We start from the raw sequence: 138,931 nt of genomic DNA on the forward strand, positions 1-138,931 counted from the left end.
CTATTGACGAGGTTCGAACCCACTTCGTCGTGCAAGAGCTTAACACATTTTCGATATTGTGGTAAAGGACCACTTGCCATGAGACAACTGTTAAAATATAGTCCGTATTGTGCAAACAAAAAAAATCGTTTGACATGCACGTGAGCGTAAGTCGAGAGGCTAACTAGATATTTGCATTTTCTAGTGCAATTTCCAAGAAGCAAGAACCATAGCATCTTTTTCAACAAATAAGTTTCCTTTGTAGTTTCTTTGCTGAATAAAAAATGATTATGTTGGATTCATTCCCACATTTTTAATCGATGGAAATGACCGATAATTCCCCCAAACTTCATATCCTTTAAATTTCAAATGTATATAATATGATAATTGTTACCTTGGTGAATTATTATTTTTCTGGTTAAAAAAGCAAATATTTGATTCTGAAATGTACAAATGATGGGAAGGAAGTTTAATAAATAAGAATAGACACCTATACATTTTAGGACCTCAATTTGTGAAAAATTCTTCTTTTATCCCACTTGTTTCTCGTGTTAAAGAGCAAGTTAATCTTTTCGAAGATTTATAAAAAGTAGATTTGATTGCACATGCTACTTTTAATTTATACGCTATTAGATTGAATAAATTTAAAAAAAAAATAATATAAAAAAATATGTATTTATTATTTTATCAATAAAATAAATCAAGAAAATTTATTTATTTTTCTAATTGTTTATCGTACCACGTGACATAATTAAACAAAATCAAAAAAAAAAAAACAAAAAAACTTGAACGACATCTCACGTCTTCCAAAACTTTTCTACAGTTTTAGCAATTGCATTATATGACCTTATTAACTTGCATGTCGTTCTTAATTATCCAGAGTCGAGGTAATTTTTAAAGCTCTTTGTGTGCATTTTTGCTCACCACTCTCAAATTGTGGTAATACTAATTATCTTATTTATCATCGTTTAATGAATTTAAATTTTAAAATTTGTATGCATGCACTATATAAATATCGAAATTTTAGATCATCTCCTAATAATGAATAATCTAATGAATCATTTGGTGAGTAAAAATATTTTCGAGCCCTTTGGTAGTAGTTCCTTTGCTCTGTAAATTTTTTTAAGGAAAAAAAAAATTTAAAAAAAAAAAAAAAAAAAAAGTGAAAAACACACGATTTTATGATTTTTTTTTTTTTTAACGTCGCTATCAGAGTTCTCTGTCTTCTAGGGTTCGAATATTAGATTCGATCGTGTCGCAACCCCTTTCTCGATTTTCTCACCCAATTTTTTAAATTTCCATCTTAATTATTTCCGCTAGGGTTTCCATTCCCCCAATTTAATTTCACTTGCCTTTTTCATCGATTTCTCGAGATGGAGGGCGTTTCGGTGTTGTAATTGGTAGGTTTTCTCTTTTCTGCCCCCAATTTCCACGTGTTTAGGGCGGTTCATTTTAGCTTCCGGAAGTAAAATCTCCATTAAATTATTAATTTTTTGTTGGGTTTCTCTGGGATTGTGTTGAATCAGCTCAAATTTTGTTTCTTTTGGTTTTATTTTGGGATTTTTACCGTAATTTGGTTGAATTTTTGTTTTTGCGGTAAATAAAGGGAGCGGAGGGTTGAAATTTGTGTAAATTTGGGGGCAAATGTTTGCTACCAACATGGATTCGGCGCGGGATGTTGGTGGAGCTCCGAGCACGGTGTTGATCCCAATGCGTTTTGTGTGGCCTTATGGGGGCAGAAGTGTGTTTCTCAGTGGTTCATTTGCCCGGTGAGACTCTGAGTTTTCGGTCTCGAATTTTGTTTATATATAAATGGAATTTAATTCCATCTGAGTTTTAGGCTGCTTTGTTTGATTAAATTGAGTAATTTAGTTGTGTGTTTCTAAAATGGTATGTTCTTTCTGCAGCAGATGGTCTGAACTTATTCCTATGACGCCAGTTGAGGGTTGCCCCACCGTGTTTCAAGCTATTTACAGCGTAACCCCTGGATACCACCAAGTAAGTTTTTTGTGTTGGAATTAAAGCATTTGAATGGTTGTTGTTGCATAAATTCATGTGCCTTCACCTTTGAGTGGGAATATGAGCAGTAGCAGTCATGCACCATTGATTCGGTGATCATAGATGATGGATTCATTGAGAAAGCTTGTAATGAATCATATCAATCTTGACATTTAAAGGAGCAAAGTTGAGAAATTTGAATGCAGGCCGTGGAAAAAGGTGTAATGTAGTTGAGTTTTGTTAATAATTGATTGTAATGTAGGTGAATTTAATTAGTAGAATCAAGTCATAGTCTTCATGCACTCAAACTTGGTATTGATGAGAAGAAATATGAAGGGTTAATATCAGGTATTACCATTATGAAATTTCGTTTGAATTATACTATATTAATGCAGTACTGTAAGGTTAAAGAAGATTATTTTAGTTTGAATATCCTTTTGTAAGTGGAATATTTTTGTGGCCCACCGTAGTTGAATTAAAGCACTCAGTGATTATAGTCCTAGGATGATGAACTAAGTATATGGTATTATAAGAACTAAGAGTTTGGTGACCTGTTCACTTTATGAAAATGAGAACTTATGGAAAACAAAATGGTTGTAAATGAGCCTTGGTGCAAGATGCGTTGGATGGGTGGGGTGAGACTGTGTGGGTAGACACCCAAGGTTCAAATCTCCATGTGAAAAAGCTGAGTTGTTTGAGGCAGTGAAGTCAGTATTGTCTTGTTTAGCATCTTTCTTGACGTGTTCCTCATGGGATTTCTGTCTATGAATATATTTAAATTTTCCATATGGCAATAGTATGTGAACTTATAGTGCGGAAATCCATAGTGGATGCTTGATTAAGCTGAATTAGTAGTAATATATCAAGTAATAGAGTCAGTTCTGAGAAATTTGAGTGTAGGAGGTGATGTGGTGCTTGATATGAATTCTGGATCATTGGCTTGGCTCACTGATGTATAGAGGAATATTAATAATAATCTATGGATATCACATACTAACTATATTTTTTTTCCTTTTGAAAATGACATGTTCACCTCAATTGGATCACCAGTTTGGAACTTTATTTGTTGAAGTGATCGAATGTTTGTATTTTTATCAAGCCTGCATGCAGTTTGATTTTAGAATGCTAGTACTGGGGTATTCTGTGTTCACATTGATAGGACAGGGTGTTCAGTGTTCACATTGATAGGACTTTAAACACTATCTTCAAAGTCTTACTTGCATGTGTTTCTCATACTACAGTACAAGTTTTTTGTTGATGGCGAATGGCGACATGATGAGCACCAACCTTTCGTGAGTGGTGAATATGGGTTAGTGAACACCATTCTCTTGGCTACAGATCCTAATCTCTTTCATCCGAATGTAACCCCAGAGATAACTTCTGGACCTAATTATATGGAAGAGGATAATGAGGCCTTTAGGCGTTTGGTAAGAGTCATTCATTCCTTATCATTTAAGATTCTGTAGTTTTTTTTCCCTGGGGCGGCATTTAAGATCATGATTGCTACCTCGAAATTTAATGCTCTTTCTATTAACCTTTCCAATATGATTTTACTGAAATTAGGGGTGCTTCAACATTATCCCATCCATGTGATTTGTTTGTATTTGAGTAACTAGGTTGCTCATGGAATTTATGCCTGCTGAACTTTGCACATTTTGAACCTTGCAGGGTCCAATGGGCTACGCATGGTCTGAGCCACCTTTTTTTCCCAAAAAATATTCTTTCTTGCATTTTAATACTCATTTAATGCTCCTATAAGCTGTATTTTCTGTCAATTATTTTTTCTCCAATGAGTTATTAGTAAGAGTGGATTGTGATCTGTTTTGTAACACAGGTCCGGATTACAGATGGTACTTTAACCGATGTAGTACCGAGGATATCAGAGGTTGATTTGCAGAGCTCTCGTCATCGTATTTCTATCTTCCTGTCTACACACACCACATATGAACTACTCCCCGAGTCAGGCAAGGTTTGGATGCTTTGTCATTGGCCTTCCTTTATGCATTCCACATTTGAGCGTCTATATGAATTTGATGTACTATGCATTAGGCCCATTTTTCCCCTTTTTTAATCACATCAAGTTTACAGGTTGTTGCCTTGGATGTTGATTTACCTGTAAAGAAAGCGTTTCATATATTGCATGAGCAGGTATGTACAAAGAAAAAGACGTCGTTGTCGGTTGAATCATGCTTTGCGTATTTGATTTTTGGAAGAGGAAATAAATACATTCTAGCTTGGTGGCTTTATTATCATTTTTAATGGGGCATTGTGGAAGTTCTAAAGTAACTCATATTAAGTTCCATGTCATAACCGGAGGATCCCCCTAGATATCTTTATGGGTCCCTTTATTCACATGATTACACCCTTTATGTAATTGTTTCAATTGACATTTTCACATTATTTTTATAAATTCAATTCAACTAAGGAATTTATCTAAGCTTTGCTAGTTGTCAAAATTTGCACGGTAACTTGCTTTTATTTTTTTTGTTTGGCATGCTTGCTTGATGCTGATAATGAGCCAGCATGTGCACCTTTCTGAGCCATTTTTTATTCTTCCAGGGAATCCCTTTGGCGCCTCTTTGGGACTTCAGCAGTGGACGTTTTGTTGGAGTTATTAGTGCATTGGATTTTATTTTAATATTGAGAGAGGTATGTTTGAATCTGAAATGATTTTTTTCCCTCTGGTGAGTTCTTTAAGGTGCAGTTATCTCTTTGTTATTTTGAATTCTTGGATAGTAATTTGATGCCAAAAGCTCAAATATATTAGTTTGAGATTTCCAATCTCCTGTTTGTTTTTACTTTGTTCTTCAATAATGTATACATTCTTAGGAAATTGTGAATCAGACATTTGTTAAAGTTTTATCAGCTTATTTTATTGACCAAGTACTTGTTATGTAGAATTTTGCTATTAGTTTTGTGCAATGCACGTACCCGCATTTGATTATTTGAGTGATGTATGTTAACTTCTTAAAGTAGCTAACTTACCGTTTATCTTTTAGCTTGGAAACAATGGATCTAATTTGACAGAGGAAGAGCTTGAAACACATACTATAGCTGCATGGAAAGAGGGAAAAGCATATCTAAATGGACAGGTTGATGGACATGGGAGAGCAGTGCCCAGACAGTTAGTCCATGTGAGTGCTTTGTGTCACTCTTTGAATTTCTGTCTTGTAAATGCAGTATGGACCATTGATCAGGTGGATTTTAACTTCAATGTGTTGCTAGATTCAAAATTTGACAACATAACATGGCAGGTATCTGGCAAAAGAACATAACCTGTTATACAAAAATATATGCATCTTGCATATTATATTCATTATGTTTTATCGTAGGGATTCATGCAATAAGGTTTTTTTGTGCGCGTGTTTTGGAATTATTTTGAAATATTTTTTAAAAGACACAAGAAGGAACTTATGATTTCATGCCTTGGAGAATTGCTTCTTGAGTACGCAAGCACACAGAAGCAGCCCTCCTTGTGAAGCTGTTGCAGACTCTTCTGTTGCATACAATTCGAACTCATTGATGATCATTAGAAAGCATTCAAAGGATTGTCACTATTCAAATCAGTAATAGTTTGTCTCCAAAGTTCCAAACAAGTAAAACAAATATCAAAGTTGAAACTTGAATGCTGTGGTAGTATGACAGGAATAAATGGGCTGTCACACGAGCAACCACTGTCAGTCCTCGTTAGCATAAATGCGAATGTTCATATGGAGATATAATCTGTCTTGCATGACTATATGATAGTTTTTGTATCATGATCAGGTTAATAATTTTGCTTAGACTGGTTCATTATTGATTTTTCAGGCTGGACCATATGATAATATGAAAGATGTTGTTTTGAAAATTTTGCAAAATGGTTTTGCTACGGTTCCAATTATCCATTCATCTTCAGAAGATGGCTCATTTCCACAGCTATTACATCTTGCTTCACTGTCTGGTATTTTAAAATGTAAGCTCTTTGGAAACTTCTTGTATAATACTGTAGGTTCAGTTCGTAGTTGGCACTACTACTGATAAATGTATTTGCAGGTGTTTGCAGGTACTTTAGGCATTCATCTAGCTCATTACCCATACTTCGAGCACCAATATGTGCACTTAATGTGGGTACTTGGGTTCCAGAAATTGGAGAGTCGAATCATCGGCCATTAGCAATGTTGAGACCAAGTGCTTCGCTTAGTGCAGCACTTAACTTGCTAGTTCAAGGTTAGCCTTGTGGTTTGAACTATAGTGGGATGCCATGTCCATTAGATGGTACACGCATCCATGCATTGCATTGGCATCTGGCAAGCCTGCTATTTTAGGAAGTGGAGTCAAGTTATCTGAACTAATCTTGTGTTTAAGGATTTGTTACGATTAATTTTTGGGTTATGCATCAATGCACAGGATGGATGACTTTATATTATAACACCAAAATTTTGGAGTGTGCAAATATTTTAGACGTATATCCCATCATGCTAACTCAAATGCATTTTTGTGTTTGCTTTGCAGCTCAAGTAAGTTCAATACCTATAGTTGATGATAATAACTCTTTACTGGAAATATATTGTCGAAGGTAGTTGTAATTCTATTTTTGTATAACTACTGCTGTTGTCATCATTGATTGAAATAAATGATCAGTTGTTTTTTATTTTAACGAACCATTACTAATATTTTTCCATTCACATTTTCTATACAGTGACATAACAGCTTTGGCTAAAGATAGAGCATATGCTGGTATTAATCTCAATGAAATGAGTATTCAACAGGTAAATGATGTAATCCCTGAACATAGTTGTTTTTCGGTTTCCATACAGATATGCTTGTACTTTCTTTTGTGCATCTTAAATGTCTTATGGAATCACGGTTTTTCAGATGCACTAGAGACAGAATTCCAATCATTTATTTTGTGGATTGGCAGATTTAGGGGCCTTATGGTTTTGAGAATTATAAGTTGTGGTTTAGTTAGGTGGCTCTTCTGTCAGTTTTGAGGAATTTTTTTTTTCTTTGGACAGTCCGGGGTGTTTTTGTCTTTTGGAGAATCTTTGTTTTTGTAGGCATTGCAGTTCTTATCTTTGTTTTTGTAGGCATTGCAGTTGGGGCAAGACTCATTCTCTCTCTATGAACCAAGAGGTCAAAGATGTCAGATGTGTTTGCGCAGTGATTCTCTGCATAAAGTGATGGAGCGATTGGCCAATCCAGGTATATTTGCTTTATTCACTTTCTTATAAAGAAGCATTACGGACTTAATGTTAAGCTGCTGTTGGGTAAAGTTGCAGAGCTATGATCGTATGGAGAAACGATATGTCCAGCTAATCTTCCCACTTAACTTCCCTCAAATCTTGGATTTCAGGTGTTAGACGACTTGTGATTGTAGAAGCTGGCAGTAAGCGGGTTGAAGGCATTGTTTCACTAAGTGACGTTTTCAAGTTCTTGATCGGTTAGCTCCTGAAGGCAATGGATGAAAAAGTTAGAAGGGGTTTGGCTCTGTGGTCCTCGACTCCAAGCATGTGTTGAGGGGCAACATCTCCTCCAACCCCAACTGCTCATTAGAGAGAATCCAGTACCTTACACGGTGACTTGATCTCGTATCATTCAATATACAATTGGATTGGCGTCTTTGCTTTGCCTGGTTTTTTTTTTAGGATTTTAGGCTGAAGAAAGAGGCCTGTAAATACGAATTCATTTCCTCAGAAATTTGTCTGTCTTCCCCCTCCCTTATTATTTATACATTGTGATGCTGATGTAGATGCGATGTTACTGAATAGCGGGGTTCGTTTTAGTTTTATTTTATGTCGAAATTAGGGGGACTAAAGAGGGAACAAAATGATGGGGGGTGGAGGAATACTGAACAATTGACGTTATCGGGTGCTATGCTTACTTGTAGTAGTTGACAACTTGACATGTAATTGGCTTTTTTTCGGCCTCGTTCGTATCTTCATCGTGCAGTTTGATCCTTAAACGTATTGTAAGTAGCAGGCAAATGGAGAACTCAATGAAGACAACCATGTTATGCTGTGTATTTGTTACAACTTAATCTTCTGTAAAATTAAATTTGGATTCTCTAAATTCACCCAAAGTTTGGTGGAATTTGAATCATTTGATGCCAACTTTCTTTTAGGATCGTTGTGGGTTAAACCTCACAATTGGTTAGTAATAATGTGGTTCAAATTTGTTTTTGACGAAAATCAAACCTAAGACCTCTCATTTACAAGTGAAGAGGAATACCATTAGACTGTGATACTAAGTGGTAAAGTGTGACGAAATTTGAATTTCAGGAATGATTGAGGCTAAATTGTGAGGTCCATGGGGCCAAATGAATCAAGCTTACCCATTTCCAAATATAGTCTAGGGTTTACATGTTCTTTTGGAGGGTTCGACTTTTGGGGCACAATGAAAAAGGAAAAGTCAGGTTTCTAGGAAATCTAAATTGTTTTTAATTTAGATTAAGATTTTGCTCAAATCAGACTGAAGAAAAGAAAAGAAGAATTGAAAGTAAGCGACATTTTTGTGTTAATAATTTGGACCACGTGCAAAAGATGATTTTCGTAACCAAACTGAAAAATCTACCCAATCTAAGTTTAAATATAAATACTAAGCGTTTATTGACATTTTAAAAATATCACAATTCTTTACAAACAATACGAGAGAATTTGTCTGTAAGACTGTGACAGAAATTACCACTTCAATTTAAAGAAAACTAATAAAAAGAGCTTGAAAACTTTGAGTTTTAACAAAAATGACAAAAAGATGTAAATGTATAGTACCAGAATTGACTTTTTAGAAGGAAAATGTAGTTTTTCGTTAAAGTGAACAATACCGAGAGCTTTTCGTTAAAATTCCCTTCAATTTACCCTACAGGGAGAGAGGAGTTTGGACCGGAGATGCAGCGGAAAGGAAATACCCTATGATTTAGTTAACTTTGCCTTTCGTTTTACAATGCCAAAAGCTAAATAAAATGCAGAGATTTTGTTCAACATTTATATCATTATATACATACAAAAATGCTCCAAGATACACCTCTACGCACATTTGATTCTGGCGATGGTTGAGAGGGGGATATATAGAAGGGCCAAAAAAGATCCACAAAATATGCAGAGCACGTACGTTTAGGGTGTGAAGGGGAACTATGTAGGCACTAACGCCAGTATCTGGTTCCTAATAATGCCCATGCACTTCTGTATTTCTCCGTAAACCGAAAGGTTCTGCGGACAAAGTGGCTGCAAACTAGTCACGGCTTCGTCTAATACCTGGGCGACTTCGGACGGTGGAAACTGTCGCGCTGTACATGTCTGCATTTCATGTGGCAAAAACCAAAAGCAAAGGTCATAAACAGATAAATCCCACATTGTATAATGTAATTTGTTACTTGGCCCTTTAGAATTTTAGTTTCTTATGTTAGTTATATCCACAAACAATTCGATTGCTTAAAGCAAATGGGAAATTTTAGATACTCGAGAGAAGCGGATCAAGAAAAATTAGCAGCAACAGAAAACCTATGCAATGTATACTCAATTACCTGAATCATCAAAAACGCTGCAACACAATTTATAATAAGGTCTGTAAGGGCTTTTTCTTCATTTCGCTTCGATACGCTATTTAACTTGGGATCAGCTGAACAACTCGTTTCCATTGGTTTTGATGTACAGGCAGTTGGCTGATCCTCAGAAACCCGAACTGGATCTGCAGGGGTAGTAGAAGGTCCCAGCATGCCAGCGTCATCAGAGAGCCGATTACTAACAAAGTCTATAATCTCCTCCATCCTATCAAGGTTATCTTCCTTCCTCAATGATGAAATTGCCTGAAATAGTAATTAAGATGAAATTGTTGCCAGAGTGCCAACGGATATTTACTCGCTGCAATTTAACTTCTGGTTGAATAACAGCAGCTCATTGAGAGCACCAGGACAAAGAATCAAAGAGCACCATCCATACCTGCATAGCTGCATCAACCATTTTGCGGGCTTTTGCTCTTGAACTTTCAACAATATCAAACACATGACCTGCCGATTCTTGGGCATGACAAGAATACCCAGAAGGGCTTGGATGGCCACCAGGGTCGCTTAAATTTGCCATGGGCTTCACCAAGCTAACTGCGGGACTCCCTCTATATGTGTTGCGTTGTCTTAAGCAAAAAAGAGCAGAAGAAACCTGCGCATGAAAGGCTATCAGCTTGCTTCATAGTTGCATTGTTGCAATCAAATACCAACATGATAAATGGAAAGGAATGAAGCTACAAATGGGACGATTGGATACTGATACCTGATCATTGACTTGACTCAACTGTAAGAGCACCGCAGCATATTCCTTTTTAAAAGGCTCAGAATCCCTGATAAAGTTGTCTCCATCTCTTTGGTTTTCCAACACCTCATCATTCATGTGCCTCAACTCAGATACCACAGCATCCTACAAGTTCCAAAATTATCATCTCAATACTAAAATACCCAACATTGACAGCAGTTGAACACGTAAAGTCACTTTTCTCCAAATATAACACATTTTTTCCAACGGTTAACACCTAAGATGGATATAAGATATTAAGCACCACACCTTTTTGTCAAGTGCACGAGTCAACTCAAATATAGCTCGTATATCAGCCTCTTTTGCTTGGATCTGCACAGGAAGTGAAATCTGAGAATTTGCTACTTGTGCAGCAGCAGTTTCATGGGGCCCACCTTTAGCTTGTACAAAATTCGATGATTTCCCCTAGCCACAATTTCAACTTTAGATAATAGCATATAATTATTTTGCACTATAAAGTTTTCTACACATAAAGATACAGCCTTAATATAAGCTCCTTGGTTTAAGCAGTCAACATACACAAATGACCAACGGTAACAATGTCCTAAAAACATGAAAAAGTGAAAAGCATGCTCTGTGTATACCAATACAACTCCAACAGGACAATAATACACGGCACTGCATACAGTAATAGGATTCCAAGTAACATGAGCCGCAGACCGGTAACAATAATGGCAGATATTCTGTTTCAGCCTCAATGAAATCTAAAAGATTAGCAGTGTTAGTGGAGAAAAAAGGAGTGCACTCATTGTTGTGTCATTAAGACAATGACAGGCTTAGACGAATGCTCATCTTATAAAAGGGGCAATTTCAAGGCCCTGAATATATCAGATACTCCAAGATCCTTAAATATTTAATAACAAATAAGGGACGCAGACAAAATACAAAAATAAGATGTACAAGCCAGAATGCAAAAATAAAGACCACATGTTTTGGCAGCTGCAACTCACAACTAACCTCTGTCTGCTTTGATGATTTGTTGATCTGATGAGGCGATGGCTGCATATAACAGGGAACAGTGCTCTCCATATGGTCACTAGAGGCAACCTTATACCCTTCAGTCTTTCCTTCTTTAAGGCGTTCATTACCCTTGAGCTCCTTTAGGTTCTCAATATATTTGTTGACATTGACATTGACATTGTGCTTTGTGAAAGAAGCAGGTAAATTCTCCACTGGATTTAAAGGCATGCAATCAATATCCTGTCATGAAATATGTTACAACATACCATTAAAAAGGAACGGGAACTGAAAAGGTGTAAGTTATCATACACATCACATTCAAGACATCACTCAATCATATAAATATGTACGGGAGTGTTAGCAGCCTTCTCACTTCTACACATGCTACATGTATTCCACTAGCACACAAAACTAATATTTAATTATTTTTTGGTTGACAAACTAAAAGTTTAATTATACTAACAAAGGAATAAAAGTAGTGGGATTTTAATATAATTAAAATTTTTGTTTTAAGTGATAGTGGAGTATACATGGCATGAGGAGAAGTGAAAAGATTGAAATGAGAAGGTAAGTGAGAAGGTTGCTAACATTTCTAAAATATGTAATATTTCCAAAAATTATGTGAGGGGAACTAATTACCATAATATGTTCAACCCCTAGTTCAGGCTGATCAAACTGAACACGACATCTACTATGGTCGACGGTTAGTACAATTCCATTGAGAATCTCTCTAGTCCTGGGATGAAAAGCAATGACATGCTGTCCTACTGATAAAGGCCGAGCTAAGTCAGTTGGAAGCCCTTCCCTTGTTCCAGCATTAAGTTCGGCATAATGTGTTCTAACAGATTCTCGGTACTGATTAAGCTTCTCCTTTTCTTCCTTCAGAAACTGCTCAGAAAATCTCCTCGGTCTGCCAAGGGAACTGCATGAACAAGCGAAAGCAAAAATTTAGCACAACTTTATAAAAATTTCTCCAAAAGATAGTATTACTTTCCAGTCAAAAGTTGCCCCTTAAAAAGAAAAGTTCCAATCAAAGAGGAAGATCAGGGACATTTACCTCCGTATTACACCCCATTCAACACGAGTTAATCTTGGAACATGACCTAATCCAACATGATTCAAGTACTCCACAAACTCCCTTTTAGCAAACCATGGGTAATCAATTGCACTATAAAACCACTCAAAAGCACACCATCTTCGCACTTGATACCGAGACAAGCAATTAGAAAGTCTTTCCTGAAAATGTAAACGTACACCAATAAATGAAACAAAATACAATATAAAAAAAAAAACCAAAGGTGGCGATATAAATGATACCACATTTTTACCTTAATATTTATTTCGCTGTTACGAAATGAAGGAACCAGTTTATCAGGCTGTTCATCTAAAATACCCTCAGTAGACTTTCTATCCTTCTCTATTGATGGTTTGTGCCTGTCCAGCTTCAATTTAATACCATCTCTTGCAGGTAAGTTGGCCTGGTTTGCAGATGGTACTCCTAAAGCTGATAATCCAGAATTATTCTCCTCCCTTTCATGATCAGTAGAAGAAGATGCATTCCGTAGAGGATTCATTGATTTCCCTTGCTTTGGGTGTGTAATATAATGAGAAGACCGTTTACCTTTATTCATAGACTTATTCACCTCAACTGTAGCCTGAAATCAAGGATAAATACCAAAGTTAGTAGAAATTATAGGCACATGAAAGTTAAGAAAAATTAACTCACATTGTAACTACCATAAGAAAGGACATGACAATATGGAAATTATATTTTTGATCTTAAAGTGTTACTAAACTTCCAAAATAGCAATATAAGAAGAAAAAAAGGAGAGGAAGGGGGGGGGGGGGGGGGGGGGGGGCGGTGGGTGTGGGGTGTGGGGTGTGGAGGGAGAGTGAGAGGGAGAGAAAGGAAGTGCACACCTCAATCTTTTGATTGTCACTCCAACGACAGTCTGTTTGAATTGCGTCATTGTATACCTGCAATTAATGTCACAAATGTTCATCAATTTATGCTCTAACCAGATGGACCATATTAAGCATCCCGAGTAAAGAAAAACTGAGCGAATTTGTAGGGGAAGAGATGCTTGTCCTTACTTTAAATGGCAACAATTGCTTTCTTTTTTGCAGTCCGGTGTTAGACTGGTGACCTCCCTCTTTCAGTTTGCCCGGTTTAGATGTTTTCAAAGCACTGTGTTCAACCCCAGGAATTGAGTGAATCCCTTTTGTTTTAGACTTGTTAGCAACATAACTATCCTCTTCCCTGACATGTGCAGAAGACTCTAAAGACAGAACCAACAAAAAATAAATGTCGAGTCAAATACAATCGGTTAACCGTTTAAGAGGATCTATAAAGTAACTGCAACAATTTTAAAATCAGCCTGTTTAACTGATTTTGTAACCCTTGAGACATCTGAAAGCATATTTAAGAACAAACTGTCACAAAAGATCCCTCAAACTATTGATAATGAGTACAGATAAAACAAAGACAAACAGAATGTTAACTTTATTCAAGCATGCAAAGTCTAATTCTAATTAAGATCTACATGAACTACAAAGAAACACTTTTTATTTTATTTTCATAAAAGAGATAAGAAGAAAGATTTATGGTAAGTTAACAATTCAAAAACATTGTATTTGATCAAACCCCTTGATAAGGTACCAGGTAAGCTAATAAGAAGTTTTAAATTCTGAAATTGAATGCTAGCATTAGGAGAAAATGAATAACACAAACTGCACATTTATAAATTAAATACATACACCTCTTGAAAGAAGGAAATGATAAGAGATAAAACCCAATGTTCCTAGCAGAAGAGGGAAAAAGTTACTTTTCAAAACACAAATGTGTGACCTGTATCAGCAGTTTCGGGCATCATCAAGGATAGATCTGCCAGAGTTTGTAGTGCATCAAAGGGAGTGTTTTCATCTGCATGGAGAAAAGAGTTGGAATGAATATTATCTAGAAATGCTTCAACTGTTTGGAAGACAGAGCAATCAAATCGAAAGGTGATATCGAAAACCACACACAAAAACAAAAGCCAAATCTGACAGAGTTCAATGAGAATTGCAAGAAACTAGCAACACAAAACAAACCTAACTCAACTATACCTGTCCTACACATCAAAAGTACGTAGCTCAAAATTTCAAAGAAAACAGGTTGTACAGTAGTATACATAAACATCAGTTATAAAGGGAAGGAGAGGTTAAAGGAGGGAGGGAGCCTGACTTAAATGTTTTCTAAAATACCTTCTGCAATCAGAGCTTTTTTACTTTTGTTTCTTTGTTCCTTGTAAAAGGATCTTGCACTTTTCGCAACTTTAGTTTCAAGTTTTCCCTTGATAGTACCTCGCTTCTGTCCTTCCTCTGTTCCGCTACCGGCTTCTTTAATGTCTTCAAAATGATTGCTTTTATTTTCAACCTTTTGCTTCTTTACAGAGTATCTCTTCCCCCTCCGTTGGAAGTCCAGAGTATCAGTACCTTCTGTACCCACTGCATACTTTTTACTTCTGTCAAAGTCTTCATTGTCAGCTTCTGTGCTTCCTAAGCTCAATTCATGTCCACCCTCATCCATTTCACCAGCACGGAGCCTGGTTGTAGTCATTTCCGATTCTGCACCCTATATGTCACAAACGACCATGAATACTAAACTATTATCATGAAAGAACTGTTAGGAAAGCAGTTAAACTTTCTTTTAAATAATAATCTTACCATCATTTCACCATTCCTAACAGTTGGTGGTGTACCTTTGGCTTTTCTCTTAGATTTCCAAGAAACCAATGGAGAATCACCTCTATGTGAGGCCTCAGTCAATGCCAATGCTATCTCATTAGCAACATCATCATTTTTGGTGTCTACACTTGGTTTTAAACCTTGCCTGGCTGGTGAAACATAATTTCTACTGTTATCTTTATCACTAGAATATGCAACAGGGACTCGAGGAGTCCTTTTTTTAACAGCATGAGGCCTAATTCCTGAAACAGATTAAAAAAACATCAATGGCATTAACATCTTTGAAGCCAATATATACAGAATAAAAAAGGCAAAGAGAACTCTGAAGAGAACCAAGAGGAAAAGAAGAGACAGAGAGAGGGACAGAAGAAAAAGATAAGCAAGGAGTAGAATGATTGCAAGAAAAGAAGTTCAAATTTATCCCTGTGATCTCAATTCACAAAAAATTTTGTATTGCATCACAGTAGGCCCTATCTATAGAGGTAATCCTGAAATAATAAAATAATAACAATTAAACCCCGATAATTCCCAAAATCCTGATTTTAATAAATAAATTAAAAACTATTTATATAAACCTAGTTTCTACCTTTGCTCCTACACTTCTTATTCCATCCACCACCACCAATTTCTCTTTACAGAAACAAGGGGCAAACATACACAAACAAGAAACCACATTTGACTCAAAGTTGCACTATATTTAAATATGAAAATATGACATGAACAGCACAAAAGGCAGCAGCGAAACTTCTTCAGTACAAAGCAGCAAATGAGTAAAAGAAAACCACCCGCCACCCCCTCCTTCAAGGAAAAACAAAGAAACAAAAATGCAAATGATACACATACGGAGATCAAATCATTTCCCACCTGAGCGCCTATTGTTCAACAGTGACAAGCAGTCGTTACTTGATGCCATTGGAGGGGATTGTGAAGAATCTGGAATATGTCCAAATCTTTTTGAGACCTCAGTCTGAAATTTTACCCTTTCATGCTTTTGAGGTTTCCAAGGAGTTCCTACACCCTCAATGCTTTCTTGTTCACTGTCACTTCCTCCCTGCAAGGCCAGAGTCCTCTATATGACTTCCATATGGATGATTCTCAAAACACTAGCCGAATTTATATCAACAGTACAAGATCATTAAACTCATTTACGCAATAATATACATGCACATGGTCACCATAAATGGAGGGAAATGATTTTCACGCCCCTTACACACCCCTCTCCATTTCTGGGCTTTGGACTGAATAAATCAGAAGAGAATCAAAGGACATAAATTAAAAGGGGTGTGCAGAAGGTGAAAAGGCATGTGTGGAAATCATTTCTCTAAACGGATAGAAAAATCGGCAAATATTACATATCATGACAATGACAAGTAACTCAGACCACAAAAAAGACAGACAAAAATAACTTATAATCATGAATAAGCAGTAATTAGCATTTATTTTAAGTGTGAATAAGAAACAAACCTTTGCTCACATGCTAGTTATTGCTTAGCAAGTAAACAGAAAATTAAGTGTGTTGAGCGGTAACTAGCATGTAAGCAAAAGAATATGTTTCCAACACGGTTAAAGAAGGAACTTCATTACTGTTTCCTTTAGCAATAAACAAATGACAGGTTTTTATTATTCCTTAGGAAAATTTGCGTTAACAGCTGAGAAACCCTTCACCGAATAGACCAATGCACTATGGCCACTTTCCTTTTATTTCCTAAAAACGTCCTTATTCTTTCTCCCTACTTGAGTTAGCTACATTTATCTTCTCCTTACGAATTTCATGACAAAATGTACAGTTTCCTTTCTCCAAGCAGAGTTTGTAGATATACTAAAACAGCCAAACTGGAACACTACCAGAGGTTAAGTGCATATAGTAATCTGAAAACTCGGTTAAATTTTTAATTAATTTACCAGTAGAGAGTAGTGGTCAGTCATCATTGCTGTCAGACCAATAACAGAAGCAACACCTTCAGGAAGAGATAAATAGGCCTGAAAATATAGCAAATTCTTGAGTGACATGCTACAAATAAAGCTTATCATTAAAACATAAAAAGCGTACACATTTATTTTCTGCAGGATAAAAACAAAGTTTTGTCAAGATTATGGCATCAACATAGTTTGTAAAACTATAGCCACAAAATATAATGTGTTGACTCACAATATGCATATTCAAATTCTATCATCTACTTTCATATTAGCTTGAAAAAAAGAATCAAGCAACGAAACTTCATCGAGCATTTACTGAATTCTGTTCAACTAATTTGTACATAACCAGAATTTTCTTTTATTTAAAAAAAAAAAAAAAGTATCCAATTTGTAGAGCTCAACAAACTAAAATGGCGTCAAATCTTATTTCCTGATGCAAAAATAAGTCATAATATACAATTTAATTTTTCTCTCAAACTACTGAAAACTCCAAGCAATGCTGGACTTGCCGCAACATCAAAACAGTTAATGAGGCCATGACTAAAACAAATTTTTTGGACACAACTTGATCTATATGGATCCAGATAGAGCATACAAGATAAATTGCACAATATCCCACACATACCTTATTCATTGTGTAAAGGGCCTCTACCATTTCTACAGATCGGTGGCGTACTACAGCAGCCACCTAAAAGACAAATTAAAAGTAAATTAGTGAGCTGACTGGGGATCCAAACATGTTATTCATGTGAAGAGTATCATAAAATTGGTACTAGCCTTCTTCCAATCTTTTCCATATTTACGATATGCTTCATAAAAATGTTTTAGCTCTTCCTTGCTCCATTGAGGCCCTAACATGTCCGACAACTTTCTCTTCTGCACATGAGAGGACAGGCAAAAAGTTTCAAAAAATAGTTAAACAACTACTACATTGAAATAGTTCTAAAACTACCATTAGACAATCAAGGTCATTACTGTTTGAAAGCTGCATAAACATAACAAGAAGTAAACCAAAATTGATCACATAACTTCTTAGTCCTGGAGTGGCAATGCAAAGTTGTTACTTCAGAAAAAGGAGGAAGAAAATCAAGAATTCTTTTAGTTTCCATTGACAAAAGTTATACAATGGTAAATGGGGTTTTCCAAAAAACAAAAGAAAATTATTAAAAGCCAAGCTAAACAGAATTATAACACATAAGGAAAGAAGTTGGATCCAGAAATCAACGTTCAATAACCATGTGAAGCAATACAGTACTTATAAGAACAAAGTCCATAACTAGCTAACTAAAATAACTGAAATGGTCCCATCTCCCTCCCCCCAACCAACACAGACCCTAAAACAAAAACAAAAACAAAAAAAAAAAAAAAAAAAAGGAAACGAAGTACTAATTAGGATCTGTTATTCTGTATTCGAAAAGATAATTGACTAAAAACATTTCAGATGATAACATCCACAAAACAAAGTCAGGACTTACTTTCTGCCCACTTGTGTTAGCATGCTCTCCATGCTTAGAAGAAGCCTCATTATCATAAGAAAACCGCTTGCTCACACTCTTTGATTTTCTTGTTGGGGGCATGGCTAACTCCTTAGTTACCTGAAACAAACGAAGAAGAAAGCATAAGCCCACTAAATCATAATCAAAAAGCAAGGTTATACAGTGATTCATACCAACACCAACTGCATCAAATCAAATCATCCTACAAAAGTTTAAGATTGCCCTATCATCAAAACTCTTTGTTACTTTGATGACAAATTACAGGCTACTAGGTGGCTACAGCAGGATGAGCAGGGAGCTGTCGAGAACACATCCCTTTTAGATATCTACCATAAAACCTCTAATTCGTAGTGGGTATAAATTACACTGTTCTAAAAATCCCCGACTAGCGCCTAGCCACCACCCCAATTAATGCCTAGGCATTTGAAAATTAAGAAAGGGTGCCTAGACCTACTGAGGCACCCGTCTAGACCGCCTAGGCACCCGCCTAGCCCCGCCTAGGTTGCGACTCACTTAGACAGAAAATAGATAACTTTCATTTTGCATTTTATTTTTTTTTCAATAAATTGTAAGAGACTTGTTGAATACTTAAATGAACACACATTATATGCTTGTTCCCACGTTTTCATTATGTTCCAATAGCTCATAATAGATATGTCATTCTATTTTGTAGTTTATGATGAAATCATATATATTTTAAGCATAAACATACACTTATTTACACGAAATATAATAGATTTAATTAAATCTGCCTAGTCCACCTAGGCGCCTAGGCGCTAGGCCCTAGCCTGCCGCATGACTAGCGTCTTTTAGAGCCTTAAATTATGATAATTGATATTCAGTGCATGATGGGTAAATGTATTTTTCCCATATAAAGTCCCACAAAGCAAAAGGAAAGAGATTAATAATCCTAAGAACGAAAACTAAGATTCAGAATTTTACTCTCATATAATAAAACTATACTTGTCAATTTTCCCGCCAATTTTACTGAAAATCTTTGAGATGCAATCTTAGATCTCAATTGTGGAGCTCAAAGCTAAGGTTTTCCTAATCCAGATAAACTTGGCATCAGCGTTGGATCTCCGAGAATCAAACATGAAACAACAGAAAATCAACTTTCTAATGTAAAAAATTTCAAATTCGAGGCTTCCCTTACTTTATCAATTTCAAAATTATCCTAAAACAATAAAATCCACCAAAAAACTCAGCCAAAACATAGCAATTTAGTCCGAGCTGAGCAAAAATTTCCACTAAAAGTTAAAATGATAAAAATGAAGAAGTAAATTCTCGAAAAATTGGGTTTTCTTTTGCTGCAGGCAGTTTTCTCGGAAACCCAGCATCGAACGAAACCCTAAAGCTAGTAATGCGTTACCAATACACCATTTGCAATTCGAAATTTCGATAACCCTAAAATAAAGGAAAATTCAAAAAAAAAAAAAAAAAGAGAAAAGGAAATTCACCTCTGGAGGAGAGTTTGCAGACCAATTGGAGCGCGTCTAAATTCTGAGAGATGGAGTGAGAGAGCAATTGAGCAGCAGCACTGCAAGTAAGAAAAGGAAGAAGAAGAAGAAATTGGGGGTACAGCCGAAGCCGCGAAACTTTAAAACACTGTTAGAAGAGAATTTTGTTGCTATTTTCATATTTTGCCTTCGTTTCTGCAAATTTCTGCACGTGTCGTCATTTTTAATTTTTTTTTTTTTTAGGAATTTAATAAATTATTTTCAGTTCATGAAAAACGCTTTTGAAAACAGCAACAAAACTTCTCACTATCACCATGTGGAGTTGTATTAATTCTATAACTCAGTCGTCCGCGGTTGCGTCAAGTATTCGTCAATTTCAAGTATTTAATGTCTTTTTTAAGGTCTCATTTTAAGTCTTTCGAATTTTTTTTTTAACTTTTTTGTCCTGAAATGCTGTCTTAAAATTGCATTTTTTTAATCAAAGAATAAGGTTAAAAATCAAGGTTTTTTTTTTTTTTTTTTTTGAAAAAAAAAAAAAAACCACTTGTTATGTGATTTCGGGTCCAAAACGAAGAAGCATTTCCAAGCAGGTTAGTGTCATTCAAGAACAATAAGAAAGTGAGAACTAAAATTAAAAAATAGGTTGTGTGTCTGATTAAAGTTTGAATAAGAAAAATTTCTATGAAAATTAGATTAATTAAAGTATCGTGTTATCATGAACCGAAAAGTTAAAAAAGAAAAAGTCCCTGTACTACTAAAACTGCAAGATAAGATGTTTGGCTAATTTACTTGGCCTAATTAATTCTCATTCTTTCAAGATAAAATGTTTGAGTAGCTTGGAAAGCAAACAAATTTAATAATTTGACTGGAGTCAATTCCGCTGACTCGAAGATGATAAATTGATTTGGGAGCTCTCATTTACTGGGAAGTTTTCCTTTCCTTTTGGTTATCAACTTATTCGAAGGAAACATAGTAACTGTGCTTGAGCTAAGATTATTTGGCGACATTTTATTCTGCCAGGGCTATCTGTTTTGGCTTGACAGCTTTTTCATGATAAACTTCCTACCGAAGGTGCGCTTCAACGACGTGGTATTTCTTTGGCATACATTTATTGTTTATGTCATAATTCTGAAGAATCTACTGCTCATCTTTTCTTCGGCTGTCGGATATCTAAGCAACCTTGGAGGTGGTTAGCATGCAATTTTGGTACCTTTTTTCCTCTTTGAATGTTTTTTGGGATATCTATGTGCGTACGCCCTTTTCCCAACAGTTGCACAATCTCTGAATTTTTGCGGGTCTTTCTACTATTGCGGTTATTTGGAAGGCCCGAAATAAGTTTATTTTTTATGGCTGACCACTCAGTTTTCATTGTCTCTGCATGTCTATCAATTATGCAATTATTGATAGTGGAAAGTTTATTCTTGGTTACTCACAGGGTTTTGACACTCGGATCATCTCTTCAATGGGGATCCGACCTATCTCTCTCAAGGAACCTACTATTCTTCTTGTCCCTTGGTTTCCTTGGATTAAACTTAATACAAAAGGTTTATCTTAAGGAAATCCCGGTCATGTTGCTTGTGGAGGAGTTTTCAGGAATTGCCATGGTCATTTCCTTAGTGGTTTCTGCCAACGGATTGGTTATAGCAACTCTTTTTTTGCGCAATTATTATTGGTGTAGAGTTTGCATATCAACTGGGTTGGCATTGTCCTTGGTTGGAAAGTGACAACTGTAGCGTTATTTCTGCTCTTCAATCGTCTGATTTTAATCCTCCATGACCTTTTCGTACACAATGGTTTATTTGTTTGAACCGCATTCAGAAAATGACTTTCTACTCATCTCATATATATTGGGAGGGAAATTTTGTTGCGGACAATTTTGCTAACGTGGGCTTGTCTTCTCCAACTTTAACTTGGCATGATTCTCCTCCACATGTGGCTCATGCTGCATTGTTTTCTGACTATGTTGGCTTGTTTGGTTACCGCTTCTCAAATTAATGTGCATCTTGGCATCCATGTTTGTCTTACCTTCTTTTTTTTTCCCTAACTTTGTGGTGTTGCTCAACTTGTTTTGCAGGTTTAGACCTTTAGGATTGGTTTTAGAGGGGTTAAGTTTCATGTCCCCCCTATTTTCTTTTTTTATCTCTTGTTTTCGTTTCTAGAAGAGTACGGTTTATGTCCCCCTTTCTTTTTCATGTATTGTTTTTGTTATCTCTGTTTTATGAGAGGTAAGGTTTATGTCCCCCCTGTCTAGGTGTACCTTCTTTTTTCGTTATCAATAAAAAAAATTTCGTACCCATCGAGGTTTCGAAAAAAAAAAAAAATTCCACCGACTCGAGTGAATAGAAATATGGGAGAAAGTGGTATTTTCATTTCATCTAACCGAAGGGTCTCGTAATTGGTATAGTTAATTAAAAGCATTCACTCTTGCATTTAAAGTATTAAATCCAAATCTTTTCTCGGCTAATATACTGCTTGCTTTAGAAAAAGTATTTTTGAGTGACATGTGTATTTAATTGAGATTTTGAGCGACTTTAAATCTTTTTATAAATTTGGGGTATTCAATTAGTATTTTAAGTGATTTTCTGAAATTCAACGTGTATTCAATCAAGATTTTAAGGTTTATTACAATCCTAAAAAATCTGGGTGCATTGAATTAGGGTTTTAAAGAAATTTATAACATTTTAGGTGTCTTCAATTATAAATTTGTTTAAAGAGTTTTAAAAAATTGAGGAATTTGAGGGAATTGAATTAAAATTTTACATGAAATATCAACAAATCAATTAAACTCCATCAAAATCTATAGATTTATAAATCCAATAAAATCCATCAGAATCTCAGTTGAATACAAATTATATTAAGATTAAAGAATACAATGCTGAAATTCGAAAACATAAAAATAAACAACCGCAATTTCAATCTTCGCTCCACGAGAGATTGTTCAGTGTGACCGGCACACGGAGTGGTACATTATGTGTTACCATACAAATAGTGGGATATGTGTGTTAAAAAGTTAATAACTTAAAAAATAAAATTTTCTACCACTTACATAAAAATACGTGATGTACTACTCGTGTTCCCGTCACAATAAAAAGTTTATCCGGCAAAGCTTCTCTAATGTCTTCCTCTTTCTTTCTCTCGACTACGTATGTGCATGGGATCTGGAGAGTCGTTCCTCCTTTTCATGTTTTTGCCGCATGCTCCCTATTTGTACTCCTCTTTTCCATATTTGGGCCTAACTACTTCACACAATTTGGGCTTAGTAGCACCGGCCCACTTTCGACTATTAGCACAAGCCCAACACAGCTCCTACAAATCCTCCTCGCCGGATCTTCGGGTCGTCACGTATTTTAATCTAAAGTTCATGTTTTTATCACAATTATGTGCTCGTTTGGAAGTGTTTTTAAAATAATTAAAAGTGATTCTGATGACATTGTTTTTAGAACCAATTTTTAATAAAAATGTAAGTGATCCTCAAAAGCACTTAAAGTACTTCAAGTTATGTGCTTCTTGTATGAAACACTTTAAATGCTTTTAAAACCTAAAATTTTTTTTGCTAAAAGCACTTTCAGTCATTTTAAAATCGCTTCCAAACGAACCCTATATTTTCTACAAAACTTGCACAAAATACATTAAATCCAACAATTTAATACAAAATTATGACCAAAATAATAGGAAAGAAACTATATACACAATAATATCAATCTAACAAATCTATATTTGATAAAAAATATATAAAAAAAAAATTAAAAAAATACAATATACAAACTTGAAATAATATGACCAAAGACATTTATGCTTAATTGAGTTGTATGAGATCCAATCTTCTTCTTTTTTTTTTCTTTTTTTTTTTTTTTTTTTTTCAAGAAGAAAGCATTGATATCCCATGCAACTCAATTTAGCAAAGGTCTCAAACCCAATGCTTTCTTCTTTGTAAGTCGGCTTTTTTTTTTATTTTTTTATTTTAGAGGCGATAGTGTGTTTCATTACTAAGAACAAGCAAATACAAGAGGTGCTAGATGGGTACAATTTCTCCAGTGGTCAATTTCTTGATCTGGAGATAGTTCGCACAACTTGCAAAGATTTTAAATCCTTATATGACTACCACAATAAACCAATACAAACAGAAATCTCGTGAAAAATTATCACAAAAACAATAAATGCGACAATCCTAACACCAATACCTTGACATAAAGCTATTGACAACGAAACCACATAAACCGCATAAGCGACACAAACATATCACAGGAGCAGCACAAAATCTACTAATCTAAACCTCTCAAAACGCTACAGAACAAATACTTAAAAATTAACTAAAGACGATGACGTGTCCACAGGAAAGACACGAGTACAAACGTGGTAGGAGGTGTGGGTTGCAGGACCACATGGGTGTGTGGGTAGCAAGGACAACAGAGGCTTGGTTGCAGATCCCACGACACAACAGAGGCACCATGGACATCGTCGTCCTCGCCACCAAGAGCCTAGAGTAACCTGCACAAAATCTTTAGCACTAAAAGCTGCCAATCGTTTCCACCTACTGGGAAAAAGATAAGATTTGTAAACACCAAGGCCACATGGATTGCAACATAGCAAAATGAAACAGTAATCCACATATTGAATCAATGATTTGGGCAAGTGTGCATCAAATTTCCAACGGCAATGACGAAGGCCTCAACCAAGAGGCCATGCTCTTCACCGTAACGACATTGTAGCCAGCCAGCACCACAAACCCAAAACTAAAGGATCGAGTTGAAAGTTACAAATGGTGTGCCTCAACATAGCCAATCCAACCGATAGAAAGCCTCAATGGCTTCAGATCTGCAATTCAAACCACCTGCAAGAGTAAGATGGGGATGTTTCAAACCACCACGTACACTGTACACCCGAACTACCACCGCCGTGAACACGACCAACACGCTCAATAGTGTAGGAGAAACAAAATTAGGCCGTTATCGATAGGAAGGATAATAGCCTGACTCCACCCAACTAGAGAAAGGTGTTGAGACGTGGATAAAGGAAGAAGAAACGAGATAGGAGGAGAGGAATCGGCGAGAAGGTAAGAAATGAGAAAAAATAGAAGGTTGAAGGTGAGGGAGGACAGATGGAGAAGAGAGGGAGGCTATCGACCATGTTAGATGTAAAATGACACCAATGTTTGTGAAAATTATAAAGAAAACAAAATCAAAATACAAAAAGTTGGAGGCCTGTTGGTAATATAAGGCGTATTCATCCAAACAACAAGAAGAAAATTAGATACTAAACAAATAAAATGAGAGGGAAAATTAAATCAACAATATCATTCAAACAACCTAACAATACTCAAAATGAGACTTTACATAAACAATATATAATACGTAAATCTGATTAAAAACTACTGAAACTTCGTGCTATCTTACTGTTATCGTTTGGTAAATCAATGATTTAATGTAACGACTTTGATTCATAATGTGAACCAAATCATGTTTTTGTTTGAGTCTCCTTCCATTCAAAACGAGAAGGATGCTTCGATGTTTCATCATTCTTTATACAAAACAAGAAGAGGAACACAAATATGAGATTTTGAATGATAGGCACCTCCAACATCATAACCAATTTATAGTACGAGTGTATGTATGCTCTCCTTCGAAGGTTCCCACTAAACTACATTATATATTGCAGCCTTTGACTGGTTACTTCATGTGTCAAATGTACAATGATTGGGAAAGAGATTCTCTCCGGATCTCTTCCACCAAAGTCACCAGATCAAGTGATTCAGGCCTTTAAAATTTCATCCAGCTGCCAAAAATTATTATAACTTTTAAGGGATCAAAACAGGTGGGCCGTTGGATGAAATTTCAAAGGCCCAGATCACTTGATCCGGTGATCTGGGTGGAAGAGATCTGAAGATGATCTCTTTCCCAATGAGTGGTCACAAGGGCACATAGCCACGTCATACTTGCTGACTAGGAAAATGATAGGGCAAGAATTATATGTGTGTATTTGTGTGAAATATGTCAAGAAATGACACCGTAAATAGATGAACAACGATTTTTTTCGTTAGTTAATTAGTAGACAAATATGAAAATTTGAAAAACTAGTAAGTCAAAAATGGCGAACAAAAGGATGTACCGTTAGCTAAGCTAATAAGTCAGTCACAATATCGTCTAACGTACAATACAAGTATATGCGATTGAGTATAACATTATGCATTTTAAAAAGAATCCAGATACGATAAAAATACAAAGCATGAACGTTTCATATTAAAACTTGTTTGGCAAGATCATCAAGTTGTGTATGAACATGCTAAGTTCATCGTATTTGTGCACCAAATTTGAATTCCAAATGAAATGACGTGAGCATTAGTTGGTTTTTTTAAAATATAATGACCTTGGTTCTTAAATTATCTAAAATCAAATCGTTTTTTCTTTTCCTAAAAGAAAAAAGATTGATTTGAGCAACCAAATAATCGAACCCACAAAACCACCACCGAGACCCATGGTTCAATGTGTCACGGTGTTGACTTACCTCGCCATCAACATCAACAATCAAGTTTTATCTCATTAAGTGGATTGGTTGTATAAATCTCAAAACGTCACTGAGCTCAATTTTGCACTAAGCCTTACCTCATCATGCTACGAAAATAACCATTTCGAGTCTTCAAGTATTTTAACCAACTTAGATTATAATACATCAATAGTACATTAGAGAGCGATGAATTTGGGTTAAACCACATAAGGACTTAAACCTAAGAGTTCTCGCTTACAAATAACTCTCAAGCCCAACCATCTGTAAATATCAGAACCTATATGTTATAAACTTCTTATTTAAATGTGATTGTGTAAATCCTAGACTATATTTGATTCTAGTTATTCTTTCTTATTAGGACTTGTATTCCTTGGAGGAGAAGGATTTCTTCCCTCCCTTATTACTATAAATAAAGGCACTGCATAGGGGTAATAACACATCCTCTACACAACCCTACAAACACATTTTTCTCTATCTCTCTCTATATATATTTTCTATTTGCTACCGGCCCCCTCCCTTGTCAAATAAATATAGGCCACAACACGTTATTAGCACGCTCCTATCGCTCCGCTTAGGAATCTGACGTGTAAGTTTTTTCTGCATCAAACCAGTCCATCAATATCATCACGCAATTAGGTTCTTTCAAAACAATTATTTTTTTCTCGATATTTTTGTAGCCTTGATGACATGAACATTCACCATAATGCATGACCTAACTTTACGTTTTTCGAATTTTAGATTCTACATTGTGTATACATTATATCCATAATTGTTGAATTATGTGAATTTGGTATTGCCATGAATTGCATCAATTATATGTCCATGCATTAAATTATTTAATTGAATATGCATTGAATTAATCTGGAAATTGAACAAACAAAAAAAATTTAGGGTTTGCTGAATTCAAAACCCGAGCTTACACGAACCCAGCCACCACATGCAGTCGGCCACGACCTTCCGTCGTCTCTTTGGGACATCACGACCTGCAGTCGTGTTTTGGGACCCAACCATCTTTGAAGACGAGAAACATCTGATAACCATAGGTGAATTTTCGAAGGATTCATAGTTTCTTATACCCTGCTCCCCCTTCCCCCGACGTCGAAACTTTGGCTTCCGTCCAAAACTAGGGTTTCAATCGAACCTCTGTGCATCGCCATGCCGTGACCAACCAAGGGAAGTCGCCTGAAGCGACGCCGGAGATTTTTCCGATTCGAATCCCACACCCAACGCCGTTGGGGTGTTCTAGGTTTCTTGACCTGAGCCCTAGTGGGCCTTAGACCTTTAAGCCTACATGGCACATCACCTTTTTAGGCTTGCTAGTTGCCTTTGCTACCATGGTCCAAATCCAAACAACATATTGGATTGATCTGGACCCACGACCCGCGAATGACACCAGCCCAAGTGGGCTTTGGTGTCCTCCCATGCTCCGCATTGCACCAAATGCTAGTGTATCTAGGTCCGCGTTACATCGAATCCTAGCCCATATTCTGGTGTATCCGTGTACACATTACACCAAATCAGAGCCCTTCACGGGCCTCTATTTTTTTGGGCTTGCGCCTCCAATCCATTTATTTTGTGATGCTGGGCCTATGTGCATGCTAGGCCCGAGCCCAACCTAGCCCAAATTTTTGGGTCTGGACCACAACACCAATTTGCTTAACCCATCCGTAGGTTTTTGGTCCTTATTTTTGGGCCCCGAGCTTAATTGTTTAATTTTTTAGACAATTTGGGTTTTAAAATTTTTCACCCACACTTTAATTTTGGCTCAAATTCCAAATAATTAAATCAATTATAATTCTAAACCTGAAGATTTATTTGCATATTTATTGTTGCAGATTTCTGTATATATATTTGTGTTTGTCTACAAGAACATCTGAACCAGAAGTTCATAATTCTTTCGAAACTTGAAGTTTCTAGAAACATGCCTTGTTTCAAAACCTGAAGTTTTCCTTAAAAACATCACCCATGAAAACTCGAAGTTTTTTCATGTAAATCTAAACCAGTAAATGTCTATTAGAACCTGAATGTTCTACTCATATGTGAATGGATTGATTTTTTCTCCATTATACTAAACACATTCTTGTCCATTTATTTTGTGATAAGGACATGTCGAATTTGAAGAAACTCGACTTCACCGCTTTAAAAGTCTCTGAAAGAAATTACCTCATGTGGGTCCAAGATGTAAAGCTCCACCTCACTACAAAGAATTTGCATCCCGCCATTGAAGATGAGACGGACAACCCGATTGGCGAACCGAGTACCTTGCTGAGGAAGATCCACGAGCATTTTGGGTCGCTTTGGTTGATCGCTTTGATCACCAAGAGGATATCTTCTTGCCTGAAGTAAGACATGACTCACAACATCTGCGCTTCCAAGACTTTAAATCTGTGAATGAATATAATTATGAAGTTTATCGAATCCGATCACTTCTCAAGTTTTGTAACGAGAACTTGACCAAAGAAGATCTCCTGGAGAATACTTATTCGACCTTCTCTGCTACCAATATTGTCCTACATCAATAATATAGGGCTTAAAAGTTTACTAAATTTTCAGATTTGATCTCTGTTTTACTTCTCGCTGAAAAGCAGAATCAGTTGTTGATGAAGAATCATCAAGCTCGATCTACTGGGGCAATTGTTATGCCTGGCCGACCTCTTCACCAAATCATTACCGAAGGTGACGTTTCAGAAACTTGTCTAAGGAATTGGTATGCGTGAACTTTTTGAGTTGTAACATTGTTAATCCTTGAAGAGACGAATCCACCTCTCGAGAATCGTAAGATTTCGGTCCATTATGCTAGTTTAGATGATGTTTAGTGTAGAAATGAGATGATCGTCAACGACTCAATGATGCATTAGCATATGCAATATTTACTGAGATTATGTTAAGCAATGACATTGAACCCCGTTTCGTTGATGAATGTCGACATAGAACTTATTGGTCAAATTGGAAACAAGCAATCTAAGTCGAATTTGATTTGCTTGTGAAACGTAAGGTGTTTGGACCTATAGCTCATACTCCTCCACATGTGAAGCCCATTAGCTTAAATGGGTTTTCGTTCGGAAGCGTAATGAGAAGAACAAAATTGTGCATTACAAAGCTCATCTTGTTGCACAAAGCTTCTTACAACGACCCGTGATTGACTATGATTAAACTTATTTATCCGTTATGGATATGATTACTTTTCGCTACCTCATCAGTTTGGTAGTTTCTGAAAAACTAAGTATGGAGCTGATGGACGTAGTGATAAGAGCATATTTAGGCGACTTACTTAGCTTGTTTTCGTGCATCTATGTTGTTAATTCATAGTTGTTTTAGTAGTTTAAGCCATTTTCGTGTGTTTTTAGGTTCATATGGCTAAGGAAGCAAAAAGATGCATTTTGGAGCAAAATTGGGCTTGGAATGGATTGCATATGCTTGGAGCCAAAGTGTTGGACGAATTTGAAAGCCTTGTATGCACTTTGGACATAAAACAAAGGGCCTAGCCCAATCAAACAATCCTTTGAGCCATGCAAAACCTCTAGCCCAATCAACAACCCTTAGCCACATGCATTCACATGCATCACAACCCCAAAACCATCAAGAAACACCCATTGCCGTGCCTTGCACTCCCCCTTGCATTTTCAGGCATTCCACTTCATCATTACACCACCTTCTCCATCTTTATTCCACATGCATTCATCATAATTCACCCTAGCTACCACCATTCACACACACATGCACTTACTCTTTCATCATTGCACCACCAATTCAACACATGCATTCACACACCAACAACAACTCAATGCCGTGTATTCCTAATCCCTTTCCAGCATTTCACATGCATTTCCACCTTCCTACTTCATCATTTCAGCCACATATTCACCCACATGCACTTTAATCATTCAACACATGCATTCACACACCAACAATAACTCAATGCCGTGCACTCCCATTGCCTTTCCAACTCCCTTTTGCATTTCCAGCACCAAAACATGCACTCACATGCATTTTCAGCACCAAAACAGCATTCACATGCAATTCCACACACAATGCCGTGCATTCCCTTGCCTTTCCACCAACAACCTAGTTGTTTTTCCATCATTATTTCATCCACATGCACTCTCAATCATAACAGCCACATTCACTCTTAAACAATCATCCACATATTCTCCCATTCCCCCTATAAAAACGAATATACACAAAAACACATCTCATTTTCATACACAAGATACCACAAACACATCCCCCTTGCCGCAAATCCCCTCCCATTTCTACACAATCTCTTCTAGGTTTCATTCCATTCCATACACTCTCCCATTCACCATTCAACCTTAGCCGCTCCACCTTCATTTACAACACACTTGGAGCACCAACACCGAAGGCAACTCTTAAGGGATTTCGACATCAGTTTTGCTTCAAGGGTTCTTTCTTCTTAATCCTATGTTCACTCATGTTATATATTTTTATGTCAAACCTTTTGTAAACATGAAGTGTAACTAATCTCTCTCTAGGGATTCGATGTAGCCTTGCAAGATTGCCATGTAGTTAATTCAGAATTCTCATTTAATTTATCTATTTCTTGTTTCATTCTCCGATTTAATTGTGACTTAGTGTGTTGATTTTAATGCTTGATCATCATTTGAATTAACCACAGGTTGTTTAGCCAAGATTAAAGCACACATCATGCATAATCTTGGTGGATATGTGAATGAATGAAGGGAATGTTTTGCAAACATCCTGCCGAGTGTTCCCTTTGGTTTTGTGAAAGTTTCTTGTGCATTACATATTCTTGATTAGGAACCAAAGTTGCACATCACAATTAGGCTCATGATTAAAGACATTTGATCAAATCCACACATCATATGGTTGATCATATCTAAAGTGAAACAAACTCAAGAAATAGGTAGAGAGATGAGTATAATCTGACTTAACAAGCATGGACTTGGCTTAGCAATGGTGAAACCGAATCCCTAGCTTCATCTCCATTTGTGCTATCTAATTTTATTAATTGTTGATTCATTTATTTGTGTCTACTTCATTTCCTTATGCTTTCAAGTTACAACAACAAATCTGCCTACATTGATTAGTTTTATTTCTCTAGTAAAGAGTTCTTGCAAAACAAGTGATTATATAGGTCCAATTAGTCCCTGTGGATTCGACACCCTTACTTGTGCCATTATACTAAACCTATTTTAGCACTAGGAAGGAAGACAACAACAAAAATGGCGCCGTTGCCGGGGACTGATTTCAGTCCCTTGTAATTGCTTGTTTGCTATTTAAAGTTTGTTCTTTTCATTGTAGGTAGATTCTTGATTTTCATTCAAACTTGTGTTATTTTGTTTCAGGTAGTATATGTCAAATAGACTTGTTGAGTTAGGCCAAAGAATTGAACGGTTAAAGGGCCACACTTTGGACAACTTTGTGCCATCAAGTTCCTCCATTATCCGTGAAGAAGAGGAAGAGAATTCACCTAGTTCAACAAGTAAAGGATCTGAGCAATTTAATTGGGAAAGAGAAGAAGAGATGGCGGGCAACGAAGATGAGCTTCGAGCTTTGGAGGACTTTGCTCAACCAATCATACCAAATTCACCTTCATGCATCTTGCTGCCCACAGAAGCTAGAAACTATGATCTTAAATCTTCACATTTCCATATGTTTCCCTCTTTTTATGGCTTACCTAATGAAGACCCTTTAGCTCATATTAAAGAGTTTTACAATGTTGTGAGTGGTTTACCTTTGCAGGGAGTAAGTGAAGCAAATTTGAGGATGAGAGTGTTTCCTTACACCTTGAAAGATAGGGCCAAGAGTTGGTTGATGACTCTAACACCAGGTTCCCTCACCACATGGGATGTCGTGGCTAAGAAGTTCTTGGAGAAGTTCTTTTCCACTCAAAAGACAACCATATTAAGGGGACAAATCTTCAACTTCAAACAAGATGATGGAGAACCTTTCAATGAGTGTTGGGAGCGCTTTAAAGGCCTTTTGTTGCAATGTCCACACCATGGGTTACCTTTTCACTTACAAATGCAAATTTTTTATGATGGACTAACCCAAACATGTCAATCAACTGTTGATAATGCAGCAGGTGGAGCCTTGAAGAAAAAGAATGCTCAAGAGTCATATAACATTTATGAGATGTTGGGATCTAATGCTCAACACAAAGATGTAAGGGGTAAGAGAGTTGGAGTATATGAAACAAGCTCTAATCATGATCTTTCTTTGCAGGTAGTTAACCTAGAAAAGAAGCTTGAATCCGTGCTCAACATGGTGCCAAAAGCAAGTGAAGTGTGTGCCATTTGCAACATACCAAGCCACCTTACTCATCAATGTCCATCTAGAGAGGCTTACCCCGAGTATGTCCAAGAGCAAGTGAACCTCATGAATTCTTACAATCAAAGGCCAAGGAATGATGTGTATTCCAATACATATAACCCAAGTTGGAGAGATCATCCCAATCTTTCGTGGAAGAACAACAATCAATTCCAAAACTTCCAACCAAAACCTACTCTTGAGGATACGGTTAAATTGTTAGCCCAAAATACCTTGCAATTCCAACAAACCACCAATAACACTCTCCAACAACATTCGGCGGCTCTAACCAAAATGGAGACACAATTGGGGCAGATTGCAGATGCCTTGAGCCAAAGAGAGGTTGGAAAGTTTCCAAGCCAACCCGTGATACTCCAAAGGAACCAAGAGCAAGCCAAAGCAATCACTACACTTAAAAGTGGTAAGGTTATCAATAATAGAGTTGGCAATGAAGTTACTAATGAATCTGATCATGTGAATGCAGGGGTTACTCAAGGAGAAAATGAGAAACCAAATGAGGAACCAAGCCATGCTACTTCCTCGTTTGAAGCACCAAATCTTCACAAGGCCGAGAAACCTTACACTCCACCAATACCATTCCCTGGAAGACTTGCCAAGAGCAAGCAGGATAAGTCATTTAAGGAGATTTTTGATATTCTAAGTAAGGTGAATGTTAACTTACCTTTGCTTGATGTCATTAGGAACATGCCAGCTTATGGGAAGTTCTTCAAAGAGTTAAACAACTACAAAAGGAAGTATGGACCACATGAGAAAGTAGTGGTGTCCGAGAATGTAAGTGCCGTGTTGCAAAGAAAACTTCCACCAAAGCTCAAGGATCCAGGAAGTTTTTCTATCAACATCACCATAGGGGACAAGAAGGTAGAGAAGGCGATGCTTGACTTAGGTGCTAGCATCAACTTAATGCCTTATTCCGTGTACCTTCAACTAGGTTTGGGGGAATTGAAAGCCACCACCATCTCATTACAACTTGCGGACAGATCCGTGAAATATCCAAGAGGTATAGTAGAGGATATTCTAGTTCAAATTGATAAACTAATCTTGCCTGCGGATTTTGTAGTGTTGGACATGGAAGAAGCTCCTATACATGACCGAGAGTTGCCTATTTTGCTTGGGAGACCGTTTATGGCCACGGCCAAGACCATCATTGATGTGCAAAATGGACTCCTCACTATGACAGTGCTAGGAGAGACCGTTCAATTCAAAGTGTTTGAGTCTCTTTCACATCCTTCTTCATCTCTTGATTGTTATGCCATTGATGTGCTTGATTCGCTTGTTTTCTCTAAGTTCTTGCAGGCACAATCTAATGAACCATTACAAACTATTTTGAGTCAATCTCAAGATGAGTTTGATGAAGAAGATGCACTCATGGAAGAGGTAGCTGCCTTGGAAGCATTGGCACCGTATCCTTTGAATATTTTACCTCTTTTAGAGCCTTTAGAACCATCGAGGTCACATTTAACCCCTTCCACTGTTAAGGCACCAAAACTTGAACTTAAACCACTTCCACCACATCTAAAGTATGCATATCTAGCTGATTTTGAAACTCTTCCAGTTATCATAACTTCTGACCTCACCCCAAATGAAGAAGATAAACTAATTAGGGTGTTAAAAGAGTTCAAATCAGTTATTGGTTGGTCTATTGCAGATATCAAGGGAATAAGCCCTACCATGTGCATGCATAGGATTCTTTTGGAAGAAGGAGCAAAGTCAACCCGTGAACCACAAAGGAGGCTCAATCCACACATGAAGGAAGTTGTGAGGAATGAAGTGTTGAAGTTGTTAGATGTGGGGATCATATATCCCATTTCTGATAGCAAATGGGTGAGTCTATTCAGGTGGTACCTAAGAAGGTGGGAATCACGGTGATGAAGAATGAAAACCAAGAGCTTGTGCCCACAAAGCCCACGGCTAGTTGGCGTGTTTGCACCGATTACAGGAAGTTGAATTCTAGCACTAGAAAAGATTACTTTCCTATGCCTTTCATAGATCAAATGCTTGAGAGATTGGCAGGTTACTCACACTATTGTTTTCTTGATGGTTACTCAGGTTACAATCAAATTGCAATTGCTCCGGAGGATCAAGAGAAAACTACCTTTACTTGCCCGTTTGGCACATTTGCATATAGGAGAATGCCTTTTGGACTTTGCAATGCTCCAGCAACATTCCAAAGATGCATGTTGGCAATCTTTTCTGACATGGTTGAAAGATGCATGTTGGCAATTTTGACGGTTATTTTAACTCTGATTTTGATGATTTTTTACACCTACACTCCTTGACCCTATATGAATACAATGAATGAATTCGATCTTCAATTTAAAATATTTACACAAGTGGATACCACAAAATCTTATGTTATACTTAATGAAAGTATAAATAAACTCTTAAGTGTTAGTCAATCTATCGTTTTGTTGGGATATGAATTCTCCAAAACTAATTTCAACGATCCAAACCGTCAAAATTGTTTGTATATGCTTGGATATCACATCAACAAAAAATCACAAAAAACAAACATTCAAAGATCAAGTAACGGGACAAAGCTTTTCGACGGTTATAAACGAAAAATCACGATTTAACGGTTATTTTAACTCCGATTTTGATGATTTTTTACAGGTACACTCCTTGACCCTATATGAATACAATTAATGAATTCGATCTTCAATTTAAAATATTTACACAAGTGAATACTACAAAATCTTATGTTATACTTAATGAAAGTATAAAGAAACTCTTAAGTGTTAGTCAATCTATCGTTTTGATGGGATACGAATTCTCCAAAACTAATTTCAACGATCTAAACCGTCAAACTTGTTTGTATATGCTTGGAGATCACATTAACAAAAAATCACAGAAAACAAACATTCAAAGATCAAGTAACGGGACAAAGCTTTTCGACAGTTATAAACGAAAAATCACGATTTAACAGTTATTTTAACTCCGATTTTGATGATTTTTTACAGGTACACTTCTTGACCCTATATGAATACAATTAATGAATTCGATCTTCAATTTAAAATATTTACACAAGTGGATACCACAAAATCTTATGTTATACTTAATGAAAGTATAAATAAACTCTTAAGTGTTAGTCAATCTATCGTTTTGTTGGGATACGAATTCTCCAAAACTAATTTCAACGATCTAAACCGTCAAACTTGTTTGTATATGCTTGGAGATCACATCAACAAAAAATCACAAAAAACAAACATTCAAAGATCAAGTAACGGGACAAAACTTTTCGAGGGTTATAAACGAAAAATCATGATTTAGCGGTTATTTTAACTCCGATTTTGATGATTTTTTACAGGTACACTCCTTGACCCTATATGAATACAATGAATGAATTGGATCTTCAATTTAAAATATTTACACAAGTGGATACCACAAAATCTTATGTTATACTTAATGAAAGTATAAATAAACTCTAAGTGTTAGTCAATCTATCGTTTTGTTGGGATACGAATTTTCCAAAACTAATTTCAACGATCCAAACTGTCAAACTTGTTTGTATATGCTTGGAGATCACATCAACAAAAAATCGCAAAAAACAAACATTCAGAGATCAAGTAACAGGACAAAGCTTTTCGACGGTTATATACGAAAAATCACGATTTAACGGTTATTTTAATATATTTTTATATGGTATAGTATTATTATTTTATTTCTTTTCATAATTATTTTGGTAAAATTCTCATAATTTGAATGATTTTTAATGTTTGGTTTTTCTATACTTAGTTTATGCGGAAGAGAGTTCTGACGTGGAAAACCTTACTGAAAACATCTTCAACATAACTCTTCAAGGCGATAGATCAAGCCAAATTTTCAATACAATTTCATGATGATCGATGTAAATTGAAGATTTTGTAGATAGAGGTGTAAACTTTTGAGAAAGACTTACAATTTTGAAAACAAAAACTCTTTCATTTTGCATATCCTTGCACATTTAATATTTGTAATAGATTAGTAGTGTATGTATTATTTTTTTATTAGGCTCTTATTTTGAGTGTAGATATAGTACTTAAACGACAAATGTTTTAATGTTTTGAAGTAATTTATGTGGCAATGTGTGGTATGTGCAAATTTAAAAAAAATATATTTTTTTTTCTTAACGGGTCATAACGGGTCGGGTCACTTTACCCGTTGGGTAAAGTGACCCGACCTGTAAAGGACCCGTTAAGATAACGGGTGTGACACGACACGACCTGTTAAGATAACAGGTGTTACACAAAAACGACACGAACACGACAGACACGACCCATTTGCCAGGCCTAGGAACAACCCAATCAGAAAAAAGGGGCAAAGGAGGGGAAAGGAAAGACCCAAAACGGGTCAATTTTCGTCCGCGAACCACCATATTTGACCCGGCCATATCTTCTTCATCCGACTTCTGTTTTGGGTGATCTTGGTGTCCATGGAAAGCTCTTGACGAGTGCTACATCCCTGTAGTGTTAGATTCCATTTTTTTCCTTTCCATTTTTCTAGGTTGAAGCCACAAAGTGCCAAGGGTTTTCCAGCGAGTTTTCTCATTGTACGGTGATTTTGACAGTAATTACCGTCGATCATCACTACCAATAGACTCACCTCAACCCCTGGAGCAAGGCCCAAGCATTGGATGAGGCGTCGAAGTTTGTTTTGGCGATGAATCGAGGGACACCCATTTCTAGGGTCTCCGGTGGGTTTGGATGAAATTGAGACACTTCCCGGCCGAATTGGACTTGGCCACAGTTTTATGAAGTGGGATTTGACGTGCATATTGGAAATATGGTTTGTTTTGTATGATTGGCTTGATTTAATAAAAGGTGAAGGCTAGTGGTGGAACGTTAACCCATCGTCATGGGGTTTGTTGCTTCGAATCGTGTTTCACCCCTCGTTTCTTTATTTCATTTCTTGTTCCGTTGAGCCTTTATAACTTGAGTAACTTGATTCATGTGTTGTTTCATTGATTGGTTGTTATGCATTGTGCTCCACGATTCTGTTGAGTGATGGTCCAGAATCGTGTCCTGGGTCGGATTCCGTTGAGTGATGGTCCAGAATCCTTCCTATTGCACTCCGCGATTCTGTTGAGTGATGGTCCAGAATCGTATCCTAGTTTGGATTCCGTTGAGTGATGATCCATAATTGTATCCTGGTTTGGATTCCATTGAGTGATGGTCTGTAATCCCCTTTGGTATCTTGGTTCCATTGGGTGGTCCAAAATCCCTTTTTTCTAGAGATGTAGTCTTCGGCCGAACTGTGTCGCTCTAGCCTCGCATTTCGACGTGTTGTATGTGTTATTGATGATGTGGTTGGCATTATTGATTGATGTGATTAAGGAATGATGTTGGTTATGGTTATGGTAATTATGATTAGACTCGTTGACCATTGTGACTAGTGAATAAGATTGTGCTCCGTCGTTTATTCCTTGTAATATTGCATGTTATGCATTGTGATATATTGTTGAGACATAGTGATTTATGTGATGAATATTCGAGTGTAGTGAAATGATGAACTACAAATGACTTGATCCCTGTTTAAGGTACGCAGGTAGTCTAACGAGGAGGTTAGATGCAGCCATAAAATATACGAAAATTACAATGCAATTCGAATATTGAGTTATGCTTTGTACATATCCCGGAGGCGGGGTATGTTAGAGATACGGATATTTGGTAACGTCACGTGTCGATCCTAGACGTATGTTGAGATCGGGGACAATACATGAGGAAAAAAAAAAATTAGGCCCAATCCCTAGAACTTGCACAAATTAACCTGCCTAAAAAGGTTTTTTTATAATTTTTTATAATTTTTATTTTTAACAAACAATAGTATCTCCAGGGAGGGGGTAAGCTTAGCCTCATAATGGGCTAGTAATAATGTGATTCAAATTTGCTTTTGACGAGAATCGAACTTAAGACCTCTCACTTACAAGTGAAGAAGAATATCACTAGACCGTAGCACTAAGTGGCTGCCTAAAAAAGGTTTTGGTGGGCTGGTTTGTTCATTTACTTAGGTGAAAAATGTGTTTCCACAATGTCATCTGAACTTTGAATATCTGTAATTCATACTCATATTAGATATAAGATAAAAAAAAAAACAATTAGACCCAATCAATAGAACTTGCCCAACCCAACTCACCTAGAAATGATTCGGGTGTATAAGTTTGTCCATTTACTTAAGTTACAATGTGTTTTAACAACGCCAACCCGAATCTTTTGGGTTGGCCAACAAGTTGGAGTCCAACCCGAGCCAAACCACCTAATGCTCATTGCTAAAATACAATTTATACTCTTATTAAACTGATATGATATTTTACATGGATATAATGTCAACACAAAAATGTTCACGAATTGTTAGCATTGCTTAGGCTCTCTTAAAAACTAGTTGAGAGAGATTGATACCTACAATGAATATTTTAGCAGACGACAATAACATCTCTTATCAAACTGTTGCGACGTATTTCTTATGCATATATTCAAGTGATAAAACTTAACTTGTAATTTTATATCGTTAAACTATTTTGCATATTACAAGAATGTCATGTCATTCTATATACAGTGAGATTATATAAAAATATGCATTTTATTTGATAATTGATCACAACTTTTTATTTCCCTACTTAAAAATATAGCATGTTTGACAAATTTAAGGTTGGATCCTTAATCCCTCTGTCAATGCCTTTGAAATTTATAACGAAACCTCAACTTTCTTCACAATATCACATTAGGCAGACAACATGACCATGTGTTTCAACATAATATTTTACAAACTTCCATTATTTACTTTAATTTATACGATGGTAGTGCTATTCACGCATTCTTTTTTACTTCACACACTCATGTTAATTTTTTTATCCATTCATCTTCTTCAATTTATTCGATCTGTAATAAAAATTTGAAAACGATAAGTGAGAAATAAGAAGTGCCCTTGGAGATGACACCACCCCTTATATAATTTATAGGGGTGTGATATCCACACACCCCACCCCATTTTACTACTCACATACTCTTTGATAATTTCTATCCGTTGATCTTCTTCAATTTATTCGATCTGATGTTCAAAAATTAAAAAAATATGTGAGAAATAAAATATGGTATATAAATATCACACTCTATTTACTTTGCATGTACTTTGCAGTTCACCTGAAGAGGATTAGTTTAATCACATCATTACATGTCTGTGGTCATACTTTTATAAAATCTTGCAGCAAAAGGACAACTCTGTGTCTGTCATCTTCCCACAGTTGCATGGACCTCTTTTAGTCACATGTCAAATTCCAGGGACATTACAGTGCACTCACACCAGTTCCGTCTTTTTGGCATGTGGTATATTTTTATTTTTGATTATTTATTTAATATATACTAACAATTGTATACATATTATGCATGTATTAATTAATTTTTTAAAATAAAGTTTGCAAAAAGAGAAAATATAAAATAATCGTTAAAACCTCTTTTAGTGATTGTTTTTAAATAATAATTTTGTCACTAAAAATTTATTGCATTAGAGAAAAACGTGAGATGAAAAATAGGGCAATTGATAAGTAAAATTATTTTGTCCCTTCGAGGACATCCGATAAAAAAAAGTAGAATTATTTTGTTTTTAATTTATTAATTGCATATAATTTTTATTTTGGTTATTTTTCTTTAAATATTGTTGTTAGTTTCGCCGATAGAGTTAATTTTCTCAATTTTTTTATTTGATAAAGAGAGCTTTGTCAATAAAAACTTTTTTTTCAATAAATTATTTAGATAAACAAAATTAAATGCAGTACACGTACTATGTGTGTGATTTAAAATTTTAAAAAGGATTAAATTTAATTAATGTCAATTTATGTAAAAAAATTAGTGGATTGGGGAAGTTAAAAAAAGTGAAAAGAAAAGTAGACGCATGTGCAAATGAGAGAGAGAGAGACAAAGAGAGAGAGAGTTTAGTGTATTGATTAAGCGACATGGTTATGAGATTAAAAAAAAAACAAAAATTTATTTGTACGAAATTACTTTAATGGTTATATTTTTATCTTTTGTAATATTTTCTTTAGTTATGTATAAAAGGGTATAATATTTTTTTCATTAGTTTTTTGTTGACAAACTTGGTTATATTAATTTGTAGTTTAGATAATTATTTTTTTTTAAAAAGGAAAAAATAAATAATGGAGGGTAATACCGTAATGTTGTTGTATATTTGGCGCGTATGTAAACCACCAACGGACTCAGAGGAGAGAGAGTGATTAAATAAATAAACAAATAAAAAAGAAAATGAAACCTCTCAAAATTAAGGAGAGAAAAGTAAGAGACCAAAACCCAAAAACGCTTTGAAAACTTTGAGATAGAGAAACCCAAAACCATAACCAAAACTTAAACAGGAGGAGAGAGAGAGAGAGGGAGAGAGAGGGGGAGAGAGAGAGAGGGAGAAACACACATACAGTGTTTTTGTGTGTGTGTGTGTGTGAGGGGGGAGAGAGAGAGAGAGAGAGAGAGAGAGAGAGGAGCCCTGAAAATCCAAACCCTTTTCAGAATTCCATCTCTCTGATAACCCCATTTGATCATAATCTCTCATTCTTCCTGTACAGAGAGAGATTGAGGGGAGAGAAAGAGAGAGAGGAGAGAGATTGTGGAAAAAGTCGAGATATTTAAGTGAAGAATCGAAGTGATTTCAGTGTGACCGTACAATGGAGCGGTACGGTCGGACCGCAGAAGGGTCACAGTCCAATCCGTCGCCGGAGTGGAACCTTCCGGGATCCGAAACAGGGCTGGAAGGTGTGACTCTTCTCTCCCCAATACACTCCGCATTTCAATTTCGTTCGAATTCGGATTCGATTTCGGGTTTTGGGGATTGCGACTTGGTGGGTTTTGGGGCGAATGCGGCCCCGTTTTTCCGAATTGGGTTTTGATCCTTTCGCTTTGTGTGATAATGCAGAGTCCATGTGGCCGTTGGGGCTCAGACCCGGGGAATCGTACCCGGAGCGATCCGACGAGGCCGATTGCAGTTACTACTTGAGGACTGGGATTTGTGGGTACGGCTCTCGGTGTCGGTACAATCATCCCCGTGATCGCAGTGTGGTAATTTTATTGAATTGCCCTTTTTTTGCTGCTTTAATTGGTTGAATTTGGGGCTTAATTGGATGGTGATTGATTGATTACCAGTGTGGTGCTTTCGTTTTTGTTTTGATCTTGTGTGGTAGTAGAGATATTGTGGGTTTCGTCTGTAGATTTGATGATCAAGTTTGTGGTATTAAGCAATTTGATTAGTGGGATTGTTCTGAATTTGTTGAATTTCAAGTCGTTGTGGAGAAAATTTGAACTTTTTAAATTAATGGTTAATGCTGATATGATTACCTGTTTACTAGTTAAGTTTGAGCGGTACATATTTCTCAGGTTATCGGAGCGGCAAGAACTGGAGGATTAGAGTACCCTGAGCGAGCGGGCCAACCGGTGTGCCAGGTACTTAACTTTTTTTCGAGTTTAGGCCAAAATGTTGCCTTGGCATAGCATGCATTTACAGGATTCCAGCAGATCACATATTCAGCTTCCGGTCTTATGTGTTCTGCATAGAGTAGCATCCTCTATTGACGATTGCATGCTTTGCTGTCCTGAAAATTTGTGAATCCCCTTTGTTTGATTGCTCTGTGATTCTTTGATGGCAGTATTATATGAGGACAGGGACTTGCAAATTCGGCGCTTCGTGTAAGTACCACCATCCTAAGCAGGGAGGAAGCTCTGATAGCCCTGGTTCATTAAACTATTATGGATATCCATTGCGGCCGGTCTGTAATTCTCAAATTTGAACTTCTATTTCTTCAACTCATTGTCATATTATAGATCCAGCTTCATGATTGTGAGGTAAAGTATTGTAATCATGGATATTTTGCAAATAAAACAGGGCGAAAGAGATTGTTCCTACTATGTGAAAACTGGACAGTGTAAGTTCGGTGCAACTTGTAAATTCCATCATCCACAGCCGGCTGGCATACAGCTTCCTGGGCCATCACCAGCACCTCAAGTTTCACCTGTACCTGCTACACACACATTGTATCAAAATGTACAATCTCCGTCTGTTTCATCACAACAGTATGGAGTAGTATTTGCAAGGCCTCCTTTAACATATGTTCCAAGCCCCTATGATCAAGTGCTGCTTTCCCAGGGCACAATTCCTTTCCCAGGTTGGAATCCATATCAGGTAAATAACATTTCCTGCTCCATTATCTTTAAGTTACATGAATTTCCCTTAAGCTGTTAGTCATGTGGTGCAGGCACTTGCAAGCCAATTGCCCTCTCCAAGTACTCAATCTGGTGTTGGTGCTAGGACACTGTATACCCAACTATCTCCTTCAGCGCCTGCATTTACCGGAATGTATCAACCGATGCCTTTAGCTTCCTCTCTTGGTCTTCCAACTACTAGCCAGAAGGAGCAAATATTTCCAGAAAGACCTGGTCAACCAGAATGCCAGTATTACATGAGAACAGGGGATTGTAAATTTGGTTCCTCATGTAGATATCATCATCCGCCAGAAGTTGTTCAATCAAAAACAACTGTTCTCCTTAGCTCCAGTGGTCTTCCTTCACGCCCGGTGAGCCGCCCTTACAAATCCTTTTCAGCATGATGCTTTTACTAGGCATGAACCATGAGCTTGTTTACATAGCAACACTCAAATCTTTGTGGGAAATATGTGCTGAAACGAATATGTTGGTTGCTGCTGATAGATGGTAATTATTTGGTTTGAAATTATGTAAGTTACAGCTATCTGGATCATGATGATTTTTGGACCCAGGGTCCATTTTAGGGAGCCTCACTTAATTTTGGGTCCCTTTCGGTGTTTTTTTTTTTTTTTTTTTTTTTTTCAATTTTCCTTGCATTTATGCTTTTTTTGTTGTTACTTCCAGGTGATATTGTCTGTAAAGTCTGCTAGTCTGCATTTTTACTAGTTGAGCATATTATACTACTTATTATGTTGGTTGTCACGATCTTTATTTTTATTAGTTAACATGCTGGCCTTCTTTCTTAGCATGAATTGCTATGTTAAGTTTGCTTGCTTGTACGTTTTTGTACTGTGAATGCCTTCTTGGTAAGTTATACACTTTTCTCCTCATGCATACTTATTTTTTTTCTCTGTGAATTTGAAATTCTATGTGGTAATCAGGGTGCTCCACTTTGCACTCACTATCAACAACGTGGAGCATGCAAGTTTGGATCCGCATGCAAATTCGACCACCCAATTGGAACACTCAGTTACAGCCCATCAGCGTCTTCTCTTGCTGATATGCCAGTTGCACCCTACCCAGTGGGATCATCAATTGGTACACTAGCCCCATCATCCTCATCCTCGGAGCTGCGACCTGAGCTTAGTTCAAGCTCTGGAAAGGACTTGGTTTCAGCCAGAATGTCTTCGTCACTGAGCACTTCGAGTTTATCAGTAGGTTCAACTGTTTCTAAGGGTGGTGTTACCCCTGCGGGTGTCCAACAGTCTTCTCAGGGTTCCGGTCCTTCGAGTGGCAGTGGCAACAGTACAGAGTCTCATAGTTCAAGCTAAGAAAATGTCAAGCAATTTTTCATTCTTCCTTTTTGATCAACTTTCTCCCAAAGCATCATTTTTTACCCTTTTCAAGTCCTCCAACAGAGGCTTCAATTCTCACTGCCTTAGCATACATCAGTCCTGTTCATCTCTGTGTTTATATCATCTTTATACGGCCATCCCTTTTATCTCGAATAAGCCATGGCCGACCTCCAAAAGTTTAGCAAACCCCGTATAGCCTTCCCGCCTCTCTCTTCAATAACCTTGAAAGAATCTGCGGTTCCTTGAGGCAAATCCGTGTCCAGATCTTCAATTTTGGAGTGTTATCCTCATTTGTGCTCAATCCTTTTTCAAAATGAAAACAATAGTTCCAGGCGATCTTGCCTTTCCAATGACCGTGCATTCGCGTCTATCCTTTTCTGAATTTTCCTTTTCTAAACCAGGGAACGAGCTTTCAGTTAAAAACTTGGGAGTTTGAATTCATGTTCCCCCACTCTTTGTCCAAGGTCTATTTTCGATGACAGAAGCAAATTAAAGACCGAAAGAAGAAGGCATCACAGTGCTTGCTACTTTATTTGGGATCTTCAGATACATAGTTATATTCTGTTGTGTCAATTGAAATGCTTGACCATGTTTTTTATGTTATGAAATACAAAATATATGAAGACGCACTCGTTGACTCTGTAATAATCTTTCTCTTCCATTATTTCATTGAGCGAGGAGAAAATCATCTTTGTTACTTTCCTTTACACTGCTTACATACATACATGCATGCGCGCATGCATTGGTACTGTGAAATGACCTAGATTGCATGTGGCTCAGACCAGTTGGTAAGAGAAGTGTGTTTGTCCCCTTGTGTTTAAGTTCAAATACGTTCTCTCTATGTTAGAGTAGCTTAATATATGTGTCGTCTTGTCAAAATGAAAAAAAAAAAAAAAAGAAAAAAAAATTCGAGCATGCACTTCCCTTTTCTTTTGGGTACTTGTTGGCAACTCTTTCAGATTGCTTATATGGCAGCATGGCCCTTAGATGAACCTTGTTAGAAAGTTGGAAATCCTTTTTCACCCATTTTCTTCTTAAAAGTAATATAAACTATGAGAAAAATGATTTGAACTTAAGTCTTCAGTGCATAAGAGGGGATGCATTCGCTTTAGCCAACGTGATTACATCCAGATCTGCATATGACAACAAAAATCATTGCATGCAAAACTTGGTCCAATTTGGTTCATCAAAGAGTACAAGTTTTGCCTTTAAATTTCTTCCATTCTAAATATGGATTGAAGTTAAAACTGATGGGATGTGCGGTAGTTTAGGGAACTTTATGGCTTTGGTCATGTCTTCACACTCCTCCCAAAGATTTTTCACTAGTACCATATGATTGAGCACAAGATATTCCCAAGGAAAAAAGATATCATTGACATGGGGTTTATTTATAGGATGGTGTTATTTGCACACTAATTTTTAATTACCTCCTACACACATTTGTTTTTAGTCATTGATCTTCTTTTATTCATGTGATCAGATGGCCAAACATTAAGAAGAGTGTTGGAAAAGTAAAAGCACTGCCTTATTTATATATGCAGGAATTTCCCATAATACCCCAGTCTCCCATCCAAGAAAATGCACAATTACATGGCCAAAAAGCTAAATAATGAGACATTTTCCAGTCTAATTTATTTGACGGAGTGACCGACAAAGAGACAAGAGGAATCCAGGTTTGAAGGCAATGAACTGTGTTGGGCAAAATTAATGGATCTCCTTTCCTTACCTTCCAAACCATGCCAGTAGTGCTTGATGACCATCCTTGTAAAGAAAAACAAAGGGACAAAAAAGCACTAAAATGAAGTGCTTATGTATCCAACTTTAATCTTGGAGTAGACAAGAACTCTTGGGATATATTTAGGAGCCTTGTATGTTACCCTTACTTTCATAAATTTAGGAGAATATATAGATTTATTCCCTATGGTCATCTTATAATGTAAGTTGTCGAGTGTCGAGCTTTAATTATTGTAACACGTCACTTTTTAATATGAACGATAATAAGAGAAATAAGATCGACCAGATGAATGTTTGAACGAATGATATTAACTATTTAATCTACAAGCTTGTTGAAGAGTACCCATATGAACTACAACTTTGCATAGCATAGTAACTAGAAAGCATAACAAAAAGCTAGAACCGTTATTGCAAAAGCACTAATACTTTGCACTTGTGTGGCTGAGAAGTTTAGTGGTCCATGTCCATTTTTGCATCCAAATTAAGTTGCATGCATCTTTTTGTTAGGCTACGTTGTCAGTTAAAGGTCAGGCAGATAGCCGTAAAGATAGACACATAATGCAGTTATTATATTATGCAATAAAGCCATTAAAGTGCTAGCTAATATCATCAAATATTGGTACAAAAATATCGTAAAACTTACAATGAAAGAGAAAGGGTTGCAAGAAAAGCTCAAGACACAAGAAAAATAAGTGCATGCGCATGATTAATGGATAATTTCCATTGGTGCACGTACGCACCAGAAGTTAATCAAACGAGTGAGTGGGCAAACTCAATGACTGCATCACCAAAAGCGGGAACTGATGGAGAGCAAGAGAATGAAGAAGAAGATCCATAAGCACTTGACTTTTCGACGATCGGATACAACGCTCCCATGCATCCATCTTCAATCATCATAGGATTGAACTCCCATGGCTGCTGGTTATCCCAGAATCCATGACTGAATCCATCAAAGCAAGGAATCTGATGATCTCCATTGTTGTTATTAGAAGCTGCTTGCACATTCGCAACATCTAGAGGAAATGTAGCACTAGTGGAGTTATTAGGGTTTGCAAAACTACAATTTTGATCAATTTTCAAAGCTTTTGAGTTTGTGTAATTTGTGGGGTGGTGATTATCCGAAGGAGGCCTCAGGCAACTATCAGGAACAATGCAGGCCAAATAGCCCGAGTTAGAATTACTCGAATCGCCAGAGAAAAAGAAACCCTCATCATCCTCATCATGTGCCGATGATGATGACCTAATATTATTAGGGTTTTGAAATTGGATTTGATCAGACTGAAAAATGTTAGAATGATGAGGTGGACTGTTTTGATTGGTGAGTTGTTGTTTAGCAGTCTGAGTGGTGAAAAACTGTGATTGCTGTGGTAAAAGGGTTTGGACATCAAAGGGTGAGAGGAAAGATTGGAAAGTTGTGTTGTCAGAGTAGATGAAGTTGGTTCTTGCTTGTGAGCCTTTCATGGAGAGGGCAGCTCTGTCATAAGCAAAAGCTGCTTCTTGAGCAGTGTCAAATGTGCCAAGCCAGTGCCTTTCTTTAGTGCTAGGGTCTCTGATTTCAGCTGCATATCTCCCCCAAGGCCTTCTCCTCACACCAAGAAACCTCCCTGGCTCGGCCTGCTTTCGCCTTCCTCTTCTCTCACCGGATTGAGAGGACGGAGGAGGTGTGCTTCTCTGCAGTACAGCAGCAAAACCCACCTGTGCCTGACCTTGCTCAAAAGCTTTGAAGGGTTTTTCTAGGGTTTTGGAGGTAGACATTGACATGGTACCGAAAATAATAAGAAGTTCTAGAGAAAATGTGAGAGAGTGCAGAAGGATATGAGAAGTGAAGGTTTTGGTTTTGGTTTCTGGATTTTGGATAGTGAAGTATGTAGAAGTTGTGAGAAGGGTTTTAAAGACTATGATTTATAATCAGGAGGAAAGATAATTTAGTGTAAGTAAAGACATACGTGACAGATATTTATTAAACAAATGATGCGTTTTTTAAACACTTGACAAGTGTTTATTAGACGAGAAATACCACTAAGACTATGTTTTAGTTATAATAGAGAATCTTATGGAGATAAGGAGAGGGGGCAAGGAAAAGGACATTGCAGATGTCATTCTGTGGAAGACCATCCTTCCCTTTCCACCTGCTTTTTTTTAAATCTTTCTTTTTCTGATTTCTATTTAATCGTGCATCTCTTCAACTGCAAATAATAATAAGCTAGCACTTGTAGGTGAAAAATAATGTGTAGATTCGCAGCAGTACTTGTCAAAAACTCGAAATGGAGGTCTGTAACTGCTCTAGGGTCTTTTATTTTCTAGCTACAGTCACTTTCTTCCAAGTTCCAATAAAACCCTAGAATATAAATTCTCTATCTATATGTAACTTGCGATTCCATATGAAAATGGTTTGGAAATTTACTCACTCATAACACTCTTAAGTTTCAAAGATGTTATTGTTGTGGCTTACTTAAGTTTCAAAGATGTTATTGTTGTGGCTTATTTCAATTGACAGGGAGAGAGGGGGCCGGCGGCACAGAGAGAAAATAGAGAGATATGTGTTTGTAGGGTTGTGTAGAGCATGTGTTATTTTCCTATCAGTGCCTTTATTTATAGTAATAAGGGAGGGAAGAATCCTTCTCCTCCAAGGAATACAAATCTTAATAGGGTAGAATAACTAGAATAAAATATAATCTAAGATTTACACAATCACACTTAAATACAAAGTTTATGACAGTTATTATTTTATGAGGTAATTATTACATCATGTCTATGTAACTATTGGAATTTGTTTGTTTTATGAATTTAGGGTTTTGAATCTTAATGTGATCTACTCACGTGTGGATCTACCGTCTAATCTAGATGAGAATTGACAAGTAAACTTTATGCTTAATCTTCCATGAACCATTATAATACTAGAACTTAAGTTGCAGAAAGTCAATGTTTGAGGACTAAGAAGGGACTTGAATTGTCATATTACGGTTTGATCGTATTCCTCTTCACAGTGAGAGATCTTAGGTTCGAATCTCATAGATGGCAAATTCGATACCAAATTAGGCTGCCCATTGTGTGGCTTAGCCGAACTCCCTCTCCCCTTAGTGTAAAAATATCGATGTACTCAAAAAAAAAAAAAAGGAGGACTTGAATCAATGATGCTTTTTATTTTATTTTTTTCAAAAATTTATATTATTATTAAGAGAAATGGGAGAGTTTGAAACTATTACAAGAATTTAGGGTAGAGGGAGTTTCGAACTCAGGACGCATGGGTGAAAATCCAACACCCTATGCACTAGGATATTGGACCACATGCAGAATCAATAATGAGGATTGATGACTGGTAGATTAGAAAAAAATAATGTTCTTATCTCATATAAATGGAATCATAAAATGAAAATTTTCTAGATACATATCAAAATATGAGTTGTCTGAACGAAGAAATGCAACTTTTTACACGTAAGGAACTAAGTATTTCTAATAAAAAAATCTTCAAAATTTAGATCAATCCTACATATATAAAACCAGCTGAAAAGGAAAACAACTGCGTGGTTTTTGAGTACCTACTCCAAGAAATGAATTCATAATGTACCAACAAAAATGATCTCCAATATTCACATGTAAATCCGCATTTTGTGCAACCAAATTCTTTGTAACAATTCGCATTTTCAAACGGAGCAGTTAAGATTTTTCTCAACTAAATCAAAATTATCAGAGAACAAAACATATTTTATTGAGTTTTTGTGGTCTACATCTTGGAAACAACCAACCCCACACCAGGACAGAAACAATAGGCTCCCTCGTAAGGAAGGGCCCATCACTCAAAGTTTTATGCTTGTTTTGTTTTGTTGGTTTATATATGCTTCACCATATAGGATGTTATTTTTTATTTTGTTTTCTTTCGTAGCAATAGAAAACTAGTAAGCATATGAAATATGCAGAGTCAAATCATGCAGTGTCCACTGACCATATATTTCGTTTGATTTTTTATTATTAATTGGGAGCGGCAATTGGAACTTAAAATTTCTTCTAACATTGGGAGAGAATTACCGCTAGATGACCTAGTTGTTTCATTAATTTTCAAGCTTGTTCAATAATAGAAGATGTTTAAAGTCCTGAGAATCTCCAAATTAAGTTGTCTAAATTTTTTTTTTCGCCCTCCGAAGTTCTGCACTTGGTCACGTATTTTCTATAAATCTGGAGTAGATATGTGCCGTCAAGAATCACAATACAATAACATAAGTTAATCTGACTAACAACATAAACATTAATATAGTAACATAAATTTGGCCAGAAAACATTATTTTTATGTTTTTTAACTTCTAACGTACTATAAATTTGATTTTATATCCTGAATTGTACCATTAAATAGTTTCGAATGGTTGATTTTTTTGCCACTATCAATTATCTAACTTTTAATCTAGTGATACTCTTTTTCCAATACCGACAAGATTTTAAGCCTAAATCACACCAGCTATCAAGCACATTATTAAATTTAAGTCATAAACAAAACCTTAATGGTAAATTTGGGGACAAATTAAGGACTAAAGCATGCAGCAAGCAGACGTTCGACATTCCATATTTACTATAAGTTACTCACAAAGGACCCTCTTTCAAGTAAAATATATCAAGGTTGGATTTAGACATTGATCATCGTTTCCAAACTTCGAAAGCAATAAAAAAAAGGGCTAGGTCAAAAGGCAATCAAGAGCTTAAAAAAACACTTGCAAAGCAAGGTGGATTAAACTGCCCAAACAAAAGTTATAAGTGGAGTGGGGCAAGTGTATTAACACATTTGATTATTTAGCAATTCCAGTAGGAAAAGTAATCTTTAAACCCTTTGATTAGTTAAACCTCACATTGCCAAAACGGCATGGGGAATGGCATAAACTAATCACAATGCCAAATGGGTCAACCTACTTTCAGTTCATTTAGCATTTCCAAATGTTGCAATGCTTTGCCACTGGTCACTGTCATGGTCTATTGTGTTTGTGTAACGAACCTAACAAATATGAATAATCATAAAAACATGTAAAATGTTATTTTTCCTTACATGCAAATCGTAGTCTTATACATTAACTTATTAAAATAATAAATAAGAAATTATGCACGCTTGTCAAATAGTAATTTATGTGCGATTATGAATAATTCTTCACATATAAGCAACCAAATGCTTTCTTATAGAAAAAGAGAAGAAAAAAAGGGGGATAAATTATCAATAGTGTATCAAATATGGAGAGAGGGGTTTACAACTTACAAGGGAAAATACTAAATAGTATGATTAATTACAAAAAATTGGTTCTTTTAAGAATGAGATGGACTCAATTGGAATCTATGACCCTTGACTCCTCCACTAAGAATTTGAAGAAACCCAATAAGATAGGATTGCTTCATGAAACCCCATCTTAATAAATTGTGGAAAATGAAGGATTTTTATGAATTTAACATTAAAAGAGCAGAAAGGTTTGGTCTTTGGTCTTTAGTCAAGCCCCATCTCAAAAAAGTGCTGAGCTAGTTGGAAAGGATGGAGTGTATAAATTAACATGACTAAGTACTCATAAGATTTGCTTAAAACGTATTTACTTATTAGACTTGACCAAAAAAGATTTAAAAAAAAATTGCTTAAAATGGATAACAATTTTGTATTTAATATTGACAAAATAAAAAATAGAAAATAAAAATAAAAGAGATGTGGTAGGGGCCTCTCTGTGAGACTGTCCATTCCCTTGTTCTAAGTTTTTCTTTAACAAGTGTCTGGTGTTTAGTCAAATGAGAATTTTGCACATTCCCCCAAAACAAGCACATCATACTTTTCATTAGGGTTAAAGGTTCCCCCGGGATTTAGGGAAAATGATAGATGTGTCTTTGTTTTTAGGACTTGGACTTTGACACAGAGGGAGGGAGAGAGAGAGAGAGAGAGAGAGTTTTTTGAGGTTTTGGAGCTTTGATATTGGTGGTGGTCTTTATATTAATTCAAGAAAGGTTCTTTTGATTGGAAATGTCCCATTGTTAGATTTTAGCCTTTCGTGGTTCAGCTACTTTCTACTTTCCAGTAAAATGCAACACGCTCGTGTCTTTCCACTACGATGCAGTCAAATTATGTGTATGATAATAATAATATATAATAAGCTATTCATTTTTCATTTATGTTTCGACAATACCTTAATCTATCAAATCAAAGATAATATAAATTTGTTCACTTACTTAAGATTCGTACATTTTTATCGTAGAAAACTTCTTAGTCCAAATGGTTCATTTCTTAATCATCGCTTAAATGAGATTGTTCACTCATTCGTATGTATCTAAAACTTGATAGTTTTGAAAACAATTTTGATTATAATAATCTTTAAACAATAATTAACAAGGTGAACAATTTTAATTATGTAATATGTACGATGAAAATACGTTGATCTTACGCTTGATGAGGTGGGTGTAAGTTTGTTTTGGTTTTTTGAAATTATTTTTTCTTGAGAATACTACATACTATATTAGTGGCTTTATAGCTTGTGGGTGAAATGCTATTTGCCTGCCTAAATGATCATTGTGTTAATTTGCCAGAGTGATTGGGCGACGTGCGATTGGTTCTTATAAAAATAAAACCCTAGTGTTAGTGTGGTAGACCACTCCACGCTTTCATGGCCTTAATGGCATCTGTCTCTTTGGTATTGATAATTTGATATACTAAATTAACAAATGAATACTTAGTGATACCATCAAATAACACAACTCCAATGTAATACCAAGTTAAATTACTTTTTAGTTGATTACTACTTGACACACACTAACATAAACCATGACTAACCAACCCAATACTAAACATGTCAAGTTAGTATTAATCTTTGTTTAATGATACTAAACAAAGATGCTTCGGTTTTGATTTAGCCCATGTAACTCCTTTGTCTTGAATACATAAAGAAAATGGAACAATATTCTCCAATTATCGTTACAAATGCATTATATGAAGGTTTATTTTTAGAATTCGATTTTAATCTCATTTTACTTCTTGTAACTCAAAAGTCACAATTTTACTCCTTGTAACTCAAAATTTTACTTCATGAATGCTTGGGAGATTCAAGGATTATTTTAATAGTTTTCATGTGATAGATTTAAGAATTATTTTATGATGTTCCGATGTATGAAATATTCTGAGTTTTATAACCGTTAAATTTGTTCAACTATACAACTCCATATCTAATGATTAAAAACCATGGTCCGAACACCGTAGAATTTTTGGAGATTTGGTTTAGAAACAGAAACGTATTTTGGTTCACAAGATACAACACAGTGTAGAGATCTGCTAGTGTGCTAGGGAGTACGGACTACTGTTTGACGTAGAGGTCTGCTACTCCTGCCACGTGACACTGTAGTGTAGAGTGCACAATCTGCAATGCCATAGCCAACGAGAGAGGATCTCGCCGGATCCTCTTTGTGAGGATCGGGAGGATTCTTTAATTTTATTATTTTATTATACATCGTGTGGTTATAAATTATTTTAAATTATATTATTCAAAATTGAACAATAATAGTATCTGACAAAAATACAATGTACGATAAACGAACATAATTAAAAAATATCCACAATCTTCATGAAAAGAATCCAGCGAGGATGCTATCTCGTAGCCAACAGGGACTACGTGATCAATATATTGATCATCCAGTGTGTTTATAAAGTTGGAAACGTGGCGACCTCTCAATGCGTTTTCTGGTGTCACGATGACGTTGCAGAGAAGAAGAAGATCTTGGCCGTACAAATGCAAGTGCCGACGTGGTACGTAAATCACGGAACATCCGACAGCGTAGAGTAAGATGATGAAGATACGAGGTTGAGGAACGGGAATGAACGAAGCAGGCAGCTCAGTACATCTTCCATTCTTCTTCTTCTTCTTCATGCAGAGGGAGAGAGAGAGAGAACAGTAAAAGCGAATCTTTAGAGAGAGAGAGAGAGAGAGAGAGAGAGAGAGAAAGCGGGAGTGGTCAAAGATTGTATAAAAGGACGGTTGGATCGTGAGATTGGACGGCTACAAAGGTTCTGTTGTCGTTGCCTTGGGGAACAAACCACGATATTTACTCTACCCTCAACCCCTTCCCATGCAGAAACTAGAAACTCAAACTAAAACTGAACCGAACCAAAAATATACAGTAAAAAGCTGAAGTAAACAGTATAGTAGTAATTCTTGCTATTGGATTCTAATTTCATTAGAAGTACGAGAAATGGCGGAGTTTAACAAATGGTGAACTACAAATGGCTTAAATTCATTTTGGGTTATTTAAGCAATTTAATACAAAAGTTTGATACAACCATAAAATAAGAAAAAAGGATACTACGCCATTTTTGAACTGCTATTTTGTTTTTGGCCATGTCTCGGAGGTGAGACATGATAGCTGAACAGGTACAGATGTATGTTTTGGTGTTACTTGTCGATTTTGAATGTATTTCGGAATCAATGCGTTTCTACTGAATAATGATACATGAAATACAAGGGGATTCCTTTTTCCTTGTAAATCTGAAGTGGCAATTGGCAATAGTTATATTGTTTTTAGTAGCTAGATTGCTTTCGTGTTTAGTTTAGACATTCTATTGGAGCTTCTTCTACTCTTCGTACACAGAGAAAGAAGCTTCACATCATTGGAAGATCAATCGGTAGTTACGACACAGTGCAAGCAGTTAAACCGACCTTTTAAGCCCTAAGGACATGGCTAGGAACATTGAACTACGTTGCGGTGGGCTCATACAAGGGTATCCCTCGAATAAGCTTATCTGAGGGATCCCTCAATGAACCTGCCTTTGTGTGCGTTCATCGTGTGGGATGCAAGTTCATGTGTGAATGAGCGGGCCTTTGCTCTTGAGTGCTTATAGGTGTGCGAATGTGTGAATATTACCAGAAATGAAAGGATAACTAAAATTTTCTATAAATACATCAAAGCCTGTTTCATTCTTTCAACAGATGTTACTGAATTTCATGAGTTGTGTCGAGATCGTATATGGAGAAGAGAAACAAATTGCAAGAGCTGATACCCTTCTATTTCTATCGGTTAGCAGTGAAATAACACACGAGACCACGAGCTCACTTCCATTGAGGCCACTTGGTTGTTTCTGTGGATCCTTTCCTAAAACTTGAAAAACTGGAATTATCTGCAGCATCGTGCCATACCATTTCCATCTGACGGAAGCAAATGAGAATATGTTGTCATTGGAAATTATATTAGAAGAAACAACGCTACAAGTTTTAAGTTGGACACTTCAATAAAGTAACAAAGTAATAACAGAGCAAAGAAACATACATCTCCAACAATCACCGTGTCGCCTTCTTTCACACCAAGTTTTATAAGAGATTTGTTCACGCCACAAGCATCCAGGACATGCTGGAACCTTCTCCCAGAATCCACATATCTGTTCAAAAACATTCATTACAAATTTTCCGTGAGGATTGGAACAGCAAAAACAAGATGCAAATTATATCAGATAGCAACACTGAGGCATCGTAATCAATTTTGGAGAACATTGAATTGTGCATGATCTGACTACAGATTATAAACGTAAGTTCATGAGCACTATGTGTTCCGTGTGACGGTGTGAGACAAAAGAAAACCAATTTATACTAAAACAAGGGTGCTATTTACAGCCATGATTTTATTAAACCCATTGAACAATGGACTAGCTGTCCTTTAGAAACAATACAGCAATAAGAACAAACTGCTAACCATCATACGGAAAACATTGCATGAAATAATTCACACCAGAACTTAAACGTCAGCTCTCCAATATGAAAAGAAATAGAGGAAAAGGGAATTTCCTGAAACTCAAAAAGAGACTCGAGGCCCCTCACTTCACCTTCCCAACCCCTCCCCTCTTTTCCCCTTACCCCCTTCTTTATATCTAAAGACATTTTGTGCACGTGAGCTATTCAAATTAAGGAAATCCTTATCTTTGAGTAGTACTGCATTAGCACAAAGCAATTGAAGAAGAACGAGGTGGCTGTTGATCTGATCTTCATTAATTCATCAATCCTTATTCATTATGTATTTTCTAACAAACTACATCATAAAACGAGGTGGTTGTTGCTTCACTCTATTTACTTGTGCGATTGTCAGTCTCACACCACTGATCACTCCCCCCTCATCATGCACTATTCTTTTAAGAAGAAAGAGAAAATGAAACTAAAAGACTTCTATTAGTCAAAATTTCATGATATTGAATCCACAATGCAGGTCACCCATTACAATGCAACTTTTGGAGTTTGAACTTTCCACTATAACCAACAGATAACGAAACAAATTTGATATCATAACAGATCAGACTTGTGATATCAAGAAAGCATAATATGAAAAACTATAACAGTGACATTATTATAACAGTTTCTAACCTACCTCCAATTCGTCATTTGAACAAAGCGTTGCAACCCAGATCCCACAACATGCCAAGTATTGCTACTGTTGTCATGAGTGATCTCAAACTCATTAATAGACGCAGTTTGCTGCTTACGCACCATCTCAGCTACATGATTCAAATTGACCGGGTCTTCCATATCAAAACCAAAGAGACTTGTCAACACAGTGAATGAGTAACATATGGAGTTAAAGCTTATTTATCCTATAAGTACAAGCATTTATGGATGTTAAACATTAGTCAGCTGAAAAAAATACTTATAAGCTCTGCTTTTCTCTTTCTTTCCCCTTTTCTTCTGTTATTACACATACAGAATTTTGTTTCTTACAATAAAGCGAGACCATTTACATTAATGTAGTCATGCCATTTCTCTTCCGTTTTCGATCAATTCCAGTGTCGCTTAAATTATAGTAAAGCTTACTTCCAAATTAAACAGTGACATATCTATTTGATAGCCCGTCATCAAACAATCTTCATAACATGTATAATTTAAACAACCCTATAGTCCATGTGATAATGTGAGAATAAAACAAAATCCACAAGATAATATATGCATGCATTTAGTTAAGAAACCCTTTTAATATAGAAAAAATTAAAGTAAACTGACCTGGGAACTCCTCCTTGGCCACTTTATTTTCTCGTAGAAGCTCATAAGCAGCACAGCTCACTTCATGAGTACCCTCTCTTTTCACTGCACTCATGCAAAAAACATGAATCCCACGAGATTCTAAATTTTCTTTGAATGATGACCAGTTTTCATATGCATCTGGAAGGTCCATTTTGTTAAACGCAACTACATAAGGCTTTTCAGCAATTTCAGGGCTAAACAGTTCCAACTCCAGACGTACTGCATCAAACTCAAATTCTGGCTGTTGTGATGAGCCATCTACGACATGTATCTGACATTTCCAGAATGATGAATATCTTATCAATAACGATGGTGTTGATAAGGAATAAAACAAAACATTTTTGCACAAACTTTAAATTAAATAAGGGAACTATATTAGCACTCCAAAATTCTCATTGTGCACTCCAAACATTCTATATGTAGAAAGAAAAATACGCTTGTGAGGAAAGCGCAATGAGATTTTTGGAGTGCCAATAACAATTCCTTTAAATAAGAAAATTTGAAACAGTGATTACTAAACAGAGAACAAAAGGGAGTTTTCATTTTCCTCAGCCACAGAAAGAAGTAGACTTAACATTCATCGGAGACGTAAATTTAGCCTCATAATTTTGCATATATTTATCATGTAAAGGAAGGACACAATGGATGATACCAGAAATTGATTAAAATGACCACCAGAAAAGACCGTATAATTTGGTTGAAGGAGAATTCATACTGTGTTTCCACAGGGTAATATGCGAAGATGAGCTAATGACAATTAAGATGATAAAAAATATATCAAGCTATTTTAATGTTCGAGCATCCAAAATAATTTGTAACAAAGTTCCACATAACTTGAGAGATGATGGTCAAAGCCTATACCAGGGCGGAACATCTCTCAGTGTGCCGTAGGAACTCATGGCCCAAACCGAAACCGCGGTGTGCTCCTTCAAGTAAACCTGGCAGATCTGCTACTACCATTGTAGAATCATAGTCAAACGAAACCACACCCAGATTGGGAAGTAAAGTTGTGAAGGGGTAATTTGCTATTGTTGGCTGAGCAGCACTTATCACACTCAAAAGTGTGCTTTTCCCTGCATTTGGAGCACCCACTATTCCAATATCTGCAACCAGCTTTAGTTCCAGCTCCAACCACCTGCTCAATAATACCAGCATTTATTCATACTGTATCCCTAATTTTGAGATCGCTGGGACCAAGGAAAGGCCATTGATTGAAAGATATCAGACAACATAGACCAATTCTAAGAATTATTTTAACTAAGCTAAAGACCAATTTTAAGAATTATTTTAACTAAGCTAATCTTCAACTGTTTGATATACTGCCTAGCTTTCAAGATTGAATCTGCAAATCGAGCTTAGAGAAACACTACAAGTCTACAAGAGGGTCTACTTTTACAGTAACATAAGATCTCCTGGAAAGCACCTAGCTTCTAATTGCACCAATATTTAGGTCACCCTACCAATTTCAAACTGCTTCAGCGCATATCATCTTCTACTGCCAGAACGATGTCTCAAATCAATCATTCAAAAGTTTTTACCATTGTTTTAATTTTGAATGACTACAGACTAACAAAACAATTCCATCTACCACAAATCATCCAAACAATAATAAAGAATCAATGATGACAACAACAGCATGCTTTACGTTAAAGCAATTCAGATTGACTGACAAGAGACTCAAAGAAGGGTAAACTCACATCTCGGGACCCTCTGCACCATTCTCAGCAATCCTGGGGACCTTATTTGTCCCGGATTTAAACGAAGCGTTTCCTCTCCCGCCTCTCCCTCCAGGCAACAACAATGCACGCTGCCCCGGATGCAACAACTCCAGAAGCACCTCATCCTTCCCCGCCTCTCGGACAACAGTCCCGGGCGCCACCTTAATCACTACGTCCTCTCCCTTAGCCCCATTCTGAGACTGCCCTCTTCCATGATCACCTCTCCCTGCCCGAAAATGTACGCTGTTTCGAAACGGCAGAAGTGAATTCATCGACCCATCCACCTCCATATACATATTCCCACCTCGCCCTCCGTCGCCGCCTGAAGGTCCCCCCAAAGGCACGAACTTTTCCCGCCGCATTGCAACCACGCCGTTTCCTCCGTCCCCTGCCTTGGCAAAGATTTTGGCGCGGTCGAAACACCGCATTACCGCTGGCACTCCCTTCTCCTTCACTTCCACTTCCTCCAATTCACCCTCATTACCGGAAAAATTCACAGCTTTGCCCTCCTTGAACCCTAGGAACTCACCGTCGTCGTTTTGATAAACATTTTCCAGTTCGCCGTCAATTTCACCATCAATGTCATCCTCCTCCTCCTCCTCCTCATCCAGTTCAGAATCGTAATTCCCATCAAAGACCTCAAATTTCCCAGAATTCATCCCTAATTTCTTATATGTGCCACTTTCTTCCTCCTCCTCTTCGTCGCTGCTTAAATAATCAATCTCCTTCTCAACCACCAATGCGGCATTTGACTCAGAGAGCTTCACCTCAGACGAGAACTCCAACAACGACGCATCGAGAGATGGGAGAGAGAAATCCTCTCTGGGAGGCAGGCGAGTGTAGGTGGTGGCCTCGACGCCAACGGAGGACAACTGCTTCGCGCCGGTTCGACCCTTCAGCGTAACGTTAGGGTTAGGGTTAGGCCTCGGAGTTACCTGCTTCTTATTCGGTGGCTTGCGAGTCTGTGGGACCCTCGGGCGAGCCATGGCGCACGGGCAGAAGCTTATGGATATGGTCGCCATTTTCAGGCGCGGCAAACTGAAACGAAACTCCTGAGTTTTCTTCAACTCAACTGGAAACAGCCTAGTGTGTCGGCATGCCACGTGTCCCGTTCTGGATAACGTTTTCGAAACGCAGCGTTTTGTTCATGGGCTTTTATTCTTTTCCCTTTCCTTTGCACCCTTGTTAGGCCATCTCTAGCAGCGCTGCAGTGGACCCATGTTCTTGAATTATTTGGATCATAAGTACGGGACGTTGGAGCAACGGTATATTTGTGTTATACAAATTATTTTTTTAGAAAAAAAGTTATACTCTAGTTAGCAAGGGATTATATACTAGCTAGTTGGCACGGTTGGCTACAAGTAGGTCTCAAGCATAAGACTATGAGCACAAAGGGTGAATGCTCCAAAACACTTTAGTTAGAGCATCCCCAGTGAGGGGGACTGGAAAAATGGTAGATGTAACTTGTTTTCGAGCTTCGAAAAATCTTTGAGGTTTTATAAAAGAATATCTCCTAATGAGGAGCTATTTCTTTTAGGCTCTATATGGATATATAGATTTATTTATGTAGTAATGTGATTATGCAATTTTTTTTTTTTTTTTTGTGTTAACTTTTCTTAAGTTAATTGACACACCCCGACAAGAGTCGAGGCATGCTGGCCGACACCCTAAAGTGACGTAACCAAAAAGGAAAGTGATGCATAAGAAAAATGTGGATAAATTTAAACCCAAGCTAACATTTATTTAATCTAAGGTAAAGAGTGCCCAGTAGTGGGAAGAACCCGTAAAACACAAATGTTCAAAGCATAGATGACAGTGCGACAAAAGTTGTGCAGTCAAAACTAGTTAAAGTACTTAATACACAACCAGGAAAATGCCCCTACATTTATCTATGGAAATGTCAGAATACGCTGGAGATTCCTCGTATGCCACAACGAGTTTAGCTATCTAAGTCCTGGATGGGCGAAAAATAGAAGGGTGAGTGGGCAAAAACAAAGGTTTATAAAATACATTTATTTCTGAACAAACTAACCCCTCGTCGTACAACATGTATAGTTTCCAAAAAATCATACAACATATAAGTATGAAATCAACTGTAAATCAACAATAAATCCAGAAATACGCTAATCATAATATCTCAATAGCAGTATAAGTAAAACCAGGTGCTCATCAATCTATGCTAACACACGAGTTCATGTAGAGGGAATCTGACATGAACATGACTGGGTGTAATCATAATATACGCTCGAGTACTACAATCACGTGAAGACTGGCGCTAGGCGCATCACATACGAGTATGAGTTGCCTATTGCAACCTGTACGTCAGGACTGTCACCTACAATGGATCCAAGGTGAGCGTGCGATGCGATGTGAACATACACGTGAAGCCTGGCTCTGACCCGAGCGAGTATAACACCGGCAAGTATAATGTGTATGAACATGCCATGACAATATGTAAATCTCAACAATATAATGGCATTTTTAAAATTAAATAAAACATGGCATGATAGGCGTAAAATTAATCAAAACACTTGTGGAAACTATAAAACTTTATATATTATATATATAAACAAATGCCCACTCACTGATATGTCGATGGATCATAGCCTCCTAGCCTTGTTTGTCCTCGTACCCCTTCGGGGTAAGTCTCACCTATATGTGAAATAACTTTACTAATTAATTAATTAGGACATACACTAAAAGGCTAGGAAAATCCCCCATAGTTTGCTTAAATGGAGGGTTTAAATATATGAAAACATTATACTCAACATCATGTACCTGTACACGTCAAGCACACGCTGCCCTGAGGCCGGACAAGCCCTCGCCCTCACGTGCAGGCCACGCGCCTGACAAACTGACAGAAACCTTAGGGAATATTCTGTCAGATTTGACTGAATATTCCATTAAGTTTAAACGACGTTACCTAACGGCGTCATAATTTTCCATTAACTTTAACGGAATATTCTCCTTCTTCTTTGGTTGTCCTCCGCCGTCCGCTGCCATCTGGTTCGCCGATTTCTAGAAAAATTCGCCAGATTCTAGAAAAAAATTTAAAACTTCATATCTTCTTCATTTCTCAACCATTTTTTATGTACTTTATATGGAAATGAAGCTTATGAAGAGTAGAACAAGTTTATACCTTTCAAAAGTCCAATAAGTGGATGGAAATGGACTAAAAAAGCCTCGAAACTCTAGGCCCTATTTTCATCGTCTCAAACACGTGTGTTCTCACGTTGGCTCCACTTCAAACCTAGGCTAGTGGCCATAGGGAGTGGTCTGGATGTCTCCAAACCTACCAAAACCGTGCAACTTGAATGGAAAGTAATCAGAAAAATCTACACCTGAGTCGGAGCTTTGAGTTGCTCTGAGTTAGACACTCAAAACTCAACCACTTTAAGATCGGCTCATACGAATGAACTCGTGAGGATGAGGGGAGCACGATGGTGGTGATTTAAAGGTCGATCTGTGAGGTTTGATGATGATTCTTTGTTGTTGCAGAGAGAAGGGAGACTCGGGTGAAGGAGAGAAGAAGAAAAAGAAGAAGAGAGAGAGAGAGAAGGAAATGTTCTGATTGGACAGAAAGAAGAGATTATCTGATTGGGTGAGGGAAAATAGGAGAAAAGTTGATTGGTTGGTGAGGGAGAATAGGGCATGGGACAGAATTTAAAAAGAAGAAGTGATAAGATTTCTACAATTTGAAATCACATGAAATCTAACGCGCCTTATCAAAAACAGTAGTCTAACACTAAATTATTAGTGCACACGTGTACAAATCTACCCATTGTTAACGCGCTTTAACTAAACGTAACTTCTTCATTACAAATCCAATTCGGGTCTAACTCGCGCTCACGCATTCGTAACAACAAGTACTAATTAATTACGATATCGAGAAAAATAATTTAAAAGCCGAATAACTACGTCAACGTCAGGTTCCACTTTTGCCAAAAATGGCATATACGTCATTTTACACCCTCGAGGAGAAAATTACATGGAAAATTAGGGACGGGTTGTCACATTGATTTTTGGACTTGTTATCTTAAATTTTTTTTATGAATTCTCTTATCTCAATCTCAGGCGTTGAAAGATACAAATTATCACTTCGCCCTCTGAAATAATTTGATTTTTACGTACAACATAACAATTTACCTAGTATCAATTGGTAAATTAGCATCATATAATTTTGATTTTTTTTTTTTTTAATTTCACCCACCAATGACCATGAACATTAAATCAATTTGAAATTTCTAATTCTTATGAAATTTAAAACCCTCATTAATTAGCCAAATTGCAAGAAAAATATGTAAGAAAAAAAGAAACAAAAAAAAAAGAATAAAAAGGAGAGTATAAGTTTATTTGGAAGTAGAGGGAGATTGATGAAATTTTGCTCATATGGGTTGTTACTTTTTTTGTGGGATTTATTGTTTTTTGGGGCTAGATGTAGCCTAATTTTATGTTACCAAAGAAAGGAAGTTGCTTGCCTAAGTAGTTGATTTAATCGCATTTTCCGGCTCATTGGGAATGCAATTTCTTGCCAAGGCTTGAAATGTAGCAGTCTTATGGAGGATAAAGCCCCTATTGGAGATACTCTTACAAACTCCTTGCAATTGTTATTTTAACAAATGCAATTGTATCTTAATACATTTAAAATGTTTAATCATATCTTCAATAATTAGTTTTAATATAGGAAAAATGCTAGAGAGACCATATTTTTGCACCACATTCATGTATCATCTAATGTACTATGACAAAGAAAAGAGTATTGCTACTCTTACCATATTTTTCATAACACGTTTGTGGTTGTACCACCTCCCTAATAGAGGTATGGCTCACCAACACATGTGGATCTCATCTCTGTTAGAGAAATGGTACAAATGTGGTATGGAAAATGGGATTGAGATCCACTCCAGATCTCTGTGTTCGAAGCCTGCAGACGAAAGATCCAGACCACTCAATTTCAATCCTACGGCCACCGTTCATCTATCCCACTGACCCACTTCGCTAAAACCCAAGAACTTGAACAGCCTGAATCTCTTTCTCTCTCTTGAACGGTCAGATCTCTCGGTTTGCAGGCTCGAAACACAGAGATCCGGAGTGAATCTCTTTCCTAAAAAAATGTGATAAGAATTGCTATTTTGTAAAGAAAATACTCTCTAACAACTAGATTTTACTCTTGTAAAATCAACTCTTCCCTTAATTTTAGAGTGCATTGTATCTTCCCACCTTTAAGTAACGGTGAGCATTATTATTATCTTATATTCGAATCTTATGGATAGCAGACTCGATATTAGATTAGATTGTCTATTTTGTAACTTAGCTGAACCCTCTCTTCCCTTAATATAAAAATATCGATATACTTAAAAAAAAAAAAAAAAAAAAAATTTTTTTTTAAGTCACTCATTGAATGACAGTTAATACGATGATACTCCTCACCACATCTTACTTTTTGCTCATTCACTTTCTCACCCCTACACCCTAATTCTCCTCCCTTCTTACTATAACTCCATAGTCCATAGTAATATCACACCCATGTGTGTAAAGTGGTGGTTGAAATGATAAAAAGGAAGGGAATTTTTGGTAGGGCAAACCCAAAATCTTGATGGATCCTTTTTGCCCTAATTATGGAGGGAGGCAGGGAACTTTGTGGGTCGTGGGAGCTAAGGAATCTGTGGTGCTGTGTTTGGCTTCATATGAGTTTGTCATACATTCACTCGGTGAACAGTCCCAAGTAGAGAGAATATGGACAAATTTGTGACTCATTGGACAATGAAGTCGTCGGTAAACGCATATAGGCACATTGTAGTTATGATGAGTGGTAGCGAGCTCATGAAAAACAATAGTACTTGGAAGTTGGAAGTGAATGCCTACCTAGTTGTTTACTCTTCTTTTATGTGCTCCACCGTTTTAGTGGGTTTATCTGAGTGAGATGTAGGGTTACGTTTATATCTTTTGTTTGCATCATGTCATTTCGTGTTTGTGTAAACATCAAAGAAATAGTTAATTTTAAGTTGATTCAGTAATGGGTGTTTAGATTCAAGCTCAAATAGTTACTGACATTGATAGTAAATGAGTTTTGTATTGAGAACGAAAAATATAAACCTTAATAAACGCTAGCATGTGGGTAGAAGATATGCAGTCAAGTCATCACCTTTTTGACTAGTTTACAATTTGTATTTAGAAGTATTTCGTTTTCGTGTTAGGTTAACAATCATTTCATATTGTAACTTATGTCAATTTTGGAGCCTTATTGTCTAGTCGTGTCAAAACCCTAGTGAAATGCGAATGATTCAAAAGGTTGTTGGACAATGTTTTGAAACGGGTACCTAACGGGGATCGCCAATGCTACATATTATGTAAGGTTTGGTAAAACTGTACAATTGGTGTCCTTAGAATAGTACGTGTTTTGTGATCTTCTTGAATTCAAGTTTTTTCAACAGAATCCCACCAGGACCAACTTGATGTTTGTAAGTTATGAGACAAGTACGGCTCTGAGTACCAAGTACAGCCGGTATGTATCAACTTTATATCGCTCGTATATTATTGGTGTCCGTAGTTTTAGGTCTAACTAACCAACCTTCAAATGAATCTAAATTGCGGAGAAGAGAAGTCAAACTTAAGTGTATAAGAGGAATTACATCCATTCTAAACAATGCGACTACGCACACTTCTATTTGTCTAGCTTAACTTTAAGCTAAAGAACTATACAAGTCCTAATGTTGAAACTCAAGTTTTTTTATGTGTTGTGAACAAAGTGGGGAGTCATTGTATCATACAACAATGTATAATACATGTGGGATCATGAAATTTCAAGGGCCGGATTAAGGTGGATCGGAATACGCTTACCTCAGAAGTCCGACCATGAACTCAATAGCCTCCATTGCGGAGTTGACTAAACGGATCAATGATGCCACCATCATCTTATTCCGAATTCAGTGGGCGAAGTTTGTCGACTTCGCTGAGATAGACCATGCTTGTTCTGCAAGATTTAGGAACCTAATCGAGCAACGAATCAGCAGGTTTCTTAAAATCTTGGAGTCCTTACAATCTAACGATTACGTGCGTTGTAGGTAATCACACTCATAAGAGGTACAACATCTACTTCCTAGATATTCTCTATGATTCTCCCAATTTAATAAGGATTCTACCGATTTAATAAGTTCTACTATCCTAAATGGTCCTCTCCTCGACTGGTATAAATACACCCTTATAGGGTTCGCCTCTAGTAATGCAATCTCTGCATACTTATTCTCTTGTCCACTGCTTGAGTATCAATATTGCTTACTAACTTAACCATCGGTCGAAGAGCCTTTGACTGGCACACCCCCGGTCTTTGGCTTGCTCACGGTTGTATGTTCTTTTACAGGTTAACGAGTTTGGGCATCTCCACCACTCACGGTGGTGCACAAATTTGGTTTAACAACAGTGTCTTTTTGGATCATGTTTACCGCTTAAATTTACTAAATTTCTTAAACGTATATTCGGCCGGGAAATTCAATAATGTTTGTAAGGGATTAAATAATGCATGTTTTATGACACAAACAACACTGGTACACTAGTACATGAGTCACCCTTAAGAATATAACATTGAGATTACTAATTAAACTTGTTTTTGTTGATGTGTGATTAAGCTTAAGCTTTGCCCGAGCTAACATACACCAGCAATTTGTGCAAATATCTTCACATATATATTCAAGTGAATAGTACACTCCCAAGAGTGATTGTATCGGTTCCCTCACCCATGACTGTAGTCATTGCCATTTCTTTCTCTTGAATTCTTTCTAGCTCCGCCACCACCATCTCCATCTTCGGCCGCCTTTTTGCCGGAAAACTCATGCATTTTAGTGTCAGCCTGATCAAGTCCCTCATTCCCTCTGCGGTGAAGCTTCCAGCTAGCCGGCGGTCCACTAGGTTATTCGAACTCAGCCGTGATTCCACCTTCACAAAGTTCAAAATGTGATTCAGAAGACAAACAGTAGCCTTTAACTAGTATATGTATAGAGACATTGCAAAATTATGTGACTACGTCTCTTATAGAGCGGAGATTCACTCACACAGGTGAAAGGGATGTGATCAACAATGTAGTCGATAAATAGGGTGCAAATAGTTTTATTTTATCGATGATTAGAGTGCTTGCTTGTTCATACCCATTGAAATAAGCTTTCATTTGATCCCAAGGAGCCAATTTGCACAGCCTCCTGTCCAGTTAGAAGCTCCAAAGCGAAAACCCCGAAGCTGTAGACATCACTCATTTCAGAGGTAACCCCGGATGCTCCAGCCCTATCACATGCATTGTTAGCTTCTGAATATGAATGAAAGCGCCAAAACGAAAACCGAGTTCATTCAGAAGGCATCGAATTACTCTGGATCTTCGAAAAAATTGACACTAGACGTGCGAGAAGGACCTGCTTCTTCTATCTTCTCTAGCAGTTTTGAGATTCCTGCATCTGCAACCCTAGCAATGAAGTTCTCATCAACCAACACATTGGCTGTTTTGAAGTTTTTATGTACTATGGGAGGCTTTAGGCCATGCAAGTGGGACAAACCTGCAAATTAGATACTTAAAAACTTCAAACATGGTTCTTAATTTCTTCGTTTCTTATGGAGTTCCCATTTGATCTTACCTCTCGCAGCGCCTAGAGCTATTGATAGCCTTTGCTTAAACTCAAGTTTAGTTGATGGCTCTGGTCTAGTATCTGCCACAAATTGAATAGCATCTGAAAAATGCTTATAAAACCAGTACTACGCACACTCATGCGCACACGTATGATCAGTGAAATTAGGTAAAAATAATTACCATATAGGTGACTAGAGATGCTGCCATTTGGTAAATACTCATAAACCAGCACTTGATATCCACTTTCCTGACAGTAACCTAGAATTGTAACTAAATGTCGATGATGAATCTCCGACAAATATGTCACCTGTTGCAACATAATAACCTGTCACTTCCTCATGAAATTCTATAAGATTAAGCTCATAAATAGTTTTTCGCTTATGAACCCCCGACACCACCTTCATTTTCTGCTTAGCAAACGATTCATTAAGCAACTATATGTATACGAGCTACATTATGTAATGCTCATAAACATAGAGCAATAGACTTCTTATTTTTTTCGTGATCGGTTACCTCTATGACAAAATCGTGTCTAGGAGCACCAGGCCGCCTTTTGATAGCCACAACAGTCCCATCACGCAGCAATCCTTTATAAACCAGGCCAAAGCTTCCATATCCCAGCAGACTGCTTTCATCAAAATGCTTGGTTGCCTGGTCTAACTCCTCCAATGTGAAGACCCTCGGCCCCTGCCGTGCCCCCGAGCTGGGCCCACCCCTGTTCCATTCCACTGACAATGTGGGGGAGCAAGGTATCAGAGTTGTTAACAACACTATAGCCATCAATTGACCAATGTAGCATAATTTTCTTTCGAAGAATGCAATATTCAGAACTACTCTAATCAATGGGAAGGGGGATTCAAATTTGGGTGCAAAGAGGCCGACACGCTGCCTGGCTAACTAACATACATTCACAGTTCATGTAAAAATAGAAGACGAGGAGTTTTACCTATTGCAGATGGATCTGAGGAGCCTGTTTCAGAGGTCCTGTTCGAAAAACTCTTGCAATGAGCCCTGCAAAACCACACAAATGCGATGATGATTGCGAGCAAGGCAAGTGCCCCAGCAGCACCTCCAACAAGAGCAGCAGATGGCTTTGGCATTTCAGCAAGTTGGAATCAAGCAACCAGCCATAGATGTGGCAGTACAATAACTTATAGGACTTGCAGATTATACTTTTACAGCCTTTGGCACCAGAAAAATGGAAATTTGAATATATATTGCTGTTGGTGGGGTTTTACTGCAGACAAAGAGCTGAGAAATGCTAACTGGCTGATCTCAAGAATCTACTTAGAAAACAAGAACTTTGGGAAGAATCAGTGCTGCTAAAATCTAAACAGATCAGAAAGACAACTCATTTGCTTCTTCTTTTCTTTTTTTTTTTTTTTTTTTTTTTTTACGTTGTGCCCCCACTTTGTTTCAGCATCTCATCACAATGACGTTGGAGAAAACCCCATCACTGAAGAACATCTTGGTCCTTTCAAAACCCCCCTCCCATCCCCCACCCCAACTTTTCTCTATTTAAGTTGGGGCGGTGTTTTTCACGCTCTCGTTTTCTTCTTCTACATTTCTCCTTTTGTTTTATACGACGGTGAGAGAATGAAAGTGCGGAAATCACTTTGCTTAAATGTGATGAGGTAAATGGGTGATTTATGAGACCAAGTAGGAAAAAAAAAACATAAAGCAGAAATTATCATTACCCTTTTCTCGTACTGATGTTACACTTGATGTTGGCTTATATTTGGCATTGCTGATTACAACAGAACAAAACTTCTTGGGTGCTCCAAATTACCGCGTACTCCGGATTTTTTAACTAGTAAATTTTAATTTAAAAAAAAAAAACAAAGATCTAATGGTTAAAATACGCGGAGTATTCAAGAAAGTTTCTACTTCAGTCACTGTAAATTTCAAATGTAATGGAAAGTTAGAAAAATGATGCATGGCAAAGACTTTTGTCAAGTAAAAGAGGCGACAACCTATGAACACTTTATGCAGATATCAGTGAATGTAAAGAGAAATGACTGAGCTCAAAATCCAACAAAAAACAGGAAGTAAAAAAAAAAAAAAAAAAAAAAATGAAAAATCTTTATGGGGATAGTTGCTGGTTGTTACCAACTGTAAAATACTTTTGATTTTTACTATGAAAATGTGGACATGTGTGAGAGTGGCTTTAAATTGTTGGACAGTGGAAGACAAAACAATTAATTGAAAGGGATCAAATTCAAGAATTTTGTAACATGCTCCTGAGTATCCTATACATTGAAATATTAACCGTCAAATATTAGGTATCGCATTGCTAACCAAGAATCTAACCACCAAAAATCTCAACGTATAAGTATCTGGAGCATACTGGAATTTTCTCAAATTCAAAAGAAAGAAAATAAAGTAGTTATATTGATCAATCATTCACTTCCCTGAATTCACTCCCATGATCTTCCTTTTTGCCTCTTTTTCTGTCATCTGATCTGGAAAGAGAGGGAGGGCAGTTCCTGTATTTGTATAAAGAGGAAGTCCTCTCTCTTCCTCCAGATGGGGTCATTTGACAGCTGATCCAACTACACATTATATATCTCACTGCAAGTTCTGCAGCAGGAAAAACAAAATATGATATCAAGTTTCCACAGTATGCATGTCCTTGGTTTTTTATTGCTACACAAAAACATATATATATATATGTATATATAATGAATATATATACATATATATCCCATAATTTCTGCTTTGGAAAAATGGGGTAGTCTTAAAATTTCTTACCCTTGCCAGCTTTTGTGAATATTTATATTTCGAGCAATTTGGTTGAGCTGTACGAATTGTTGGTGGGGAAGGCTACTGAGCTGTAAGTCTCTTTCCATTTTATTAATTCAGTTTGTTTGTTTTTCTGAAACTTTTGTTTGTGTTGTTGGTTTGGCTGGAAGGGAGGGGAGGGATTGGAAAGAGGGTTGTCATGTTGTGCAGCCTACAGGAGGTCCATATCACAGTCTGGATTTTCTCAAATTTGGCTTCTTGTTTGGATCTGGTGTCTGAGACTCTAATCACTGAAAAATCTTCAAGTTCATTTCGGGGTATTCTATACTTGAAGTTTTCAATTGTTTGATCTTAAGTTAAGGATATAATAATTAAGATTTAACGGTTAAAAGCTCCGAAATATAGAATACTCCAAAGCACCATAGAAATTTTAACATTGTTTTCCTTAGTAACTTCATGTGCTTTAACTCCTATATTTCTAGGTAATTCGTGGTGAGTTTAGAAATTTTCTCTTCCATGGCAAGATGTCGCAAGCTATTTTGGCTTGTCTTTTTAAACATTTTGTCAAATATCTTGCTCTCGTAACCTTCATGCTTAAGAAAAACATCAAATGAACATTGGATAATAATTTCGTGTGTAGCAATTGTAGGGTGGGAGGATTGCATACCCTAAACCCTAAGTGGATCCGTCATAGTAATAGGTATCTACAAACTTCAAAAATAAGGTAATCACATTGTTACACATGGGTTTACGAACTTATTGTGTATTTTTCTCTCATCACGTGACTTGTACACCAAAGTTTTACTCCTTGGCCTGTTGCTTAAACTGCTGCTAGGTATTGGGCCAAGGGTAGTCAAAGTGGTACCATAAAAGCCAGATCATATATGCCATGTATGCTTGGGAGGACTGAAATCAAGAAAATGTGTGTGTGGGCAGGGTGGGGCGGGGGGACCATCCATTTTGGTAGGGAGGAATAACCTTGCAGTCCTGCACTTGATTCATGACCAGTGAAAACTGACTGCTGATGGAGGACCGTGAGCAAAGAATCTATTGCACATTTTGAGCCTTTTTTCTTCTTTTTTTTCTTTCCCTTTCTCATAAATCAATATATATGCATCATATCTTGAAAAGCATCTGACATGTTATGTTACTGGACGAAAAATTAAAAGCGATCTCTGTATGAACTTATTATCCTGTAACATTATGCAAAGATTTCAGTACTGATTTGTAAAATTACAATAAATTATTTAATAATAAAATATATAAGATACTACTTTGTATCAAAAGAGAAGAACTTGCATGGAATAATGGAAATAAAAAGATTATGATAGAATCTGAATATGTACTTCTAGTAGTTGATTTTACATGCAAAAGTAATACTAAATTGTCATGCCCTTAGTTCTCAAAAAAAAAAAAAAAAAATCTCGTGCCCTTATGTATTAAAGTTGGTTTTGTGAAATTTGTCATGTTTATCGTGAAATTTTTTTTGTTGCTGATGATTTGGCTCGTTTGGATTTGTCATGTAGTTTGAGTCCAGTCTTTTTTGAGCAAGCTACTCCTTCTTGTCGGCGGTTGTTAATTGCAGGTATAGTTGAGTCTCGTGATATTCTTATGTAATATTTCTTTTTCTTTCAAACTTATGCCCTGTTATCAACCAAAACAAAGTAGAACTTGTTTAGGGGCATTCAAAGTCCAACATGTCATGCCTAGCAAAGCTCTCCTAACAATATGGGATCTCTGTTCTCATATCTTTTAGTTTGATCCGATTCACGTTAGTTTCGCTCAGTGTGAAAACTGCTCTGCACATCTTTAAAGTTGACACGATGCAACTTTGACAAACCCCTCTTGGTACGTTTAAGATCCAATTGTTACGTGACTCGATTAGACCTTGCTTTTTCCCATGTGAAACTACAACACAGCAAACAACAAACAACAATTCTTCGGCCCCGCAAAGGTTTGTGAGTCCGCAATCACAATGTCAATGTGAACCAGCCACGGTCTTGATGTGGAGTTTTTGGAGAAAGAAATGTCGTTTCAATTTTATCTCTAATTGGACGAGAAATACATAATTTTATCTTATTATTTTCAGCATGTTTCACAAGTCATGTATAAGAGTTTGAATCTGGCCCAAAAATAGGATAGGGGTCAAGATGCAGTCGGGTGCCGACGGCTGACTCAAGTGTCCTCCGAACTGTGCAAAATGGCTGCTTAAAGATTATGAATATACCCTGAAGCTGGTGTGCAAGTAATCAATTTTTTCTTAAACACACATGAATAATCATGAGTAATCATTTCATGATGAATTCAAAACTTACCACACGAGTAATCATTTCATGATTAATTCATATATTATTGGGATGAGTTAGATTTTACTGCACTCATTATGTTACTTATTGCACTCATTATGTCGTTTTATCAACACTGGGTGAAGCCCACATACTATATTTGTGTAAATATAAAAGATTTAAAAATAAGAAAAATATGAAAGAGAAAGAAATTGGAGAGAAATGTGAGAGAGAGGGGAAAGTAGAAGGGGACAATTTTACTTTTAGGGAAATTTTATTTAAATCCATCAAACATTTTTTTACATCCAATTTAAATTTTAAATATTAATTGTCTATTTTACCTTATTGCATAATTACTATTAAGTACAAAATATATTAATAATAAAAATCAAATTTATCAACATACCTGTTAGATCCTACATCGCCCAGGGGAGTGGATCACCTGTGCCTTAAATGTACTTGCCCACCTCCATATAGCACGAGGCCTTTTGGGAGCTCACTGGTTTCTGGTTTCGTATGAACTCTGAAGTTAAGGGAGGAAGGGGCCATAGCATCCTAGGATGGGTGACCCACTGGGAAGATTTCGTGTGAGTTCTCAGAAACAAAACCGTGAGGGCGTGGTCAGGGCCTAAAGTGGACAATATTGTGCTACGGTGGAGTCAAGACCGGGATGTGACAATTTGGTATCAGAGTCAATCTTTGGTCGGAAGTGTGCTGACGAGGATGTTGGGCCCCTAAGGGGGTGAATTGTTAGATCCCACATCGTCCAAGGGAGTGGATCCTCTATGCCTTAAATGTACATGCCTACCTCCATATATCACGAGACCTTTTGGGAGCTCACTGATTTCGGGTTTCGTAGGAACTCTGAAATTAAGCGAGAAAAGGCCAGAGCATCCCACGATGGGGGACCCATTGGGAAGTTTTCGTGTAAGTTCCCAGAAACAAAACTGTGTGGGCGTGGTCGGGGCTCAAAGCGACTAATATCGTGTTACGATGAAGTCGAGCCTGAGATGTGGTGGGGGCCCGGGTTGGGATGTGACATGACCCACATACTACTGAACCCTAGCATCACTCTTTGTTTATCATACGTTCATTTCGACTAAAACCTTAATAGCTCTGATAGAGAATAACAAACTTTTCTATCGATTGATGGTGATTTTGAAGTTTTTAATCCTCCAACTAATGTATGACTCGATTTATGAATATTTTGTTTGTTTGTTTCTTCTTTGGATTAAATTTCATACTTTTTATATTATATTGTATTTGTTTCTCTATGTCATCTGTATGTGCTCCAAAACACTAGTGCAATGACTTTTGATTAGTACTGCAAGGACATAAAACTTGATTCTTGGTGCAAATAAAGATTGTTCAACCTTAACCACAAACTAGCGAGTGGCATGTCTTGCACATTTTTTATTCGAAATAGCTCCAATTTGTTTATTTGTTTATTAACATAGCATCAAAACACCTAGCCCTATGTTACTTCAAAGTTTCTTAAAAAGTACATGAAAATGCTCGATTTAAAAAGGATTGAACTAGAGCTTGCATAACATTCTCTTGGCAAATTCAAGTTTATGAAATGATCTCTTGGATCCCAAGTCTATGGATGGGTTGTGGTAGCAGAAAGAAAAAAAAGGGGCCATGGAAATGCTAGTCCTATATTACAGATGCAATTATAGGGGGCAAAGGACACATCTTTGAAGAAAAAAAACATTCAATTAGAGATACTATTTTATAAAGATAATTTTATATTTTTAATTGGGTTTGAGAGAGTAGTTTAGATAATAAATTTAGGTTTAAAGAGATATTAATTCTTTAATAAAAAACAATATGGGTGGAGAGAGTAAGATGAGTGTAGAAAGAAGTTAGATAAGTTCAAATAAAATTTCCCTTAATTTTATTTTTATTTTGAAATTAGAGATTTTTTTATGATGGGTGGGAGAAAATAAAAAATAATTTTTGTACAAAATTACTTTAATATTTATAATTTTTTATTTGTTTTTTTTTTAATTATGCATGCAATGGTATAATAATATTTTCATTAATTTTTTATTAATAAAAAGTGTTCTATTAATTTATTTTAAAAGTACTTTTAAAATGACTAAAAAAATTTTTAGAGAACTTTTTGAGTTCCAAAAAGTACTTTACAAGAAGTACTTGAAGTGTTTTTTTTTGCAAGAAACATCAGTTATATGTTTTTTTCAGAAAACACTTTAAGTGTTTTTTTTAAGAATTTACTTGTGTTTTTACTAAAAATTGATTGTAAAAATATTTTAACCAAAGGTGCTTTTAATTATTTTAAAAATATATCTAAACGAACTCTAAATTATTAATCAGTCGATAACGTGCTTGAATTAATCCGTCTCTGCATTTATAATCATACATAATTTCAATATGAATTTGTTCTAATTTCTAAATAATAAATATTGATAATACATGATTTGGACAAAGCTTTTGCCAAAAAGTGACCCCTCTAATCAAATTAATTCATAAAAAAATTAAGAAACCCAAGGGCTCTTGCTCGATATCGCCACTTCCCCGGGTAGATCGGAGCTCAAAGCTCAAAGCTAAGATTTTTATATATGCCCGTGGCAGCTAGGGCTTTGTTCAGCGACTCTAACCGTGCGAGGGCTCCGGGTTGGTCCGAGTTCAGCAATGTACAGTGGGTCCAGCGACGGCGAAGGCCATGAGGCCGCGCAGAGGAAGATCCCTCCCGCCTCCTCCATGCTCTGGGTCCGCAATCTCCGCCGCTTCATCGGATCTGGCGCCGGACTCGGATCCGAAGCCCTCATGGGTATTTTCCCTCGCACTTCTCTCTCATTTCCATGCTAATCCTTCCAAGTGTCGAATTTTAAATTTTGGAATTAGGGTTTAGATTAGAACCATGTGTTACACATTTGGGATTTTGGGTGCAGTCAGTAATTCTATGTTTTCCCTCTTTATTTTAGGAATCATCAACTGTTATTAAGCTGTTTTCGTAGTGATTAGAACTTCCTTAAGAACTAATGAATCAAGTGATAGCGAGATAAGCTCATCGAAACAGAAAAAAGATGAAGGAAAAGCTCTCTTAAAGTTTCAATTTTTTTGAAGTTTGAGGGCTTGTGTCAATCTATCACAGTTGTTCGAATGGTTGTATTTAGGTATGCATTATGCATTCAACTGAGCCCATGATTCATGGGTGCCAGCGAATTTCGAAGAGTTCGGCTTGGTTTTCTCTCTTTGGTCTGTAATATGTGAGGCACCTGGTCATTGACTACTTGAGCCCCTTCCCCAAGTTTTTAGTAGATAATGGGTCGGTGTAATTTGCTTTTATGAGCACATCTGTGAGTGTGCACGCTCGAGATAGAAACCAAGTTTTTAGTTTCTACCTTGCCAGTTGCTATTTAAATTGCTGAAACATGGACTGATGAAACTGAGGTGGATTTAGTTCATACATATCTGTCTCCATGCCGATATTCTCTGCCTGAGATTTAATCAAGTGTTTTATATTATTTTATTCTGTGTAGAGCTTGAAACAAAAAGAATCTTGCTTGATATTTTCAAGGAGAAGCAACAAAAAAGTGCTGAAGCTGGCACAATCCCAAGTTTCTACAAGAAGGCATGTAGTAGGGTTTTTGTTGTATTTCAATGATTCTGTTCGTCTTTGGGAATCTGAGGAGGAAGGCATTAATTTGTGATGGAAAATTCATAATCTTTAATACATTTTTGTTTTGACCCTTCTGGTGTGCTCTTTCCTTGGTCCGTTTTGACTTTGCGCTGTCTTTCCATTTTTTCAGAAACCTGAAGAAGGATCTATTAGTCAGAGGGTCCAGAGGCTGGCAAAATATCGTTTTTTAAGGGTAATCATCTGGATTTTCATTCCTGATGATTACTGTTTTATTAAGTTACCTAAGCATCTGACTTTATTGGTGGCATTTACCTTTGTTTTTGCAGAAGCAATCAGATCTTTTGCTAAATGCAGATGATCTAGATGCTATGTGGGTTTGCTTAAGGGAAAATTGTGTGATTGATGATGCAACTGGTGCAGAAAAGGTCTGTGGTAACTGAGACATTTTAATCTGCTTTACACCTTTGCCATATGTTATAAATATCTCTTATGGGTTTCACACTAACATTTTGATGTTGTATCTCTCTTATGGGTTTCACACTAACATTTTGATGTTGTATCAAAATCTTTGAAGAATAGTATTACGGCATCTCATCTACTTCCGTTACATTATTATCTGCACTTCAATTTATGGCTTTGAATAATTATAAATTTTTTATTGCGCAGTTAGGTATCTGACTAATGCTAATAAGTTCCCTGATTTATCATCGTGTAGATGAACTATGAAGACTTTTGCCACATTGCCTCTGTATGTACGGAGCAGATAGGGCCTAAATGTCGTCGCTTTTTCAGCCCTTCAAATTTCATGAAATTTGAGAAAGATGAACAAGGAAGAATTGCCATTCTGCCCTTTTACCTTTATGTGATGAGAACGGTGGGTATAATTGATAATTAATTCCACCAAGCTTTTTCTTGCATCCTTTTGAAGAATTGAAATTATGCATTATATGACTACTGAATTGCAAAAGTCTGGAATGCTACTTACGAATTGTTGCCTCCAGGTTTCACTTACTCAAGCTAGAATTGACATGAGTGAACTTGACGAGGATTCTGATGGTTTTCTTCAGCCTCATGTATGAACTTGTTGCAAATTTTCAGCATCTAAGTGTTACATAACTTATATTTGAATCTTGAGACTCGTACTTTAGCTACCTCATTTTTCTGTATGATATTTGATAGATCAATGATGCACTATCTTTTTCCATCTTTTCTTATAATTGTAATGATTTTGTTCTTTCTTCAGGAAATGGAGGCCTATATACGAGGCCTTATACCTAATCTAGCACAATTACGGGACATGCCTTCAGGCTTTGTTAATATGTATTGCCGCATAGCTGCACAGAAGTTCTTCTTTTTTTGTGACCCTCATAGACGAGGTATGCCAAAGTTGCAAAATATAAAATGGAAGCTTCTCCACTCATTGCCAATTGGTTTTGGGTTGGATGCTTTAACTTTAGAAAAAACTAGATTTAAAATTCTTTATTTAATTGTTGAAAAAAATTAAATTAAATTTTTTCACACAGGAAAAGCCTGCATAAAGAAGGTGTTATTGAGTAATTGTCTCCAGGAACTAATGGAACTGCACCAGGTAGGCTGTGAAAGAATTTGTGAAAAACTTGCTATGTTATAAATTGCATCATCTTTATTAGGTATATATTCTGCAAAGTAATTAATTATGTCAATAAAACATCCAGTAAATTCCGATCTTCTGCTAACTATATGTCCTGAATTTTATTCCATATTAGGAAACTGAGGAAGAAGTCACTGACAATGAGCAAGCTGAAAACTGGTTCTCTTTGACATCCGCCCAGCGCATATGCGGTGGGTACTTTTCACATCTTAACTTTCATTCCATGTCTCCGGGTTCCATTGTCATTCCTTTTTTGCTATGGGTTGTCTTCTACATGTGGCATATTTGTGCTGCTGTTAAACTGTATTATGAGTTAAACCGTATTATGAGGATTCCATTCTAGAGTGAGGTGATTATCTGCAGTCTTGGCTTTGGCTTGATTGCCATTACCTTGTCTTGATTTCGCTTCACATTCTTGAGTCTAGAAGACAATTAAGTCCTAGGATCAGTATGTAATCTGTATCTCAATCTCAAGATAAATGCAATGATTATATTTGAAAGCTTTAACTCTACTGTAGACATGTTCATTGCTCTTGATAAAGATTCGAGTGGATCATTGAGCAAGCAGGAACTTCGAGAATATGCAGATGGGACATTGACTGAAATTATCATTGAAAGAGGTATGCCTAGAAAATTTGAATCCATTGTTTGTACTGTGTACATTCATTTACTTAAAAATGCTAAGAAATCTGTATGGAATTCTATTTCTGAGGATGCCCCATCTGATATGTTATCATACAGTTTGTATTTTCCTTTTTAGACTCGTTTATTCATGCTTTGCATTTGATATGCCCTCAACAGTGTTTGATGAGCACGTTCGGCGTGGAAAAAGTGGCGGAAGTTCTAGGGAAATGGACTTCGATAGTTTTCTGGATTTTGTCCTGGCCTTAGAGAACAAAGACACTCCAGAGGGGTTAACATATTTATTTCGATGTCTTGATCTTCAGGGAAGGGGTTACCTTACAACAGCTGATATACACTCTCTTTTCAGGTAAATATCCTTCTGTTTATGACTTGTTTGTGGGAGACTTATCAGAAACCCAAAAGAAAACGAAAACTTTACTTGGTGGTAGAACTTCTGTTGTCAAAATTTGTTCTGTTCTTTGCTTGGCTGCTCGTGCAAAACGCGAGTATTGCTTTTTCGCAATGTTCTGTAACACCAAGCAGAGCCAAATATGGAATGGAAGTAAAGAAGAGGAGCATCCGAAAGCTGGGATGTTACCTGATACAAACTTCCTACAGAAAAACCTCTCTGGTATTTTCCTGCTGGCAGTACTTGAGCAATATATCTGCAAGTCTCAGATTATCAGAGTCATGAACATCACTAATGAACTCAACAAACTATAAGATTTCATTGTCCTTTGCTTCAGCACTGATTCCTTACTATGTTGTGTCAGTCAAAATATCTTATTTTGTGGTTTTATGAAACAGGGATGTACATCAGAAATGGATTGAGGGCGGAAACTACGAATTGTGTATTGAGGATGTAAGGGACGAAATCTGGGACATGGTTAAACCAGCTGATCCACTGCGGATTACCTTGGCTGATTTACTAGCTTGCAAACAAGGCGGCACTGTTGCCAGCATGCTCATTGATGTGCGCGGTTTCTGGGCGCATGACAATAGAGAAAATCTGCTCCAAGAAGAAGAGGAACCAGAAGAAGAATCGTAAATACACTCCGAGGACTCAAAAGTTTGCCCCCGGGCTTTACTAACAAATTTAGAGGTTTTTTCGTTCTTTTGTTTTGTTTGTTTGTTTTTTTTTTTTTTTTTTTTCCTTCTTTTTTTTTCGAGTTTTATGTTAACGAAATGATTGCTTTGAATTGTGTAAGTCAATGTGGGATGTAAAATAACAAGTATAGCAAATTGTTGATTGGAATGCTCTGACTAAATGTGAGATCATAGATGCAAGTACAATATAAATTTTGTTTGACTTTAAAGCCTGAGGGTACATTCGGTATTTCGTTGCTTGCCATGGTGCAAGTAATAAAAATGTCATGTTACCAAGTGTCGAGAGCTGACCTAATTGCCAAAAAAAGAGCAAGATTTTTGTGTGTGTGTGTGTGTGTTTTTTTTTTTTCTTTTAAAGGAGGACAACTGGTAGCAAGTGTTATCTGTCATTTTTGGACCTGAAGAGGCTATGAGGAATTTTATCTTACCCATGGTCGTAGTCAAGCAAACTCATCAGTTCGGAACATTGAACTTGGAACTTTCCATATTTTTTTGTTTAATAGGGAGCCGCAATCCGCGATCCTACTACTGAGCCATTTGTTGTGATTCAAGAATTTGACTGTTGGGTTCTCGAAAAGTATTTTGAATTTTGAAGAAACAAGATATCATTAAAAATATTTCTCAATCAAGATAATCACTAAATGGACAAGAGTAACACTCATGGAACGAATGCAACCTAGCGTAGTATTTAATGTAAAAAATAAAGGCTAAATTTGGGGTTATACTATTGGCAAGTCACTTACAGAAGAGTGTTCACATGTATGTAACATTTTGGCACGGTGCTTGTAGAGAGCGGGTTTCAGCCTTCGTTCACAGAGACCGACGCCAATTGGTCCATAAATCTCAGCATCGGAAGCAAAATCTTTCAAATTTCACTCACTTTCACTCCCAGAAATGGAGGTCCCCAAGGATCAAATCGCCACTCTCATGGAGCACGGTCTCTACAACTCAGCTCAGATGCTCGTAATCTCTCTTCTCCCTCCTCCAATTTCAAATTTTGTTTGCAGTTTCATAACATTCCGCCGACTGAAATGATGTTTATATGTGGGATTAGGGTTGTTTTCTTGTTTCGTCACCGGCCGCCAATGCCGAAATCAATCCGCACCTTAAAGCTGAAAGCTTGGTCAGAATCTTCAACTCCATGAGTTCACTTACTCTCTCTCTCTCTCTCTCTCTCTCTCTCTCTTTTAATTTCTTGTTAATTAAATTGTTAATTATTGCTTGCAGGTGCTTCTTGGCGATTCGTTGTATCGCGAAAGAGAGTTTCGCAGAGCAATTGTAAGAAAAATCACACATTTTCCAGTAATTTCGTATTGTAATGTACAAAGTAGTGATCTTGCACAAATGTAGTGGACTTAACACTCTTAGTGGTTGCAACAAAATTGGAAGGAATGTGTAATTTTTTACCGAGTGAGCTTACCCTTAGGTGAAAATGCCCATTCGATACTTTCTTGTGTTAAAAATCGTATCTACCTACTTCAGATTTCTTTACTGTACGATTATTATGCTGTCATTTTATTGATTTTCGCATGCTTCTTTATATTTGTTTTCTTTTTCGTTGACAGCATATGTACAAGCAAGCATTGCAGCTTTGCAAGATGATTTCCAAGACAAATGCACCAGCTACTAGAAGCTCATTGTCATCAACTAGGTCGTCTTCTCCAAATTTGTTTAACATTTCAGGAATTAATGAGAATGAGGTAGGCCCCTTTCACTTTTCAAGTACTTATTTCTGTTTCAGCTTATACCAAAGCATAATAGTGGTTCTTTTTTGTTTGGTGCTATTCTACATGATAGGTGAAGTTCAAAATCGCATCCAGTTACTTTGCGCTCGGTGAGAATGGAACAGCCCTTTCTGAGGTACAGACATACATGCTCTAATGTTTATGGGCTGGGAAAATTTTCATATTATCTGCGTTAATATTAGGGTAATGCTGGGGAGACCAAAATTTTAAACCAAATTTGCAAACCAAATGATGTGTCACCAATAGCAAATAAGCACGTTAATCAACGCTTAAGTAATAATCCAATCATTAACAACCACATCATTTGGTTTAAAAAATTTGGTCTCCCTAGCATTATGCTGAATATTAACGTCTGATTATAAAGATCCTGATAAGTCTGTGTTAATTTTGTTGGTTTTACTTGCTTCCTTATCTTTCTTTTTTTTATCTTTTTTTCTATCTATTTCTCCTGTAGCCCTATATATATTGTTAAGTTGTGAGCATAGTTTCACTTCGGCTGGGTACGTTGGGAATATGTACTATATAGGCACAGGGCACCCTTTCTTTGCAAGCTGGTTTTGCAAGAAGAAAATCTACCCATGGGTTTCTCATCAATATGAATATGCACTTATATTTCTTGTGTCACTTTTGGAATATTCTTACTGGGGTCTAATGCACCTTTAAACTTTACAGATGGACAACATTCCAAGCAAATCCAGAAACTTGCCAATGAATCTGTTGATGGGAAAGCTTTATCGGTTTTCTAGACAGAATCGTTCTGCCATTTCTTGTTTCAAAGAATGTCTAAGGTTTGTCAATCAAATTGTGATTCTCATGTTTCAGTTTGTATTTTTATGTATGCAGATATGTTGAGTCTTATACTTCTTTGGTTAATAAAATTTTGTGATCATTATGCTGCACTAATACTCTGAATCTCAAGAATTAGGAGTTCTTTGTTTCTCTGGAGTCAGCAATATCATGTTCTGGTGGACATTCATTTTTAAAGACTTGGATACTGTAGTTGAAGTAATTAAAGGGTGGGAAGGTTGGGGTCAAAGGTCAAAGGCTGTGATCAATTGCAAGATTATAGGTGTTTTTCTTTGCAGACCCTTTAGATCCCTCGTTCTATGCTTTCCTTTGCTGGTAGCTCCTGTATTATTAAAGAAGGTTGCACCATATATTACTTTAGAAAAAGTCGATGACCAAGACATTCCTATGGATATAAAAGCCTTTGGATTTCCTTCTTCTGCTCCCCTTCAGTTTAATTGGGCCATATTGCATCCATCTCCACTTGTCTTTATTCTCGTGGAGATTATTCTCTGTGAATTCCTTTCCTGTTGCAATGTTTTTAAATGTGTTAATCCTTTCTGGTCTGCTAGCAATCTTTACTTAATCTTGTTATATTCAGGCTGCTTCATTTTTTGCGCTTTTGACAGGCATTGCCCTTATGTCATGGAGGCTATTGTTGCTTTAGCAGAATTAGGAGTTCCTGCCAAAGACATTATTTCCTTGATTCCTCAGGTTTGTCCTGTAAAGTTTTTTCATAGTGAAGCTCTCTGTGTCTTATGCTGTTTGTAGAAAAACAAAGTTAGAGGGGCCATATGAGACATGGCTCATGTGGCTATTGTTATCTGATTACCTATGGAGTGAAGCTTTATAATTAGATGTCCATCCCAATCTTTCTTCAATTTAGTTTCTTGACTCTCAATTTCAGACTCCAAACAGAAGCGGAAGGGCTCCGTTTGATCATTTTGACTCAAGTCGTTGGCTGCATGTAAGTAACAGTGGGGAAAGCAGAGGTCGTTTATCATTAGCTATCATTTGGTCTATATTTATATATTTATGCTCTATGTGTATATGGCTTCGTATCCACATTGAACCGTGGCACTCATTGTGACAAATATTGTAAGGTTGTTTGGACAGACTTATATGTCAAGAAGAGAGTAGTTACTTTAGCACCTAGTGATGAAGATTTTTGTTAGTCAGCCTATGTAGTTGATTTGTCATGCAATAGAAAGAATACACGTGCATTTTGCAATTTAGCTTGCACGATTTTGTTCTTTCACAACTGAGCAATTCTAGGGATAGGATCTACATAATGGAAAGAGGATTGAAGGGAAGAAAGCCCAATTATTCCAACAAAGTTGTTACATTTGTTTTTCTCTGTGCAGCGCTACGTTGAGGCTCAGTGTTGCGTTGCTTTAAATGATTATAGAGGTAATGGGAATATTTTCTTCTGTACTCTTTGGTCTCATTTGATAGAGAGGATTGGCTTGGATAGGACTATTCACTATATTAAAGGGATTTTATAAGAAGAAATGAATGACAAATTCCTTATTTTGTCCAGGTTGAAGGTTACTCATGAAGAATTGTTGTCCCTTTTAATCCTACCATTTTTGTAGGGATTAGTGGGAATATTTTTTCTTCATGAGTAGCCTTCAACTTGGACAAAATAAGGAATATGTCATCCATTTCTTCCTTTAAAATGTGTTCAGTATAGTGAATAGTCCTACCCAAGCCAATCGTCTCTATCAACGAGGCCTTTGGGTTTTTGTCTTTATGTGTGTTTGTGGAAACTTGAGAACATATTTAAAAAGTATTCTGTCATGATAAGGCTTGCTTCATCGTCAACACTGCATGCATTAGAGGTCTTTTCTATATACTGATTTAGTACGTGGCCTATATGTGGTCACACTTCGTTTTGTAAAATTTCTACAACTAATAGATGGTCATCATATTGTTCTGTCAACAACTCAGTGATTGTATAAAATTTCTGTGCAAAAGCCCAGTTTCTTTCAGGCAAGGAAGTAAAGGGGAACTTTGCATGGATAAAGATGGGGATTATTACAGTTAAAATCTTGGTGGTCTATAGATTTGCTGTATTACTTCTAGAATCTATTGGATGATGCCCTCTAAGGAAGTAGAAAGTTGTTAGAAATAGATATTTGTGGGTGTTCTCATTGATTTTATTTCATAACTATTCTCGATCCTAGATGTAGTTTCATTATGCTATTAGTTTGAAAATTCTGCTTGCATTGACAGTCTATGTATTTAACTTTGGCATTGCAGGTGGTCTGGAACTCTTTACGGATCTTGTACAACGTTTTCCTAATAATTTACACCTGTTACTTGAAGTTGCAAAGGTTAGAACTAATTGTTTGCGAGGTTATTGCGCTTTTTTTGCTATGATAATAATGGTATAATGTTGTCTACCGATTTTGCTTGATAATAAGCAAATATATGCGTGCACTGATTGCTGAATGAAACTATGCTTATGACGGGAGGAGTAGGTTTCTGACCACTAAATCTCATCTATATGTACCACGAGTATGTAGGTTGCTTGTTTGCTTCTTTTAAGTTTCTCATTCCTACTAGATCTTTGCAGTTGCTCTCTATTAGGTATAATTTGACAAAGAATGAATGGCACTAATACCAACCACCAAAATGCTCACCTCACTACTCAAAGATAAAAGATGATTACAGTTTCATCCTTCCATAAAATTATCTATGAAAATCTTGCTGCTAATTTTTGGCGTGTTACGGGCATAAGTTACTTACAGAATTGTAATTAACCAAGTATTTGTTTTTATTTTTCCCAAATAGAGTCTTTTGGCCTTATTAAGAAATACCACAAATTTACACTGAATGAATGCAAAGAGCGCTTTCATTCTGATTACTTGGGTTAAATTTCTAGTAACAGACTTAAATGTTGTCCTATGATGTTTCTAACAAGGTTTTGATTTCTGCTTTTGTACATGTAAAAACTTGCATGGGAAGGTTGAAGCTATTATTGGGAAAAACGATGAGGCTATATTGAATTTTGAAAAGGTAATTTCTGGTCATGATGGTGATGCATGTGTTCACCTCTCTCCCTCTCTCACACACACACACACACACACACAGAGACCCGCACATGCCCATGAGCATGCTTGTGCACATGCCTTTAAATGAATGCATGTCATGCAAATATGAATTCACATGTTGATGCTTCTACTCTCTCTCTCTCTCTCACACACACACACACACAGACGCACATGCCCATGAGCATGCTTGCGCATATGCCCTTAAATGATTGCATGTCATGTGCAATATGAACTCACATCTTGATGCTTCTATTCTTTGCAGGCTCGATCAATTGATCCATATGTTGTAACATATATGGATGAGTACGCAATGCTTCTAAAGACAAAGTCTGATTTTTCTAAGCTCAATAAATTAGTGCATGATTTGCTGATTGCTGATTCTACAAGGCCAGAAGTATTTGTGGCCTTATCTGTTCTTTGGGAAAGGAAAGATGAGAGAGGATCTTTATCCTATGTTGAGAAGGTCTGTTCGTCAAAATTGAGTAAGTTTGCTGTTTGTTAATTAATTAATTATTTATTTTATATCTCATAGGTTCCTTATTTTTTGCATCAGAGTATACGAATCGATGAGAGGCACATACCAGGTTATATAATGAAGGTACCGATGTGATCTTTGTATTTAATAAGCTGCCGCATCTATGCTAAAAAATATCACCTTATCTTTCTTCTTACCCTGTTCTCAATGAGGAAAATATGAAGTGTTCCACGCTTTCAGGGTAACCTGTTGTTATCAATGAAGCGAGCAGAAGCAGCTGTAGTTTCCTTCAGGGCAGCTCAAGAGTTGAGACCTGATATTCGTTCATATCAAGGTGGGACATGTAAAGGAAAATACTCATGTGCATGACATGCATCTTATGTCCGCATTGACTTATTCATGTTCGATTCAACCATTTTGCAAAAAAGAGAAATATGAAGTAATTGCAGAAGCTTAATGATTGGGAGCTCAATTATGATTTCAGGATTGGTTCATTCATATTTAGCTCTCTCTAAAATCAAAGAGGCTTTATATGCTTCCAGGGAGGCTATGAAGGCTATGCCTCAATCTGCGAAGGCTCTAAAATTAGTAGGGGATGTACATGCGAGTAACCCTGGTGGTAGGGAGAAGGTAAAGGCGTAACAGATTATTTCAGCATGATTTCAGAAGTCAAGTTGACATACTTATGAATTCAACCTAATCTTGAAACAGGCAAAAAAGTTCTATGAGTCAGCCCTTAGGCTGGAACCTGGTTACCTTGGAGCTGCATTAGCTCTAGCTGAGCTCCATGTTAATGAAGGCCGCAATGGGGATGCTGTGTCACTGCTAGAGCGATATCTGAAGGACTGGGCAGATGACTCGCTGCATGTAAAACTTGCTCAAGTATTTGCTGCAACAAATATGCTCCAAGAGTCATTGTCGCATTATCAAGCTGCGTTGAGGTTAAGTGTTATTTTTGGATATCAAGAATCACTTTCTCACTGTTAGGACTTAAAAACGCGCATTCTCATTGATTATTTGCTTGGGTGTGTTTGTGTATGGTGTGGAAATTTTAGGGATCCCATTAATAGCAATTTAAGGTAGTCGTCCTAAAATAATTAAGGTCATTTAAGAAATTAAATTCCAACCATTGATGGCATGGGATTATAACACACTTTTGATCTGTTGTGCAATGCTCTATGATCATATGACTATAAGGTGCGTAATTTTTTCTTCTGACATGGATTGCAGGATAAACCAACAGAATGAAGCTGCGAAAAAAGGTTTGGAGCGCTTAGAGAAACAGATGAAGGTCTGTCGTCCTGTTTATACAGCTTAAATGAGTGTTGGGTGTTTGGTTTACATTGTTTAGTATAATGATTTGCTTAACAATGATGAGGCAATTCAGGAAGATGTAGTCTAAAAGTTGTCCTTTCTGTAGGGGGTGGATCCAGATGCACCTGAAGAAGATGATGAAGAAAATGAGGTTGATGATGCTGATGGAGACCAAGAAGAGACCGAGCTTCTTTAAATTATGCTAACCATGAGTATTTGTAAAGCTTCCGTGACGAGACTCTAGTTGCAAAGAATGCCATCGTTGGAAGTAGAGTGGGGGATTTTCCGTGTCACAACAGGCCACCAACGGAGTGTTTGTATTGATATGGAAGGCGTAAGGTCTCGCAGAATAGATTGGGAGCAGGAGAGAATATTTACCAGTTGCTGCGTAGTTAAATCTTTGCGACCAAGGCAATCCTCCTAATGGTGGTAACCCTGTAATCTCCAATTCTTCGTTGTGTCACGTAGTGTATTTCATTGGGATCTTTCTCATGTTTCAATACAAGTTGTATGAAGTGTTCGTAATCTCGCCCCATTGCAATAACTGGATTTAGATGTTCTTTCGAACCTTTGTGCATACAGCCGCCCTAGTTCAGTGTCGTCTGTATGGACAAATTTACCTGTAACGGCTTTCTTATCGTTGTTCCGGTGTTATTTTTCGTCTTTGCATAATTGTGTCATCTGTCAAGTTGATTTTGTCAAAGAACAGAAACTAGCTTCAGTAGTCATGAGACATCAGAATCAACGTTTTCTTCACGTGAACGTGGAAGAGCCCACATATGTTACATATTGAGTTATCGCCATACATTTTAAGGTTCAGACCAAAAACGAAAACTACACGTTACGGTGACAGATGGGCTCACTTCTGTACGTGGTAGAACAAGTAGGACTCTCAACAGCGAGCTCCTCAAGGTGTGCAACTGGTCTCATAACCAAGCAAAAGCGTTGCGGTATATGGTTTTGGGTTCGGTGCCATTGGAGGGCAGTTGGGATTTGTTTAACAGCTCCCCGCTCTCCGTTGGCAAGATGTTTAAGTCCATTCTTTGTTTTCTTCAAACTAGAAAGGTTTCCGAGGTGTCGGTGCTCGGTTCTCCATAGATTGCAATCTCTGTTTCAGGTGGAAAACTTCAACCTGCATAGCGACATGAAGAGGATGTCGATGGTGGCTAACAAAATAAAGAACTAAACCTTTGATGCATAGATTTTTGTAAAGTTTAGAGGCAAGATAATTCAAAGAACAGCTATGATAAAAGATGTTATAAGAGTTTCTGTAACGCACTAGTCTCCGAAAAATGCATACCTGTAGTTGGAATGCCCTTGCTCGTTCTCCTGCAAGGACTCCTCTGGTTGAATGGAGCTCCTGTTGATCACCCGATTTGGCTTTCAGGCATAAATCACTTAACGTAACAACAGATAACTTGGTTTCTAAACAAGAACATTAAAGTACGGAGTTTCACAGTACCTTCTGGGTATCATCCAAAACCGCCTTGAGGAAAGCCACATCATGCTCAAGCCTGACATTGTCAGAATGAACAATATTTGAGAGGTTGTTAGCCTCTTCTTGCGCTATCTCTACACCCGCAACCTTTTCCTTCAGAAATTCCATCTCCTTCGCACTGTCTGACAATTTTCTCTCCATCTCCTGTCTGCTCTTGAGGGCCGAGGATAAATTTTTCTCAGCAGCTTCCTGGCTGGCCATCACAGTAGCTAACTTTCCTTCTAAAATTCCATTCTTTCTTATTAGTGCGGCCATCTTTGATTCATAGTAGTGGTACATACTTGAAGCAGTTGATAAGGCTCCTAGTTTACTATCATTTTCTGGGAACACGGCATCGTTGTTATCCATTGAAAGGTTTCCAGTTCCATGATGGTGAGGATTTGAATTTTCAAAATCATATCCAGATAGTATCTCCTCCGAAAAGAGTCTGCCTCCATATATGTTAGTCTGGACTCCTGAATCAGATTGACTGGTTTTCTTTTCTATTGGCTGAAATTAATGTAACAGTAAGTCATTAGATCATAAAAAATAGTGTATGTTTAACAAAGAATGACTGCGCATAGGGAAATAGATTTTTCTTGCTCTTGTTTGTACAACTGAACTCAAAAAGTTTTTTTTTTTTTTTTCCTAAATCATGCAAGTTCCATTCGAGAATTCAAAGCGAGATAAAGATGATAACATAAGTCAGGTAGTGATCATTAACTAAGAAAAGCTTCTGCAGCTTACCTGCGAGAAAGAACTTTCATCTTCCGTACTTTTTGCCACCTTAACAGTCGTGTTGAATTCTTCTTCATTGTGGAATTGTTTCCTGAGTGAAACGTTACCAGAAACAGTATTCGGATCAACAAGCAAGGACTCCGACAAAGATTTTCTTCCAGAACCATGTTGTTCAATTGCAGATGCAAGATTTTGTCTGGTAACCGAATTAACTGAGCGTTGGGAAGAACCATTACTTAGTTGAGAAGCCAAGCCTGTGGATGATGCGCGTTTCTCAGGCAGCAAAGTTCCAGGGCCTTTGGTGGGTAAAGATCGACGACTTATGGATGATTCATTCTTTTCCATGGTCAGTACTTCAACCTGTAACAAAAAAAGTTTAGGTAATGAGCTAAAGTTTTATGAGAAATCAACTAAAGTCTAAAAACAGAAAGACGAGTTTCCAATAACCTGATTCGTTGGTTCCTTTCTGCATCCCCCAAAAGAAACAAGAAAATCCTTTTCTTTGTGTTGCACGAGCCCTAGGCTGAAACCCTGAGAATATAACATAAGAACAGTGCTTAAAGTACCAGCCAAAAAATTATTTCCGTGCTACATTATTTTAGAGGAAAAGAAGAAATCAACACCAATGAAAATTATGCTACAGGTAAAAATCACTGCTGCACACCTTATTCGCGGTGATTGAAGAAGGAGGCGATGTAATGGCCACTGACCACTCAAGTTTCCAGATATCAAAGATCAGAGTCTCAGCATGTCCTGGAACGATTAGGATAAGTCAATATAAGATGTTGCATCCTTTTTCAATGTTTCAATCGCTGAGTTAAAGAATAATGAAACTCATGCATATAATATGTCAGTACATAAACAGAGAGAAAACTTCAAGCATCTCATTCAATTATGAGGCATACGTTTTTTCCTGCTTCCACCCCCAACGATATACCATTTGGTTCCACATAGGACCCCACAGCAACCAGCTCTAGGAGATGGATGGAAACCTCGTTTCTTTATTCTTGACCATTCCATCTGAGAGAAAAGCCGATCAGCATGTCATAGGTAAACTCTCATCCATGAAGAGATGAAATATTGGCTACATAATCAGGCAGTTTATAAGATACAAGCATGGGAGAGAATTCACTCACAGTTTCAAAGTCCATTGAATACAAATCATTCAAAGTCTTGGATTTTGATGTGCCTCCAAATATTAAAAGAGTTTTATCATCATAAAGAGCTGCTACGTGGTTGGACCTTGCAGATGGTCCTGTACCGCTGCACATATATCAATATATATCAAAGTTGAGACAAAATCTGTGTCTACCAAAATAAGAAAGGAGAAGGGTTCAGTAGCAACCATGTGCAACGTAATATTTGTTACAGATAGTTCGATCAAAGAACAATATCATTGAATTTCACACAACTTAAGAAAAACCCACTCACGTGCAATGAAGGGGTAACCATGTCAACGACTTCAGATCAAACATATGCAAATCGTTCAATTTCCTCCTTTTAGCATCTTCACCTCCAAATAGGATTAATGTAGAGCTTGCCCTGACTACAGTGTGACCAGTGCGAGCAACCTGCCATGCGTGAGATATGTGGGTGGGTTAAATTATCACTCCATTTAACTATCATTAGTTGAGTAATTCACAATTCCTCAGCAAGACAATAACTTAGAGATACGGTACTAAAGGGTATATAATTTTAACAATGCAGTAATTAGTTACACCTACTAGTTCAATATAATTTTAAATATGTAGTATTTAAAATTATGCTGAAGATAAAAAACGATGAAAAAGGCTCAAGCAGTCGTGTTATAACTTTTCAAGTGTAAGGCCAAGAAAAAATTATACTAAAGCTGAAGAAATGTTTGTGCATTGAAGAAAGAGATAATGTACCGGTATATTGCCCTTTGCTTCCATATGAGACCAGCATTCTGTCTCTGTATCAAATGCCCAAACTGCACAAATGAATGAAACATTGGACAATTTCATACAAGCACAAGCAAAAAAGTGATGTTTTCATGAAGCTTCAAAGACAAACTTTAACCTGAAATTTTGTCGCTCCACGGTTCAGTTTTTCCTCCAATGAGGAGTGCCTTTTTCCCCCAAGACACCTAACAGGAGAAATGACGGAGAAAAATTCAAAATATCAAGCAAGACATTATTGTTGATTCCAATTTATGATATGCTAACCTTCTTATAGTCCACATCTACAGAAACAATCAACCTTCCCATGGTATTTTTTTCTCAATGTTGCTTGGAAACTAGGTCCTAGGAAATGGTTTTTGATATCCAATGTGTTTCGCGAGTATATTCAAATTTTTGTATTGCATAGGAAGGAACTATACACTGGTTCATGATAACAAAGGAAATGCAAACAAACAAGACAACAAGGTTTGGTACGTATATACGATTGTACCAGTTTGTGGCCCTTGCATGCAGGGATCTTTAATGGCAGACTGCTCGGTGACAAGTAAAGCTTTGACGAAGCTGTGGTCCACGTCAAACTATCAAAGTTAAGCACCTGACATTTGCAAACACCACTATCAAATTAATTATCAAACAAATCCCAAAGATTCCTACTCCAAACTTCAACCAAATTTCCTGTTCATACCCCTTGAAATGTAAATTTACGCAATAAACACACATTATCCTACCTGTACATCATTTAGCAATTCATTCCCAGATTCACCACCAACAACTATCATTTTGTTCCCAATTACAGCAGCCGCATGCTGTTCAGGAAAATTAAAAAAATATATAAATCTTTTGCTTTTGGCAACACCATCAACAAGCATGAACCAAATCAATGTACCATATGAAACAATCACAAGAAAAAGTATTAATAACACTGTACATTGAAGCGGGGTGTAGGCTTGTCCCCAGAAATCGACAACACCATCCAATTCTCAGAGCTCCCAGTCGCGGAATTACTAATCTCGGGCACAGCAGATGGACACTGACCATCGAGCTCATCAGAATTACTACTTGCCGGCACATCAGATTCATTCTGAAAAATGTAAACAACCTTTATTGTACTAAGGATTCATTACACCGAAAACAACCTACACGCAATACAAAGCTAAAAAAAAGCCTTACATTGGAGCTGTTATTTCGTTTCGGGTTTCTTATGGGGCTTCTGGTTCCCTGAGCAGAATCCGAACGCTGGACTTTCAACCTGAACACAGTAAATACCAAATTTATATCAAAATCTGAATCTTTAAACATAATTAACACCACAATTTCAAATGTCAAAAACTACACATTATTTACTGACTGCCTCAATGATTAAAAGGTCAAAACTAAAAATTAAAAATTTCAAATTTCAAATTTTTACAAAAAAGGGGAAAACAAAAAGAAGAAAAAAGTTAGTTCAAAGTAGAAATAAAGCAAAAGGAGAATAAGAACAAAAGCTCTCACCGTCCAAGCTTCATGCGCCTGCGAGTAAAACCGAACATCTTCGCGAAACAGCAACCTCCGCAGCAGGAACAAACCTCTTCCTTTCCTAAACAAGCCAAAAAAAATCATCATCGGACTCGCCAAAAAATCGAACAAAATCCTAAATTTCAAAGGGGAAGCTACATTAATCCTCGAGTAAACAAATGAAGTTCTCAATGAAACAAAATAATTAGAATTTTACTTTAGCGTTGCTGTGAGCAAGTAGTCGCTTACCTTCTGTTTGGTTGCCGAGAAAGTTAAGGAAAATGGGGGAGAGAAAATCCCGAATCACGAGCGGGTGAGTTTAACTGAGTGAGTGAGCTGGAGGCAGGGCCTGGTACTGTAACTATACAGACCAGAGGTAAAGGTGCGTACGTTAGCATCTTGGCGCAGGTTGTCCTGTAGCGCATCACAGGAATTTTCTTTTGTTTTTTTACTTAAAGATGAAAATCCTTGCAAGTATTTTCAACATTGTCACTGTAGAAAATAAAATTAAAATAAAAATTTATTCTTCGCACATTTGTTTTTATCTTTGAACATCTTATTTTTCAAACACCTATAATTCAATTTGCATATTTCTCTAAATACTTATAATAAATTTATAAATTATTCGTACTTAAAAATAATAAAAATTTGACACAACTTCTTATTTGAACATCATGGGGAAAATGGAAAAACCCATAGCGGATGAATGACGAGAGAAATGGAAAGACTGACTCCGGGAGAGAGAGCTGGGTGGTGGCTGCAACAACACTTTTCCATTTATTTTTTATCTTATTTTTAAAATGTTAAGAATTATTTTTTTAATTTAATTAGGTATTTTGCTAACTTTAACAATAAATAGGATGGTTATTTTAAAAATATATATATATATATATTTGTGGATGTCCATAAAAATTAGGAAATTAATTACATTTTTTTTGTTTCTGTTTGTGTGAAGTGTGGATGACCGTTGGGTGGGAGAGTAAGAGTTGAGAGAGCGCGGTTAAATATTCGAGAGAGACATTTATTGTATGCGGCAGTGGGTCCCTGGGGTTGTCTTGGGACTTGCAAATTTCAGCTCAAAAGATCAAATCTCTGTTTACGTCCACGTTTCGATTCGTAGAGAGTTGTCTGGTTTTGATATTCTCGAGTATTTTTTTTTTTTCTTTTTCGAAGAAATTCTCGATTATAAAAAGGTTGGCTCATGTTAAAAATGCGATTTAGTAATTAATCTTTTTTTTTTCTTTTTTTTCTTTTTTATTATTTTGTTAGTTAGTTTTGGTGATGATAAATAAGAGAATGAATAATGTTTGGCTATTCAAAGACGAGTAGGAATTTCTACTTAAAACTCTTGGTGTTCGAATCACAAAAGTCTTTGCTTATGATCAGAACTATTACGTTATGAATCACTTTATAAAGATTATCTCGACAAGAAATGAATTAAAACTAAGATCGTCTGGTCGATCTATTGTAGCAAATACATAGACGATCCGTAATACTTTTATCAATTCCATTTATATGTTTTTATATTATTTGATGACTAAACGACCTTAGTTTCAATTGATTTTTTGCAAAGGCGATCTTAATAGAGTGACTTACAATATGAATGGCTTTGATCATAAACACGAAGTTCTATAAATCGGCAAAGAACAGTTTTGAGTAAAAACTCCGACTCATTGAGTAGCCAAGTGTTGTTCTGAGTGAATACACTATTATGATCAAATTAGTTAAGTTCAAGTATGCACGAGTAAAAGTGGCAAATCATCTCATTAGGTTGTTAACGGGTATCATTAATTAAAAACCATTTAATTTGATTTTACCTTACACTATCATAACCACTACTAATCTCGTCTCTATATCTTGGTGATATTAAATTATACGGGTCTTAATGGTACCCATTAACAACCTAATGAGTTGATTTGCCTACTCTATGATTGTGTCAGTTTTATGTCTATATATTAAATACTAGCATATGTCCCACACTTTGTGTGTTAAAAAAAATTTTATTTTTGTTTTAAAATGGGAAGGAGAGAGGGAGAAAAAGAGGAACGTCGATTTGGAGAGAGAAATTTTATTTCTTATTTTTTTTTAATTAGAGAATGTTAAATCACTTTTTGGTGAGACTTAAAAAAAAAAACACTATAAAATTTAGTTTGTGTGAATTTTTTTTTTTTTTGGTCAAAAAGAAACATTCATTAAGATCAACTCCAATGGTGGGCTAAAAGCCAAATTACCCCCCAAAATTTAGCCCAGAAATCAGAGTGGACTCCACCCAATATTTATCGGATTTTAAATTTTTTTAGATTAAAATGTTCACAAAATTAATTTACGATAGTCTACATTTTTTTTAAAAAAAAAAATTAATTTAACAAAAAAAATAGCCTAAGTTCATTCTTTAATAATCCCAGGCTAAAATTTTAGGCTAGAATGGTTAGAGCAGAAAAGTTGTTTCTGGGTTAAAAACTAAATTTTCCGGGCTAAAATATTTGGCTTTTAGCCCAACCATTGGAGATGGTCTAAGTAGAAAAGGTTACAGGCTAAATCCAAACAAAAAGCAAAAATAACCCAAAGCAAACTAGGGGTAATCAAATACATAAAGCCTAGCCTAATAAGCAAACTAACGAAAATTAAAACCCTAATCCCTAATTTCCAAACACAGGCCGCCGCTGCCGTCGGTATCACGAATGTCTTGCCAGTAGCCACCAAAGCAGCAATACTAGAGAAAGCAATCGAGTGGTCAATTCAACCAAGACATCATAACAGAAAACCTACAAACCTGCAACTAAAGACGCCAAACCGAGAAATAGTCACTAGATCCGAAACACCATGACAAATCCCTTCAAATACATTCAAACATAGTAGCATGGATGGAAGGTGAGGCTGAGGGGTATGTAAAATACCCTTACTTTGGCCAAAACCACAGAACACTTGGCCTCGAGGGGATTCCACCATGCTAGTTAGGGGGAAGAAAAGTGAGCAAGGGAGAGGGATATGGCATCCATTTTCGATTTGGCGCAGCGCCCAAGATGGGGTGCGGGTAGATTATGAAGAGGTGAGGTAGAAAGGAAAGGTGGGGGGAGATGAAGTTCTGGGTTTGCAAAGGGACTCCCGGAAAAGAGGGAGGATGGAGAAAGAGTGATGATCGCCAAAGAAAGTGCATGAAGCCCGAAACTGAGACAAGCTCAAGGAAAGGAGGAGACCAAGCTCAAAAATTTGAAACAAAATTGAAAGGAAAACTGAAATACAAGCAGGAGGGAAGGAGAAAAGGAAAGAAGAAGGAGAAGAGAGAAAGAAGAGGGTTGCCACCGGCACCCAAGCCAAAGGCTAGGGCCGGGGGCTAGGGTTTTACCCCAATTTGTGTTTACAAAGTGATGAAGCGAGAGCTATATCTCTGTCGGTAGTGACTTACTAGCTTATGATCTGTAGTTTTATGGTTTCAAACACTAAAAAAAGACACTAAACTATCTACAATCATTGCAATCCTATCTACTATTGCCATATTAGGCATGCTTTAGTTCATACTACCATGGCAAGGTACTATATAAAGAAAACACATCATTTAACTTCTCACTCTTGTAATACAGAGTTGAGATCTTTTATATACAACCTAATTATGGGTCAAAACATTGATATTAGGGAAATTGTATGCAAACTTTATGGAGAGAGATTTTTTAGTGTATCAGGAACACAGCTCAATACACAAAGTGTCATAATATAAGTAGTTAGATACTTGGAAAAAAAAATCCAGCCATTTATATTCTAACATTGGGTGTTTTAGATCGTGTTCTCGACATGTTCAGAAATTTCTCTTTTTTGGATAATGCATATAAAATTATTCTATATATTAAACTACACATACATTTATATAGAATAGTGTTGTCCACACATCAATTTTACCTCTCACACACTCTCTTATTCATTCATTAAATGACGCGAATGCTTATATGGATTCTAAACAAAACAGAAAAAATAAAATAAAATCTAAAAGGAAATTAAAATAAAATTAAACGAAAGAAACTCTATAAACCTGCAAACAAGAAAAGAGTAAAACTCCATTGATTCGTAACCTCCATCTCCATCTTTGTCAATGAGGTCTACAATTAAATATCAATAATCGAAAAGGAAAAAAATAAGAAATTAGAAGCAGAAATTAGTGACCCCAATCACAAATCAGTGACCCCATCTTGAAGCATGGTGATGAAGTCCTATGAAGATCTTTTATTCATTTATTTTTCTTTGACATTAATAAACGAATTTTAAAAAAGACGAAGCAGTAGACATCAGCACAATGAATATCAATAATCTGTCATTTTATGAGCTAAAAACCAAATTACTTTCCAAAATTTCCCCTGAACCCTATATATATAAGACGAGCTATCCGCCACCAATTCTGCTTAAAACCAGAGCGACAAAACGTGGGACCTAAACTTCCAATACTATATATATATATATATATATATATATATAAAAGACGAGCTATCCGCCACCAATTCTGCTTAAAACCAGACCGACAAAACGTGGGGACCTAAACATCCAATACACACTCCACTAGTCTACCTCAAACAAAAGAGTGAAATGCCTTGGTTTGCATGTGGAGATCAAGTGTATCAAACTTTGGAATTGCTCCAAAACCAAACACATATTTTCTTTGCCGTATCTAATAAATACCTAAGACAGTGACAATTATTCATTAGCTTCTGTTAGCCCCATTTCACGGGTTGTTTTTTTTTTCTTTAGATAACATAATCATTACTTAGCGCTACCATCTAGTAATATTATACTCTACTTATAACGGTAAGTTTTAAATGCCACTAGTGATATTATGAGTAATGCATTGTGTGTGTTAGAGTACAAACTTCATCTCTAGTGTATAAAATATGTCGTCGTGTTAAAATAATAATAAGAAATATAGCATGAGGGCTGAGGGTTAGAGGAACCCAAACTATCCAATGATCTTCCCCGTTCAAAAAAAAAAAAAAAAAAAAAATAGAAACTATATCCCCCAAAAGAGTAGGAAGAGAACTCAATTCCCAATTCAAATGAGCCGAGAAATCAGCTGTAATTGCCTCCTGATGAGTTCATATTATATCATATATTTTACTCTAATCTTAGTATTAATTTATTAGTTATTTTGGTAGAATTTTGATACTTTGTTATATATTTTCAATGTAGGACATTCGACTTCCTTTGGAGCAAAAATTATTCAAACATATTAATTTTGGAGTGATTCCAATTGGAGGATGTTCGTGTGCCTTTCAAGATGATTGTATCAAAATTCCAGATTTTTTACCAAGCCATTTGACCGTGACGATGAAATTAAGGCCCAGCGCATAACTTTCACAAATTGATGTTTTTGGACGTTTTGGGTATTTTGGAGGTCAAGATGGCGTAATTTGAGAAAGATTCCTTTTGAGGATTTGTAGGGGACGTCTTCAGCTTTAAAAAGAGACCTTTTGGGATCAAATTGAAGTTGATTTGGTCAGTCAAAAGTGTGATTTTCTGAGAACTTTGAATTCTAGTTCAAATATAAAACCTTTTATTTTCTGTTTTATCATTTAATTATGTTTCCTAGTTTTATTCTAAGACCTTTTCAAGGCAGGTTTTATTTTCTAGTAGTATAAATAAGGCTTGTTAGCCATTAGGGTTCTCTAGGCAACATTGGGGGGAACGTACGTGGAAAATTTAGCTAGGCTTTGACGCTTTGTATTTTGAATGTGTTTTCTATCTTTTTTTCTATTTCAATAAATTCCTTTTGTTTTATGGTTGCTAGTAGCTAATTTTCGTTTGCTAGGGCGATGCCTTGAGCCTTAGTTAGATATGTAGTTTTTATTTAATTGCTTATGATATTATGCATGCATGCTTTGAATTATTAATCAATGTGCTTTAAACTGTCTCTATATCTTAATGCTTAGCTACCATTAGGATTTTTAGATAAGTAATCGGATGAAAATCGGTCGGAATACCACCGGAGGATTGAGTATTGCTTCTTGTGATTGATAGTTGTAATTTCACTGAATACCACATCTTAAGGGTTGCATGGTTTTTCAAAGGATTTTCATAAAGCGTAATGAGTCATACATATTTATATTTGATCTGAATACCACTGACAGATTGCATGTTGGATATACGTTCTAACTTGAATACCACGAGTAGAATATGCGTTAGGAAAACCTAACCTTCAAAGTTGCATGGGTAATATATAAGTAATTGATAAACCTACATAGAATTGTTAAGGGGACGGCGAAACCCTAGGCTTTTACAATTCGGTTTTCAAAACTATTTTCTTTTGTTTTCTTTACTTTGTCAAGTTATTTATTTGTTTTTAATTTAAAATTCGTTTTTAATATTCTAGGTCATAAAATCAACTTTTTCCAATCTTTGTTTTTTAAATAATTAATTAAGATTTGGTATTTACATAAATTATTCATTCAATCCCTGTGAAAAATGACATTGCTTGAGCCGCTATACTACGACAACCTTGTACTCTTGCAAGTATTTTTAAATGTTTTTATCCCTACTTTTGCAAGTGGTAAAAATCTCTATCACCTCCCTACAAACTTATCTTCACATATGAAACATTTCATGCATCACGTATATATATCCAATTTATAGGGGCGTTTATAATCATTTCGTTTTCAGTTTTCAATTTTTAGAAAAATGAAAACTGAAAACTATTTTCTTGAGTTTTCAAAATTGGTCTTGAGCTTTTAGTTTTTGGTTTTCAGTTCTTATTTATTTTTAACTAAAACCTAAAAATAGCTAATAAACAAGATTTCAGTTTTCCTAAAAGTGAAAACCAAAAACCAAAAACTAATTATTATCAAACGACCCATTACTAATCACCTCTCACACATGTAAAACTACCTTGCAGAGATAGATATTTCACGTGAATGTGAGTTCATAGGAAGTTTGATGAATGATATTAATTAGTCTAAATATTCTTTTTATCCATTTATAATTATTGTTGTTGTTGTTACAATGAAAGGGAATTATTGTTGTTGTGATCTGGTTCTAGATTATTGCATTTGCAGAGGGGATTATAACGAGGCTAAATATCCATATGCTTGCATTATTATAACAAATTCTGCTAGTGTTAACCGTTGATTTTGATTGTCCTTAATCCTACTTAACTTAAATCACAACTTAAGCTCGATCTTACATGAACATTGAAATTACATTGTATAAGTAGGCACCATGATTAGTAAAAGTAAGATTTTATTACCATAATAATTAACCAGAACCAGAAACATAGCATCTTACAAAAAAGCTAGAGTACATAATAAGTTAACAACTTTATTATATGATATTATATATATATAGGCTCTATATTTATTCCGACTCGGATACTTGTTTAGTTAATATCTCAAGCATGCATAACTAGGAATCTTAATAGCTCCTGTTATGCAAGTTAATTAGCCATAGTTTGAATTAATCAAACCCATAATGCTCCGACACGCTTAAGCATGGGGATTAAGGAGCGCCTAAGATGAAGACTCATGACCTCATTGGCTCCACCAACAAGTTCACCACCAATGAACACAGCGGGCACAGTAGGGTTGCATCCAAGCCTAGAGAGAGCTTGCTCTATCTCTCTCCCTCTTTGCATCTGATCAAGCTCATACACTGCTGGGTTCACCCCAAAGTCACAAAGCAGGGTTTTGATCGTGTGCGACATGCAGCACGAGCTCTTGCTGAAGATCACCACTGGTCTCTCTGATGCCATATTTGTCACCGCATCCATCGCTGATTGAAATGTTGCTAGCAGTACTCTTCAAAAATGTAAGAAGATTAGGGTTTAGGAGAGCAAATGAGAATTGAAGTGAAAGTGTGTCAAAAAGATTGGGAAGTTGGGAAAAGGGTAAGGAGAGCAATGCGAATAGTTGAGAGGATTGAGGTTTGATGTTGTGAGTATTTGGGGAAGGATGGAGGGGTTTATATAGGGATATGGGAGACTAGTGGATTGGCATTGTTGGCTTTAATAATTCGATGGTGAAGGAAAAACAAGAATGTTCCAATAGATATTTAAGCCATCCCATCCAAATGCAGCACACTGTAGCTTAATTAGATCATGAAAGTTGCATGCACAAAAATTAACCGAATCTTTTTGCATACGGAAATTATAGAGACGTGTCCTTTGTACGGCTTCACATTCTTATCTTGTTCCATGATATGCTATTGCCTAAACAGGTACCTTGCTGTATTCTCCTTTTTTTTTCTTTTTTGTTTAATAATTTATTTCTCTTGTGCTAGCTAGATTGCTTATTTACATGTTTGTTTAGGGTTTCTTTTATACGACGGTAACACCAAGTGACATGTTAATATGAGGACACACTCATTTCCGTTTGTTCTACATTTTCTGCACATAGGAAGGGCTATGGTACTCAGCGAGTTGATGATCAACGGCTCACTACAAGAAAGGGTCTATTGTATTTGATCTCCCGTATCTATCCTTGAGCATCTGCTGAGTTGGAGAAACTAGTTGGTTTTATCCATTTGGGACCTCCTTTTTCGTACTTGGATTCGCATCCAATTCATGAAAAGGATACAGAAAGCCAAGTGAAATGAGAAAATACATGTCCCCAAGAATTATACATATGCAATGTTCACACCTGTCAAAAACTACTTACAACTCAAAAATTGATCAAGTACTGATGCATAATTAGGTTCCCCACAAGAAGCCTAGCTAATACAAATTGGTTTCATTGCATTCCAAAAATGTCAAAATAAATTTGCAACCTAACGAAAATTTTAATTAACAAATCAGTCTCCTCTCACTTTCGACGGACGATGATGCACAGCGGGGCACGTCCTAAATCCAAAAACCGCCGTACATGGAGTGAGATGACAAATCGATATGCCATGAGGTGCTGCTGTGGTCCCAAATGTTATGCCCTATGTATCTTTCCATGTCAAAGTGATGTAGTTTGTTGCTTTTTGTTATTCTATAACTGGAAAAATACATGTATTTAATTTTCTTGTCTATGTTCCTCGAAATTACTAATATCTAGTCTGGACCGCCCATGCATAAACCATGTTTTTGAAAGGTCGATCGAGATGTTGATATATTGTCCATCAGTCATCTCTAGAAGAATGAATCCCATCAAATGGAAAGCTCCTTCACTTTCTTTTGATTGATTTTCCATCACCACTTCAAATCCTGGTCATGCGAATTGATGCTAACGTGTCTCAGGGATATGTAATTTATACTCCTCAATTCATATGTATGTGTGTGTGTGTGTCTATATATATATATATATATATATATATATATATATATATATATATCAGTACTATGATTCTTTATGCCATGTATATGGAGGAAATGATCATACCTGTGATTTCAGGTCTCATCTCATATTCTCATGCATGTGTGTGTCACGACCTATAGAAAGCCTGTGACAAAGTACATTATTAAGGAACAATGGCCTTACCTAAATGGCCCAGCATTATGGCCATTGGGAGCCAAGGGTCATCTTGGTCTTGGAGGTTCCATGACCGTACATCTCGTACTTATTGCAGCATGCATATATATGCATTAATGCATGCATGGCTATTTATCATCTCGTATTTATGCATGACTTCCATATAACATACATACATACATACATACATACATACATATATATATATATATATATATATATATATATATATATATATAGCAGTGATTCTAATGTTAACTGCACCGCGGATAAAATATTGACAACTGTAAACTTATAGTATTCAACGGTATATCAAAGACATATATATTAACCCCATATTGACCCATATTAACAACATGTGCAGTTTAAAACATTGAAAAGCTTATATATTAGTATATATAAATATATTTTAGGCTGCATATTTTATTAGACCTGTTATTAAATGCAACTTAGAATAAGTTTTATATGTGCAGGACTCTCAAACACTAACTTAATACAGCATTAATCACTCATGTAGCCTTGTTTCACAAAATAATCTTATGATTCGAAGCGTTCATTTCGACTATCAATATTATTCATGCATCATGAACCTTCACACTTTACATTAAAAGCTCGTTTGGATGTACTTTTAAAATAACTGAAAGCGTTTTTAGAGAAAATATTTTTAGGTTTCAAAAGCATTTTAAGTGCTTTCTACAAAAAAAAACATCAGTTATGTGTTTTTTTCCATGAAGCATTTTAAGTGCTTTCTACAAAAAAAAACATCAGTTATGTGTTTTTTTTCCATGAAGCATTTTAAGTGCTTTTCCAGGATTTATTAGTATTTTTACTAAGGATTGTTTCCAAAAATATTTTCATCAAAAACGCTTTTCGTCATTTTAAAAGTACATCCAAACGAACTCTAACCCATAATATATGTACCTTACTATTCTCTTTCGTTCACACTAGCTAATATGCGAGAGTGTGTGTGGGGGATAAGGTCCTTATAATTACACGTGTGTAGGTAGCGTAAGTTGGAAAAAGAATGCCAACTTTTTAAGCCAAAAGTTATTAAAGATAAAAAGTAACGCGACGACGGATCGTGGCATCACGCAAATTAGGGTTTTGGGTTGGTGAGGTCAGGTACGTGAGAGGCTATTGTGTGAGGTCAGGTACAGACCGTGTACAGATTCTCTTGATTGTTTTATTCCTTCTCAGAAAGGAAAGAAAGGATTCTTTGTATGCTTCGTAAGGACCCATATTTGCTTTATCTCACACACAGATATATTGTTACATCTCATATCGTTCAGGGAAGTGGATCTTGTAAGCCTTATATATATATTCTCATTTCTATCTAACACAAGGCCTTTTGGGAACTCATTGGTTTCGGGTTCCATCGGAACTCCGAAGTTAAGCGAGTTCAAGCGAGAGCAATCCCAAGATAGGTAACTCACTGGAAAGTTCTCGTGTGAGTTCTTATAAACAAAACCATGAGGGTTTGGTAGGGGCCCAAAGCGGATAATATCGTGCTATGGTGGAGTCGAGCCCAGGTTGTGGTGGGGGCCTGGACCGAGATGTGACAATTTGGTATCAGAGCCAATCCTTGGTCGGAAGTGTGTCGATAAGGACGTCGGACCCTTAAAGGGGTGGATTGTTGCATCCCACATCGTCCAGGGAAGTGGATCATGTAAGCCTTATATGTATATTCTCATCTCTACCTAGCACGAGGCCTTTTGGGAACTCACTGGTTTCGGGTCCATCGGAACTCCGAAGTTGAGCGAGTTCAGGCGAGAGCATTCCCAAGATGGGTGACCTACTAGGAAGTTCTCGTGTGAGTTCCCAGAAACAAAATCGTGAGGGTGTGATAGGGACCCAAAGCAGACAATATCGTGCTACGGTGCTAGACTCCATAGTAATTGTCACATCCCGACCCGGGCCCCCACCACATCCCAGGCTCGACTTCACATCGCAACCCGAGCCCCTACCACATCCTAAGCTCGACTCCAACGTAGAACGATATTGTCCACTTTAGGCCCTTACCACGCCATCACGGTTTTGTTTCTGGGAACTCACATGATAAGAACTTCTTAGTCGGTCACCCAACTTGGGAATGTTCTAGCCCCTTTCTCGCTTAACTTCGGAGTTCATATGGAACCCGAAACCAGTGAACTCCCAAAAGGTATCGTGCTATATGGAGGTAAGCATGTACATATAAGGCTTACAGGATTCACTCTCCTGGGCGATATGTGGTGTAACAATTCACCCCCCTTAAGGGCTGGGAATGTTCTGGCCCCTTTCTCCCTTAACTTCGGAGTTTCTATGGAACCCGAAACCAGTGAGCTCCCAAAAGGCCTCGTGCTATATCGAGGTAGGCATGTACACATAAGACTTACAGGATCCACTTTCCTGGACGATGTGAGATGTAACAATCCACCCCCCTTAGGGGCCCAATATCCTTGTCGGCACACTCGCACCACACGACAGAGTGACTCTGATACCAAATAGTCACATCCTGACTCGGGCCCCCACCACATCCAGGCTCGACTCCACTATAGCACAATATTGTCCTCTTTGGACCTCGACCACGCCCTTAAGGTTTTGTTTATGAGAATTCATGCGAGAAGAGTTTCCCAGTAGGTCACTCATCCTGGGAATGTTCTGACCCCTTTCTCGCTTAACTTCGGAGTTCCTATGAAACCCGAAGCCAATGACCTCCCAAAAGGCATCATGCTATATGGAGGTGGGCATGTACATATAAGGCTTACAGGATCCACTCCCTTAGGCGATGTGGGATGTAACAATATGGAACCCAAAGCCAGTGATGTCCTCGCCGGCACACTCGCACCACACGGCAGAGTGGCTCTGATACCAAATTGTCACATCCTGGCCCGGGCCCCCACCAGATCCCAGGCTCGACTCCATCATAGCACGACATTGTCCGCTTTGAGCACCGACCTGGGAATGTTCTGGTCCTTTTCTCGCTTAACTTCGGAGTTCCTATGGAACCCGAAACCAGTGAGCTCCCAAAAGGCCTCGTGTTATATGGAGGTGGGCATGTACATATAAGGTTTACAGGATACCCTTCCCTGAACGATGTGGGATGTAACATATATACAGATATATTAATTTTTGAAAAATAAATAAACATTACATATATATATATATATATATATATTAATGCTTGCTTTCGTGGATTCGAAACAGACTCCGTCCAAAATCTTAAAGCAGAAAGAAGAAAAGAATCAAAATCTCTCCCCAACTTATATTGTGCATAAATATGCCATTTCTATTATCGAACAATATATTATATGATCACTACTTCAGTAGCTTGCTTGGCTGCGATTCGTGCTCTGTTGTTGGTGCTGCTGGCATCTTCTTAGTTCTGACTAGGAAATGTGCTAATTTTGACATCGATATTTTCTTTTGTTCTGCGCGTTAAACACGTTGACAAATTAAGCATGTGTTTGATTTATCTCTATGATCTTGACAAAGAAATCAGAGCCGGCCCTGAGATTTCCGAGGTTCTGTGTGAAAGTGAATTGGAGGCCCTAAACAGTACTAAGAATTTTATTTTTTTTGTTCAAAATAATAATTTTAGTTTTCAATTGAGCTTCTATAAATTCTAATAGTACAAACAAATTTAACAAATTAACAAGTGGAAAGGTAGCATATTGTTTTTCCTTAACTATTTAGAGGGTCAGGGTTCGAATTTTCATGTTATTGTGTGGAATTTTTATATTATTTTGTGGAAGTTTATGCATTTAATAAAAATATAAACTGAAAAAATGATGAGATGAGTTTCAAACCATTTCCCTAGAATGATGTAAAGAAGCAATAATTCTACTTGCCCTAAGACTCAAGTTCGTAATATTTTACACTTACTACTATATATACGTATATGCATGCAAACTTGAAAAATCAGGAGCCCTTATGAGATGGGGGCCCTATGCGGTAGCACTACTTGCACCCCCCAAGCGCCGGCCCTGAAAGGAATTTAAGCTGTATATTGATGGTCAAGGGATACCAACATTTTTCAAATAATTAATGGGGGGGATATATACGGCATCTCAAGTGGATATATCGTGCTTGCTTTAAAAGATCAATTCTTAAGTGATGGATTTGTGACAAGCCAAAAAATATCAAAGTCTTAAGTGATGGATTTGTGACAAGTTGGCTTGTCTTTTATATTTCTGTAAAAATTCCACCAAAATCTTGTCACTTCCAAATTTTCAATCATGATTTGTAAAAATTCTTTACGAATTTTGTAATAGTCAAAGTAACAATTTTATATACAAAGCTTGAAACCAAATGATTTGTAGGATACGGACCTCTTACAAAACTTAAAAGGTAGAGGGAATACGTAAATAGGAATCTTAAGATTTCTTTCAATTAATAATCTTATTTGGTTTGACAACATTCAGGTTACCTTACTTTGTTGAAGAAAATCCTAAATTTAAATCACATAAACAACAATTTGTTGAATAATATAACAAAAAATATTTCTCCAAATCATTGTTCTTTTACAAGAGATTTGTAGTTTCGGAGAATGTTAGAGATTTTTGGTGATTCATGGCAACGGACCCCATCATTCTTCAATAAGTAATGCTAAGGAGACCAAATTTTTTTAAATCAAATGTTGTGGTTGTTGATGATTGGATTATTACTTAAGCGTTGATTAACGTGCTTATTTTATATTGATGACACATTATCTAGTTTAAAATTTTGGTCCCCCTAACATTACCCCTCTTCAATTAAAAGGGCATGTATTTACCTGAAGGGCCTTGTTCAACCTAGGGTCAACCTTCAAGGTGTTAACAAATCAAAAGGCGAAAAGAAGAGATCGATATTGATTGCAAAACTCTGAATCTTATTTTATAGACAAAAGAAAAAAAAAATCAAAACAATTGTCAAGAACGACTACACGACACAAATGCGCCATCTTGCCGAAACATAATTTGGAACAAACAGGAAAGCAGTCTAACCTTAATTAGTAAATATGAAATAAATTAAACAATGTTTGTTGAACAATCTTTTTTCAACACCACTCACCGTCAAGATAAAAGTGGTATTCAACATTATGAGTTTGATAAGAAAAGCCGATGAGTATGCCCTTCTTGATGCCCATGCCAATACTGATGTAAATTTTTATTGCCAGTATCAATGCCAGTGTCAATGTCAATGAAAGCTTCTAACACCAATGCGAACTTCCCATGTCAATGCAAACTTCCATTGGCAACACTAATGTCGATACCAAATAACATAAAATAACAAACTGGTGCCGAGTGAAGATAAAGTGGGTCAACATCCATCCTAGACAAGCACAAGCAACCAATGTATGTCCAAAGACTCCAAACTAAGCACCACCTTCATTCTCGTGACGGACATCATCCTAGACCAAAGGCGGAACTACAATCAGACTAAGGTGGCCTATAGCTCAAGGGGGAAAAGTTTGAAAAATTATGACTAATTTCTAGACCTCCTAACCATTTTGCATGAATTATCCCAACCTACTAACAAGAAATTAGCCACCCAACTACTCAAAATTCTCCGAAAATGGAAGCCAGACTAATGCATTGAAACTTCTCGTTAAAAAGAAAATAAGGGAACAAACTTATACCTTTGTTGGAAAGAAAAATTATCAGCCCACCCTTGATTACATTCCTAATTCCGCCAACATGATCATGATTCACTTTTATATTTTCCAACAGGACAAACAGAAAAACAATCTTTGTAGAACAAGTATACCAAATCCACAATGACAAGCTAACTTAGAACTTATACTACGTCTAAAGACTAACTTAGAAAACAAAACGATCTCCCAAAAGTTCCTAAGTTTATATTTTCCAACACAGGATCCTTGAAAATTATTAACCCTCGGGTTTGGACGACAACAAGTCAACACTAAATGTTTCCATGATAGTTCTTTTGATGATTATCTTGTGTACAACTGTACAAGCGCGATCATTGATGCTATAAATCCACATATGTTATAATATAACTAGAAAGTGTTTAATATTCTTGAAAAAATCGTTACGACTTAAGACACACAACACATAGAAGTGGCAAGGCCAGTTCCATCTCTCTCACTCTCTTTTTGAAATTCTCTCTTGAGTTTGGATTGATATTCTAACTAGGCAATCACACATCATCTGCAAATTTGCCAACTTAAAATTCTTAAATCCCGATGCATGCATCACAGCATCATCTCTGTGTGATGCAACTTCTATTCGTGCGCGTCTTCATCAAACACCTAATTATATCTAAAGTTTGACATTGGTTATCATGCTTAAGTCCCTCTCAAATTTGTAACAAAGGGTGTTTTCATCCACAAATAAAAACCCACAGTCCTTTAACTTCATTTTTTAAACGTTTTTTTATTAACACTCCATATAATGTTGAATAACCTCGTATTAAAATATATTATTAAATTACATATATACCCTAATATGCAATGACTATTTAGGCATCATAAGTTTTTTTTTTTTTTTTTAAATAAAACTTTTAAATGCATCACAATCACTTTCAACATGTATATCTCATGATTATTTTTCTCTTCAAGCTCTGAAAAAGTCACTTCCACCATCCACTACAAAGCGGAAAAAAAAAAAAAATCCTCTAACCAACCAATAAAATTACAAATACTTTGATTGAAAAAAAAAATATTTTTGACAAATGAAACTTGAAATCAATGTTTTAAAAACTTAACATGAGATAAAATTTTATAATTTTTCTTTGTTTTAGTGATTTTATCGACGTCATCAATCAAATTAAGACATTCTATGCAACCGATGATTGGTGGTCCGTGCAGAGATATCAACGAAAATAGCTTTTGACTGGTTATGGAGCCTGCGATTTAGTTCAGTTATGAAAAGCTAATCCTGCTTACTTTTATCATTGACAAGACAGTGAGACCTACCCATTCAAATAAAACCCCCAATCACGAATTGAATGTTCCATGCAATTACACATTACAAACTCTTTTGCAGCAAGTTATTCGGAGGTAATAAAATTCATGTTACTTATACGAAGATGATAAAATTCTTTGTTTGGTTTGACATCTAAATTTGTGAGGGTTCTGATTTACGGGTACCAATTTTTGGTTATCCTAATTTACCAATTTTTGTGTACTTAAATGAATCGATCACAAGGCGATGCCTCTACATGGGACATTGAGGTTGCATCTAGGATGTGGATAGTATGAGGTATATGTAGAAAATGAAGGGTGTATGAAGACAGTGTGGGGCTTGAGGGTATTGCGGGAAAGTATGTGGGGTGTATTAAGTAAGACAAATTTCAATTAAAAAAATAATTGTGGGGTGTATAAAGTATGTGGGTTGTATTCAACAATATGTAAGGTGTAATTAAAACAGCCCTTTTTAAAATAATTTTTTCAATCTCTCATATTCCACTTTCAGCCACGTTTGGCTTATCTCTATAGTGTCTTAGAGTCTTGGCACATAAGTTAGTGTATTAACTATTAAGCCAAACAAGTGTCTTTCATATCAAGGGCAGTTTGGGCATCAACCCAAATATCTAAAGGAACCTTCTGCTTTCGCATTCCCTTTTCCCTATCGAATTTAAAGAATGCATAAAATTTGTAATCCCACCTTGCTAGCTTCCCATTTGGCGCCTATATATACATGCCCATAAGATATCCAATTCCATCACCAAACCAATCTACTACTATTAAGTTGCATGCAAACCCACAAGCTTCTTTACCTACATTTGCTCCATTTCCATAATTTTCCCTCACATTCCCATCTAGTTTCTTGGCTTCCACACAAAAGTTCCATCAAGTCTTTAAACCCTAATCCGATATCATAAGCATCCTTACCAACTAATTTTCATTTAGCCACATATACATTCCACTTCTTGGGTACATTTTAATTTCTTTCTAGCTATTTGAGATCAACAGTAAATCCATTAATGGATCGTGTAACAAAATTGGCATCACAAAATGCCATAGTGATATTCAGCAAGAGCTCGTGCTGCATGTCCCATGCAGTCAAGAGACTGTTTTACGAACAAGGGGTAAGTCCAGCAATCTATGAGCTCGATGAAGAGTCAAGAGGGAAGGAGATGGAGTGTGCTTTGACAAGGCTAGGTTGCCAACCTTCAGTGCCTGCTGTCTTCATTGGTGGCAAATGCGTAGGCTCAGCCAATACGGTCATGACACTTCATCTCAATGGGTCGCTAAAGAAATTGCTAAAAGATGCGGGAGCATTGTGGCTCTAATTAGCAACATTAATTAGCAGTGGAGCATATATCTATATGTGTCCCAAATAGTTAAAAGGGATAACTCAGTTGTATTTTTCCTTTTACTTTCCTCTTGTTACATCCAGCGGCTAAAATCACAATGGAACTACATATCACTTTTGAGTGTTTGTCTAAATATAATTTTTGAAGTTTAGCACTATATACAGGTAATCTTTTTCTCTCGCATCATCCATGTACATAATGTAAACTATTGAAGAATGTTGATGAAGATAGTTATGCAGAAAGAGAGAAGAAGAAGAAGAGAAGATCGAGAGTTTAGAGAGAGAAGAGAATTTCAGAAAATGTATTATCTTTCTTATTAGTTACAAATGATGGTTACAAGGTTTATATAGTTTGCATTGGTAGCTTACACTCTAAGCTACACTATAACAAACTTTAACCAACTCTTTAATCTCTTGACACATGTCTAATTCACAACTATAGGATCTTAATACTCCTAACACATAATACTTTACTAAATATCTGTCCCTATAGATCAAACTTTTTTTTTTTTTTTGGGGTCAAAATAGATCAAACTTTTAGTAGAATGTAACCCAAAAGAAAATGCATCATACAATATTGTTTCAGATTGATATATACTGATATAGTGGGTTGAATTAACTAATTAAGAAAATGAATAAATAAAAAACAAAAAGGAGATGTTTAGCATTTGCCACCACAAAATAAATAAGGCTAGGATGCTTTCTGAGTAAATTAATTAATTAGCCTATATAGGTTAGTGCCATGCAAAAGCATTAATCAGCTGCGAAATGGCTGAAGATTCTGAGGTGCATAAATTTGCGTCACGTACCCTCTTGAGTAAACTCTGAAATTCTGCAACAAATATTACGTGGTGCAATCATACCGGCGGAGACGTTCCATTTTAATTGCAGATGTCTTGTCAATAATGAAAATTATGGATATATTATATTCTTTGATGGCTAAATCTAAATTAAAATTGGATTATTGACTTTATTGCAGCTACAGGAACATATATCTTGGGAGTGTTGTTCCATCACGCATATATGGCCCTTCCAGTTCTCCGATGGGTTTCATCTGGACAGCTTTGAACCTTACATAAACACATATGGCCTTTCCAATTTATAAATGCTTATTCCTGCTAGACTTGTTTACAATAAAAATATTATTAGGCCTTGGTTTGGCCTAATAAGACGATTTGCAAAGGAATCTTGGACCTTTAGTTTACTCTAAATGAACGGTGCACGCCTAAATTGTTTTTAACTTGTCAAAAATACCATAATCTCAATCTTTCTTCTCGACTAAAGAGAGCATTAAATGCGAAATACTTTGGTGTTTTAGAGGGAAGGTGATCGTGAATTTAGGCAAAACCACTGTATTGGTTATGCTGATCTTCATTCACTGCCAAAATATTTTGGATTATTTTTCTATTAATGCATCACTTTTTGGAAAGTAATCCTAGGTCGACTTCAAATGAGAACACATGAAGCATCGATGGAAGAGATGGACGGTATATAAATACAAGTGAAGGAAATGACACTCAAATCATATAACAAAACATACTACAAGCTTTCAGACTAAAAGCTCATGTCTTTTACTTGTTTCATCCCTTTTGCTTCATCAAAAGACAACTTGAAACCAAGACCTTAGAACTTTAGGAAAACTTCCTTTAGACTCTAAGACCAATTATAATTTGCTCCGTTTCCATCTCTTTTGCATAGTATCAATTAACTAGCCTTAAGACAGACAGTCTTTTTGGTTGTAACCCTTTACAAGGAAGCATTTTGACCCCAATCAGATGGTCTCATATCCAATCCGATAAGAGCTTAATCGATTGTTCTTCATTCATTTATGTATGTACTTTGCTTGATTGTGATATTTAGCAATATTAATATCAATTTCAATTACTTACTTATTGTTATTATCGCTTACTGTCTTTACTTTCTGTTGTGAATGGCTGAAGTGGTATGCTTAAATATAACTAGTTTGTATTTAATCTCATCTCAGTAGTTTCTGGTCCAACATCAAGAAACTATTAAAGTTCTTAACATGCAAGACATTAAAAAGAACCAAACTTGAGCCAAACATTGGCACAATTCTTTATAAAAAAAAGTTTTACTACTTGTGGTGCAAGTACTCAATATGCATATAATGTATTCTAAATATATTACAATTTTATGCTGGCAGAAGCCAACAGTGGCACATCTGATAATTAACAAACCAAATGATTAAGCCTCTTTGAAGGTCAAAGTGTGAAGCCTATACCAACTGGGAAACAAAACTACTCCGCGAGCCAACAATGTTTGTTTTCACACGGACCCTAATGTGAAATCTACGAGTGCATATACTTAGTTATCATTATATATAATCTTTTGCATTATCATCATCTCATCCTAAAGTGGAGGAACTACTAAGGAATACAGTAGCTGGGAATTAATGTACATAGCGAAGCTAAAATTTTCATTATATTTGTTGTCATAGACACATAGTGGAGCCTCCTATCCAATTACTCGTCAAATCTTTGCAAAAGAGGGATACTTTGAAGTGAACCATTGCTTTTTGCTGAATTATTCCAAAATATTGTAGTAATATTTGCTAGTAGCTATTTCCCAATCCCAATCTCTTTACTAATTACATCTTCCATCATACAAAGTTATTAGCTTAATTAGGCTACGGAATTTAACTATATAACTATATAATGTTGCATTTTCTAGGTTCTAATAATACTTCATGTTTGGGGCGAGAAAATTGATATTTCATCAATATTGTATAATGTGGCACTTTGTAGTTTGTATTCTTTCATTTTCGAAAAGCGTTCTAGATAGGCAAAATATTCACCTTGTCAATATTGCGTTCTAGATAGGCAAAATATTCACCTTGTCAATGTTGAGTGGTGGAATTGATTCCACGTTATCTTATAAAAATTAAAAATATATAGAAAAGGGCTCAACAAATCATGAACAACGTGTACAGGAAATATCAACGACTACGAGCTGCAGTTGGAGATGCAGGACAATTTTTTAGGTTTATACTTTTATACGTACTTTACGTACGGACGGGTTCTTTACTGTAATTTTTGCAAGAAATATGGGCTTGTGGTGAAAGTACGGGAATGGATCATTTTTAGCAGGATCCATGACATAGACACAGCCACAGGTATTTGCATTGTAAAGCAATCATAGTGATACATAAGCCCATTCATCAACTCCTGAAGTTTCAAGCATAAACCATACTTACTACGGCCGAAAAAGTATAAAACATACGATTCGGCCTTTTTCCCTCAAAGACTGACACATGAACTTCATAATTTTAGTACTTGATTAACCAGAAAATGAAATCAAGTACTTGATGCAGTGTAGTTTTGAAGTAAAGTTTGTACGTTACTATACGTAAACATAGGGTTTCTGTGTTGACAAATTGTTTATCTTAATTACATATATCATATTTTACCATTTTAGTTAACATTACTTTGTACATCCAGTAATATTTTAAAGAAAACGACACTTTCATGTATAATATATGCTTTAATCTTAACGTGTATACGGATACTAATGAGTTTCGCGTGCTTAGCATGGTATATAATTGTCCTATACTCCTGTCTATTAAGTGGCAAATCACAGAAAGAAGAAAACATCTCCAACATGCATACGTGAATTACCACACATGCAACTAAAGACGTATAATATTCTGTCTGTGTTTCATTGGCGTGGCTTTGGTTGCTTCATCCTTACTTCAACTTAATTAGCTTTTGTCAGGATAAAAATGTACGGGGCAGAACCAGCAAGCATGCATCTACATTTCATCAGACAAGTACTTATCCTGCTTTTCATCCATGTCATCCATATACACACAGGCCCTTTATGCAAAGGGATCTTCATTTAAAAAAAAAAAAAATAGAGATTAGATGTGTGACCTACTTCACATTGAATTTCAACAATCCAAACCGTCTATTTTGTTAGTCTCGATTCATAAATCATCCTTACAAAAATTCAATTCAATCTGAAACCATTTGCCTATTTAATTATCAAGATCAAATTTCATTGTTTCTTATATAACAAAATATTTGTTTATTTCTTTGAACCCAATTAGATGTCTTAAATATTTCCGATTTGGCTAATATTTTGCAAGGATGATCTATGAGGTACAACTTGAAAAATAGATGGTTCCGATTATTAAAGTTTGATGTGGTGTGGACCCCACAACTAATCCCAATTTTTATAAAAAAAATGAGGATCTCTTTCCTTAAAGACTTCCTCTCTCTCTCTCTCTCTCTCTCTCTCTCTATATATATATATATATATATATATATATATATATATATATATGTTACTATTTGTGATAATGTGATAAACTCCCATTTTAGGTGATTCGAAAACTCTAAAACTATACCATAACCCTAAACCCTACTATTAATAGAAAAATTAGCCGACATAATCCTGGATTAACCCACCAAAAGAATCTTCTTGCTAAACTTGTACAAATAATATTGAAGATATTCCAATCCCATCTACTTTCACGTTGTAGTATTAGATTTTCCCAAGGCTAACAAATGAAATTAGGACGTGATGACGTTAAAACCTATATAAATGTGCTGGCTTTTGTTGTCCTTGAGAATTAGCAATGGACTATTTTAATTTTATTTTAAGAAAAGTGGCGTAAGATAAGATGCATGCCTTGGAGATCGAAGAATAGAGGTGTACAACAAAGATGAGAGTTGAATTCCACAACAGAGAGAAGAAAAATTAGTTTTGCATGTACTTATAAAAAGTTGAGTTACTCATCGTATTGTCAATTAATTTCAACTTTCTTCACAACGTGCTGATGATCTTGAGATCTTCAACCAACCCATGAAAATCACGTGGATTGACATTAATCGGGTTGGACACGGTGTCGGATTCAGGCCAACCTTGTCAATAATACACCTCCAATGGAGAATGAAAGTTAGACTTCTAATCTTAGACGAGGTAAAGACGCTATCAAGGTTTGTCTACAACACACTACAACATCAATCCAGTCATCCAACATTGCAACTTATACATCAGTACACTGTACAATTTCGTATTATTAGTAGGAATCTGGAAAGGTCTTGTGTGGGTGCTCTTTGGGTTGAGGCAATCGTGTAGTGTTTGACATTAGCATTGTGACTGTATGTTGGGTTGTCAACTGAGATTCTAGATCTTGGTTATTACTGAACATTAGCACATGCAATTTGGTGCGTCCTTGTTAAGTCTGCAGAGGCTCACAGCCTCACAGCCGTAGGTAGTGCCACTACATTCAGCTTTTCAGCTAATGGCTATGAGGACTGAGAACTATAGGTGCATATTGGGTTAGGTGGGATAATCATTCGAGTTGAATTGTGCTTCAAGTAGAGAAAAAAAAAATAACATACTGTCAAGCAGTGTATAATATCATATCATATTGTATCATGAAGATGTAATTTAATTAAATGGTAAATAATTTTGAAGAATGTTGAGATTTCATGATAAAGTTAATTGGTAATATGAGAAGTAACTCAATTATTAATAAGCACACGCAATGTTCTTTATTTCTCTGATGCGGAATTGATACTCTCAACAGGCTCCCTCACGGGTGAAGAATTTTCAAGTCTAGCATGTAAACAACATAAATCAGATGGCGTAGAGCACACTTGGTCGTTGGATTTCACACGTTAAACAACATGTTTTGATAGCATGAAGAAAGTTAATGTTTTATCATAAAATCAATTAATAATATAGTAAATAGCCTCATTACATATAAACACATACAAAATTTCTTTATTTCTCGATGTAAAATTAATACTCTCAATAAATTCAAATTTCAGCTCCCAAACGCGACAGACAAAAAGTCTCGTAAAACAAAATGTCTCCCTTTTTAAGTTTTTATTTGCATTTGAATTCATCAACCCTATATTTATGAACTATAATTCTTCCTCTTGTCAAATTTTTTTATTAATTTTTAGTCAGAGTAATTGGCTTGTGGTACGGATGTTAGGCAATAGTTGTTGGTTTGTTTGACCAGAAAAAACCATTAAAAACATAATAAAAAAATTAAAATTTTACTGGCCATTTCAACTGACTTTAACTTATTAATGGCTAGTTTGATATTGTTGTACTTTTTAAAAAAACTGCTTATGTAGTTGTGTTGTGAAGATAAACAAATGCAAAATAAAGTTGTTAAGTGTTTGGTAAACTTTTTTTTTTTTTTTTTTTTTGTAAAAGTGCTTTTAATAATAAAAAAAAAAACAGTGTCTGAATATTAGTAAACTTTTATATAAATTGCTTTGAATATGTTACATGACTAAAAAGGATATAATATTTAATATAATATAGCAGAGGCAAAAACTGTAATTTTATAAAACATGTGGGGGTATACTTGCTGTGACATCCCACATCGCCCAGGGGAGTGATCCTTAAATGTATATTTCCATCCCTACCTAGCACAAGGCCTTTTGGGAGCTCACTGGTTTCGGGTTCCGTAGGAACTCCGAAGTTAAGCGAGAAGGGGGTTAGAGCAATCCCATGATGGGTGACCCACTGGGAAGTTGCTCGTGAGTTCCCAAAAACAAAACCGTGAGGGAATGGTAAGCCCAAAGCGGACAATATCATGCTATGGTGGTGGAGCGGGCCCGGGAAGTGATCTGCCCCGGACCGGGATGTGAAAATTGGTATCAGAGCCAATCCCTGGCCGGAAATGTGCCGACGAGGACGTCGGGCCCCTAAGGGGGGTGGATTGTGACATCCCACATCGCCCAGGGGAGTGATCCTTAAATGTATATTTCCATCCCTACCTAGCACGAGGCCTTTTGGGAGCTCACTGGCTTCGGGTTCCGTAGGAACTCCGAAGTTAAGCGAGAAGGGGGTTAGAGCAATCCCATGATGGGTGACCCACTGGGAAGTTGCTCATGAGTTCCCAAAAACAAAACCGTGAGGGAATGGTAAGCCCAAAGCGGACAATATCGTGCTATGGTGGTGGAGCGGGCCCGGGAAGTGATCTGCCCCGGACCGGGATGTGAAACTTGCCATTTGAAAAATTCATTAAATAAGCATTGATTACTATGCTTTGAAAAAAAAAAAATTTTAGAAGCATGGTAGACCTTACTTATGTTTTTCTACTTTCATTAACAGCAGTTTAAAAAAAAAAAAACATTTTTTTTGTTTTACCAAACACATTTAATATTCAAAATTTTTTAATACACTGCTTTTTTTTAAAGCACCACTGTCTCAAACCAACGCTAAATAAAAGTTGAAATATTTCTTACCATGTAAATTTATTACATGTTCTAATAAAAAATAAAAAAAATCAGTAAATCTATAATATAGGACAAATACATTTCATAAAACTTCGCTAGTTTGAATCATTTTAAGGAGAGAGAAAAGATCAAACTTCAATAAACCTAGCCCAAAAACAAGCAAATCAAAATTTTATAATTATAGTTGTGCCCCAAATGGATTTGTTACTTAAAGAAAGCAAAACCGACACATTCTGCAAAATCAGTTTCACAATTCATACACTTCTTCAAGATTGGTTTCAAAGTTTTCAACACTTTTGCAAGGTCACTTTCAAAGTTTTCATCATTTTTGCAAAGTATTTCTACAAGATAAGTTTTGGAATTTTTAGCACTTCTGCAATATCAGTTTCAAAATTCCAACATTTCTGCAAGATTAGTTTCAAAATTCTTACTTCTGTAGGATCAATTGCATAATTCCAGCACTTTTGCAAGATCATTTTTTGAAATTTTAGCACTTCTGCAAGGTCAGTTTCAAAATTCGAGCACTTCTGCTAGTTTCAAAATCTCAATACTTATGCAAGATCAGTTTCAAAATTTCAGAATTTTTGCGATATTAGTTTTAAAGTTTTCAATACTTTTACAAGATCAGTTTCAAAATTCCAGTACTTCTACAAGATCAGTTTTAAAACTTCTAGCACTTTTGTAAGATTAGTTTCAAATTTTCAACATTTTTGCAAGATTAACTTCAATATTCCAGCACTTCTGCAAGATCATTTTTAAATAATTGCACTTCTACAAGATCAACTTCAAAATTCATGCCTCTAAGTCATCAAAACCTCAAAATCAAATACTTTCAAGCAACGCTAAAAAAAAAAAATATAATCATTCTCATAAAAAAAAACACTCATAAATCTATGGAACAAAACGAAAAAGATGGAGAGGAGAGAGAAATACGAATAAGAAGTAGGAGAGAGAGGTAGGAAGAAGGAGGAGAGAGAGAGAGAGAAGTAGAAGAAAAAAGACAAGCGAGTGAAAGAGAGAAATACAAAGAGATAGAGCCCTATCTTTCAAACATAAGGGGATGAAATTGTAAATGTAATAAATAACAACTATGACATCGCCTACTAAATGTATAAGTTTGTCCATCTAAAATAGAGTCTTATAATTTATTTACTTTTGTCGAAAAGATAGAAATTTATTAAAGTTGAATGGCAAGGTTTACAGCAACTGTAAGAATATTAAATAAAAGAGGTATTTGTTGATTCGTTCCCTGAACTTGTATGCAGCTGCCAATTCTCCTCCTGACTTTAATTTTAGCCAATTACCTCCTTGAACTTTTATAATTAGTCAATTTCCCCTTAAACTTTAATTTTATCCGATTACCCTCATGAACTTTTATAAATAGCCAATCCCCCCTGGTGCGTTAGATTTTTAAAACTTTCATTCAATTTTTCATCTTTTTTACCCTTATACAATTGTCATGTTTTGTTTCCGTGATCAAGATGGATTAAAATTCTTAAAATCTAACGTCAGGGGGAAAATTGGCTACTTATAAAAGTTAGGGGGTAATCAGCTAAAGTTAAAGTTCAAAAGGGAAATTAGATAATTATAAAAGTGTATGGAGGTAATTGACTAAAATTAGAGTTCAAATGAGAGATTGACAACTCTATACAAATTTAGGAACAAATTGACAAATATGCCTAAATAAAAAATGCGGCCAATCTCATCCTAAAGGAACTCACCGTCATGTTTGTTAGCAAACAAAGCCACCTCATGCGCAACAAAGTTTACAATCCCCCGGAACAACACACAAACTTTGCAAAATCAAAATACATTGCTAAAGAATCGATATCAAACATCACCACTTATAATATTGCATCCCGTTTCATTTGGCTTTGTGTGTTTTTGCTTTTAAAATATAAAAGATTTTTTGAAAAAAAAATTATTAAACATATTATTGGTATTTGGATTTTGGCTTTTAAATTTTAAAAATTGTCAGAAATGTACTGCTACTCTGATCTCTCCCCAATAAGGTTGGATCAGACAGCATCGTCACACCTATTATCCACCAGTAACCCATTCACCCATCTCTCCATCCAACGGCTCACACCCCTATACCACGAGCAATAAAATAGTTTCTAACGCAACGGATCGGAACCTTTCTTCCCCACCCAGAGGGTCTTCGTAGTTTTAAGACATGTGTTAAGGATGTCCATCACAAAGTGTGTATGGAAGCACATCCCTTCGAAAGGTAGGTCCCACTCATGGAGATGATCCTCATTCATGATTATTAGTAACAATTGTAAATTTTAGACGTCACCATAAAGATTTTTATGTGTTTAGAATACAGGATAATACACTAAATGTCGATATGTAAGTGAAGGAATACGTGAAAAATAATATATTTCATCACTTATATAACGATATATAGTGTACCATTCAGATTCCATGCACACTAAAAATTTTTCATTCGTCCAAATAGTTTTTTGATACAGTCAAATATCGTTATTATTTCGTTCAAATTATAAAGTTTCATATATTAATTTATATTTTATCAGACATATTTTCAAAGTCAGGCGTAGAAATTTTTTCGTCAAACTTTATCATAACACGTAAAATAAAATAACATATAACTTGTCCATAGAATATTAATAAAAATTTATCTACCCCAAGGGATAAAAGAAAAAGCATAACCAAAAAGTAAATTTCTTTTTTCTTGTTGGTGGCATAAGGGCATCTTCTCATTATTCCAAGAGATTAACATTACGTATGAGTAATTAGCTCCTAATGACTACATAATCCTACAATTAATTAAAAGTTAATCCCCCTTTTATTATTTCATTATTGTTGGTCTTCATATTTTACATAATTTTTCTCCTATTGTTTTTAAAACTTGTAATATTTTTTTTCGTGGGGGTGGGGGGTCTTCTTTTTCTTTACCTTCTCTTCTTACACCACACCAGTTTTTTTTCTTCGATTTGTTGATCTGCTTCTTCAGACATGTTGGTCTCGATCTTATTCTTAAATGGCCACTTGGGATCCTAGAGAGAGAGATAGAGAGAGAGAAAGTGGGTGAATTTAGAAATTTTGATTGGAATTGGGAGATTGGGTTGTGTGTGTGGACTGTGGGGAAGGAGGTAGGTGATGACTGATGAGTGATTGTTGAAAAAGTTTTGAACTTTTTGTTGGGGGAGATTTTGATTTTTTGCTTGGAGTTTGATATGGGTGGGTGCTTTCCTTGTTTTGGATCATCCAAAAACAAAGAGGGCAGCGGTGGTGGTAGTGGTGTCAAGGAAGTGACCAAGAAGGACTCATCAGTTAAAGAAGGCTCAGCTGCTCAGTCTCACCATGTTACAAGAGTTAGCTCTGGTGAATTTTTCTCTCCAATTTTTTATTTACTTCAAAGTTGTTTTTCTGGGTTTCTTTGGTTTTTGATTGGTGGGTTGTGGTTCTGCTGAATTTTGTGTTTTTTGGGGGTTTTTGTGGTGTACCGTGATCATGGGTTGTTGGTAAAATATGTAGTTCGGTTGATCTGATGCATCTGTGGTCTTTGTTGGATGGTTTTGGTTGGTTTGGTAATTGGGGTTTTTATGGTTTCTTTGTTGGAGTAATTCCTTAATTGTTGATTTTCTTATATGTGTTGTTTGAATTTGAACTTGATGGAGTTGCAAGTGAATCAATCCTGGAGATCTACAATTAGTTCCTGAAGTTTCGAGCATTTTTCTTTCGGTTTATGGCGTTTTGTGTTCATTCTTTAACTTCCAGATGTACCAAACATTTAGAAATTATGTTAGTTTTAAGCTTTAAATTGACATGGTCACAGAATAACTGTTATTACAATTTATATGTGCCCGGTATGCAGTAACTGTCGTTGTTAGTGATTTTGAATCTGAGGTCTTTGCTTGTGCATTCACATTGAAGTATCATTTAGGCCACTTCAGCCCTTAGCTCTCCTCGTCTTTTTTTGTTTCTTTCCAATTTTATGAATATCCGTTAGGCTACTGAATAGTTTCTATAGCTTCAGAAGTTGTTCGCTTGGCTCTATGTATTTTAGTTTCTTTGTTAACCAAACCCCTTTTCAACTTCTTTGACCCTTTTTCAGATAAAAAATTACGGAATGGTTCTGATCCTAAGAAGGAACCACCTATTCCAAAAGATGGACCTACGGCACACATTGCTGCACAAACATTTACCTTCCGGGAGCTCGCAGCTGCAACAAAGAATTTTAGGCCAGAATGTTTGTTGGGTGAAGGTGGTTTTGGACGTGTTTACAAAGGTCGCTTGGAGAGCACAGGACAGGTAGGTTCATTGGTTCGAAATGAAATGGAGAAACATCACCATAGCATGTTTAAGTATTTTTCTGAGTCTTGATACTATCTGTTACATTTAGGATCTTATTCAGCATTTTCTGGATTGTGGTAAACTTGTATGCAGAGTTCATTTGAAGCATCAATTGCTGATTTTCCATCTAGTAGTCCATGATCGATCTCTCCTATGAATTTATTTGTTTCCAGGTAGTTGCAGTGAAACAACTTGACCGGAATGGTCTTCAAGGAAATCGAGAATTTTTGGTTGAGGTTCTTATGCTTAGCCTTCTGCATCACACAAACCTTGTTAACTTGATTGGCTATTGTGCTGATGGGGATCAACGCCTCCTTGTTTATGAGTTTATGCCCTTGGGATCCTTGGAGGATCATTTACATGGTTAGATCGAATTTCTCTTATTACCATAGAAAAATATAATGACATGACTCTTCCCTGATTTAGTGGCGAATGGCGATGCATCTTATCTTAAATACATATTCTCGATAACTTGTTCTGCCTGTGTTAGTCCTCGAATGTTAGTTTCCTTAAGGTGATCTTATATCTTGCAATACTATTTTAGGGTTTGTTTTTATGGCAACATTTTTCACATGAAACAAGAGTTAATCAGGGATTCAGCTAATAGATTACCATCACTGAAGTAGATCAAATGCTGATGAGTGATGATTAATAAGTCATTCCTGCTATTTATTTGACCATTCTATCTATTTAATCTAACTTGTACTTTTAGTCTGTACTCAACTGCTGGCATAATCCCTTGGTTATGCTGCATGAGTTCCTTTCTTGGTCAAAGTCATAGCGTTGCGCTGTTTTTCCGTAGTTGATTATGCTTTCCATAGTGAGATTGCGGGATTCAAATCAGCAAAACCAGTGATAAAAATTTTTGTTGGAGACAAACATGGGATTGCTTTAAAATGACTAAGTTTTGTAACCTAGCCATCTTTCTCCTCATCGGCTCTTGACGTCTGGAATAGCTCTTACTTTGAGTTTATTGCGTTGACATGACATTGTGTCTCTGTTGTAGTTCTGGGCTTGTTTTGAGTAGTGAAAGTTCCAAATTTCATTTTTTCATATTTGACAGTCCATGGACTGTACATTTAGGATACTAGTAGGCCAAAAAAGGCGCACTGTGATGCACATGGGATATGCACTGAGTCCTGTACGTAAGGCTGACATGGTAGTAAATGCGGATTCAAAATAGAGGAAACAGTTAATCTAATTGCCACATTGTCGTAGAATACAGAAGGGATATTTTTACTGTGTGTTTACTGGCTGATGCCAGATACGTCTTATGTTACTGAATGAATGTTAGGAAAACTGAATGAATGAAACCAAAATTAGGTCAGTAAGATAAATGCATGGAAATAAAGGAATAGATATTAGATTGTTTGCTTTTCTGATCAGTTGAGGGTGATACCTGTCAAAGTTACAGTTGAGGGTAATTTTTCAAAATGGATTTTCCCATCGGAACAGTGATTGGATTCAAGCTCACGGTATCAAAAGGACCTTAAAAAAATTGTTGGAACAGAAAAAAAATGGGTGAAAAAGGCCTGAAGTGAAGCTAAGTGGCAAAAAGGTTTTTAGTTGAGTAATATAGCTCCAAAGATATGAACTCCTCTTCCGACAGTCAACTACCCAGACCTGGGTTCAAGTGTACCAAGGATCTCTAGGAAACCTTTCACAGTACTTACAAATGAAAAACTAAATATTGCTATGTAAAAGAAAGAGTATGTTAACTTGAAGGTTAGTGGACTTTGCCGCAAACTGACTACTTTTGTAACGTCTAACTTTCAAATTCAATGCACTGAGAAGGGCCAGTAAACACTCTGCTCAGTCATATTGCCAAAACCCCAAAACCTAATTTTGCAGTATCATTATTTTTTTTTTTTGGTGAACAATTTCTTCTCCCTTCAAATCTCTTTGTTACTTACAAATCTGAAGTTTGTTTTCGATGTGTACAATTTCTTTCAATCATCCACATTGCTTCTGTTTTACATTTTCAGATCTTCCATCAGACAAGGAACCCCTGGACTGGAACACAAGAATGAAGATTGCGGCGGGTGCAGCTAAGGGTTTGGAATATTTGCATGATAAAGCAAACCCTCCCGTCATATACAGAGACTTGAAATCGTCAAACATCCTTCTTGACGAGGGTTTTCACCCAAAGTTATCTGATTTTGGGCTTGCAAAACTAGGTCCCGTTGGTGACAAGACACACGTCTCCACACGTGTGATGGGAACATATGGCTACTGTGCTCCAGAGTATGCTATGACTGGCCAGCTGACTCTGAAGTCCGATGTCTACAGTTTTGGAGTGGTCTTCCTTGAACTTATTACAGGGCGAAAAGCCATTGATAATACCCGAGGTCCTGGAGAGCATAATCTTGTTGCATGGGTAAGTATGCATTTGTCATTTTTATAATTTTGGTTGTTAATATTTTTTCAGATAAGTTTTCATCACTCCGCAAATTCACTTGAAACAAAGCTGTCCTTTTGTTTTCGTCTTCTCGTTTTGTGGATATTCGGTTTACAGGCACGGCCACTCTTCAAGGATCGTAGGAAGTTCCCGAAAATGGCCGATCCGCTATTGCAAGGCCGTTACCCAATGCGAGGGCTCTACCAAGCTCTTGCTGTTGCAGCCATGTGTTTGCAGGAGCAAGCGGCTACAAGGCCTCTAATAGGGGATGTTGTGACTGCTCTCACGTACTTAGCCTCCCAAACATATGATCCAAATGCAGCCAGTACTCAAAGTAACAGAGTTGGTCCATCTACTCCTAGGCACAGGGATGAACGAAGGAACATGGGAGATGGGCTAGATAGCCCAGATGACTCTGAACGTGGTGGACGACAGGGTTCTCCTGCTAGGCATAAAAACTCACCTGATTTCAGAAGAAGAGACCCCAATAAGGACTTGAATACCGCCGCAGAATTAGGGAGGGTTGAAACTGGCACTGGGTCTGGGAGAAGAGGAGGTTTAGATGGGTTGGACCGACAAGAGTCTCAGAGAGACAGCCCATTAAGTGCTGGGAGAGCACGGGAAACTCCCAGAAACCGTGATCTAGATAGAGAACGTGCAGTGGCTGAGGCAAAGGTTTGGGGTGAAAATTGGAGAGAAAAGAAGCGAGCAAATGCGATGGGTAGCTTTGACGGTACAAATGAGTAAATGCAGCGACAAGCCTGGTAAAGTTTTCTTCTGAGGAAAAATGTATTGTAAGTTTCTGGGGGACATTGCGATGAAAGAGAAGATTACGAGAGCTGCATTCATCCTTTACGGTATTGGTGTCCATGCTCACCGAGGGAATAAGTATTCTGTCATCCTCCGGCTTTGGCTGTTGTTTGCTTGTGATATGTCATTCTTGTAGTTGAGTATGGAAACTGAATGCTCGGGTATTGCAGTAAAGGAAGAAACAAGTCGAGAAAGGGATTGGAGGAATGGGGGTAGTTTAATGATTTTCGGGTTGCGCCCGACAACAGAACGGTTGTATGCAACATGTTGGTCTTTGTATTAATGTTCTGATGCTCATATTACAGGGAGAGTCGTCGGAACGATGTATAATTTTTGCCCCGTATGATGTGTAGCCTGTACGTTTTGGGGAAGTAGTGGGTTTGGTTTGGATGATGTTGCATCTTTTGTACTCTCTCATACAATCTCGTGTATGGATGGATTTCTGAGTCATGTTTTCGGCCTATACAGAAACGTCGATCCAATTGTTTTTCCCGTGTATATTTCTCTCCTTGTGAAGTTATTTTCCCATATGTTTTTATTTTTATTGTCTTCATTGTTCAATGTACAAAATTGATATTGCAAAACATTGTTTTTCATGCTTGGTACTTCGTAGCAACCCCCTTGCTTTGTACTTCATAAAATTATAGCTCGACCACCAAATCGCATCGTATTGTATGCACCTTAACCCTTGCTAGAAAACCGTAAACGAGAGAAGCTCCTGAGGTCAGCGTAAGCTAGTACAACACTGCTCTACTCAACTTGACCAACCACACGTCTACTAATATCATCCAACTTTTAGAAGAAATATATCCTGCAACCGCAACGGAGAGGAACTGCAGAGATAATATCCTCTCTACACATCAGACAAGCAGTATACCAAAGACATACATCTCATTGAATGACATCCATGGTGTTCAAAACATTGTCGGTAGATCAGAACTAGTCTCTATTTCTTTATGCATATCTTTATAATTCGGCTAACCCTACCGCTACTAAGATCACGGTCACTACTCCGATCACGGGTAATGTTGAACCGACCGTGATCCGAAAGACAAAAAGCCTAAACTTACTCCGTGCTTTTCGATGTCGAAACATCTGATGCCTCAAGCACCCAAAAGCATTCAGGATGTTTTTGTTTGATCATTTCCTCTTTTTACCCTGCAAAATAAGACCATAAATTGTTTCAGTTATTCAAGCCATCAGCCACCACTTACAGAGATTAAAAATCGACACACTGTACAACTCAATAAAAGAAACACATACCGAGTTGACATAATCATCCATTGTTAATTGCTTCCTCTTCTTTCCGGAATTTGGGTTCTCAGTCGGCTGCCTGCCCATGGCCCGCTTCGATGGTGTCATGCTCTGAAACAAAACATGATACATGATAACGCATCATCTAATTGGGAACATTTCTTTAAAACAAGCTTGACACTAGACCAGGAACGAACACAACACAACAAAGCCTTTTCCCAATGGGTGGGGTCGGCTGTGGGGGGATACAACACGAGAACTTCCCAGGTGGTCATCCATCCTAATACTACTCTCGCCCAAACTCGCTTAACTTCGGAGTTCGGATGGGATCCGGTGCATGTGAGTTGGTATGATCGCATCCCAAGGATTCGACGTAAGATAGGAGTGTCGGTTCTCAACTACCTAACGCCCTTCCCCTCCTTTATCCGGGCTTGGGACCGGCAATGTAAGATAAACTTACACAGGAACGGAAAAAAAAAAAATAATAAAGTACAAAATAAATGTGTGCATTTGAAGCCTTCAAACCTTAGCAAGCTTCTTCTCTTTGCGGGCCTGTCTCTCCCTCTCGTCGTATTCTTGGTTCTCTTTCTCCACCAGTCTAATTATTGTATCACACCTCCTAGCGAGTTCCTGAGTTGTGCGAGACTTCACAAACCAATCAAAACGAAACAAGGGTGATGTGCGGAATTCTGCCTTCAACTCGTCCCAATTCCCATACCCAAGTTTGTGAACCATGCACAACTGTAGTGACATAGACATGAAAAACCACCAGAGATTAAACATCAAAAAATCAGAGTTTGTATAGAACAGAGTCTAGAGAGTCCCAAACTGTACCATGAAACGATCGCATTCTTCATTGTACAACTTCCCTTTGTTTTGACCATACTGGATCTTCAATTCCAGCCATGGATTCTTGTAACGATCCAACTTCTTCCCAATGGCTTTCATGATCTCATCTTTGCGGGAAATTCTAGCCTCACCTCTTTCAATGTTCTTAATGATCCTATCATAATCTGAAAGCACCAATAGAGTCAACAATTTGGAATCTAAGGTTCCAATCACAACAGGTCCCTAAACAAAACCAAAAGACATTGTATGTATAATGTGAATATATATGTGTGTGTATATATATGACATTTCTACACACACACACACACATGTAAGCGCCCCAAGTCTCGTTAGCTCAATCACAAACTAGCTTTTTCTGATTTCCCAACCAATGAAAAGAAACTCAAGTAACTCAAGCATCTAACATGTGCTTGAGTTCATAACTCATATGAGATCTAACTTGCTCAGAATCTGAGATGATTTCTTGGAAAGCGTACTTAGAAAGGGTGCTTAAGCAATAAAAATCAGTGATGTCAAATTGCCTATCTACCACAAATCATGGTGAGACATTAATATGCTCAAGCACTGAGCAATACAAGCCATAGAAAATCCAGTCACATGATTTGAAATTCAATACCTGGACAACTGCAAACAAATCAATTTTTTTGGTTGGATTATTTAGATTTAAAACCAATTCATGTTGCATGTGGATAGTATATTTAAAAATTAAGGATCATGATATTTAGCTTTAAAGCCAATTCCAAATCCCGCCTTCCAACGTTTCCAAATAGAGCCTTAGACTTTAACCAACGACATTGTCTACCTAAAGCTACCAACACATAACTGCTGGACATCGCTTACCATTTAACTCCTTGTATCTTTCTTTAAAAACCTTTGCGTATCTTTCAACTTCCTTCTCTGTTTTCCCTTCCATCTCGGCAGCAATGCTTTTTATGTCATTACGGCCATACTTCTCACAGGCCCTAATGAAGGTATTAAAATCTCTTCTACTCCAAGTAGAGAAACCCTGAAATCGACCAATAAAAAAGCTCAATAAAGAAAACCTCGATGAGAACCTTATCTGCAGCATATATTATACTTGCCTCTTCTAACAGGCTTTCCTTTTCTTCCACCTCCTCAGCAGTCAAAGGATCTCCAACTTCTATACATTTGAATACGCAGTTAGCATATGGAATAGCAGAAAACACAAAAGCACATTAATTGAATTCATATGAAAACCATAAATACCTTCTGGTTCCTCCACCTCTATTGTATCTTTCAACTGATTCTTCTGATGAGTTTGCTGAGAATTTTTCGAAAAAATTAAGATAGATAAATAGGCTGCAAAGGCGCATATATCTCAAGCCATAAATAGAAATGAATATAGTAGTTCACTTATACATACCATGAGGAAACGTACTTCTTTTTCATACAGCTCATTCAACCTTTGTGTGTGGAAAAATTGGAAATCATGTCTGTAGACAAAAAGGCAAGAATAGATAATAAGAATTATTGAACATTTATAAAAGGTCAAAGAACATAACACAGATGAGAATCAGTCAACAACCAGCTTAAGGAGGCGCTTACAATTGAGGCATGCGTGGAATTCGAGGCTCTCTTGGTTTTGCTGGAGCACCTTGGCGCATTGTTTGCTTAAAGTATTCAGACTCTGAGTAACTAATAACGAAAGCACAAAAATTCATGCTTATAAACTAGAGAAAAAAAATGCAAAGTAAAGAGGCAGACAGGTAAATCCATACTTGCGCTTCCGCTCTCTTTTTGGTGGTTCAATCCAGTTATCGCTAACAATTTTCTTGAAATCAAGCTTGTCATCCTTCATCAGGTAAAAAGATACACACAAAATGAGTTATAAATCACAAAGACGAACAAAACTACGGTAAGCCAAATGAAATAATACCATAACCATAAAAATTTGATAGAAGAAGAAAATTAAAAGAATATGGTGCCCACCTTTTCATCATCAAAGTCATACAATTCAGCAGCTGCAGAAACAGCACCAACATTAGAAAATTGCAATTTCCATTTTAACATCAATTGCAATAACAAAAATATAATCTAATGCATAAAGGAAAGTAACAATAAATTGACAAACATACTATCATCCATCTTAAATTTGATAGCATCTTCAGTAAATTTCTTCATCTTTGCATCAAGCTCAGCAGTTGTCTCTTCTCCTTTAGCAATAATCCTATCAATGTCCTCATCAGTAATTGTGCTATCCTTGGAACTGAAGACCATTTCAGCACCAAACCTCACCATTTGAAGTAATTCATCTTTATTAACAGCTGCATACAACAAGAACAAAATTAAAGGAAATAAATTTGTGCATATGCTTGCTTAAAAGATCTTAGAAAAAAAATTGTGTTCCATACTTTTTTGCTCTGCTAATCGCCCTTGTTGAATCACCAAAGCATCAAGAGCAAGCTTTTTATAAGCCCTCTCAATAACTTTTTCCTCAATAGTATACTGTTTCAAAGTGTAAACAATGCACAATGAGAAACTACCCATATACAAACATTACTTAGTTTGAAATGTATCATGTCAGAACACATTCATACCTCAGTGCAGAACCGGAACACTTGAACTTCTTTCTTCTGACCAATCCTGTGAGCACGATCTTGTGCTTGCAAATCAACTTGAGGGTTCCTAGGACACGTCACATATTAAAGCAATATCAAACACCAGAGGTATAGAAATGTAGACAGAACAATGACCATCGGTATAAAGACAATGATAAAGATGCTCACCAATCACTGTCATATAGGATGACAACATCTGCAGTGGCAAGATTAATACCAAGTCCTCCAGCTCTGGTCGATAGCAAAAACACAAATTTCTCACTTCCAGGCTTGTTGAAGGCATCAATGGAAGCATCACGATCTTCTCCGCCAGTATTGCCATCAATGCGACAATACAGGTACCCCCGCATCATTAAATAATCTTCAAGGATATCTAGCAGCCTAGTCATCTGACATTTAAACCAAGGAACCATACAACAGAATTGAGATACATCTCTGGGCATGCATTGCAATTCACAACATATTTGCGTACACTCACATGAGTTCATACCAATAAAAGTATAATGATTTCACAGAACAGAACTAACCTGTGAAAATATTAGGACCCTAGAATCACGCTCTTTTAACTTGGGAAGCAACTTATCCAAAAGAACCATTTTACCTACAATGGAAAATTTAATAAGGATGTGTTAGATGATCAAACAAACAATATGCATCAATGAAGTCAATGACTTACAAAATGTCAAGCTTACCAGCATTTGTGATAAGATGGTCTCCAGTCGTATATGGAGGCCCAGGCTCAGCACCTTGAAAAAGATAAGGATGATTACAGCATTTACGAAGCTGCATTGCTATGTTCAGAAGGCGTTTACGTTCTCCACCAGCGTTAACAACTTCCAGATCTTTTTGTAGTAAAGCCTTGTAGTACTGTTTCTGCATTTGTGACATGCCTACTTTGAGAATTGTTTCTTTTTTTGGAGGCAAACCTTTCTCAACATCTGACTTCAACCTTCGAAGAAGAAATGGCCGCAGGACCTTAACGAAGAATAAATCAAAGTGAGATATTGCAATGATAAAGCAGGGGCACCAAATACTCAAGATGACTTTAGGCCTACCTTGTGAAGCTGTTGAACAACCTCCTGCTGGTCGTTCTCACCAGATATTTGAAACCATTCATCAAAAGTTTCAGCAGAACTAAATATCTCTGGCAGAAGAAAGTTAAGCAGAGACCATAGTTCGTGAAGATTATTCTGCAAGCAAACCATGGAAAAATAAAAAGCATGCTTAAAAAGAAATATTCTTTATAGAAACTGGAAACTTCCTCTGTAAGCTTTCCAATTGTATTTCTGAATTAATTATTTTGTACACTGTGAAGACATATATATAGCCTTTGGCTATTTACAAAGATAACCCTTAACTACCTACCTTATAACAGTTCTAACTAATCACAAACATTAGCACAGCTAATTACATTTAGAGATAACAGACTATTTTACAGTAACTGAAATGGGTGACTTGTCATTTTCCCTAATACACCCCCTCAAGCTAGAAGGGGAATCAGAACAGATTCCAATGGGAAGCTTGGAGCACAGGAACTGAAATCGACTTTTGGATAAGGACTTGGTGTGAAGATCAGCTAATTGGTCTGCACTGCAAACATACTGAACTTTGAGAAGATTAGCTAGAACCAATTCTTGAATATAGTGGTAATCAATCTCAACATGCTTTGTACGAGCATGAAAAACAGGATTAGATGCTAGGGAGATGGCTGAGATGTTGTCACACCAAAGTGTAGGCAGTGTAGGGATAGGGAAGTGAAGATCTCTGAGGATTTTGCAAACCCAAGTAAGTTCAGCAGCTGTATGAGCTAAGGAGCGATATTCAGCCTTTGTAGATGACCGTGCAACAGTACTTTGTTTCTTAGCACTCCAGCTAATGAGATTGGAGCCTAAGAACACACAATAGCCACTGGTAGATCTTCTATCAAAAGTGCAGCCAGCCCAATCAGCATCAGAGTATGCTGAAAGATGGGTTGAACCCTTTGTGAACCATAAACCGTGGGAAAGAGAACCTTTAAGAAATCAGAGAACTCGTTTGGCTGCCTGAAGATGTTGTTCCCTGGGAGCATGCATGAATTGGCAGATCTGGTTGACAGCAAAAGCGAGATCCGGTCTAGTCCAAGTAAGGTATTGTAATCCCCCAACAATAGAACGATATTCAGTGGGGTTGGACAATAGTGGCCCACTGTTATCTAATTTTGTGGAACTAAGGGGTGTGCAGCACGGTTTGGCACCCTCCATGTGTGTTTTCTTAAGAAGATCAATTAAGTACTTGGATTGATGAACAAAAATGCCATGGGAGGATCTGTGTACTTCTAAGCCCAAGAAGTAGTGTAGAGGACCAAGATCCTTTACTGGAAACTGAGAACTGAGTTGGGTGATAAACTGTTGACAGATTTGGGAGTGAGGACCGGTTACTAGAATGTCATCAACATACACAAGAACAATAACCAAATGAGGACCATGAAGAACAAACAATGAGGCATTGGATGAAGATTGTTGAAACCCAAGAGAATGAAGAGCTTAAAAAAGTTTATCAAACCAAGCTTGAGGAGCTTGTTTTAGTCCATATAGGGATTTCTTCAACTTACAAACTGAAGTAGGAGAATTGGGATCAACAAACCCGGGAGGTTGTTGCATGTAGACATCCTCCTTTAAGTCACCGTGAAGAAAGGCATTGCTTATATCCAATTGATTGAGAAACCAGTTATGTTGGACAGCAAGACTGAGTAAGATCCGAATGGTAACTGGCTTGGCAACTGGACTAAAGGTCTCTTGGAAGTCAATACCTTCTTGTTGATGAAAACCCTTTGCCACTAGTCGGGCCTTAAATCTGTCAATGGTGCCATCAGCCTTTTTCTTAACTCGAAACACCCATTTACATCCAACTATATTTTGGGAAGGATGAGAGGGGACAATGGACCAAGTACCAGTAGAGATCAATGCATTATACTCATCTTGCATTGCAGCTCGCCAATGAGCATGCTTAGAAGCTTGCAGGTATGTACTGGGAACATAATCAGTGTCAACAGGAAAAGGATGCTTAGTTGCTGCATAGGCATGAGGGATAGATTTATAAATGCCAGCCTTGGATCTTGTGATCATTGGATGAGAATTAAGAGGAAGAGGAGGAGGATTGGACTGACTTAAGGGTAAGGTGGAGGATTCAGAAACAAAGTCAGAACTGGAAGCATAAGGGACTGAAATGGGTTGAGAAGAAGAAGGATGGGGAGAATCGGAGGCAGAAGTAGAAACAGGTGAAGAAGATGGTGCACGGCTAGTAGAGAGATGGGGAATATATTTCTCAAAATAAAGATCCAAAGAGGAAGAGCTTGCTGGTGAGGATGGGTTGGGACAGAAACAGGGAGGCTGCAGTGATTGAAATGGATAAGAACTTTCATCAAAGACAACATGTCTGGAGATGTAAATTCGAGTGGTGAGGGGATCAAGACATCTATAGCCTTTGTGTTGAAGGCTATATCCGAGAGAAATGCAACTTTTGCTCTTGGCATCTAATTTGCTGTGAACATATGGTTGGAGCCAAGGGAAGCATTGGCAACCAAACACTTTAATTTTAGAGTAATCTGGGGGTTGCTTGAATAATAATTCCCATGGTGATGAGGAAATACCAGAGATGGGAAGCCGATTAATAAGATAGATGGCAGTGGAGAAGGCTTCAACCCAAAATACATGAGGAACATGAGAAGCAACTAGCAAAGTACGAGCTGTCTCAACAAGATGCCTGTGCTTTCTCTCAGCACAACTATTCTATTCAGGGGTATGTGGACAGCTAAATTGGTGAAAAATGCCATGTGTACTGAGAAAGGAAGCAAAAGAGGTACTGATGAATTCACCCCCTGAATCTGAGCACAAAACTTTGATTTTATTGCCAAGTAAATTTTCCACATAAGATTTGAAGTCAACAAATGTAGAACAAACATCTGACTTGGACTTCAAAGGAAAGAACCAGCTATATTTGCTAAAGTCATCAACAATGAGCAAATAGTACTTAAAACCACTGTTTGAGATAACAGACTATTTTACAGTAACTGAAATGGGTGACTTGTCATTTTCCCTAATATTCTTGCTACTTAGAAATTAAATTTAACCCAGGTTACCCTCAAAAATTGACATCGAATAAAAATAAATTAGAAACTTTCAAGTGCCATGCTAGGTATGCATAAATAAAGCATCGCCAAACAAAATTAATCCAGCATGTAGCATGTCCCATAAATCAAAGAAATATCGCAATTCATACCTGAAGCGGTGTACCTGTAATTAGGAGGCGGAAGTTAGTATTATACAGCCTCATGGTTTTTGAAAGCAGTGAATTCTCGTTCTTAATACGATGGGCTTCATCAATTATTATATAACGCCAACTAAAACGGCGTAAGCAAGTCTTCTCTTTGATGGCCATTTCAAAACTTGTGACACATACATCAAAATTCCCAGCAACCAGCAGGTCCTCACGTATATGCTTCTGCAAGATAGAGAAAGAAATGAAATCTTGAGCAGAGTATCCAAAACTTAAATAACTCGTGCATACAAATCACACCAGAATGACTTACTCTTTCATCAGGATTTCCAAGAAATTTCACAGCACGCAAGATGGGGCAGAAACGCCGAATCTCATTCATCCAGTTTCCAAGAGTTGACTTTGGAGCAACTACCATATGAGGGCCAGTTATTCCTCTAAACTCATGCAGGTATCCCAATAAGGAGATGGTTTGCAATGTTTTACCAAGCCCCTGATGGAAGAGAACAAAAACGTATTCATCGTTAGGACAGCTCACACAGAATAAAACACAATTCATAAATGGAAGAAAGGAAAGATTTAACCCTATTAGCCGCAAATCAGTGCTTACCATTTCATCTGCAAGGATTCCATTTATACCATTTTCATAGAGTCGTATGAGCCAGTTCAATCCAGCCAGTTGGTAATCCCTCATCTTCCCCTGAATACCTGAACAAAAGGAAAAAGGAAAAGCAAGTCTAAAACTTTAAACTGTACCTAAACAGTGAAGTAAATTTTAAAGCAGCCTTCAGAAAATCAACTAGATTTAAGAAAAATTTCTCACAACAAGGTTGTGTCAACAGCCGTGTGGTTCCAGCCCCAGCCAATCCATCTTCTTCCTCCTTAAGGCATTCTTCATCCTCTTCCTCTTCAGTTAATTTTGAAGCATGACGACCTCTAAATTTGTGATTAAACAAGTAAGCACCAGTAAGAACTTTCAAAATCTTAATTCCCTCATGCAATAATCATAACCAATTAAAGGCAATCATTCTACATTTTTTTACACAAAAGAAATTCTAGCTCAAAATTTTGATTCCTATTTATCTCTTCAAGGAAAATATACTACCGAAGACAATAATCAATGACCAAATAGTATAGATTATGAATACGCAAAGACTCTGCAATAATTAGTGAACTTACTTTCCCTTCACTTTCTTCTGGGATGCAGACTGGTCACCTTTAGCAAAATGGGCAAATAACTCTGTCTGCTGCAGAAGATACTTCAACCGCCCCTTCCCCTTGTTATTCTGTAATTAAACCAATACCAAAAAAATCAGCTACCTTATAAAAGAGACTACATATCCAATAACAAGTGCAAACACAGCACCATATTAACCCTTCCAACGCACTCACCATGTCAGCCTCAATGGCTGCATTTTGTGCATCCAATATTTCTTGAACCTTTTGTCTCTTCAAATTTTGCATGTCTCTGAGCCTAGCCTTTTCCCGTTTTCCAATTTCAGCATTACTCAAACTAGCTTCATCATCCTGCATGAATGACAGAACCTTTGGTCAAAAAAAAGGTGCGCTGAAATGCTTTGGCACTTACACCAGCAAACCTTAAAGAGTCAAACCCAAGTACAATGATGCCAATGCCAACTAGTTTTTTGTTTGTTGGAAACTAGTGTATCCGAGTCACTAATAACTAGCCCCCCCCCCCCCCCCCCGCGGCCTGACCCCACAACATTTGCGGAGCAAGAAACTATAGCATTTTTGCTAGGTGGGTACCGTGGGAGAGAGTCGAACCCCAGCCCACTTGGGAGCAAACCAAGGACCTGACCGCTAGGCCAACAACTCTTAGGTGATGCCATTGACAACTATTATCCACCAAGAGCCAAGAAATTTGGAGAAGCTTCAGTACTTCCGGTAAATGCACAAACAATGACAAAAAAATAACCACTCGCAGTTCATTACTCAGCTTTCATATCAGAAAACAAAGTGCCAGTACAAAGAAACTTGTTTTTCTTCAAAGACCACCACGCAAAACAAAACTAAAAATGCTGAGAAATCAATTTAATAACGCCAGGCCAAGGCATTCGTTTCTCTCCTTCCCCATTCTTCTATCCCAAAAATGGGGAAAAAGCAACCAATCCCTGTACCGCCAAAAGCCTAGCGCAACAAATTCCCAAACTTCAATTTGAAACAACCATAACACACCAGCAGTAACACCTCACAGCTCAGATCCAAAGCACCACCGTAGACACTACCGCAATGGCAAAATCGTAAATGTCATACCTCTTCCTCCTCCAAGCCATCATCGGCCACCATGTCATCGTCGGAGCCGGGGTAGTTCTCGTCGGCGGCTGCCTCGTCGTCGTCGGAGCCAGCGGTGCGAGCCACGGCTTCGAGCTCCTCCTCGTCGACCTCCTCCTCCTCCTGGTCGTTGATCGGCTCTTCCTCCGACGAATTAAAGCCGTTGGATGGGGCTTCGTCAGACGACACCTGCGGCTTCGAAGCTCTCGCCATGGCGGTTGTTAATTTTATCAGATCGAGGGTTTCGTGAACGAAAGAGGAGAAGAGTGAGAGACAGCGGTGAGAGAGGGACCGAATTTAAATTATATATTTTTGAAGCCTCTGGGCGAAAAATAATGACAAAGTTTAAACCTTTGAAAAATGAGCGAGAGTAGGGCTGCTTCGGCTTGGAGGATGTTATTAAATAGATGCGTTTACAGCCGTTCGATTTGGAAATCGAGATGTGCGGTTCGGAAAAGCGTTGGGTGGGAAAAGTAAGAATTTCCCGCCAATTACAGGAAAATGTGGTTTCCCGCTCTCATGTTGTTGGTCATTCTACAAGCCGAATCCTGAGATGCTTCAATCACATTCGTTCATCTGTTGTACATCTTACGGTCATTTTTATCAAGTATTATTTATATTGAATTTTAAATTAAAAAATTTACAATGATTTCTAATTGCATGATATACTATGAACAGATGTGATTGGAGGATCTTCATTCATTCTACTATTCCTACCTTATGGGTTGGGTTGCCGGGTGGGTCCATTAGCTAATTTTTTATTTTTTCCTGGTTTGGGTGCCCGATCGGTGGGTCAGCCGGCTCAATTTTCTTTTAATACAACGTTATTCTATATTTGAAAGCGACGATTTATCAACTCAATTTATTTTTTTTAACACATGAACCTTATACGAGGAGGCAATGATTTGTCGACTCAAGATTTTGTGTTTACTTATAACGTCTTATAACTGTCAACGATAATTAATTAGTGCTGACAATTACTTGCAATGCAGACTTAATTAGCAAGTAATACACTGCCCAACACACAACCCAAAACAAGAGGAGCACACGTGCACCCAGAATGGTGATCCCCATGGTACGAGCATGAGGCACCTCACGCTTTTGTTGCTTAAGATCAAATTCGCCCTGCAATAAGTTCATTGGCATTGGCATTGTTGTCAAGACGCATTCTAATGAGTTCGTGGTTAACCTGGTGACGAGCAGAGGGTGGACAGAGCGAAGACCCGGTGTTCTCGGGATCACTAGGAAGTTCAAGGAAGTGTATGTGAGAACCTCCGTGAACCATTCAGCGGTTTGGGCAGGTGGTGAAAAAGAGAAGACCATCATGGTTGTGTTGATAATGTGTTATACAAGCTTTGAACTAAGAAGAAAAATCTAATTTTAGACGAAGATGAACACAAAGAAGACTACCATGGTTCTGTTGTTTTTGGACTCTGGTTTTAGCGAAGAAAAAAGACTTACCTCTCTATTTCCCATGTGACCAACTATCCATATTTCTTTGTTTTAATCGTTGTTCAATTAGGTTGTGCGACCTAGTCTTTTACTTTTTATACCGCATGTTTAACATTTCTTTTAGGATTCACTATAAATTCATACAACATCTGAAAAATATTTCGTAAAGTATTTAACACGTAATCACTTGAGCTTTTATCTCATACCATCAAATTTACTAAAATACTACAACAAAAATTATGATATTTTTGTATGTTATAAATTAAATAATAAACTCAATTACAAGCATAGTTTTTTTAAGTGTAAATAAACACTTATTTATATGATTTATAATAAATTTACTTAAATATGCTTAGTCCATTTAGGCCCCGTCTAAGCGCATAGGCAATAGGCCTCACATGTCGCTTGACTAGCGCCTAATGACTACCACCCGATGTTAGAATCTTGTATCCGTCACTGACTCTAAAGCTGCACCTCCATTGCTTCTATATATATACAGCGATACGATTTCGATGCATATGATCAACTTACGTACGTGGCATATTGAATGCAGTAGTTGTGTCCGGAAATGAACGTATAGAACAATATTGTCTTCATTTGCATGTCTTGGTGACGGCATCTGCTTGCTGGCAACAAATTCTCCAGCTCTCAGTACCGATAACTCGATAATATGATAACTAATGTTAGTATATTGAAAATTTATGTTAATTAATATGCATTTAGATGGCGTATGATAACAATATCTGTCTCTAACTTGCTCTACTACTGATGAGAGAGAGAGAGAGAGAGAGAGAGAGAGAGAGAGAGTTGCACGGGCAAGGGTGGAGAATGGGGGAGCTTCGGAGCTGCCGACAGTGGTTGTGTGTGAGTGTTTTCCTTTCAAGTTTTTAAATTTTCATTGGTGGAAAAGAACATGTAATCTGTAAAATATTTCTTGAGTCAACTTAAATATTTGCGTGTGAATGAAACCCTAAGCATATACTTTATCCCAAACCTTAAAGTATATCCTTTAAAGCACAACGTTAAGGGTCCTCATTAGTAAGTATCATATTTCGATTTTGTCCAATGATATTTTAACACTTATTTTATTGCTTTAAATTAATGGATATCTTATTTATTTTTTCTTGGACTTTAAAACAAAAAAAACATGTGACATTTTTTTATTGAGCCATATCAAAAGAATTAGTTGATAGAGTAATCACTAGTGAATACCTAAATATTATCCAAACAAGGATTATTATGACAAAACTAGATATGCAAGAGACCAAGCACAATTAAAAATAACAAAATAAACATTCAATTGGTACAAGGGGGTTTCGTTTTCCAAATCTTGACTTCACTTCTTTTTTATTTAATCAAATGAGGATTCGAATCAGAGATTATTTTCAATATTGAGAAGCGAAAAATCGTTAGATCAATAGGTACTGTGTACAATCTAAATGCATTAGTTAGAGCATGTGTACTTCTCCTAATTCAAAACTCCATGTTCGCATTTAAAATAAAATATCAATTGTATCAAAAAACAAAATAAGTTTACATACCATCAAAAGAATTCAACATTTATTTATAGGAAAATGATTTAAGTTAAATTTTTTTTTTAAACAAACGATATTTCTATACTAAGACGGGGGAG

The 138,931-nt window shown here is 36.7% G+C and overlaps 13 protein-coding genes, 1 long non-coding RNA gene and 3 other non-coding genes across 19 annotated transcripts; 7 read left to right on the plus strand and 10 right to left on the minus strand.

Annotated features, from left to right (window-relative positions):
* Nucleotides 1-1,219: 1,219 nt before the first annotated feature.
* On the plus strand, nt 1,220-8,076 carry LOC137731903 (sucrose nonfermenting 4-like protein). Of its 2 annotated transcripts, none has more exons than XM_068471155.1 (14): nt 1,220-1,379; nt 1,586-1,748; nt 1,887-1,977; nt 3,219-3,404; nt 3,812-3,946; nt 4,066-4,125; nt 4,537-4,626; nt 4,977-5,111; nt 5,785-5,929; nt 6,010-6,183; nt 6,469-6,532; nt 6,656-6,725; nt 7,044-7,158; nt 7,310-8,076. In XM_068471155.1, the coding sequence occupies exons 2-14, from the start codon at nt 1,624-1,626 to the stop codon at nt 7,399-7,401; spliced, it is 1,482 nt and encodes a 493-aa protein (XP_068327256.1). In that variant the 5' UTR covers nt 1,220-1,379; nt 1,586-1,623; the 3' UTR covers nt 7,402-8,076. The 2 variants fall into 2 exon arrangements, with proteins under 2 accessions (XP_068327256.1, XP_068327258.1); XM_068471157.1 differs by having other exon boundaries at nt 1,890-1,977.
* A 765-nt stretch (nt 8,077-8,841) lies between these two features.
* Nucleotides 8,842-20,032, minus strand: LOC137731109 (protein ALWAYS EARLY 3). 2 transcript variants are annotated; one of them, XM_068470193.1, is made up of 20 exons: nt 19,816-20,032; nt 18,335-18,454; nt 17,637-17,735; nt 17,485-17,547; nt 16,845-16,922; nt 15,807-15,993; nt 14,922-15,184; nt 14,460-14,829; nt 14,065-14,139; nt 13,311-13,495; nt 13,137-13,193; nt 12,545-12,871; nt 12,274-12,452; nt 11,856-12,138; nt 11,214-11,456; nt 10,506-10,568; nt 10,218-10,361; nt 9,891-10,106; nt 9,476-9,757; nt 8,842-9,248 (listed from the first exon to the last, which is right to left on the minus strand). In XM_068470193.1, exons 2-20 carry the CDS (start codon nt 18,434-18,436, stop codon nt 9,084-9,086), a joined length of 3,381 nt encoding a protein of 1,126 aa, XP_068326294.1. In that variant the 5' UTR covers nt 18,437-18,454; nt 19,816-20,032; the 3' UTR covers nt 8,842-9,083. The 2 variants fall into 2 exon arrangements, with proteins under 2 accessions (XP_068326294.1, XP_068326293.1); XM_068470192.1 differs by having other exon boundaries at nt 10,506-10,661.
* A 12,163-nt stretch (nt 20,033-32,195) lies between these two features.
* On the minus strand, nt 32,196-32,306 carry LOC137733060 (small nucleolar RNA R71). Its single transcript, XR_011068378.1, has one exon. It is a non-coding gene; the product is annotated as a small nucleolar RNA R71 (small nucleolar RNA).
* An 8,604-nt stretch (nt 32,307-40,910) lies between these two features.
* Nucleotides 40,911-44,837, plus strand: LOC137730986 (zinc finger CCCH domain-containing protein 58-like). Its single transcript, XM_068470017.1, has 7 exons — nt 40,911-41,357; nt 41,518-41,660; nt 41,976-42,041; nt 42,245-42,364; nt 42,481-42,777; nt 42,851-43,168; nt 43,739-44,837. Exons 1-7 carry the CDS (start codon nt 41,270-41,272, stop codon nt 44,126-44,128), a joined length of 1,422 nt encoding a protein of 473 aa, XP_068326118.1. The 5' UTR covers nt 40,911-41,269; the 3' UTR covers nt 44,129-44,837.
* A 1,799-nt stretch (nt 44,838-46,636) lies between these two features.
* On the minus strand, nt 46,637-47,735 carry LOC137730798 (ethylene-responsive transcription factor ERF086-like). Its single transcript, XM_068469770.1, has one exon. The coding sequence runs from the start codon at nt 47,645-47,647 to the stop codon at nt 46,637-46,639; it is 1,011 nt and encodes a 336-aa protein (XP_068325871.1). The 5' UTR covers nt 47,648-47,735.
* Nucleotides 47,736-54,748: 7,013 nt separating this feature from the next.
* On the minus strand, nt 54,749-59,662 carry LOC137731863 (GTP-binding protein OBGC, chloroplastic). The gene is made up of 6 exons (XM_068471107.1): nt 58,575-59,662; nt 57,739-58,012; nt 56,857-57,148; nt 56,231-56,381; nt 55,145-55,253; nt 54,749-55,023 (listed from the first exon to the last, which is right to left on the minus strand). The coding sequence occupies exons 1-6, from the start codon at nt 59,615-59,617 to the stop codon at nt 54,928-54,930; spliced, it is 1,965 nt and encodes a 654-aa protein (XP_068327208.1). The 5' UTR covers nt 59,618-59,662; the 3' UTR covers nt 54,749-54,927.
* An 845-nt stretch (nt 59,663-60,507) lies between these two features.
* LOC137731865 (uncharacterized) lies at nt 60,508-62,151 on the minus strand. Its single transcript, XR_011068294.1, has 4 exons — nt 61,735-62,151; nt 61,374-61,633; nt 61,181-61,247; nt 60,508-60,549 (listed from the first exon to the last, which is right to left on the minus strand). It is a non-coding gene; the product is annotated as an uncharacterized lncRNA (long non-coding RNA).
* Nucleotides 62,152-66,003: 3,852 nt separating this feature from the next.
* On the minus strand, nt 66,004-68,724 carry LOC137732252 (proline-rich receptor-like protein kinase PERK1). The gene is made up of 7 exons (XM_068471556.1): nt 68,153-68,724; nt 67,720-67,934; nt 67,387-67,513; nt 67,214-67,285; nt 66,952-67,135; nt 66,737-66,869; nt 66,004-66,527 (listed from the first exon to the last, which is right to left on the minus strand). The coding sequence occupies exons 1-7, from the start codon at nt 68,304-68,306 to the stop codon at nt 66,282-66,284; spliced, it is 1,131 nt and encodes a 376-aa protein (XP_068327657.1). The 5' UTR covers nt 68,307-68,724; the 3' UTR covers nt 66,004-66,281.
* A 5,964-nt stretch (nt 68,725-74,688) lies between these two features.
* LOC137731553 (probable serine/threonine-protein phosphatase 2A regulatory subunit B'' subunit TON2) lies at nt 74,689-79,372 on the plus strand. Its single transcript, XM_068470684.1, has 12 exons — nt 74,689-75,027; nt 75,740-75,831; nt 76,010-76,072; nt 76,167-76,265; nt 76,556-76,714; nt 76,842-76,913; nt 77,084-77,216; nt 77,364-77,428; nt 77,586-77,661; nt 77,989-78,090; nt 78,272-78,461; nt 78,902-79,372. The coding sequence occupies exons 1-12, from the start codon at nt 74,889-74,891 to the stop codon at nt 79,140-79,142; spliced, it is 1,431 nt and encodes a 476-aa protein (XP_068326785.1). The 5' UTR covers nt 74,689-74,888; the 3' UTR covers nt 79,143-79,372.
* Nucleotides 78,665-78,788, plus strand: LOC137733079 (small nucleolar RNA snoR104). Its single transcript, XR_011068397.1, has one exon. It is a non-coding gene; the product is annotated as a small nucleolar RNA snoR104 (small nucleolar RNA).
* Nucleotides 79,373-79,958: 586 nt separating the features above from the next.
* Nucleotides 79,959-87,216, plus strand: LOC137730903 (anaphase-promoting complex subunit 7-like). Its single transcript, XM_068469901.1, has 18 exons — nt 79,959-80,164; nt 80,256-80,324; nt 80,429-80,479; nt 80,767-80,901; nt 80,999-81,061; nt 81,619-81,734; nt 82,362-82,446; nt 82,640-82,699; nt 83,097-83,142; nt 83,995-84,068; nt 84,703-84,753; nt 85,051-85,251; nt 85,342-85,386; nt 85,504-85,597; nt 85,748-85,893; nt 85,975-86,204; nt 86,494-86,554; nt 86,684-87,216. The coding sequence occupies exons 1-18, from the start codon at nt 80,096-80,098 to the stop codon at nt 86,771-86,773; spliced, it is 1,686 nt and encodes a 561-aa protein (XP_068326002.1). The 5' UTR covers nt 79,959-80,095; the 3' UTR covers nt 86,774-87,216.
* A 63-nt stretch (nt 87,217-87,279) lies between these two features.
* LOC137730902 (acyl-CoA-binding domain-containing protein 6-like) lies at nt 87,280-92,589 on the minus strand. The gene is made up of 17 exons (XM_068469900.1): nt 92,458-92,589; nt 92,206-92,290; nt 91,885-91,963; nt 91,643-91,795; nt 91,443-91,520; nt 91,205-91,309; nt 90,833-90,899; nt 90,682-90,743; nt 90,224-90,363; nt 89,929-90,055; nt 89,698-89,812; nt 89,457-89,545; nt 89,240-89,323; nt 88,802-89,152; nt 88,040-88,564; nt 87,878-87,937; nt 87,280-87,709 (listed from the first exon to the last, which is right to left on the minus strand). The coding sequence occupies exons 2-17, from the start codon at nt 92,241-92,243 to the stop codon at nt 87,635-87,637; spliced, it is 2,148 nt and encodes a 715-aa protein (XP_068326001.1). The 5' UTR covers nt 92,244-92,290; nt 92,458-92,589; the 3' UTR covers nt 87,280-87,634.
* A 6,814-nt stretch (nt 92,590-99,403) lies between these two features.
* Nucleotides 99,404-100,097, minus strand: LOC137732473 (monothiol glutaredoxin-S2-like). The gene has a single exon (XM_068471785.1). The coding sequence runs from the start codon at nt 99,944-99,946 to the stop codon at nt 99,638-99,640; it is 309 nt and encodes a 102-aa protein (XP_068327886.1). The 5' UTR covers nt 99,947-100,097; the 3' UTR covers nt 99,404-99,637.
* Nucleotides 100,098-109,532: 9,435 nt separating this feature from the next.
* LOC137730477 (monothiol glutaredoxin-S10-like) lies at nt 109,533-109,858 on the plus strand. Its single transcript, XM_068469467.1, has one exon. The coding sequence runs from the start codon at nt 109,533-109,535 to the stop codon at nt 109,839-109,841; it is 309 nt and encodes a 102-aa protein (XP_068325568.1). The 3' UTR covers nt 109,842-109,858.
* A 10,078-nt stretch (nt 109,859-119,936) lies between these two features.
* LOC137731870 (serine/threonine-protein kinase PBL27-like) lies at nt 119,937-125,214 on the plus strand. The gene is made up of 5 exons (XM_068471113.1): nt 119,937-120,438; nt 121,172-121,368; nt 121,584-121,773; nt 123,396-123,787; nt 123,926-125,214. The coding sequence occupies exons 1-5, from the start codon at nt 120,291-120,293 to the stop codon at nt 124,553-124,555; spliced, it is 1,557 nt and encodes a 518-aa protein (XP_068327214.1). The 5' UTR covers nt 119,937-120,290; the 3' UTR covers nt 124,556-125,214.
* A 276-nt stretch (nt 125,215-125,490) lies between these two features.
* LOC137731869 (ISWI chromatin-remodeling complex ATPase CHR11-like) lies at nt 125,491-136,185 on the minus strand. Its single transcript, XM_068471112.1, has 25 exons — nt 135,829-136,185; nt 134,947-135,081; nt 134,734-134,840; nt 134,378-134,490; nt 134,165-134,262; nt 133,868-134,047; nt 133,558-133,779; nt 130,356-130,490; nt 129,993-130,275; nt 129,828-129,901; nt 129,469-129,689; nt 129,280-129,367; nt 129,094-129,187; nt 128,818-129,006; nt 128,672-128,703; nt 128,461-128,534; nt 128,288-128,377; nt 128,106-128,175; nt 127,949-128,003; nt 127,804-127,862; nt 127,562-127,727; nt 126,707-126,885; nt 126,398-126,613; nt 125,882-125,983; nt 125,491-125,776 (listed from the first exon to the last, which is right to left on the minus strand). The coding sequence occupies exons 1-25, from the start codon at nt 136,057-136,059 to the stop codon at nt 125,759-125,761; spliced, it is 3,231 nt and encodes a 1,076-aa protein (XP_068327213.1). The 5' UTR covers nt 136,060-136,185; the 3' UTR covers nt 125,491-125,758.
* Nucleotides 126,115-126,233, minus strand: LOC137733045 (5S ribosomal RNA). The gene has a single exon (XR_011068365.1). It is a non-coding gene; the product is annotated as a 5S ribosomal RNA (ribosomal RNA).
* Nucleotides 136,186-138,931: the final 2,746 nt, after the last annotated feature.

The sequence above is a fragment of the Pyrus communis genome, chromosome 4 (assembly GCF_963583255.1).
Source record: "Pyrus communis chromosome 4, drPyrComm1.1, whole genome shotgun sequence".
Taxonomy (NCBI): domain Eukaryota; kingdom Viridiplantae; phylum Streptophyta; class Magnoliopsida; order Rosales; family Rosaceae; genus Pyrus; species Pyrus communis.

Coding starts and splice junctions, on each gene's coding strand:
- LOC137731870 (XM_068471113.1), top strand. CDS start 120,291: ATGGGTGGGTGCTTTCCTTGTTTTGGATCATCCAAAAACAAAGAGGGC. Junction 121,369..121,583: donor GCTTGGAGAGCACAGGACAG/GTAGGTTCATTG, acceptor ATTTGTTTCCAG/GTAGTTGCAGTGAAACAACT. Junction 121,774..123,395: donor CTTGGAGGATCATTTACATG/GTTAGATCGAAT, acceptor TTACATTTTCAG/ATCTTCCATCAGACAAGGAA.
- LOC137731109 (XM_068470192.1), bottom strand. CDS start 18,436: ATGCCCCCAACAAGAAAATCAAAGAGTGTGAGCAAGCGGTTTTCTTAT. Junction 10,662..11,213: donor AATCATCAAAGCAGACAGAG/GTTAGTTGTGAG, acceptor AATTGTGGCTAG/GGGAAATCATCGAATTTTGT. Junction 10,107..10,217: donor TGAGTCAAGTCAATGATCAG/GTATCAGTATCC, acceptor TTTCATGCGCAG/GTTTCTTCTGCTCTTTTTTG.
- LOC137732473 (XM_068471785.1), bottom strand. CDS start 99,946: ATGGATGCGGTGACAAATATGGCATCAGAGAGACCAGTGGTGATCTTC.
- LOC137730477 (XM_068469467.1), top strand. CDS start 109,533: ATGGATCGTGTAACAAAATTGGCATCACAAAATGCCATAGTGATATTC.
- LOC137731863 (XM_068471107.1), bottom strand. CDS start 59,617: ATGGCGACCATATCCATAAGCTTCTGCCCGTGCGCCATGGCTCGCCCG. Junction 58,013..58,574: donor GGTGCAGAGGGTCCCGAGAT/GTGAGTTTACCC, acceptor ATTATTGAGCAG/GTGGTTGGAGCTGGAACTAA. Junction 56,382..56,856: donor GGCCAAGGAGGAGTTCCCAG/GTCAGTTTACTT, acceptor TTGATATGGAAG/ACCCGGTCAATTTGAATCAT.
- LOC137730903 (XM_068469901.1), top strand. CDS start 80,096: ATGGAGGTCCCCAAGGATCAAATCGCCACTCTCATGGAGCACGGTCTC. Junction 80,325..80,428: donor ACCTTAAAGCTGAAAGCTTG/GTCAGAATCTTC, acceptor TATTGCTTGCAG/GTGCTTCTTGGCGATTCGTT. Junction 86,555..86,683: donor GCTTAGAGAAACAGATGAAG/GTCTGTCGTCCT, acceptor TCCTTTCTGTAG/GGGGTGGATCCAGATGCACC.
- LOC137731869 (XM_068471112.1), bottom strand. CDS start 136,059: ATGGCGAGAGCTTCGAAGCCGCAGGTGTCGTCTGACGAAGCCCCATCC. Junction 129,188..129,279: donor TGTTCCGGTTCTGCACTGAG/GTATGAATGTGT, acceptor ACTTTGAAACAG/TATACTATTGAGGAAAAAGT. Junction 128,004..128,105: donor AAGAAGTACGTTTCCTCATG/GTATGTATAAGT, acceptor AAAAATTCTCAG/CAAACTCATCAGAAGAATCA.
- LOC137730986 (XM_068470017.1), top strand. CDS start 41,270: ATGGAGCGGTACGGTCGGACCGCAGAAGGGTCACAGTCCAATCCGTCG. Junction 42,365..42,480: donor ATGGATATCCATTGCGGCCG/GTCTGTAATTCT, acceptor CAAATAAAACAG/GGCGAAAGAGATTGTTCCTA. Junction 43,169..43,738: donor GTGGTCTTCCTTCACGCCCG/GTGAGCCGCCCT, acceptor TGTGGTAATCAG/GGTGCTCCACTTTGCACTCA.
- LOC137732252 (XM_068471556.1), bottom strand. CDS start 68,306: ATGCCAAAGCCATCTGCTGCTCTTGTTGGAGGTGCTGCTGGGGCACTT. Junction 67,286..67,386: donor CATCTCTAGTCACCTATATG/GTAATTATTTTT, acceptor AATTTGTGGCAG/ATACTAGACCAGAGCCATCA. Junction 66,528..66,736: donor ATGAAAGCTTATTTCAATGG/GTATGAACAAGC, acceptor AACTTTGTGAAG/GTGGAATCACGGCTGAGTTC.
- LOC137731903 (XM_068471155.1), top strand. CDS start 1,624: ATGTTTGCTACCAACATGGATTCGGCGCGGGATGTTGGTGGAGCTCCG. Junction 1,749..1,886: donor CTCAGTGGTTCATTTGCCCG/GTGAGACTCTGA, acceptor TTCTTTCTGCAG/CAGATGGTCTGAACTTATTC. Junction 3,405..3,811: donor ATGAGGCCTTTAGGCGTTTG/GTAAGAGTCATT, acceptor TTTGTAACACAG/GTCCGGATTACAGATGGTAC.
- LOC137730902 (XM_068469900.1), bottom strand. CDS start 92,243: ATGTTCGGTTTTACTCGCAGGCGCATGAAGCTTGGACG. Junction 88,565..88,801: donor ATGAAAGTTCTTTCTCGCAG/GTAAGCTGCAGA, acceptor CATTAATTTCAG/CCAATAGAAAAGAAAACCAG. Junction 87,710..87,877: donor CAAGGGCATTCCAACTACAG/GTATGCATTTTT, acceptor GTCGCTATGCAG/GTTGAAGTTTTCCACCTGAA.
- LOC137731553 (XM_068470684.1), top strand. CDS start 74,889: ATGTACAGTGGGTCCAGCGACGGCGAAGGCCATGAGGCCGCGCAGAGG. Junction 75,028..75,739: donor CGGATCCGAAGCCCTCATGG/GTATTTTCCCTC, acceptor TATTCTGTGTAG/AGCTTGAAACAAAAAGAATC. Junction 77,429..77,585: donor AACTAATGGAACTGCACCAG/GTAGGCTGTGAA, acceptor ATTCCATATTAG/GAAACTGAGGAAGAAGTCAC.
- LOC137730798 (XM_068469770.1), bottom strand. CDS start 47,647: ATGTCAATGTCTACCTCCAAAACCCTAGAAAAACCCTTCAAAGCTTTT.